The sequence below is a fragment of the Apium graveolens genome, chromosome 3 (assembly GCF_009905375.1).
Source record: "Apium graveolens cultivar Ventura chromosome 3, ASM990537v1, whole genome shotgun sequence".
In the NCBI taxonomy this organism is placed as follows: Eukaryota; Viridiplantae; Streptophyta; class Magnoliopsida; order Apiales; family Apiaceae; genus Apium; species Apium graveolens.
Window position 1 is genome coordinate 71,371,699 of NC_133649.1, and position 144,179 is coordinate 71,515,877.

Consider the following 144,179-nt stretch of genomic DNA (forward strand, 5'->3'; position numbering starts at 1 on the left):
AAGTCAGAGCAAGATCATCCTTTTCATCAGTGATTTCTTCATTCTCAGGAGGCACATAAACCTTGATAGGTTCACCAACTTTTTCTTTATCCTTGGATCTTGGATCTATCTGCGGTTGTGATTTAGCCAATGTTGCTTCAGTATTTGTCCTTTCTTTTATCACAATGCCTTTGAGTTTTGGAAGTATCTTTTTACCAGAAGCTTCAGATTTAGATGTGACTTTTTCTGATTTAAGTCTGGCTTCTTCTTCCATTAAACTCTCCAAGTCCATTCCTGGATTTTCCTGAAGAAATAACTGTCTTGACATCTCTTCATCAAGATCTAAAAGTTCATCAGAACTTATCCTTTTACCAGTAGCAGAACTAATTCTTTTTCTAGTATCAGAACTTGTCCTGTGACTTGTGATTTCAGCTTTTCTTGATGAGAAACCTCTACCTTGACTATGACCTCTACCCATTCCAGAGTTTCCTTGGTCATCCTTTTCATCATCCTTCCCCTTCAGTGTCTTATCAGTTTTGCATTTGGACTTAATTACTTTCTCCCCCTTTTTGGCATCAGCAGGTAATAGAAGAGAGACAAGCAATTCCACTGAGGCTTGGATTTCATTAAGTTGAGATTGCTGAGAAGCTTGATTTTTCAGAATATCATCAATTTGAGCTTGTTGTTTCTCTTGAGTCTTCTCAATATAAGCAACTCTGTCAAAGGTAGGTTGGAAGATTTTTTTCTTGTCAATTTTCTGAACTTGTTCTTGCTTAATGAATTCTTCATGAATCTTATGTAACTCTGCATGGGTAGTTGAATGAAGACCTTGTAGATGTTTAGTACTCAATGGAGTGACTCTAAGCTGTGTTTTGAAATCATCAGTAATTAACATCTCATCAGCTTTAGTCAAGTGCTCAACCAGATGCTTTGCATTTGGAACACAGGAAACTGAGTTCCATTCCTTAGTCCACTCCTGTCCTGCAGGAGTTTCACTCCAAGGCACTGGTGCTTCTCTTATAACAAACTTCTTAACAAGTTCAGATTTAAGAACAGTTTGTTGAGGTGCATGTCCTGAAGGACCTGCTTCATCAGCATCTGCAGTTAGAGAAGCATCACAAGTATCTCCAGCATTTGCAGCATCAGAACTTACAGAATCAGTATTTTCTGATAAAACAACAGTATGAGTAGCAATGGAGGCTTCAGGATCATCCTCTAAATGCTGATCTGGTTCCAAGTTCTGATCAACTGCCATATCATGATGCTCACCTATATTCTGATCATCAGCATTTAGATGTAGAGAAGGTGTAGTAGATAATTCTGGAGTTTGAACAGCATCAGTAAGAGGTGTAGTTGATGGATTAGTTGCTATTGGAGCTTCTAAGTAAAGGACTTCAGGCACAACCAAGTTCTGGATATCAATATCAGCACTTGTCCCTGAATGAACAGGAGATATAGTCTTAAGAGACACCGATGGTGTGTTAGCCTGTTCAGTAGCAGCTTCCTTAGTTGGAGTTAATGGAGAAGCAGTGGCTTTAGCAGATTCTGGTTCTTGTGAGATCAGAGATTCCTGATCTCATTCCTTAGCTGCTGCTTCCTTATCATCTGAAACTGGCCTTTTTGCCCTCTGTTTCTTGTATCTCTTTGAAGATATGGATTCCTTGGGAGTTTCATCAACAGTCATTCTTCTAAGCCTTTTGAGAAGCCTAGATCCCCCAATTGCAGAATCCTTCTGAGAAGGAACTTTCTCAGCTTCTTTGACAACAGATTCTATGTAGAAACCTGTTCCTCACTGTCAGATTCATCTCTCAAAACAATCCTCCTTCTCCTCTGAGGTGTTTGGGGAACTGTCTTTGTCCTCTTAGCCTTGGAAGATGAAAGCTTCACAGGAGGTGCTGAGGATGAAGTTTGAACTGTCTGTGAAGTGGAGAGATATGATTTGAGATATTGTATGAGGGTAGGTTGAGTAGTATGAGTGGTATGTGCTGATGATTGTTGTGGTGTTTGAGATGTGGTGGTTGGTTGGACATCAAGATAAACAGATCTGTAGGTATCAGGAGCAGCATTTACTAAGATCTGTTTTACAGATTGAGGAATCTGTAAGGATCTAACCACCTTAACATCAGCATTTACCAAATCATTAAAGGCTCGTTTTGCAATTTTGAAAGATGGAGTTAAGTCAGTGGTAGGTTGGGGGTTATCAGCACAACAATGATTAAAAATAAGCTGACAAAATCTAGCAAAGTAGACAACATTCCTATCTTCTGTCATCCTATCCCCAATAAAACCTATCCCAGCAGTTGCAAAATCAAAATGAGTTTGGTTAATGATAGCATACCCGATGTGCTGACTCATTATAGGAATAGCATCAAAGTTTGAGCATTTATTCCCAAAAGCTTTAGTTATGCAGTCAAAGAAGAAGCTCCATTCCTTTCTGATATGAGCCCGTTTCAACTGCCCAAGCTTTGCCAAACTCTGCTCATACCCCAAACTAGCCATGAACTCTTTAAGAGCTGATTCCTCCGGGGTTGAAAAAGTACATCCTTCTGGTAGATGTAGGGCCTTGTGAATGGTACTAGGAGTTACCCCATATGTAGAATCACCCACTTCAAAAACAATATTAAGAGTACCATTTTGACCACCATTATCAAAGTGTCCAGTCCTCCAAAATGTCAGAACTTGTTGGCTTGAAAAGGTTGAAGGTTGGGTCAATGCATACCTGATTTCACTGTGTGCAAGAAGATCTTGCACAAAATGCAACTCAGACGGAGCTTCAGCATGATCAAGAATTGCAGCATAGTTATTTGGAACAATTTTAGCTCCATCAATGATTAAATCCTTAGGTGCCATGAAAATAAACGAGATTTAAGAATGCCTGTTAGGTGTTTGATAAAATGTCTGTATGAAAAACCAACGTTAGGAGAAGAAAGAGAGTAAAAGCAAATAGAGAGATAAAGTACAAAAGTGAATAAAAGATTAAAAAATCCTCTCTCTGTCTTACTTATAGTTTGAAAAAAAATATAACCGTTGGACACCTGTCAGATATGCAGTAATAATGAATAGTTAATGGGCACGGGAAAACAGTAATCATTACTTACCCACTTGCAGTTTTTCAAGGAAAAACCGTTCCACTTACCCAGTAATTCCATTAATCAAGGTAAATCAGTTTTAATTCAAAATTGAAACTGTTTCCACTTATTCAATTATTTTTCACTGCAACACCAATATTCTGGAAAAAAAAATCGAGTGAGAATGACCAAAATAAATCAAGGGAATAAGTACTGATAACGTAAAATCAAAACTTAATTTAAATTTAAATTGTAATGGTCATCAGAATATGAATATTTATCAGGATTTATCAATGCATTTCAGAACATCTCAGAGACAAGAACTTGCAAAAAAGAGAAATAATATATTAAGAGAATACATTCATGAAATTTAAATTACATCAGAACTTTTACAAGATTGTCCTAAGCAGCTAAACCTAACATCAACAGCCTTAGTCCTAGCTCAAGAAGCAGGGCAAGGCTGACGATGAAGAAAAATAGGAAGAAGAAAATAAATCATTTCTTCTTCCTACTCTCGACAAACAGAATAGCGAGTCATATGATTCACTCTTGCTGGTGGAGAGCTTCCATCATTTCCTCCAATCGCTCCAGATGGCGATGGTAATCCATGTAGAAGAACAGGAGGTGGGTGAGTACCTCCTGGGGAACTGAGTCACATATCTCATCAGGAATGGCAGTGACGTGCCATTCCTGCTGCCAGGCTTCACAGCTCAACTCCATGTTGAATGTTTCATAGTTCAAAAATATATTGTAATTGACCATGGTGTTTTTGATATAAAGAAATTGGAGATGAGTGTTGTGACAAAAGAGTTGATGTGAAGGCTGATGTGAAGTGGTTGCTTATATAGGCAAAAGAATGCCAGGAGATGCAAGGAAATTCAATGCTGACAGGTAGAATTAATTCTACCTCGTCTCCCTAGACTGGGAAGATGAAAAACAGTCATTGGAAGTGTAAGTCATGGTTAATGCACACAAGTAACAAGTAAAAATTATTGTACGTGTCGTGAACCACTATCCCTAATGATATTGACTGTTAATATTCTACCCAAACATAGTCTGATTTAAAATGAAACTGTTTTTAGATTTTATCCACAAATAAGTCAAGTAAAGAATCAGAATTTAATATCAGAACTTAGACTTATATCAGAACTTAACAAATATCAAGACATAATTTCTTAACTCGAAAAATGAATGCCTATCTTAGTAAGTCCTCACACAAATTCTGATATAGATTCTTCAGAACTTAATCATCAGAACATGCAATCAGAACTTGTCCTCAGAATTTGTGCAATGTGACACAGAAACTATTCATCTAAAATAACATAGATCACCACAGTTATTTTCATCATTCAAATGGAGTGTTTAGTGTGTGCAGTAAGCTAAATATCAGACAAAGAGTAAAGTCTGATTCTGTTACACCCGACATTTCTGTGTAATATTAATTGTAAATTTAGTGTAAGTATAAAGCCGAATGCCAATATATTCAACTATTGTATGCTTGTGTGAATGAGAATTTCTGCATCTTAAATTTTCGATATGTGGTATATGATTTTTCAAATCAAAAGTTTATTTATTTCTTTCATTTTTTGATTTATAAGGAATATTTTAAACCTTGAATAAATTTCTTTTTAAAAGTTATTTTGCTCACAAATTTCAAAAGTAGTTTTATAAAATTTCCAAAAATCCAAGCTATTTTATGGTATAAATTTTATAATTTTTGAACTTGTGTTTTATTTTATAAAATTAAATCTTTATAAGTATTAATTGTCATAATTAGCAAATGACATAGTTATCCTTGCATGCAAATCATTTCTATTCAATCCAAAAGGGCTAAAGAGTCAATAACCACCCCACTAACTCTTATTTTCTAGCCAAATACCTTCTTTACCCTTGCATGCAAATTGAACCAAGTACAAGTGGAAGGGTAATCATATCAATTCCTATTTCCACTCACATTTGTCAACACAAAAACCATAAAACAATTAAAGACATGATCATTTTCACACATCACTCACCACCACACTCATTCTTCTCTCCCTCCTCTCTCTCACTCTCGGCTACTCCCTCCTTCACTCTCGGCTTTTAGCCGAAACCACCCCCTCCCCATTTTTCTTCATCCCTCAACCAAGCTTCCATCCTCTATATAAGTAAATGTTACTTCCCATACCATTATCACTCATATTTCAAAGAGTTTTGAGTAGAAAGTTTAATTTTTAAGGTTGCATGTAAAGGTTTTAGTTGAAACTCAAAGTACAACCTTGATTCTTGTGAGTTTAGGGTTGTTTTTTAGAGGACTACAAGGAATGGAGAAGTGCCAAGTCTTGAGAAGGAAACTCTTGATGATTAAATGGCCATTCCCTTCCATTTCATTCGGCCATGACCATAGGGGAGCCGAATGAATGGTCCTTAAGACTATTCTTGTTGCTTTGTTCAATTTTTGCATGTTTATGTGATAATGGCTTGAATTTTATGGTGAAAATTTGATAAAATTCCTTGCATGCTAAGTGATCATCTAGATATAACTCATGCTAGGCTTGCATGTAAATTTCTTGGTAAAACATATTTAGAAAACATGTTGTTTGGCTTGCAAAACTCGAGGACATGCACGCATGTGAATTTCTCTTGGAATGTTATAAGATTTTGATCATTTGGAAAGATTTTGTTAGTAAGCTTTAATTTCAGTAGGATTAAGGTGTTAATATTTATTAATGCTCCTTGATGAATGGTAATAATTCGTGGTTATCTTTTATAAAAATGCATATCTTGTTGTTTCAAAAACTTGATGATTTATGAGTTGGGAAGTGTAGTTTCTTTTGTTTTGCCATAATTGTACCATACGTAAAGGATGATCTCCACCAAAGTTATTTTGAGAATAAGGGAGTTAGTTCAGTAGATCACCATATTTAAATCTTGGTTTGGGTATTGGGTTGTTGGTAGTTGAGTTTGTCAAGTCAAAACCTTGGAGAAAGGAGAGTTATAGTTTCTGCAGAAAATAAGTTTAGTACCCTGAGGTTTAGAGTGAGTTTTGACCATGTCATTGATGTGCACTTTGCGGCCCAAGCCACCAGAAGTTAGTATTGGGAGTATATAAAAGGTTTTAGGTGTTGGTTGGAGGTTTGCATGTCATTTGGTTAGGTGCACAAGTAGAATAACAAAATATGTGCAGCAGGGGACAGTTTTGTTGCAACTTAGAAATAGGGAGATTTGACCATGTCATGGGTAGGCCCTCATCAGGCCCTGTTGGGCCATAGTTAGAGGGAGTGTCAGAGAAGTTTTTCCAACCATAGTTCATAGGATATGATTTAGAACCATGTGTCAAAAGTTAATTCAAGTCAGGGCATTTTCTGCCCAGAAAAACAGGGGAACCTTGGACTTTTAGCTTAGGCCCAAGAAGGCCCAAGCCAGGCCCTTGAGCCAAATCAAGTTTGTGAGATGCCCTTTGGACAGGAGAGTCTTGTGTAAAAGTTTTGAAGGAAAACTTGTAGTTTAAGAGTGTCTAATGCACTCAAGAAACCATAGTTGTCATTCTGAAATTTGCACCAGTGAGCACTTTCACTTATCACATAGTTTTAGAACACTTAGGAGTGAGATTTAGGTTGACCACCATAGTTGTAAGATAGTATAAGGTCAGTAGAGCAAAAGGCTCAAGTGAGGGTCAATAGGTTTTGGATAGTTTAGTAAAGGCACATCGAGTTAGGAAGCCAAAATTTGAAGACTTTGTCTAGTTTAGCGACCAAGTGACTTAAGTTGTGAGTCGAGATCATCCAAGCCTAGTGTTGCATTATGGTGTATATTGTGTTATTTGGTATTAATATATGATATGTGATTATGTGGCTATGTGTCTACAATTGTAATTTAAAGGTGAATATAAAATTAAGTGCATATAGGCCTAAGTGTCATCCGTGTTTAATTTCGGGTTGTAAATAGGTTTAGTTGGTGATAGTATATTATAATGAAGATTATTATTATTTATGTAGGATCTCGAGACGAGGGAAAAATTGCCATAAAGGTCGAGTGAAGCTCCAGTTGCTCCTACCAGTCGGACCAGACCAGCCTTTCTCAAGGCAAGTGATTCAACTTGTCCTTCGTATTTACTGCTAATAGTTCATACATTGCTGCAACTATCCTGTGTCATTTGATATATTAAATGAAGCGTATCTTATGTTTATCTTTGAATTATATAGAGATGCCATGAACCCTCGAGTACGTATTGCAAAGTAGTCTTATCATGATAGTATATTAAAGTAATTCGAATGCCATGATAAAAGAAAAGGGCAGTTATAACTCTTGGTTGATTCTCTTGATTAACATGCTGATGATTCCTAAGTATTGATATCTCATCCTGATACTTGAACCCCTATAGAACCTTATCTTGAACCCTGAAAGTCAGATACTTATTAAAGTGATTCCTCATTGATTGATACCCCTCTTTCTATCCTAAAGCTTGACAATTCTGATATATCCTGAGCTAAAAATCATTTCTTCATACCTTAACACCCTTAGTATTCATGAAGCTTACCTCTTTAATGATCCAGCACTTGAACCTTGATGAGAAACCATTGCTTTAAGCCCAATTTGGCATTTCCCTTCATGATATCCAATAGCCTCACTAAATTCCCTTGTCCAAACTTTGAATTATGAAAACTATTCAGTTACCCTAATAGAGTGTAGTTTTGTGATTCATGGCTCTGAGAGTTAGTACCATTTCCCCGTGTTTCGAGTTGATCTATAATCCCTTGATAAAGATGTTTACTGTAAAAAGAGATTTTGTTATAATTCGGCATCAGTTTTTGAAATAAATAAAATGTGGGTTTTCAGTCCCAAAGGGGGATAAATGTTTTTTTTTGAATAGTAGATCTGGACTGAGACGCGAGTCCTTTCCACACTTATATTAGGCTTAAAGTTGCCTAGGGATTCCCATTAATATTTTAGAACCCAGCGAGGTTCGGGATTACTTCGCGGCTGATCACCGGCTGTAATCCGTAGCGTCATAAAATGATTTTGATTAAACGGTATGATTTTGAAATTGTTTTGATACAAACAAAATGATGCCATCACCCAAAGTTTTATCCCTCATTATCAGTGGTTATGTCTTTCCATTGTCATTCTTTAATGTATATCTCGATTTATGTTTTGTATCATATTGTTTAGCACTTGTTGAGCATTTGGCTCACTCCTTGCTTTACCCTGATATTACAGTTAGCAGCTATGGTTAGATTCAAGCAGACTGCCCGTAAGACCTGTGATGCTGATGCTTATGTTCGAGCTCAGGTAGAATAAGTGATAGTAGTTTGTGTGAGGACTCGGTATTTAAAATCAGATGTAATAGTTGGTAGTGTTGGGCTGTTCCAAACCCTAAACTGTAAGATCTTGGATTTGGTTATGTTATTTCTTTTAAAATGTTGTAATAGCTATATTTAATCTACTGTTTAAGTTAGGGTGTGACAGGTTTTGGTATCAGAGCTACGGTTTAGAGTCCCTGGATAGCCCAAATAGATTCTAGGATATGTGTGTAGGTTATAGATATTATGCGAGAGAGTAGGTTAAGTAAATTTATTATTTATACTCCTCTTATTGGTTGTCCGCAAAGGGCGCATTCCTCGTCATCCTCTGGGTCGGACGACACTATTGCTTTCACTGTGTATGCTGAGTTGAGGCGCGAGTTCGACATGCTTCAGGGCAAGTACGACCGACTGATAGACCGACTGAAGAACGTGTATCCGGACATCCGAAACTATGAAGAGAAGCCCAAGGAGCAGATGACTGCGAGACTTGAGACCTTGGTTCAGTATGTCAACACTAAGCTTGAGGAGATGCCAGCGCACCGGGACCGTACTAGCCAGTATGTCATTCAGATGGTGGCGGATGAGCTCCAGAGCATTGTGAAGACGCTTCGAGAGGAAAAGACTACCAAGCCCCGTTCAGATGGAGGGGAGCCTTAGTTCTTTCCATTTACCTTTCATGTTGTTGTACTATCAGACTTTGTGGAATCCCCAGTTATTTCCGTTATTTCCTTTAAATAAACCTATTATTCCTAGAATCAGACTTTGTCCTAATCCTATGTATTGTGACCTTTAAAATTTCAATAATTATGTTCTATTGTTCCATTTGCTCTCAACTGTTATTTCACGTTTTTATATGCATCACCATATCTGCTTAATTTGAAACTTGACCTCATATGTAGATAAGAATGCCATGCGATACCCTCGAATTGTTCATATATATTTTAACATAACTCTTATTTCAGGATCATGCCTCCCAAAAAGAAGAACCCAACAACCACATCCACCACAGACCCAAATATTCTTCGACTACTGGAAACTTTGCAACAGCAAACCAATGCTATAGCTCAACAACAACTAACTCTTCAACAACGAATTGAAAACCAAGATAACCGTGAACCACACCAACCACCTGAACCACCAGTACCACCTAGACAAATTGTCACTTTCAAGGCTTTTCAGAATGTGAAACCACCTGCATTTCATGATACCACTGATCCAGTAATAGCTAACACATGGATCAAGGAGATGGAAAGGGATTTTGAGTTGGTACAGTTAGGAGACGATCAGAAGACGCCGTATGCTACTTACTTCTTGAAGGGTGAAGTCATCTATTGGTGGGAATCAGTAAAAGCTATGGAAGTCACTCAGCAGGTTTCTTGGGAGAGATTTAAGAAGTTATTTCTGGACAAGTATTACCCTAAGTACATGCAGAATCAGATGGAGCTCAAATTTTTGGAGCTAAAGCAAGGGAACATGACTGTATTGGAGTATGAGAAGAAGTTCACAGAATTGTCAAGGTTTGTGACAAAGTATACCAGTACTGAGGACAAAAAAGCGAAGAGATTTCAGCAAGGATAGGAGCCTTGGATCAGAGATAGAGTGGCTATGTTTGAGCTTGATACTTATGCGGGAGTAGTACAGAAAGCTGCTCTGATTGAGAATAATGGGATGTTGTCAAGGAAGGAAAGGGATAACAAGAAGAGGAAGGTTCCATTTTATGGAGAAAAGTCTGAAGCGGGAAGTTCACAAGATCGGAATGTAAAGAGGATCGGATTCTAGAAGGGTGGAAATTTTCAAAAGAAGGGAAATTTGGGTAAAAGGCAAGAATCAAAGGGGAACAGTCAGGCAAGCCAAGGGCAAGTTGGAGAAAATAAGTTCCCGAGACCGGAATGTAAGCATTATGGAAGAAGGCACCCTGGATTATGTAATAAGGTGAGCATGACATGTTATAGGTGCAATCAGAAGGGACATTTGGCGAATGAGTGCAAGATGCCGAAGTCAGGAGTTACGTGTTACAAGTGTGGGAAGACTGGACACATAGCTAGGGAGTACAAGGCAACCGGACCAGTCAAAGCTTTAATGAACGTGGCAAGTACCAGTGCGAGCGTGCCAGCCGAGGTATTGGCATTACCTCCACCACCTACACCAACCCCGCAAGCAACAGCAGGGACATTTGATTTGAAGATGAAGGATGCTGTTCAGAATTCTGAGGTGATAGCGGGTACACTTTTACTCAATAATGTCAAAGCTAAAGTATTGATTGATTCGGGAGCAACAAGATCTTTCATATCAGAATCTTTTGTTGATAAGCTTCAATGTGATAAAATGATTATGAGTGAGGTAGTAAATGTGGTAATTGCGAACCAAGAGAAGATTCATGTGAATCAATTTTGTCCAAAGTGTGAGATTGATATTTCGGGGTATAAGTTTTCAGCCGACTTGATACTCTTCAAGTTGGGAGAGTTTGACATAATTTTAGGCATGAATTGGTTAGGAGAAAATAGCGCTCAGATTAATTGTAAGACCAAGAAAGTGTATTTAAAGACAAAGAGTGGAGAGAAGGTAGTATTCAAGGGGCAGAGGCAAGAGCAACTATTTCTTACAATCGTTCAGGCTAAGAAGCTACTTAGAAAAGGTTGTGAGTCGTTCCTAGCTTATGTAGTGGATTCAGAAAAAGGCAGCCCTAACATAGAAGATATTCCTGTAGTTAACGAGTTTCCCGATGTGTTTCCCGACGAACTACCAGGCTTACCACCAGATCGACAAATCGAGTTCGAGATCAACCTTGCTCCAGGCACGGAACCAGTTTCAAAGGCCCCATATAGGATGGCACCAGCAGAAATGAAAGAGTTGGCGAGCCAGCTACAAGAATTGTTGGATAAGGGAGTGATACGGCCAAGTACGTCGCCATGGAGAGCACCTGTTCTGTTTGTCAAGAAGAAAGATGGGAGCATGCGATTATGCATAGATTATCGAGAGTTGAATAAGGTAACGACCAAGAACCGCTACCCGCTACCAAGAATATATGACCTTTTTGACCAGCTGAAGGGAGCAAAATGCTTTTCAAAGATCGATTTGAGATCGGGATACCATCAATTAAAGATCAAAGAAGAAGATATTCCCAAGACCGCATTCCAGACCAGATATGGGCATTATGAATTCTTAGTAATGTCGTTCGGACTGACCAACGCCCCGGCCGCATTTATGGATCTGATGAATCGAGTATTTAAGAAGTATTTGGACAAATTTGTCGTGGTATTCATTGATGACATCCTTATTTATTCTAAGTAGGAGGAAGAACATAAGCAGCACCTCTGGATAGCATTGGAAATACTTCGTCAAGAGAAGTTGTATGCCAAGTTTACCAAATGTGAGTTCTGGTTAAAGAAAGTTCAATTTTTGGGGTATGTCATTGGAAATGAAGGAGTTAAAGTGGATCCGGCAAAGATTGAGGCAGTTATGAGTTGGGAGAGGCCAAAGACTCCTACGGAAGTGTGAAGTTTTCTAGGGTTGGCAGGATACTATAGAAGGTTCGTCAAGGATTTTTTGAAAATCGCCACGCCATTGACCAAGTTAACCAGAAAGAATCAAAAGTTTGAATGGAGTGCAGAATGTGAGGATAGTTTTCAAAAGTTGAAACAGAGATTGGTAACAGCTCCGGTGTTAGTCTACCGGATGATCAAGGAAACTTTGTAATATTCAGCGACGCTTCACATAAGGGATTGGGTTGCGTGCTAATGCAACACAGTAAGGTGATCGCATATGCGTCAAAACAGTTGAAACCGCATGAGTTAAAGTACCCGACGCATGACTTGGAACTAGCCGCCATAGTGTTCGCACTTAAGATTTGGAGACATTACCTCTACGGAGAGAAGTGTGAAATCTACACGGATCACAAGAGTTTAAAGTACATTTTCACTTAGAAGGAGCTCAATATGAGGTAGAGGAGATGGCTGGAATTGATCAAGGACTATGACTGCTCGATAAATTACCATCCTGGAAAGGCGAATGTTGTGGCCGATGCTCTAGGTAGGAAAGAGAGACTGAATAAGATGACATCACCACAGGAATTATCTGAAGAAATTAAGAGATTTGAACTGGAACTTTGTGATTGTGGAAAAGTTGAGCAAGTTTGTCGCGCAATGACTTTTCAGCCAACACTAGTGGAAAAGATAAAAAAATGTCAAGAAGAAGTAATGGAGAAAGAGAAGAATCAGTTATCTGGAGAGGAGATTAATACTAAAAGGGATGAGCAAGGGATACTAAGGTTTCTTCCAGAATATGGATTCCTCATGTACCTGAATTAAAGAATGAGATCCTCCATGAAGCCCATAATTCGAAATTTTCAATCCACCCGGGAAGTACCAAGATGTATCGAGACTTAAAGAAGAACTTTTGGTGGCCAAATATGAAGCGAGACGTGGCAGAATGGGTTGCGAAGTGTTATACTTGTCAGAAAGTGAAGGCAGAACATCAACGACCAAGCGGATTAATTCAGCCCCTGAAGATTCCAGAATGGAAATGGGAAAATATCGCTATGGACTTTATAGTAGGACTACCGTGAACGAAATCCGGGCATGACGCAATATGGGTTATAATTGATCGTCTTACGAAGTCAGCGCATTTCCTTCCAATTAACGAGAAGTCATCACTGGACAAGTTGGTTCATCTGTATGTGCGCGAAATCGTACTAAGGCAGTACCTGTATCAATAGTTTCAGACAGAGATCCCCGATTTAACTCGAGATTTTGGAAGCAATTTTAGGAATGTATGGGCACAAAGTTGAATATGAGCACGGCGTACCACCCGCAGACTGATGGCCAGAGTGAAAGGAGAATCCAAATAATTGAAGACATGTTGCGCAGTTGTGCAATCGATTTTGCAGGAAGTTGGGACGACCATTTGCCGTTGATTGAATTCTCTTACAACAACAGCTATCATTCCAGTATCGGCATGCCACCATACGAAGCTTTGTACGGGCGAAAATGTAGATCACCAACAAGTTGGGATGAAGTAGGAGAAGGAAAGATTCTCGGCTCGGAATTGGTACAACAGTTGCATGACTCGATCAAGTTAATTCAGAAAAGGTTGCTTGCTGCTCAAGATAGACAGAGGAAGTATGCGGATCCAGCGCGTAAGGATGTTCGATTCCAAATTGGCGAAGCTGTTTTGTTGAAGGTGTCACCTAGAAAAGGGTTGATGAGATTTGGCAAGAAAGGGAAGTTAGCACCTAGATATATAGGTCCTTTTGAAATATTGAGTCAAGTGGGAAAGGTGGCCTACGAGTTGGCCTTACCACCTCAGTATCAGCATGTGCATAATGTGTTCCATGTGTCATTGCTTAAGAAGTACAATCCTGAAGCTAGCCATATAATAGAATATGAACCTGTAGAAATTCTGGCAGACCTGTCATTTGTGGAGCAACCGGTTAAAATACTGGACTGGCAAGAGAAGAGCCTTAGAAATAAGTCAGTAAAGTTAGTAAAAGTGCTTTGGAGGAACCCTAAGGTCGAAGAATCGACTTGGGAGTTAGAGTCTGATATGCGTTCCCGGTATCCTCATCTGTTCTCTTAGATTCTGGGGACAGAATCCCTTAAGGGGGAGAGGATGTTACACCCGACATTTCTGTGTAATATTAATTGTAAATTTGGTGTAATTATAAAGCCGAATGTCAATATATTCAACTATTGTATGCTTGTGTGAATGAGAATTTATGCATCTTAAATTTTCGATATGTGGTATATGATTTTTCAAATCAAATGTTTATTTATTTCTTTCATTTTTTGATTTATAAGGAATATTTTAAACCTTGAATAAATTTCTTTTTAAAAGTTATTTTGCTCACAAATTTCAAAAGTAGTTTTATAAAATTTCCAAAAATCCAAGCTATTTTATGGTATAAATTTTATAATTTTTGAACTTGTGTTTTATTTTATAAAATTAAATCTTTATAAGTATTAATTGTCATAATTAGCAAATTACATAGTTATCCTTGTATACAAATCCTTTCTATTCAATCCAAAGGGGCTAAAGAGTCAATAACCACCCCACTAACTCTTATTTTCTAGCCAAATACCTTCTTTACCCTTGCATACAAATTGAACCAAGTATAAGTGGAATGGTAATCATGTCAATTCCTATTTCCACTCACATTTGTCAACACAAAAACCATAAAACAAGTAAAGACATGATCATTTCCACACATCACTCACCACCACACTCATTCTTCTCTCCCTCCTCTCTCTCACTCTCGGTTACTCCCTCCTTCACTCTCGGCTTTTAGCCGAAACCACCCCTCCCCATTTTTCTTCATCCCTCAACCAAGCTTCCACCCTCTATACAAGTAAATGTTACTTCCCATACCATGATCACTCATATTTCAAAGAGTTTTGAGTAGAAAGTTTAAGTTTTAAGGTTGCATGTAAAAGTTTTAGTTGAAACTCAAATTACAACCTTGATTCTTGTGAGTTTAGGGTTGTTTTTGAGAGGACTACAAGGAATGGAGAAGTTCCAAGTCTTGAGAAGGAAAATCTTGATGATTAAATGACCATTCCCTTCCATTTCAATCGGCCATGACCATAGGGGAGCCGAATAAATGGTCCTTAAGACTATTCTTGTTGCTTTGTTCAATTTTTGCATGTTTATGTGATAATGGCTTGAATTTTATGGTGAAAATTTGATGAAACTCCTTGCATGCTAAGTGATCATCTAGATATAACTCATGCTAGGCTTGCATGTAAATTTCTTGGTAAAACATATTTAGAAAACATGTTGTTTGGCTTGCAAAACTCGAGGACATGCACGCATGTGAATTTCTCTTGGAATGTTATAAGATTTTGATCATTTGGAATGATTTTATTAGTAAGCTTTAATTTCAGTAGGATTAAGGTGTTAATATTGATTAATGCTCCTTGATGCATGGTAATAATTCATGGTTATCTTTTATAAAATGCATATCTTGTTGTTTCAAAAATTTGATGATTTGTGAGTTGGGAAGTGTAGTTTTTTTGTTTTGCCATAATTGTACCATAGGTAAAGGATGATCTCCACCAAAGTTATTTTGAGAATAGGGGAGTTAGTTCAGTAGATCACCATGTTTAAGTCTTGGTTTGGGCATTGGGTTGTTGGTAGTTGAGTTTGTCAAGTCAAAACCTTGGAGAAAGGAGAGTTATAGTTTTTGCAGAAAATCAGTTTAGTACCCTGAGGTTTAGAGTGAGTTTTGACCATGTCATTGATGTGCACTTTGAGGCCCAATTACCAAAAGTTATTATTGGGAGTATATAAAAGGTTTTAGGTGTTGGTTAGAGGTTTGCATGTCATTTGGTTAGGTGCACAAGTAGAATAACAAAATCTGTCTAGCAGGGGACAGTTTTGTTGCAACTTAGAATTAGGGAGATTTGACCATGTCATGGGTAGGCCCTCATCAGGACCTGTTGGGCCTTAGTTAAAGGGAGTGTCAGAGAAGTTTTTCCAACCATAGTTCATAGGATATGAGTTAGAACCATGTGTCACAAATTAATTCAAGTCAGGGCGTTTTCTGCCCAGAAAAACAGGGGAACCTTGGACTTTTAGCTTAGGCCCAAGAAGGCCCAAGCCAGGCCCTTGAGCCACATCAAGTTTGGGAGATGCCCTTAGGACAGGAGAGTCTTGTGTAAAAGTTTTTAAGGAAAACTTGTAGTTTAAGAGTGTCTAATGCACTCAAGAAACCATAGTTGTCATTCTGAAATTTGCACCAGTGAGCACTTTCACTTATCACATAGTTTTAGAACACTTAGGAGTGAGATTTAGGTTGACCACCATAGTTTTAAGATAGTATAAGGTCAGTAGAGCAAAAGGCACAAGTGAGGGTCAATAGGTTTTGGATAGTTTAGTAAAGGCACATCGAGTTAGGAAGCCAAAATTTGAAGACTTTGTCTAGTTTAGCGACCAAGTGACTTAAGTTATGAGTCGAGATCATCCAAGCCTAGTGTTGCATTATTGTGTATATGGTGTTATTTGGTATTAATATATGATATGTGATTATGTGGCTATATGTGTAGAATTATAATTTAAAGGTGAATATAAAATTAAGTGCATATAGGCCTAAGTGTCATCCGTGTTTAATTTCGGGTTGTAAATAGGTTTAGTTGGTGAGAGTATATTATAATGAAGATTATTATTATTTATGTAGGATCTCGAGACGAGGGAAAACTTGCCATAAAGGTCGAGTGAAGCTCCAGTTGCTCCTACCAGTCCGACCTGACCAGCCTTTCTCAAGGCAAGTGATTCAACTTGTCCTTCGTATTTACTGTTAATAGTTCATACATTGCTGCAACTATCCTGTGTCATTTGATATATTAAATGAAGCGTATCTTATGTTTATCTTTGAATTATATAGAGATGCCATGAACTCTCGAGTACGTATTGCAAAGTAGTCTTATCATGATAGTATATTAAAGTAATTCGAATGCCATGATAAAAGAAAAGGGCAGTTATAACTCTTGGTTGATTCTCTTGATTAACATGCTGATGATTCCTAAGTATTGATATCTCATCCTGATACTTGAACCCCTATAGAACCTTACCTTGAACCCTGAAAGTCAGATACTTATCAAAATGATTCCTCATTGATTGATACCCCTCTTTCTATCCTAAAGCTTGACAATTCTGATATATCCTGAGCTAAAAATCATTTCTTCATACCTTAACACCCTTAGTATTCATGAAGCTTACCTCCTTAATGATCCAGCACTTGAACCTTGATGAGAAACCATTGCTTTAAGCCCAATTTGGCATTTCCCTTCATGATATCCAATAGCCTCACTAAATTCCCTTGTCCAAACTTTGAATTATGAAAACCATTCAGTTACCCTAATAGAGTATAGTTTGTGATTCATGGCTCTGAGAGTTAGTACCATTTCCCCGTATTTCGAGTTGATCTATAATCCCTTGATAAAGATGTTTACTGTAAAAAGAGATTTTGTTATAATTCGGCATCAGTTTTTGAAATAAATAAAATGTGGGTTTTCAGTCCCAAAGGGAGATAAATGTTTTCTTTGAATAGTGGATCTGGACTGAGATGCGAGTCCTTTCCACACTTATATTAGGCTTAAAAGTTGCCTAGGGATTCCCATTAATGTTTTAGAACCCAGCGAGGTTCAGGATTACTTCACGGCTGATCACCGGCTGTAATCCGTAGCGTCATAAAATGATTATGATTAAATGGTATGATTTTGAAATTGTTTTGATACAAACAAAATGATGCCATCACCCAAAGTTTTATCCCTCATTATCAGTGGTTATGTCTTTCCATTGTCATTCTTTAATGTATATCTCGATTTATGTTTTGTATCATATTGTTTAGCACTTGTTGAGCATTTGGCTCACTCCTTGCTTTACCCTGATATTACAGTTAGCAGCTATGGTTAGATTCAAGCAGACTGCCCGTAAGACCTGTGATGCTGATGTTTATGTTCGAGCTCATGTAGAATAAGTGATAGTAGTTTATGTGAGGACTCGGTATTTAAAATCAGATGTAATAGTTGGTAGTGTTGGGCTGTTCCAAACCCTAAACTGTAAGATCTTGGATTTAGTTATGTTATTTCTTTTAAAATGTTGTAATAGCTATATTTAATCTGCTGTTTAAGTTGGGGTGTGACAGATTCACTTCAGTATATCTTAGAAATAAGGCATAACTAAAACTTTACTAAAAACCTATCATTATTCTGAAACCTACTATTGAATGAGTTCATGCTTAAGTCCACTTCAACTATTTTGTGCTAATTTTGTGCATCTTTTTAAATTCCATTTTACAGTGGTTTCTCAGTGTAAGTGAGTCACGACTGCTTATCAGAATTTATGTTATTATCAGAGTATTTCTCCAGTAATCATAGAGTGTGAAAAGTCACCAAGAAAATATTTTGCTTTTCTGATGCATATTTACTTAATACCAGCAATGCACTTGGGTCGTCCCTTCCACATTTGTACTCTAGATCTCAAAGGAGTACCTGAATTTTAATCCTTGATTTTTTTTCTTTTTCTTTTGATACGTGAGGTTTATCAGCACTTAGTACATTCAAACAGATTTACTAGTATCAGAACTTAACAGATGAGAAGCAATATTCTAGTTTGTGACTTAGTAATAAGATAGACAAAGTAAACTCAACTAAGCTTAATATCAGAATTTGCTTGTGTCAATAGATTTCCACAGAAATAATTACTTCTAACATGGGATCCCTAGTTTATTGAAGACTACTAGGTCAGCATCTAGCACAGGTATCCTCATAGGATTGAGTAGTTACATTAACAGACATATCACTATCAGAGTTTAGAAACTTACATCAGACAACAGTCAGTACTTAAGCAAATTTTCAATTAAGCACAGAATACACAAAGAGAGTAATTTCTGTAAATACTGATCATAAAGTCTAATGCATCAGAACAAAACTATGCAGATTTAGAGAAAGAACCTGAAACCATTCTAAGTTCATTTACCAATCTTGTAAAAGTAGCTTCACACAGTGGTTTTGTGAAAATATCTGCTAGTTGTTGATCTGTTGGAACAAAGTGCAATTCCACTGTACCTTCATCCACATGTTCCCTGATGAAGTGGTACCTGATGCTGATGTGCTTTGTCATAGAATGTTGAACTGGATTACCTGTCATAGCAATAGCACTTTGATTATCACAGTAAATAGGGATTTTGAAATATGTTAACCCATAATCCAGTAACTGATTCTTCATCCAAAGAATCTGTGAACAACAGCTTCCTGCAGCAATATACTCTGCTTCTGCAGTTGATGTGCAAATTGACTTTTGTTTCTTGCTAAACCAAGAAACCAATCTGCCTCCAAGAAATTGGCAGCTTCCACTTGTGCTTTTCCTGTCAATTTTGCAACCTACAAAATCTGCATCTGAGTAACCTATTAGTTTAAAATCTGATTCTCTGGGATACCATAATCCCAGATCAGCTGTTCCCTTAAGATACTTGAAAATTCTTTTCACAGCTGTTAAGTGAAGTTCTCTTGGATCTGCTTGAAATCTTGCACAAAGACAGGTAGCATACATGATATCAGGTCTACTAGCAGTTAGATAGAGTAGAGAGCCAATCATACCTCTGTAATCAGTAATATCTACTGATTTACCAGTATCCTTGTTCAGTTTTGTTGCAGTGGCCATGGGAGTGGATGCACTTGAACAATCTTGCATTCCAAATTTCTTCAGCAAGTTTCTGGTGTACTTAGTTTGACAAATAAAAGTGCCTTCTTCATTCTGCTTGACTTGAAGGCCCAGAAAATAGCTAAGTTCCCCCATCATACTTATCTGATACCTTGACTGCATCAGTTTGGCAAACTTTTTGCAAAGTCTGTCATTTGTAGACCCAAAAATGATATCATCAACATAAATCTGGACCAGCAGTAAGTCCTTTCCATGGTTGAGGTAGAACAGGGTTTTGTCTATAGTTCCTCTGTTAAATCCACTTTCTAGAAGAAACTGAGCTAAAGTCTCATACCATGCTCTAGGAGCTTGCTTAAGTCCATAAAGTGCTTTATCAAGCCTGTAGACATAATCTGGATATTTGGAATCTACAAAGCCTGGAGATTGTTTAACAATTACTTCTTCCTCCAATTCTCCATTGAGAAAAGCACTTTTCACATCCATTTGAAAGACAGTAAACTTTTTGTGAGCAGCATAAGCCAAAAATATCCTTATGGCTTCTAACCTAGCAACTGGTGCAAATGTTTCATCATAATCAATTCCCTCTTGTTGAGAATATCCTTTTGCAACCAGCCTTGCCTTATTCCTTATAATTATGCCATCACTATCAGTTTTGTTTCTGAATACCCACTTTGTACCAACAACAGATCTATTCTTTGGTCTTGGCACTAGGGTCCAGACTTTGTTTCTTTCAAATTCATTTAACTCTTCCTGTATTGCTTGCACCCAATCAGCATCTTGAAGAGCTTCTTCCACTTTCTTTGGCTCAGTCTGAGAAAGAAAAGAATTGTAAAGACATTCATTTGAAGTACCTATTCTAGTTCTGACACCTGCATCAGGATTTCCAATTATCAAATCAGGTGTATGTGATTTAGTCCACTTCCTTGCAGATGGAAGGTTTTCTCTAGAACTGGATGCTCCCCCATGATCCATGCTGTCTTCATTTTCATTTTCTGATGCTCCCCCTGAAACTATGCTCTCTGAGTTGGATTCTTCAGTATTTAGATTTTCAGAACTATCAGAACTTGGCTTATCAGAACTTGACGAATCAGAACTTGAAGAGCCAGATGTATGTTCTGATGCTTCTTGAGATATGGTAAGATCTTGAGCATGATCCCCCTGCTTAGGTGCATCTTCATTTGGCGTAGTCACCATAGTTTTAATAACATCAGAGTTTAATCCATCAGAGTTTGCAGTATGAGGACTTAGATTATCAGGATTATCAGTATCAGAATTTGAGTCTTCATTTTCAAATCTCAGCTGATCATGATCAATAAAGTCTTCAAGTCCAGTAATCTTCTTATCATCAAAAGAGACATTGATAGACTCCATGACCACTCTTGTTCTCAAGTTATAGACTCTGAAGGCTTTTGTGGAAAGTGGATATCCAACAAAGATTCCTTCATCAGCTTTTAGATCAAATTTGGATAGCTGTTCAGGATGAGTCTTAAGAACAAAACACTTGCATCCAAATACATGAAAATACTTCAGATTTGGCTTCTTTTTCTTCACCATCTCATATGGTGTCTTTCCTTGCTTGTTAATGAGTGTAGAATTTTGAGAAAACAAGCAGTCTGCACAGCTTCAGCTTGGCCTTCTGACAAGAATCACAAAGGCCATCAGGAGCAAATACTGACTTTGGCAGTCCTCTCACAAGATCTTTCTTGACCAACTCATTTATATTGTTGAAATTTAAATGAGAGAGTTTCTTTGCCAATTCCAGCTTTCTTCAATTGATGCTCTACTCATCAGACAGATTGCAGAACCATCAGTATTTGTTGAAAGCTTAGCTTCATAAATGTTACCACGCCTGTGTCCTTTCAGAACAACTTTGCCTTTATATTTCCTCACAACTTCACAGTGTTCTTCAAAGAAATCAACATGATAACCTCTGTCACATATTTGACTTATACTCAGCAGATTGTGTTTAAGTCCTAAGACCAGAGCTACTTTTTTAATGATGACATTCCCAAGATTGATATTTCCATATCCCAATGTTTTTCCAATGTTGCCATCTCCATAGGAAACACTTGGGCCAGCTTTCTCCACAAAGTCTGATAGCAGGGCTTTATTCCAGTCATATGTCCTGAACATCCACTGTCCAGAACTAGGATGTTTTTTCTGTTGCCCTGCAATCACAAAGACCACTAATGATTAGTTTTAAGGACCCAGACTTGCTTGGATCCTTTGGCCTTATCAAGTTTGTTAACATTTGCAGCGGATTTAGCATTAGAGTTTATGTTAACATTTTTCTTATCAGAACTTACACTATCAGACTTTGAATCAGAATTTACACTAGAAGGAACAATGGAAACTTTCTTTAAAGAAGGTTTTATTTGATAATAATCATAGTACAAACTATGATATTCCTTACAAGTATAAATGGAATGCCATAAACTACCACAATGAAAACAAGGATTTTGTGGCTTATATCTAACAGAATGACTCTTAACTCCTGACTTTGATGGTAAGGAGTTTATGTTCTTATTCTTCCTGCAAAAAGAAGCCAGATGGTTAGAACTTCCACAGTTATGACACATTTTCCTAGGAGCTTTAGGAACAGGTTTATAATCATTGCTTTTATTCACACCTTCTTTTCCATTCCTATTTTTCCTAGGTGATTTTACCTTGTTTGCATTCTTAACATCTTTCAGCTTATGCTTAAGCTGCTTCTTAATCATTAAACCTATGTTTACTTCAGCAGTATTTTCCTGTTTTAGTTTGTCAGAAGTTAATCTCTCTTTAACTTCTGATTTCTCATTATCAGACTTTACTGCTACAAACTTAACAGGTTTTAATTTTGGCTTTTGATGAACAACAACAGGCTTAATTTCTACAGTTCCTTTATCACTCTTATCCTCTCCATAACCTAAGCCCTCTTTCCAGTTTTCACTACTTAGCAAATTTTGAGTTGTTCTGCCAGAGTTAGTCCAAGTCCTGATAATCTCTCTTTCCTTTTCTAACTCAGTTTTTAGAGATTCATTCATTTTTAGCACTTCATCCCTAACATAAAAAGCATCATCTCTATCCTACTGAGTTTGATGGAACATAACTAACTCTTTTTCTAAGAAATCATTTCTTTTCTTAAAAGCAAGATTTTCAGAAGTTAATCTTTCACATGTTAAAGTTTGATCTCTATAACTAATAAACATGGTTTTAAGATATCTTCTCAACTCATTAATATCATCAGTATGAAAAGCATAAGTAGTCTGAGGTACCTTTGATTCAGCAGCTTCAGAACTGCTTTCAGCACTTGCTTTATCAGCATTTGCCATCAAGGCATAATTCTCCTCACTTTCAGAGTCTGAGGTGTCTGTCCAGCTTTTCTTCTTTGTGACAAGAGCCTTGCCTTTGTCATCCTTCACTTTCTTGCAATCAGGAGATATGTGGCCTTTCTCACCACAGTTATAGCATTTGACATTGTTATAATCTCCTCTATCAGACCTTCCTCCTCTGCCCTCAGATCTTCTAAAATTCTTCTTATCAGAACTTGTGCCTTTCCTGGAAAACTTCTTTCCCTTCCTGAACTTCCTGTATGTAATCTTTGTGATCCCTTTCACCATAAGAGCACACAGCTTCATCATCTCCTCATCAGCATCAGTCTCAGGCAAGCTTTCAGAATCTGAGTCATCATCACTTTCAGAACTTGATGACCCAGTATCAGACTTTGTGAAAAGAGCTTTACCCTTGTCTTTCCTTAAGGTAGCTGCCTTGGGGGATTCTTCTTCAGCCTTAAGAGCAACTGTCCTTGACTTTCCTCCTTTCCTCTTGCTTCTTTGTTCCATCTCAAGTTCATGAGTCTTGAGCATTCCATAAATTTCATCAAGAGCTTGGAAGAAGATCCAGAACTTCAAAAAACTAGAAAAACCTGCTCAGGCCATAGTTCTTCTAGCCAATTCTTTCTTTTTTGGGGATTTCTTCTATTCTTCAATCTTCTTCTTTGATTCAGCAGCTTCAGATGGTTGAGAAGGAATTTGTTGAGAAGAATTCACAGCCTGTAGCTTGGCCAAGATAGCAATTTGTTCTTTCTTTTATTTAGACTTCTTTGCATCTAGAGCAGTTTGCCTTTTTTCCTGCTTTAATCTGGCTTTTTCTTCTTTCTTTGCTTGAGCAAACTGTGGATGTCCAGCTACCACACAAATTTCCTTTCCATTTCTGAATATCTTAGCAATTCTTCTTTTTGAGGCTGAATCAGCTGGATCTTTATAGAAGATAATGGATCTTGACAGAAGCTTCTTTTCATCAGGCTTGGGTGTCTCATACACAGTATCCAAGGGATTCTTCAAAGATGACTTTGGATAATTTGCCCTTGGTTTGAGAATTATTTCAGCCTTTTGTGATTTGATGCAGGAAGATTGTCCTTTCTCCAGATAGTTCATGCTCATCTCATTCACACTGATTGGCTTGACATGAGAGTGATGGATGACTGACTTAACTGGCTCCTTGACTAGTTCAAACTTTTTCTGTATCTCCTCATCAATCTTATCCCAGTTGATCAAACTCAACTTTCCTTTTTCAGCAACTTTCAAATTTGCTGCTACTGCTTTAATTAGATCTATACCATCTGCAACTGGTGGCTTGGAGATAGTAATTGAAGGTACAATTACTTTGCTGATTTATACTTGAAGTTTCTCCCCCTCTGTTGGTCCTTTCTCCCCCTTACTTGATTCCCTCTCCCCATTTTTGTTATCATCAAGTTGAGGAGTTAGGCCTTGTGCTTTAGCCAATTGCATGAGAAGATTTGTCTGAGTCTGTTGATTTTGAAGAAGAATAGCCACTGAATCTTCAATAACTTGAACTCTGTTTTCCAGCTTGGCTAGCTTCTTTTCAAAGTCTGATTCTCTCCTCAATCTTAGTAGTAGATCTTGCATGGTACCATATGGCATTACTGAATCCAGCTTTTCAGAGTTATAGGTCTTCAAGTCAGCTATATCTCTTTTCAATTCATCAACACTGAGATTCTGTCTTAAGTGCTGGATCTTCATTAGATGTAGAGAGTCTAGGTGAGCTTGAAGAACAGCCTTGGTACCAGCATCTGAAGTTTCCTGAAGGGCCTGTTGAATAGCTATTACTTGTTTGACCAAAGACACCTCAAATTGTCCTGGTGTAGATTTCTTTGCCCATGCCCATTCAGGTAAACTTAAAGCAGAACTTGGGCCTTCAGCTCCCCCTAAGTTCATGCTTCCATCCAAAGAACCAGAGTCATCATCATTAGAATTTACTCCAAATTCTTCACTGTGCTACAAACTTATTATTACATAAGCTACTCACTCGATGGATAATAAGTTAATCATCCGTCGGGACTATAATGAATTATCCGTCGGGACTATAATTCTTATCCGTCGAGTGCTACATTATTTCACTAAGTAAAATCTACTTAGATGTTTTGTTTAAGTGATCATCAAGTACACAACATATTCACAACAATCTCCCCCAATTTATGTCTACTGGAATTATAGCCATAAATTAAGAGATACTTGATGATAACAAAACATCCTAAACATATATCTTTAAAGATAAGTAGATAAAACTGAAAGTGCTTCAATTAAACAAAATGTACAAGGTTTGGCTCACAGTCAGTTCAAGATGCTCCTCTGGCCTGAGCAGGTTTTTCTAGTTTCTTGAAGTTCTGGATCTTCTTCCAAGCTTTCTGTTGTTTTCTTCAATTTGATTCTGGAGCTGCCTGTGGAATTCTAGTTCATCAGATTCTGAGAGATCTAGCATTTCTTGCATCTCCAAGAGAGTCTCATTGCTAGAGATACTCAATTGGTCTTCTAGTCTGAAGAATCTTCTCACACCCTTGTCATCCATGAATTCCATCAGCCAGTAGGGCCTTAGATGCACTCTTCTCCCTGTGTATGGGATGATTAGAGTCTTTGGGAGTGCATCTTTAGCTCTACCACTCCTCAGCTCTTCAATCTTCTTCAATACTAGTCTTCTTGCAGTTATATTAAACCCAAAGTTTTTCTTGAAGGATGAATAGACTTTGATCAACACAGCTTGGCTTTCTTGAAGTATCCTGTGAAGAGGCCACTGAATCTCCCTTCCTCCTTTGTACTTGAACATCAACCTTTCAGGTAGGTTTCTGTATGCATCAATTGCCCTTACTTCATCCAGTTCCTCCAGATAAAGGTTTAGATCTGAGAATTCTTTGATATCACACAAGTACAAGTAGTCTCCCCTGTTGACCTTGGGTTGAGCTTTAACTACTAACTTGGATTTGAGAGGTGACAGCTTCACTTTCTTGACTGCCCTTGATTTTGTCCTTTTTGGCTTGGTAGGGATTGGCAAGTTGAAGTCAGGAATTGGTAATTTATCCCACTCTATTGGCTCATCCTTTGGCACAATAGGTTCTCCATGTATGTTCATGTAGGGGTCCACCACCCTTATGTCTTCAAATACCACAGAGGGCTTTGATGCTTGAGTTTTAGCTGGTGTGGATTCCTTAGGAAATTGATCTTCCAATTTCTTGTCAACAACATCCAGTTTCCTTTTAGTTCTTCTAGCCAATTCTTTCTTTCTTGGGGATTTCTTCTATTCTTCAATCTTCTTCTTTGATTCAGCAGCTTCAGATGGTTGAGAAGGAATTTGTTGAGAAGAATTCACAGCCTGTAGCTTGGCCAAGATAACAATTTGTTCTTTCTTTTATTTAGACTTCTTTGCATCTAGAGCAGTTTGCCTTTTTTCCTGCTTTAATCTGGCTTTTTCTTCTTTCTTTGCTTGAGCAAACTGTGGATGTCCAGCTACCACACAAATTTCCTTTCCATTTCTGAATATCTTAGCAATTCTTCTTTTTGAGGCTGAATCAGCTGGATCTTTATAAAAGACAATGGATCTTGACAGAAGCTTCTTTTCATCAGGCTTAGGTGTCTCATACACAGTGTCCAAGGGATTCTTCAAAGATGACTTTGGATAATTTGCCCTTGGTTTGAGAATTATTTCAGCCTTTTGTGATTTGATGCAGGAAGATTGTCCTTTCTCCAGATAGTTCATGCTCATCTCATTCACACTGATTGGCTTGACATGAGAGTGATGGATGGCTGACTTAACTGGCTCCTTGACTAGTTCAAACTTTTTCTGTATCTCCTCATCAATCTTATCCCAGTTGATCAAACTCAACTTTCCTTTTTCAGCAACTTTCAAATTTGCTGCTACTGCTTTAATTAGATCTATACCATCTGCAACTGGTGGCTTGGAGATAGTAATTAAAGGTACAATTACTTTGTTGATTTATACTTGAAGTTTCTCCCCCTCTGTTGGTCCTTTCTCCCCCTTACTTGATTCTCTCTCCCCATTTTTGTTATCATCAAGTTGAGGAGTTAGGCCTTGTGCTTTAGCCAATTGCATGAGAAGATTTGTCTGAGTCTGTTGATTTTGAAGAAGAATAGCCACTGAATCTTTAATAACTTGAACTCTATTTTCCAGCTTGGCTAGCTTCTTTTCAAAGTCTGATTCTCTCCTCAATCTTAGTAGTAGATCTTGCATGGTACCATATGGCATTACTGAATCCAGCTTCTCAGAGTTATAGGTCTTCAAGTCAGCTATATCTCTTTTCAATTCATCCACACTGAGATTTTGTCTTAAGTGCTGGATCTTCATTAGATGTAGAGAGTCTAGGTGAGCTTGAAGAACAGCCTTGGTACCAGCATCTGAAGTTTCCTGAAGGGCCTGTTGAATAGCTATTACTTGTTTGACCAAAGACACCTCAAATTGTCCTGGTGTAGATTTCTTTGCCCATGCCTATTCAGGTAAACTTAAAGCAGAACTTGGGCCTTCAGCTCCCCCTAAGTTCATGCTTCCATCCAAAGAACCAGAGTCATCATCATTAGAATTTACTCCAAATTCTTCACTGTGCTACAAACTTATTATTACATAAGCTACTCACTCGATGGATAATAAGTTAATCATCCGTCAGGACTATAATGAATTATCCGTCGGGACTATAATTCTTATCCGTCGAGTGCTACATTATTTCACTAAGTAAAATCTACTTAGATGTTTTGTTTAAGTGATCATCAAGTACACAACATATTCACAACAATCTCCCCCAATTTATGTCTACTGGAATTGTAGCCATAAATTAAGAGATACTTGATGATAACAAAACATCCTAAACATATATCTTTAAAGATAAGTAGATAAAACTGAAAGTGCTTCAATTAAACAAAATGTACAAGGTTTGGCTCACAGTCAGTTCAAGATGCTCCTCTGGCCTGAGCAGGTTTTTCTAGTTTCTTGAAGTTCTGGATCTTCTTCCAAGCTTTCTGTTGTTTTCTTCAATTTGATTCTGGAGCTGCCTGTGGAATTCTAGTTCATCAGATTCTGAGAGATCTAGCATTTCTTGCATCTCCAAGAGAGTCTCATTGCTAGAGATACTCAATTGGTCTTCTAGTCTGAAGAATCTTCTCACACCCTTGTCATCCATGAATTCCATCAGCCAGTAGGGCCTTAGATGCACTCTTCTCCCTGTGTATGGGATGATTAGAGTCTTTGGGAGTGCATCTTTAGCTCTAACACTCCTCAGCTCTTCAATCTTCTTCAATACTAGTCTTCTTGCAGTTATATTAAACCCAAAGTTTTTCTTGAAGGATGAATAGACTTTGATCAACACAGCTTGGCTTTCTTGAAGTATCCTGTGAAGAGGCCACTGAATCTCCCTTCCTCCTTTGTACTAGAACATCAACCTTTCAGGTAGGTTTCTGTATGCATCAATTGCCCTTACTTCATCCAGTTCCTCCAGATAAAGGTTTAGATCTGAGAATTCTTTGATATCACACAAGTACAAGTAGTCTCCCCTGTTGACCTTGGGTTGAGCTTTAACTACTAACTTGGATTTGAGAGGTGACAGCTTCACTTTCTTGACTGCCCTTGATTTTGTCCTTTTTGGCTTGGTAGGGATTGGCAAGTTGAAGTCAGGAATTGGTAATTTATCCCACTCTATTGGCTCATCCTTTGGCACAATAGGTTCTCCATGTATGTTCATGTAGAGGTCCACCACCCTTATGTCTTCAAATACCACAGAGGGCTTTGATGCTTGAGTTTTAGCTGGTGTGGATTCCTTAGGAAATTGATCTTCCAATTTCTTGTCAACAACATCCAGTTTCCTTTTAGTTCTTCTAGCCAATTCTTTCTTTCTTGGGGATTTCTTCTATTCTTCAATCTTCTTCTTTGATTCAGCAGCTTCAGATGGTTGAGAAGGAATTTGTTGAGAAGAATTCACAGCCTGTAGCTTGGCCAAGATAACAATTTGTTCTTTCTTTTATTTAGACTTCTTTGCATCTAGAGCAGTTTGCCTTTTTTCCTGCTTTAATCTGGCTTTTTCTTCTTTCTTTGCTTGAGCAAACTGTGGATGTCCAGCTACCACACAAATTTCCTTTCCATTTCTGAATATCTTAGCAATTCTTCTTTTTGAGGCTGAATCAGCTGGATCTTTATAAAAGACAATGGATCTTGACAGAAGCTTCTTTTCATCAGGCTTGGGTGTCTCATACACAGTGTCCAAGGGATTCTTCAAAGATGACTTTGGATAATTTGCCCTTGGTTTGAGAATTATTTCAGCCTTTTGTGATTTGATGCAGGAAGATTGTCCTTTCTCCAGATAGTTCATGCTCATCTCATTCACACTGATTGGCTTGACATGAGAGTGATGGATGGCTGACTTAACTGGCTCCTTGACTAGTTCAAACTTTTTCTGTATCTCCTCATCAATCTTATCCCAGTTGATCAAACTCAACTTTCCTTTTTCAGCAACTTTCAAATTTGCTGCTACTGCTTTAATTAGATCTATACCATCTGCAACTGGTGGCTTGGAGATAGTAATTAAAGGTACAATTACTTTGCTGATTTATACTTGAAGTTTCTCCCCGTCTGTTGGTCCTTTCTCCCCCTTACTTGATTCTCTCTCCCCATTTTTGTTATCATCAAGTTGAGGAGTTAGGCCTTGTACTTTAGCCAATTGCATGAGAAGATTTGTCTGAGTCTGTTGATTTTGAAGAAGAATAGCCACTGAATCTTTAATAACTTGAACTCTGTTTTCCAGCTTGGCTAGCTTCTTTTCAAAGTCTGGTTCTCTCCTCAATCTTAGTAGTAGATCTTGCATGGTACCATATGGCATTACTGAATCCAGCTTCTCAGAGTTATAGGTCTTCAAGTCAGCTATATCTCTTTTCAATTCATCCACACTGAGATTATGTCTTAAGTGATGGATCTTCATTAGATGTAGAGAGTCTAGGTGAGCTTGAAGAACAGCCTTGGTACCAGCATCTGAAGTTTCCTGAAGGGCCTGTTGAATAGCTATTACTTGTTTGACCAAAGACACCTCAAATTGTCCTGGTGTAGATTTCTTTGCCCATGCCCATTCAGGTAAACTTAAAGCAGAACTTGGGCCTTCAGCTCCCCCTAAGTTCATGCTTCCATCCAAAGAACCAGAGTCATCATCATTAGAATTTACTCCAAATTCTTCAGATGGCTCTCCAGCTTGAGAAGGCATCCTGTTAACAGTAGCTTTATCTCTTTGAAGAGATTCTGTGGTGTGCACCAAATTCAAAGTCTGCTCTGCCTCCACATTACCCTGAGCAGCCAACAATTGATAGGCTGACACAGGATGAGTAAAAGTGTCAGCATCCAAGGAAATGTTATCAATTTCAGCTTTGTAATGTTGCTGAAATTGTCTTTCCTTTTCAGCATCATTCACAATTATTGACTCACTAGCAATGGCTGGACCCACCCTTATTTCTCCTGTACCTGCCTTTCTCTCATATTCTCTCTTTTGTTGCATCAGGGTCTCACCCTGGCTCCCCACCCTCACACCCTCACCTTCACCTACTAAGGTGGGACTCCTCTCACTCACTTTTGCCAATCCTGAAGAAATAGATTGCTCAGATTCACTCTTTTCCTCTCCTTTTGCCTGGGAGCAACCCAGCCTCTCACTCAAAGCACTCTCCTCTCTCAGTCCTAAGAGTGATTGTATTACCACTAAATCTTCTGCACTAGAAAGAATTGAAGTTTGAAGTTGTGCAGAGACACTCGACGGATAAGTGATATCCATCGGGTGAGTGGTAAAGCTATCCGACGGATAACTGCTGTTAAGCTTATCCGTCGGGATACAATCACTACTCGACGGATGAGCAATATCCATCGAGAGAGTAGAAATGAATGAGGTGGGAAGAGAAACTATTGTTGACTCTGTGTTGATTGAAGTTATTTGAGGCACAGATGTCACAATAGTATCTGAAAGAATTGGCAAGTGGGCCAACAAATCATCTAAAAGATGATGCTCACTTGTACTAGATTTTGGCTTCCCCAACAGAGTTAAAGAAGGGGAATCAGGAATTGAAGTGTTTATCATATCCACTTCCAGTGAGTTAGTTGGTGAGTATGGTGTTTCAGTGGCTTCTATTATAAGAGATTTTGGCTGTGACTCCACATTTATTGGAGTCACATCAATCTGAATTTGAGAAGGTGCAGGGACTGTGTCTTTAGCACCAGTTTGCACTGTGTGTGTGCCCTATGCATCCCCAGTTGTTTTGGATTTCTTCTTTCTAGTGTAAGTTTGGGGTGAGCTTGTGTCCCTAACCCTTTTGGCATGTGCTCTTGGATGAGAGCTTTGTTCAATAGCCACATCCTTTTGGGAGGATGCAGCTAGAAGTGAGCTTTTGTCCTTTTTAAGCACTGCAGTTTGTTGGGAAACTGCAGTGTGGCTAGGCTGGGATTCACTCAACTCTCCAACCTATCATTGGGGTTTCTTTGATGTTCACCCCTTCCCTCACCTATCTGACCCTCCACACTCCCCTCTTTGGCTTTGGTAGATTTTTCAACTAGTACCTTTTGAGAGATACCAGAGGGGATTTTCTTTAATTTGGATTTGGAAATTACAGTTGATTTGGTAACTTTGGTAGGCAACTGTTTGGTCATTGTCACAGTTGCCATAGCTATGCCTGAAGTCAAAGAAATATAGGAGATTGGAATAGTTGAGGGTATGGATGAACTTACCTCACTCACCTGAGGTGTCAGCATTACAAGGAAATAGAACATTGGCACATCTCTATGGTGGTTGGCTCTGTTCAAATCTGCAATGATTCTTCTCTCTTGAACCTAACAAGCTAATTTGTTGTTTGGGGTTCTCAAGTGCAATTTCTTGACAAAGATGGTTAGCCAATAGCATAAAAAATCTAGCATAATATATGTTATTTCCCCTTTTGGCTAACTCACCTAGTTTAAAACCTAACTCATATATGACAAGGTCACTGAAATTGTAAAATTTGTCTGTAACTAGCATGTATAGCATGTTAAGCATGGAAATGTTCACAGAATCAAAATTACTGATTTTTCCAGAGAAAACTTTAGTTACAACATCACACATAAAACTCCATTCCTTCCTAAGACCTAATCTCCTAATATCACTTAGCTTATTAGTAGGAAGTGCATAATGCATGGAATTAAGCATATTGATCAAATCAGTGTCAGTGTGTGGTGAAGTTACATTATCATCAGGAATCTTGAAACATGCTTTTATCACATCACTATTGATACAGAATTCATTATCTTTGATGGTCAGAGTGATGGTTTTGTCAGTAGAGTTGTAAATTGCAGAGGTCCACATCTCTTCTACAACTTCACAAAAGATTGTGGGTGATTCAAGCATGGCAAAACTTAACTTGCAGTTCTTCACGAAGTCCATCATCTTGTGATAGTCTTCTGATTGCTGAATGCCCTTGTTGACCAAAGCAGTGAAGTTGTTCTTCTCATAAATGAACCCAGTCTAAGACATAATCTTTACTACAGGTGCCATTATTAGAGAAGGAAAGCTTGAAGAGAAAGAGGATTTTTGCTTGAGAGAGAATGAAATAAACACAGTTGAATTTGAGAATGATAAAAGAAAATAATTAGAATGAAATAAGGTTTTATACTTTGCTCAAAAACAACGGATAAAAATAATAAAGAGAAGTAAATTACCCAATAGAAATTGTCTAAATTAGCCGTTTTAAAAATAAACTGTAAAAATTCCACTCATTATCCATCGTGTAATGCTTACAAACTGTAAGTATACTCGATGGATAATGTTCAGGGAATTAACGGTTAAGATTTAGACACTTCGACGGATGAGGATAAACTATTATCCGTCGAGTTTTAAAAGATTCCAGAAAAATAATTGATTTTTATTTGCACATTGTATATCGACGGATGACTTAACTTGATGGATAATGGTCATCCGTCGAGATGCAAATTTTGACTTAGCCAAAATTTCATCCATGACTAAAAATCAGTTAAATTTCTGGCTACTTTTCAACTTGCAAAATAACTCAGATAGATTCAAGAGTAATTAAGCATACCTAACTCACTTACCAACCTAGAAAAGGTGGATTCATCCAGTGGCTTGGTAAATATATCTGCAAGTTGCTTCTCACTTGGAACAAAATGTAACTCTACAGTACCATTCATTACATGTTCCCTTATGAAATGGTACCTGATATCTATGTGCTTTGTCCTTGAATGTTGTACTGGATTTTCAGTGATGGCAATTGCACTTGTGTTATCACAGAAAATATGAATCCTCTCAACTTGCAAACCATAGTCTAGCAATTGATTTTTCATCCATAAAATCTGTGCACAGCAACTTCCAGCAGCAATATATTCAGCTTCAGCTGTAGAGGTAGAAACTGAATTTTGCTTTTTACTGAACTAGGACACAAGCTTGTTTCCTAGAAATTGACAAGTTCCTGTTGTGCTTTTTCTGTCAATTATGCAACCTGCATAGTCTGCATCTGAATAACCAGTTAGATCAAAACCAGAATCTCTAGGATACCAAATGCCAAGTTTTGGTGTTCCCTTGAGATATCTGAAAATTCTCTTAATAGCTATTAAGTGAGACTCTCTAGGATCAGCCTGAAATCTAGCACATAAACATGTAGCAAACATTATATCTGGCCTACTAGCTGTTAAGTACAGAAGTGAGCCAACCATGCCTCTATAGCTTGAAATATCCACAGACTTTTCAATAGTGTTTAGTTCAAGCTTAGTTGTAGTGGCCATGGGAGTTTTTGCAGATGTGCAATCCATTAGATCAAACTTCTTTAAAAGATCAAAAATATATTTAGTTTGACTAATGAATATTCCATCACTAACTTGCTTAACTTGTAAACCAAGAAAGTAAGTTAGTTCTCCCATCATACTCATTTCATACTTACTTTGCATCAGTTTGGCAAACTTTTTACAAAGTTTCTCATCTATAGAGCCAAAGATAATATCATCTACATAAATTTGAACAAGTATGCTAGAGCCATTAATATTTTTGAAAAATAAAGTTTTATCTACAGTACCTCTTGTGAAGTGATTTTCCAAAAGGAACTTTGATAAAGTGTCATACCAGGCTCTAGATGCTTGCTTCAGTCCATAAAGTGCTTTCAGTAGATAATAGACATACTCTGGAAAATTTGGATCTTCAAAGCCAGGAGGTTGACTAACATACACTTCTTCCTCCAAATCTCCATTCAGAAAGGCACTTTTGACATCCATTTGATAGACCTTGAAATTGGCATGGGCTGCATAGGCTAAGAAGATTCTGATGGCTTCAAGTCTTGCAACAGGAGCAAATGTTTCATCAAAATCTATTCCTTCTTGCTGGCAATAGCCTTTAGCAACCAATCTGGCTTTGTTCCTTACTACTATGCCATTTTCATCCATCTTGTTTCTGAATACCCATTTGGTGTCTATTGGATTATTTCCTTTAGGCTTGGGTACCAGCTTTCATACTTTATTCCTTTCAAATTGGTTTAGCTCCTCCTGCATAGCTAAAATCCAATCAGGATCTAACAAGGCTTCTTCTACCTTCTTTGGTTCTTCCTTTGACAGAAAGCTGATGTATAGACATTCTTCTTGAGTTGCTCTCCTGGTTTAAACTCTAGAAGAAACATCACCAATAATCAGTTCAAAGGGGTGATCTTTTGTCCATTTCCTTGGTTGAGGTAGATTAGCTCTAGATGAAGAGATCTCAATGTTGTCTTGATATGTGATTGAGTTATGATTGCTAGAAACTCCCCCTGAGTTTGTGGATCTATGATTTTAGAAAGGGGTACTTTCTATGGGTGATCTGCCTTGACTTCCTGCTTCTTTTGATAACCCGACGGATGGTGAATCTTGAGTACCGACGGATGAGGCAGGTTGTCTACCGACGGATAACACAGATTGCCTTCCGACGGATGAAGCATTTTACAACTCGACGGATGTTGAGTTTTGTGCTTCATTGGTGGTAGATGTGTCTGCATTATCCTTAGACACTGTTTCTTGATCACTCTCATCATCACTTTCATCACTAACCATCTCAACATTGTCAAATTTGAGACTCTCATGGTAATCTCCATCTTTCAGTCCTTCAATCTTTTTATCATTAAACACAACATGTATAGATTCCACAACAATGTTGGTTCTTAGATTGTAGACTCTATATGCTTTACCAATAGCATATCCAACAAAAATTCCTTCATCTGCTTTGGCATCAAACTTCCCATTTTGATCAGTTTGATTTCTCAGAATATAGCATTTACAACCAAAGACATGAAGAAAGTTTAGAGTTGGCTTCTTGTTCTTGAAAAATTGATAAGGTGTCATGAATCTTGCTTGATTAATCAGAGAGATGTTCTGAGTGTAGCATGCAGTGTTTACAGCTTCAGCCCAGAAATATGTTGGTAATTTTGATTCTTCAAGCATTGTCCTTGCAGCTTCAATAAGAGATCTATTCTTTCTTTCCACTACTCCATTCTGTTGTGGAATCCTTGCTGCTGAAAACTCATGCAAGATCCCATTTTCCTCACAAAATGCTCTCATGACATAGTTCTTGAACTCAGTTCCATTGTCACTCCTGATTCTTCTAACTTTGAAATCAGGATGATTGTTAACTTGCCTTATGTGATTGATGATGATTTCACTAGCCTCTTCTTTAGACTTTAGGAAATATGTCCAAGAGAACTTTGAGAAATCATCTACAATCACTTGCAAAATCTTTTCTTTGAAATTGACAATACATTGACTGGTCCAAACAAATCCATGTGAAGGAGTTGCAGAGGCTCTTCAATTGTTGAATCAAGTTTCTTCCTGAATGATGCTTTGATCTACTTCCCTTTTTGGCAGGCATCACACAGTCCATCTTTTGTAAACTCCACTAGAGGAATGCCTTTAACTAGCTCTTTCTTTACCAGCTCATTCATGGTCTTAAAGTTTAAATGGGATAGCTTCTTGTGCCATAGCCAACTTTCATCTTGACTTGTTTTACTGAGAAGACAAGTTACAGATTCTGCTTTAGTTGAGTTGAAGTCAGCTAGATACACATTTCCTCTTCTCACACCAGTGAGAACCACTTTGTTGTTTTGATTGTTAGTCACAACACAGGCTTCTTTGTTGAAGGTTACTGAGTTGCCTTTGTCACAAAGCTGGCTGATACTCAACAGATTGTGTTTGAGACCATCCACTAAGGAAACCTCTTCAATGATGACATTGTCCTTTGAAATCAAGTCATATCCCACAGTATAACCTTTGCTGTCATCTCCAAAAGTGATACTTGGGCCAGCTCTCTCCTTAAACTCTGTGAGCAGGGTAGAATCACCAGTCATGTGTCTTGAACAGCCACTATCCAAGTACCAAAGATTCTTTCTGTTTCCCTGCACACATCAAAATCAAATCAAGTTGATTTTGGTACCCAAGTTTCCTTGGGTCCTGCCTTGTTAGCTTTCTTCTTCTGTTTCTTAGGCCTTATCTCATTTGACTTAGGAAGTTCAGATTCTTCCTCAGTCAATTGGATTGTACCTTTGAAACCACTAAATGCAACAGAATTATCATGCATGTTATGGCTAACAGGAAATGGCATGCTTGGTGCAAACATGTTATTCCAGTAAGGCATGCTAAATGGCATTTGAGGCATATTGTATGCAGCATAATATGGATTAGGTGCAAATGGCATATTAGCAAACTGTGCATTCATGTTCTGTGTAGGCATATCATTAACAGGCATGAGAGGCATGACATTCATGTTAGGAAATTGAGGCTGAACAGATATGGGAGTAGGCATGGCAGATTTGCAATTAACAGACAAATGATTTACACTACCACACTTGACACAGATTTTTCTAGGAGCATATTTATCAGGTGTGTAGTTATTGTGTTTGTTAATCCCTACTTTACCATTCCTATTATTTTTCTTTTTAGTCTCTGTTTTTACCTCTATCTTCTCAAGTCTGTCATTTAACTGTTTGACAGTCATGTGACCAACATTAGCCTTTTTCCCTTTCTTAGCTTGACTTGACTCTCCTGAAACAAAGTTCTTGGAAACAGACCCATACTTTTCATTTAGCTTGATTAATTTGGCTTTGCTAATGGGTTTGCTTACAGCCGACGGATGAGGATTTTTATCATTCCACGGATAACACTTTTTGTATCCGACGGATAGTCCTCATCATCCGTCGAGTCTACATCTGTCAGCAACCCATCTACCAAAATAGGTTCTAGTTTCTCCTTATTCTTTTTCCAGGCTTCATCACAAAAAGACTCAATTCCTTGAACCTTGGTGATTTGAGCATGAACATCCCTAGATGTTTTCCATGCTTTAATCACCTCTAGTTCACGCTCGAGCTGCTTCTTCAAAATTTCTTCCTTTTTCAAGGACTCTGTTAATTCCTCCTTGGCAATCTTACACTCAATTTTTAGTTTCTCAAACTCAACAAACTGAGACTCAAGCACATTGTTCCTCTCACTTAAAAACAAATTGTTTTCTTTGATTTTAGCATTTTCTTTAGTGAGAGACTTAAGTGTAACACGCAAATGATACAATTCTGTAGACATGTCATTTATGGCATCATTACACTCAGCTTTAGATAAATGTGCAAGGTTTGTAGTGATTACCTGATTGCTTGAGGAACTTGTCTCTGTTTCATCAGACTTGACCATTAGGGCTAGATTGACATAGCTGACATCTTCATCTTCATCCAAACCATCAGCTGCCCAGTCATTCTCTTGTGTAATAAAAGCCCTTTCCTTTTGTTTGAGTAGATCAAAGTATTTTTTCTTGTCATCTACAGACTCAAACCTTTTCTTACTGGAATCTGACTTTCTACACTCATTTGCAAAATGCCCTGCCAAGCCACATTTGAAACATTTGAATTTTGACTTATCCACCATGTTTCTATTTGGCTTGGCTGCTCCAAAGTTCTTTTTGAACTTGAGATTGACAAATCTTCTTGAAAGGAATGCTAGGTGCTCATCAATGTCATCCATGTCATCTTGGCTCAATGATTCTTCACTTTCTGCAGCTAGCCCCTTACCCTTGCTTTCACAGACCTTTGAAGTTGATTCCACAACTTCCATCTTCACTTCTTTCTCCTTTTCCAGATTAGCAACTAGTGCAATGGATCCTCCTTTATTCTTTCCTCTCTCCATTCTTTCATCCTGCTCTATCTCAAGCTCATAGGTTTTCAGAATGCCATACAGTCTCTCTAAAGTAAACTCCTTATAATCTTGTGAGTTTCTCAATGAGACTGTCATTGGTTTCCATTCCTTTGGAAGAGATCTGAGAAATTTCATATTGGAGTCTTTAGTCTGATAGACTCTTCCATGCAACTTAAGAGCATTTAGTAGTTTTTGGAATCTACTAAAAATGTCAGTGAGTGACTCACTTTCTTCATTGTGAAAATGCTCATATTGCTGAATCAGGAGCTGCATTTTATTTTCTCTTACTTGCTCAGTACCATCACAGATTATCTGTATTGTGTCCCAAACTTCCTTGGCAGTCTTGCAGTTGATGATGTTATCAAACATGTCTGCATCAACACCATTGAACAGAATGTTCATGGCCTTTTTATCTTTCCTGACTTGTTCAATGTCAGGATCAGACCATTCATGCCTTGGCTTTGGAACAGATGGCTCATGTAACACCCCCAAATCCGGGGTCGGGGATCCGGGTTGTCACGAGTTCCATTTCCCTTAACAACACCCAATCTTAATAAATAATCAACTACTCTGTACTGTGACCCCACAATAAACACACACACCACAAGTTATAGTCTCAGAGATGAATATCCAAAAATAATCACAAGTCGTTTTATTCCACAATTATATGCCAATACACCTTAAACAGGTTTCTGAATAAATTTACATTTCTTTGCCATTATTACAATTCATAAATATACATAATCCGATACATCAAAAGTTGAAAGCCTAGCCTATTGGTAGTTCTTACCTCAGCTATGGCGGCATCAGTGCTTCTAGAAAACTGCGGAACGTCTCCTAACCTCTTGCGAATCGGGAGCTTGGTCCGGTTCATCTTGTCTATCTGATGTTGTGTGATGAAAGAAGAAAGCAAGGGTGAGCAGCAAGCCCACCAAAATAATATGTATAATGATTAACAATATATGAGCCTTCTCATAGTACTCATGAAAGTCTTGGTCAAAAGAAATGAACCAAGTTGATATCTTAATGCGATGAAGTCGCAAAATATTCAGTATATATATATACATATATACTTTTCAAAATATTGGAAGTCCTCTTCCATGCACAATATACACAAAGTCCCAGTGTATAACTGTATAAAAAAAATATCGTTGCAAGGTGATCTCATATATCTAACCTTGTCTCAACGTTTTTCTGAAAATCTTTGTCATTCATAAGACAATTATTAATTAGATATAAGTTTAAAAGATGAAGTTATAAGATACCCCAATATACTTATATCTTTCCCAAATACTACTTGAACTACCACCGTTCAAGTTATAATTAACTTCAAAAGTTCATCACATAGATGAGACTATAAGGCAAGATTTGAATAGATTAAATCTTTAAAATATTATCAAAATAAAATGAAGTTACGAGATACTTCATTTGATGTAAACATCATTTTGAAAACTTGACCCTGCCAACACTCAACAATCGCCCAACCGTAGCCTTTCTATCGAAGTGCTCTAGGTAGTGTTGCAGAAATTATCCAATTGGATGATGAACTCATTACGGGAGTTTGCCGCGCCAGGAAGACCACTTACGATGATCAGTCGTAGTAGTGCAACCCCACCATTTTCTACATGTAGAGGAGAACCTGACGGATTTACTTGTCAACCGAACACTGAACTCCTAAGGAATGGACCGCCTTAGCAGAACTTCCAGGCCATTTGGGCCAATATAATAAGGCTGGGCCGGCGCCACTCGACCACTTATGCCACTCCTAGTTCAGATGAAATCCATGACTCTGAAACGTAAAGCTTGTCCCCACTTTCCCCAAGTAGAAACTTGTTGATACGGCTCCACCAAGAAGTCGTATCTATTTGGAAAGGAGAACTCACCGATATTTCCCAGGCGATGCCTGTTAATGGATTAACTTGTTCCAAGAATTTTACTTCCCGAGTGTTGGGTAAGTAATCAATTCATTTATCAAAACAGCAACCTTGTTGCGAATATAAAATACACCATAGAGCCGGATCCCTCAGGTTTTGAGCGAGTATTTAAATCCCCTTCGAAAGGAGGATCTTAAATATAAAAATGAGTTTTGGGATCCGCTCTAACTTTTAAAAATCATTTTGAAGACTCGCAAAATATTTTTAAGAATGTTTGGAGTGATGCTGTTTTAACAAAATAAATCAGTCCCAATATATTAGAAAATATCTGAATATTATTATTTAAATAATATTTCCATAAAGAATAATCTTTATAAAAATAATTGAAGTAGAAGTTTTGAAACTTATACTTGAAATGAATATTAAATATCCAAAGATATACCTATACGAAAGTACTATCTTTATTTGAATAATCAAAAGTGAGTTTGATTATCGACACCTTATTCTTTAATAAAATAAAGAATATATCTCAGCAAATAATCGGAGTCATAGATCCTCAAATGAATATTCAAATAATATTCATTAAATAATATAAACTGAGTCATAAGCCCTCGAATGAATATTCAAATAATATTCAATAAATAATATAAAAGAGTCAAAAGCCCTCGAATGAATATTCAAATAATATTCAGATAAATAAATAAAAGGTCATAAGCCCTCGAATGAATATTCAAATAATATTCAGATAAATAAATAAAAGGAGTCATAAATCCCCGAATGAATATTCAAAATAATATTCAATAAATAATATAAAAGAGTCATAAGCCCTCGAATGAATATTCAAATAATATTCAGATAAATAAATAAAAGGAGTCATAAGTCCCCGAATGAATATTCAAAATAATATTCATTAATAAAATAAAAGGAGTCATAAGTCCTCGAATAAATATTCAAAATAATATTCATTTAATATAAAGGAGTCATACGCCTTCGAATAATATTCGAAATAATATTCAATAATAAAATAAAGTTAAAGTTATCTAATAAACCTTATTCGATTAATAGTTTTGAAAACTATGACCATATATATATATAAGTATATATATATATATATATTTATATCCATATATATAAAATCTACTCGGGATCCTCGACTCCCGGTTTTAGAAAATATTTTCACCTTTGGGTCCCTGTACTAAGGGTATATGCAAATTACCGCTATCCTCTAGCATAGGTATTATCAACTGAATCAACAGATATATATGGAAAGAATGCGAAACAGGCATGCATATATATATACCATAGCAGCATGCTTCAATATATTGCATCATTTGCTAATTAACCAACATGCATTTATCGTAAGATAATGCAAATACATATATTCATCACAACAACAGTTATAACGGGTAGAAAACTTGCCTGAGCGACTTGGGGTGATAAAAGGCTCGGGACGAGTCTGGTAACCTATAAACAATAAGTAAGTTGGAATTAAACCAAAGTCACTTGTAAATCTATACTTTAACTAACTTAGACTTTAACGCTTGTTTTGCGCTTATTGATTCTCTTAAGTCACTCGAGTACCCTCGGCTCCACCATTTTTAATAAATTAACCATTACGAGTTTTAAAGCGATTCCTTCGCGAGTGTCTTACCAACTGCCTAACACTCTTACCATAATTGTTTAATACATTAATTAACCCTTTTTGGTCTTTAACCTATGTTTCAAAGTAAGGCGAGGGGAAATGATTCGTTCGCGAAATGCCGTTACTTGAAACGGTCGTTTCTCCTAAACCGTACATCGGAATCAAATGAACTACATATCAAAACGAAGCTCGTAACATGAACTATCTAAACATGGAAATGGTCATAATCTAGCAGGGAGTTCTCGGGTCCAAATGTTATGAACAAAAGCAGTCTAAAGTAAATCGGACATTACGACGGCTATGTTTACGCGATTACCAATGTTTAAACTACTCCAATTAACCACCAACCAACTCATAACCATCAATACAACAAAACTTCACCGAAACCATACCACATCAGTCCATAATCTCCAAGGTTTTCAACTCAAACAACCACAATCAAGACCTATGAACTATAATCAAGCTTCAATTACCAAAACACTTCCAAATCAAACCAAACTACTAATAATCACAATCCATGCTTCTCATTTCACAAAACCAACCATTAAACTTACTAACAAATAAAGTAAAGGCTAGGGTTTGAAGTTTATACCTTCCTTGGGAGGTGTTAAGTTACTAGGAAGCCTTAGGGAGCCTCCTACAAACTTGATCTTTCCAAAGAAATCAAGAACACAAAGTTAGGCTTTGAAGTTTCTAAAAGTCCGATTTAAAGAACTGTAAAAATGAGGGTCTTAACATGATTATTTGGACGAGACTTGTGAACAAGAGTTGTAGGTCATCTCAATACCTTTCCAATGAGATATAGAACACAATATTTGAGTGAGAAATGAAGGAGATACAGCAGTTTTAGTGTGCTGGTTCTGTTTTGGCCGAGAGCATGAAGAACAATGCCTTGGTTTCTTTTTGATTTTGATGAAAAATGATTTGCTTGGCTTGGTTGGTTTGATTTTTGTGTTTGTTTTAGTAAATTACCTAGTTGCCCTTGATTTTGTGTGGTTAAAAAGCCACCACATCTCCTTCCTTCCCATGTCATGCTTGTGTCATCCTCATGATGTCATCCTCCCCTCCTTGTCCTCTTCTCATTGGTTGGGTGACATCATCCTCTCTAATCTCTTTGATTAACTTCCTAATTGTTTGCCTAATGACCGCTGATCTGTTATACTATTCGCTTAACTTTCGTTTTCGTTTATCGTTTGAGGGATCATACTCGGGATCTTATTACTTAGGTTCCCTTAACCTTTCTCAATACACTATATTCCTTTTTATGATCCTCTATTATAATCCTTTAATTTAAATCCTTTTATCCTGTTACCTTATACTCAATTCTTTCCGTATCTATTGGATTTCCGGAAAAAATCAAAGTGTTCGGATTTGGATTCTGACGATCTTTACATACACTTATATCCCATATAAAGTACTAATAAAATCTCAGAATATCCATACCAGAACCCCTATATAGTGTGGCATGAAAAGTTTTCTCATTCAGCAAAAACACTATTCATAAGGGTTTCAAAATTTCCCAAAAATTGAGGTTATTACAGTCTCCCCTCCTTAAAAGGATTCCGTCCCGGAATCAGATAGAAAATGAATTGGGATACTTTCTTAGCATTACACTTTCTAACTCTCAAATAAATTTTCCCACATTGTGGTTCTTCCATCAAACTCTGAATAGTTTGATAACCCTTCTCCTAAGCACTTGTTCCCTTTTCACTCTACAACCCTTCCTGGTTGCTCCATATAGGTTACGTCGGGTTGCATATCTATGCGCTCATATGCCCCTATTTATCTGGCATCTGAATTACACTTTCTTAACACTGATACGTGAGACACGTTACGACCTGCTACATGTTCGGGGTTAGGGCTAGCTCCTATGCTATCCTCCCAATACGTCTTAATATATCCAAGGGTCCAACAATTCGTGGACTTAGCTTTCATTTCTTTCTGAACCTCATTCTTCCTTTCCAAGGAAATACCTATAACAACACTAGGTCCCCTATTTCATACTCTTTTTCCTTTCGTGTCAAATCAACATACTTATCATGTCCATCTTGGGCTACTACCAGCCGTCCTCTGATTAGATCTATCATATCCTTGGTCCTTTGGACTACTGCGGGTCCGAGCATCTTGCGCTCTACAACTTCATCCTAACATAAGGGAGATCGACATTGTCTTCCCTCAAGGATCTCATAAGGCGATACCTCAATACTGACATATAATCTATTATCGTAAGAAAACTCAACCCGTGTTAAGTGATCATTCCAATTTCTTTCAAGTCTATTGCACAGACTCTCATTATAGCTTTTAGCATTAGAGCTTTTGCTTCTCACTACCCATCCTTTTTCCCAGTTCGTAGTCGCTACTATCTTCCATTCCTAATATTATACTAGTTATACTTTTGCTCGTTAGCGTTCTATAACCTTTTAATAACCACGTCAACCTTAGTATCATGAATGTGTTTCCATTCCGAATACTACCACAACTTTATTACTCCTTTTTCAGCTGTTTCTATTTCCCAAAGTTTGATCAATCATATAGAAGTACAGGAATTTGTTGAGAGATCACTATGATCATGAACACTTGTTATCTCGCATAGTTAGTACAGAAGGTGGCCAACCTTTAGTACTTGACAAGCAATTAAACAATAGTTGGTATCCTACTAGGCTTCTATCACACAGATAGACAGTCATTCGGCAATACCTCCCCTTCTGGAAGGGTTGTTCTTCTCAACTTACATGAAATGAAAAGAAGAGAAAAGAACGAACTGAAGAGAATTGTATATATAAAAAAAAATATACTGCCACAAAATATCTGGCTTGGAACCTACCTCTGAACTATAGAGGTTTGTCATAGGAGAACAAAACATATATGTATTTATATCAACATCAAGTATTATAGCATCCTATTTCACATGCCTAAATATTTTTGCTATTCCGTCCATCATTCTATGGACCCATGCTCTTCCTCGAGCTTATACACAATCACCTTTGAAACTCCCTCGACATCGAAAATCGAATCTGGGATCTCATTCTATACATTATCGTTACTAGAATTCTATGCTTGCACCGCAACCTTCCTCGTATAATAATACGACTCTCTATTGATAAGAAAGAATAATAATTCACTAGGTAGATACTCTACTTAATTAGTCTATCAATGATAACTTATACACTACCACGACCCGATTAGTGGTACTCAATCTCAACACCCATTCCAATACAACTCTCACGGTTGTAATCAGCTCATTACTCGCAGAATCATTGCTGCCTTACTATGGTCCATCACTGACCTACTGTAGTCATTCATTTTCCATGAAGTCTTAATAGCTAACCATACGGAGTCCATACATCTCGTATCTAATTCTCCTAAGGAGTTAACATAACCACCAATCACAATTCATGAAGAAAACTCCAAACTCTGATGTACTTTCATGACATGAAGTAGATAAAATTGCAGAAGAGTTTCAATCAAAGCAACGATAGCAGGTTAATACCATTCTTAATCATATGCCTTAAATAGAAGACTTAACTCAAAGGTTCGTCTAGTCCTTTTGAAACATGGTCCAGGCTCATTCTCAAGATAGTACTTTCTAAGATAGATAGCCCGCTCATGGCGATTACACGAATTAAACCTTTACCAACTACTATTACGGCTGGGTATTGCACAGTCATCAGAAGGAATGTCAATCTTCCAAACCATAATACAACCTTCACAGTTTTAACCATCATCACTGTATTCTTTTGGCACAAGCGCCTATAATTATCCTCTTACCTTTAAAGTGTCGGCCACCTCTTTGGCCTTTCCTGATAGTAAAATTTCCTTACAGTCAATGTCACTTTAACCATCTCCAAATAAATTTTCTACCTTATTTCAATCACAGCTTATGTGAAAATGCTTTCCTTAAAATCTGATGAGTAAAAAAAAAAATCACCATTTTTCCATAAGTTATTGCCTCAGTCTTTAGAGGTTAATCACTGTCATGACTGACTCTCAATCATAATTAGAACATCTTTTATCTTAAGTCCTAATTGCCCTGAATAATTTCGACCATTACTGGTTCGATCCATACTTTCTCGTGGTTTAACACGTGCCCCACTTGGCAACATTATAATTACGTCATATTTCCTTTATCAACATTTCTATTCTTGAAAATTTTGAATATTACCTTTCTCCTTGTAAAACCTCTAAGGTTATCCTTCAATCGTTCCTCCTGTATTCCCTAGATACAGGGCATATTAAAATACCATTTACTATTACTAGAACCATTGTCTATATACTTCTGAAAAATTTCTCCACTGATTCTTAAAGGTTGTTGCTACATTAACCCTTTCCAAATCATACTGTCAAAACTCATACTGTCCCTATTAAGGGTGAAATTCCAACCTTTATGCATTCCCCTGGGATTCATTTTAAGTTACCGATGTTCTATCCTTAATTCCACCTTTAAAAGGTACCTGCATCCTTCCATGGATAAATCAAGTCATATATCCCTGATAAGGGTGTCTTATTCAATCATTCCCACCTCGATAGTCTATACCTAACTTCATAATAGCATCCTTATTCAAATTGAGGTCAATCCATATGGCCTCCAAAAGATAACAATGGTCATCCACTTTTTTTTCTTGATTTGGTAATGATAACATGGATGTTCTGGAAGATATTGGTCATGTTCAACGTGAACTTCTTCTTAATAATTCCTTATTTACTTTTGTTGTTTATCTCAACAGTCATCTCAATGTTGGGATATCTTTCATATCTGGCGTCTCCCTTTCTGGGTATCATGCCACCGGTCTTACACTTTACCTTCTTGAAGGTCACTTCCTTCACCCAATTTTCTTAATTTCTTACTTTCTTGTCTCCTCAGTCTATCCGCGTCTCATTATTTATCCTTCGAATTATCTCAAGGTTTCCTCGAATCTTCCCAACTTACAGGGGATAAAATATATGTATCTCTTATACCTTCAACCATCAATTTAACTCATGGTGAATCACTCTCATCCGGACGATTACCTACTTTTCTATTTCTATTTCTACGAGTCTTTAGGGTTTCCTCATACCCAACTCCCTTATCATTCCTCAAACTCTCTTGCCTTTATATTCCTTTCTCTTATCATTATTTCATGAACCAACACAACATAAGCATTGATTTCAAACATCCCGTCATTCTGGATTCGTGTCTTCAGAACGAATCTTGATAACTTTTACAACTTAGATTCATAATTCATCATACTCGTCTGCCTTTGTTCTGGCTCTTAAGCTTTTACACTATCTCCATAACCTTGGGAAGTACTTTCCTGAAAACAATTGACTGAACTTAAATCAGTTTATTATAATCTCTTGCTCCGTGCCTTCCTTGGCCTTTCACCAGCGGGTGGTCTCTCTCTTAGGAGGGTAAGTGACAAAACAGTCTTTTGTGGTTCGTCAATCATTTAGAATCTCAAATGATTCATCTATTTCCTTTAGCCAGGCTCTTGCCTCGACTGGGTCAGCTTGTTCCTTGGAACTCTGAGAGCTTAGCGACTTAAAGGTCATGAAAGAATTTCCCACCGCACTGTCTCCTCAGGGTGGTGGTTGGGGATAATAGTCTAAGTTCTCTTTAGACAGGTCCATGAATTGCCGTATAGGGGTACCATCTCGGGTCTCCTGTCCTTACTCGACTTTTGTTTCCTCAGTCTAAATATTTCTTCCTACTCCCCATAATTGGGGTCATCTTACATAATTTAAATCCTCATTTTCCACTTCATCATGTTATGGGTTCCTTTTGTCTTGGTGGCAACCTCCCTGACTATCACGTTCAGGGTTTGCTCTAACTCTTATTCCTCAAACTAGCTTTCATCTAAGATTTCATCTTTAAGCTCTTAAACCTTTGGAACCCAAATTCTATAGGAATACCTCATTATTCCCTTATCATCACTCTCGGTATTAATCTCATACCTATTTGTTGGCTCTCTGCCTTCATTCATCACTTTTACTGGCACAATATGTTCTTTTCCAATACTTCGGGCTGTATTGCTATCTCAAACAGCTTTTCGGTACCGGCTCCGGTTACCTTCACTACTATTTCCATTTTCTCAAAATCTCTTATAAACTCTCCAAAAGACATTATCATCTTGAGTCTCTCCTTTTTACTAAGGGCATCAGCCACCATATTGGCTTTCCCCGAATGATAAAGAATCTCCCAATCATAATTCTTGATTAGCTCTAACCGCCTCCTCTGGCGTATGTTGAGCTCTTTCTACGTAAGAATGTACTAGAGCTCCTATGGTTTGTGAATCTCACACTTCTCTCCATACAAGTAGTGCCTCAAATCTTTAGGGCAAAACTATTGCCACGAGCCCAAGCTCATGGGTGGGGATATCGAATTTTAAATTCCCTTAATTGTCTTGACGCAGACGCGATTATCTTGCTGTGCTATATAAGAAGCACCCTAATTCCTTATGCGAAGCGTCACTTACAAATCACAAAATCTCATTTTCCATCCGGCAACGCCAACATAGGGAACGTCACCAACCTTTGCTTCGGTTCTTAAAAGTTGTTCTCGCATTTCTCTGTCCATTCGAACTTCTCAGTCTTACGAGTAAGCCGCGTTAAAGGGGCTACTATCTTTACAAACTTGAACGAACCTCTGGTAGTGACCGGCCAATCCTACCTCTGGTAGTCGACCCAACCAGGGTCATCAATTCATCAGTGGTCCTTTATCCAATCTCGTCAGGATCCTCCATGGGATCCTCCTCAGCAACTATCCCTTCTAGGACAACATCCTCAACCGCTACATCCTCAATATCAACATCATCCGGTCCTGCGTTAGGACGCTCTATTGGATCAACAATCTGATCTCCAATTAGTAATAAAACATCATCGCGTTGATGTTCCTCAACTTCAGGGTTCGGAGTCCCGCTACCATATACGATAACAAACTACGCTTCTATCGCTACATTTATAAGGGTTCCCATAAGGGTTTTAACTGTCAGTACTACGTTAGGTAGTCCGACTATGAACTTGGCAAGAGTTCTTACTATCTTAGTGAACTTATTATCTTAACGTCCCATCATCTCTGAGGTTTATAACGCTTGGCTCTGATACCATTTCTGTAACACCCCCAAATCCGGGGTCGGGGATCCGGGTTGTCACGAGTTCCATTTCCCTTAACAACACCCAATCTTAATAAATAATCAACTACTCTGTACTGTGACCCCACAATAAACACACACACCACAAGTTATAGTCTCAGAGATGAATATCCAAAAATAATTACAAGTCGTTTTATTCCACAATTATATTCCAATACACCTTAAACAGGTTTCTGAATAAATTTACATTTCTTTGCCATTATTACAATTCATAAATATACATAATCTGATACATCAAAAGTTGAAAGCCTAGCCTATTGGTAGTTCCTACCTCAGCTATGGCGGCATCAGTGCTTCTTGGAAAACTGCGGAACGTCTCCTAACCTCTTGCGAATCGGGAGCTTGGTCCGGTTCATCTTGTCTATCTGATGTTGTGTGATGAAAGAAGAAAGCAAGGGTGAGCAGCAAGCCCACCAAAATAATATGTATAATGATTAACAATATATGAGCCTTCTCATAGTACTCATGAAAGTCTTGGTCAAAAGAAATGAACCAAGTTGATATCTTAATGCGATGAAGTCGCAAAATATTCAGTATATATATATACATATATACTTTTCAAAATATTGGAAGTCCTCTTCCATGCACAATATACACAAAGTCCCAGTGTATAACTGTATAAAAAAAAATATCGTTGCAAGGTGATCTCATATATCTAACCTTGTCTCAACGTTTTTCTGAAAATCTTTGTCATTCATAAGACAATTATTAATTAGATATAAGTTTAAAAGATGAAGTTATAAGATACCCCAATATACTTATATCTTTCCCAAATACTACTTGAACTACCACCGTTCAAGTTATAATTAACTTCAAAAGTTCATCACATAGATGAGACTATAAGGCAAGATTTGAATAGATTAAATCTTTAAAATATTATCAAAATAAAATGAAGTTACGAGATACTTCATTTGATGTAAACATCATTTTGAAAACTTGACCCTGCCAACACTCAACAATCGCCCAACCGTAGCCTTTCTATCGAAGTGCTCTGGGTAGTGTTGCAGAAATTATCCAATTGGATGATGAACTCATTACGGGAGTTTGCCGCGCCAGGAAGACCACTTACGATGATCAGTCGTAGTAGTGCAACCCCACCATTTTCTACATGTAGAGGTGAACCTGTCGGATTTACTTGTCAACCGAACACTGAACTCCTAAGGAATGGACCGCCTTAGCGGAACTTCTAGGCCATTTGGGCCAATATAATAAGGCTGGGCCGGCGCCACTCGACCACTTACGCCACTCCTAGTTCAGATGAAATCCATGACTCTGAAACGTAAAGCTTGTCCCCACTTTCCCCAAGTAGAAACTTGTTGATACGGCTCCACCAAGAAGTCGTATCTATTTGGAAAGGAGAACTCACCGATATTTCCCAGGCGATGCCTGTTAATGGATTAACTTGTTCCAAGAATTTTACTTCCCGAGTGTTGGGTAAGTAATCAATTCATTTATCAAAACAGCAACCTTGTTGCGAATATAAAACACACCATAGAGCCGGATCCCTCAGGTTTTGAGCGAGTATTTAAATCCCCTTCGAAAGGAGGATCTTAAATATAAAAATGAGTTTTGGGATCCGCTCTAACTTTTAAAAATCATTTTGAAGACTCGCAAAACATTTTTAAGAATGTTTGGAGTGATGCTGATTTAACAAAATAAATCAGTCCCAATATATTAGAAAATATCTGAATATTATTATTTAAATAATATTTCCATAAAGAATAATCTTTATAAAAATAATTGAAGTAGAAGTTTTGAAACTTATACTTGAAATGAATATTAAATATCCAAAGATATATCTATACGAAAGTACTATCTTTATTTGAATAATCAAAAGTGAGTTTGATTATCGACACCTTATTCTTTAATAAAATAAAGAATATATCTCAGCAAATAATCGGAGTCATAGATCCTCAAATGAATATTCAAATAATATTCATTAAATAATATAAACTGAGTCATAAGCCCTCGAATGAATATTCAAATAATATTCAATAAATAATATAAAAGAGTCATAAGCCCTCGAATGAATATTCAAATAATATTCAGATAAATAAATAAAAGGTCATAAGCCCTCGAATGAATATTCAAATAATATTCAGATAAATAAATAAAAGGAGTCATAAATCCCCGAATGAATATTCAAAATAATATTTAATAAATAATATAAAAGAGTCATAAGCCCTCGAATGAATATTCAAATAATATTCAGATAAATAAATAAAAGGAGTCATAAGTCCCCGAATGAATATTCAAAATAATATTCATTAATAAAATAAAAGGAGTCATAAGTCCTCGAATGAATATTCAAAATAATATTCATTTAATATAAAGGAGTCATACGCCTTCGAATAATATTCGAAATAATATTCAATAATAAAATAAAGTTAAAGTTATCTAATAAACCTTATTCGATTAATAGTTTTGAAAACTATGACCATATATATATATAAGTATATATATATATATTTATATCCATATATACAAAATCTACTCGGGATCTTCGACTCCCGGTTTTAGAAAATATTTTCACCTTTGGGTCCCTGTACTAAGGGTATATGCAAATTACCGCTATCCTCTAGCATAGGTATTATCAACTGAATCAACAGATATATATGGAAAGAATGCGAAACAGGCATGCATATATATATACCATAGCAGCATGCTTCAATATATTGCATCATTTGCTAATTAACCAACATGCATCTATCGCAAGATAATGCAAATACATATATTCATCACAACAACAGTTATAACGGGTAGAAAACTTGCCTGAGCGACTTGGGGTGATAAAAGGCTCGGGACGAGTCTGGTAACCTATAAACAATAAGTAAGTTGGAATTAAACCAAAGTCACTTGTAAATCTATACTTTAACTAACTTAGACTCTAACGCTTGTTTTGCGCTTATTGATTCTCTTAAGTCACTCGAGTACCCTCGGCTCCACCATTTTTAATAAATTAACCATTACGAGTTTTAAAGCGATTCCTTCGCGAGTGTCTTACCAACTGCCTAACACTCTTACCATAATTGTTTCATACATTAATTAACCCTTTTTGGTCTTTAACCTATGTTTCAAAGTAAGGCGAGGGGAAATGATTCGTTCGCGAAATGCCGTTACTTGAAACGGTCGTTTCTCCTAAACCGTACATCGGAATCAAATGAACTACATATCAAAACGAAGCTCGTAACATGAACTATCTAAACATGGAAATGGTCATAATCTAGCAGGGAGTTCTCGGGTCCAAATGTTATGAACAAAAGCAGTCTAAAGTAAATCGGACATTACGACGGCTATGTTTACGCGATTACCAATGTTTAAACTACTCCAATTAACCACCAACCAACTCATAACCATCAATACAACAAAACTTCACCGAAACCATACCACATCAGTCCATAATCTCCAAGGTTTTCAACTCAAACAACCACAATCAAGACCTATGAACTATAATCAAGCTTCAATTACCAAAACACTTCCAAATCAAACCAAACTACTAATAATCACAATCCATGCTTCTCATTTCACAAAACCAACCATTAAACTTACTAACAAATAAAGTAAAGGCTAGGGTTTGAAGTTTATACCTTCCTTGGGAGGTGTTAAGTTGCTAGGAAGCCTTAGGGAGCCTCCTACAAACTTGATCTTTTCAAAGAAATCAAGAACACAAAGTTAGGCTTTGAAGTTTCTAAAAGTCCGATTTAAAGAACTGTAAAAATGAGGGTCTTAACATGATTATTTGGACGAGACTTGTGAACAAGAGTTGTAGGTCATCTCAATACCTTTCCAATGAGCTATAGAACACAATATTTGAGTGAGAAATGAAGGAGATACAGCAGTTTTAGTGTGCTGGTTCTGTTTTGGCCGAGAGCATGAAGAACAATGCCTTGGTTTCTTTTTGATTTTGATGAAAAATGATTTGCTTGGCTTGGTTGGTTTAATTTTTGTGTTTGTTTTAGTAAATTACCTAGTTGCCCTTGATTTTGTGTGGTTAAAAAGCCACCACATCTCCTTCCTTCCCATGTCATGCTTGTGTCATCCTCATGATGTCATCCTCCCCTCCTTGTCCTCTTCTCATTGGTTGGGTGACATCATCCTCTCTAATCTCTTTGATTAACTTCCTAATTGTTTGCCTAATGACCGCTGATCTGTTATACTGTTCGCTTAACTTTCGTTTTCGTTTATCGTTTGAGGGATCATACCCGGGATCTTATTACTTAGGTTCCCTTAACCTTTCTCAATACACTATATTCCTTTTTATGATCCTCTATTATAATCCTTTAATTTAAATCCTTTTATCCTGTTACCTTATACTCAATTCTTTCCGTATCTATTGGATTTCCGGAAAAAATCAAAGTGTTCGGATTTGGATTCTGACGATCTTTACATACACTTATATCCCATATAAAGTACTAATAAAATCTCAGAATATCCATACCAGAACCCCTATATAGTGTGGCATGAAAAGTTTTCTCATTCAGCAAAAACACTATTCATAAGGGTTTCAAAATTTCCCAAAAATTGGGGTTATTACAGCTCATTTCCTGTTGCAGCTCTCATTGAAACATGGGGGCCTCTTTCTATGCAGTCCACATAGGCCTCATCTTGAGAGAGCATGTGAAGATGCATCTTTACCTTCCAATGATGGTAATTATCTTTATCAAGAAAAGGTATCTTGACTCCAACATCTTTCTTGTTCATCTTGCTGAATTGTTTTGATCTTTAAACTCTTTGTAGATTAAGAGCTTGCTCTGATACCAATTGTTAGTCCCTTAACAATGTAGCAAGAATTACAGAAGGGGGGTTGAATGGAATTCTTGAACCTTTTTCTTGAAATAAAAATGTTCAACTCGATTATTGATATATTTGTTTTGATTAGCACAATGCGGAATATAAACTTAAATGAATCAAAACACAAGTAATTAAAAACAAGAGTCTTTAAAAACTTTCTGGTGGATTTAAACAATTCCATCAGAGATATATATAATATATCGAGAGGACTCTGTGTGCAGAAATGCTCACAGCTGCTTACAAAATAGAACTGCTGAGAATACAGGAAATGCTAAAGATTATGCTTACAAAGATTTCTCTGTTTTTGTGTTTCTCAGCTATCTCAGTTATTTTTCTATTTGCTACTCTCTTGGTTTATATAATACCAAGATTACAAAGTCAAAAAGACTGAACAAATATAAAATCTAGTAGTCTTAATCTTTGATGTTTTTCTCCTCTATTACCCAGTTAATGGGCTTCCACGATGTGTTTGTATACAACTCGACGGCTGTGTGTCAGCTTTCACTGTTCAACTGATGTTTGAATTCTTGATATGATCATCTGTCGACTTTCAGATCATCCGTCGATGACTTAATTGATCATCCGTCGACTGCTATGTTAAACATCCGTTGATAGTCATTTGATCATCCGTCGAAGGTTTTGTTAATCATCCTTCGGTAGCTATTTTGGCACTTGACTTCATTTCACTTATACAGAATTACAAGACATTACTTATGTACAATTAATCAACCTATTATGCATATCTAGTTAAAGTCAACATGACTTATATGCTACCACAGATTCTATACAAAGGTGCATACATCACTGTGCTACAAACTTATTATTACATAAGCTACTCACTCGATGGATAATAAGTTAATCATCCGTCGGGACTATAATTCTTATCCGTCGAGTGCTACATTATTTCACTAAGTAAAATCTACTTAGATGTTTTGTTTAAGTGATCATCAAGTACACAACATATTCACAACAGCACTCCTATACTAATATAAGTATAAAACCATGAAACTGAGACCACTATTAAATATTAATTGAATTTTTCAGTCCAGGCCCTCCAGGGATATATCATTTGTGTTCAAAATGCTTTCTTTCAAAATTCTGGATTCTGCATCTCCCAACAACAACAACAAGAAAATACAAATCAATTAACAACACAAGAACACTAACCCATATAAATATAAGTATATAACGAATGAAAAATCAACTAATCGTCGAATCTATACAAGCCTACAAGCTACAATGGTATAAATATATACTTATACAATACATTATAAGCATTGGTGAAGAAAACTTAAAGTGGGGATGTAATTAACCATATCAAATTGTGAAATAGAGATGAGAACTTGAAGAACTTATCTATCGTCACGAAGAGAATTAGGGAAACAGGAGCTTAATTTGGGTATCGTGACTCTGTAACTACTCTCCCAAATATCTACCTATTTTTAAAATAAATATTTATTTGTTTTGTTTTGTGAATTACCTATAATGCCCTCATTTTCTTTTACCATCTAAAATTTTTTTTTGACCGATTTGGACCGCCTAGGCGGATTTTGACCTGCCTTAATCCGAGGTTGACCGACTTTTCGAAAAAACGCCTAAATTCCCGCGTAGCCACTTCTCCGGGCGTTTTCCCTCCGCCTAGCGCCTAGGCGGCCGCCTAGACCGATTTTTAGAACACATGATGTAACTATATATGGTGTTGGACAGACCCAATGTGAGATTCTACATGTTTGTTGTATCATAAGTAATCCTCACTGTGATAATGATGTAATGATCCTTAAACTTGAAATCATTACATTTCTAGATGAGAATTAATGTACTTTGATTATATTAAAAGTTACATTTGACCGGGTAATGATAAAAGTGTATTTCAGGTATATTATGAATCATATAAAAATATGAATTATCTAGAAAGGATTTAACAATCCTAATTTTAGGAGTGATATTATTAGCCTCTTGTGTGAACTACACTATAAAATGTGTGGTCACGCTCAGCTCTTGATTTGATACCATAGTCTACTCATTGATCAAGAAAACCTGAATTAAACATCGATAATGATGACACATTACATGCCTCTAGTTTAATTTATAATATGTGGTTAAAAGGATTATATTACATTGTACAATATTCACGAAAGTTTTAATCGATCATCGATTAATTATTATTACTTGAATAGTAATGATGTATTACTATATGTCGCTCATTGTTTACGATTTTAAATTAGATTTAAAATTCATTGTCAACGTAATAATAACTTATAGGGTCACATATAAAGAATGCTTGAAGAATTATTTAATAAAAAATTAGATTTAAATAATTAAAGTAATTTGAATTATTTATAATATTAATTAAGTTTGACTTAATTAATTAGATAAATAATGATATTCGAATTTACTAATATTAATTATGAAATTCAGTTGTTAAATAATTAAGTGAGACTTAATTATTATACAAATAGGAATTTCGAATTAGTAATAACTTCTAATTAGTTAGAAGTTATAACCCGTTTTTCTACTCTTTGTATAATATGTCTTATGGTTGATTTTTAACACAATGCATTATTAAAAAAGTCTGAACCATCAAGAGAGAAGATGGAGAGAGCAAAGAAGAAACGACTTTGTGCCAGTACACATCCGATCCTTGAGTTCAAGCATTCGTATGGATACCGATAAAGCGTTGGTCGTGAGAGCAGAATGTGTGGTGATTGAACAAATTTTGGATCTCCATTAGTCAACAAATGCGTAAAACTTCTTAAGGTAAATAATCTGATTTACAAATTAAATATCTATTTTTCGTATGGATCCTGCATAGGGTTTCGAAAATTCTGGGTTTTCTGATTTTTATTATAGTTTATGTTGCATTTTATGCCTCGAAACCCTTCAAATGGATGGGCCGAGAAGGTGTGGTTTAAGTTTGATTCAATCGGTCAGTCAATTATATCATCATCATTACTTTGTTCACGATTTATAAAGACTGATTTAATCATTTGGTGACTTATAAACACAATGGTAGTTCTACATTTTGGCCAGGGAAACTAATCAAAATAGTAGTTCATCATTATTTCCAAGAAATCAGAACTTTCCCCACATTCAAGAATTTGAGGAATTGGTTTTTCGGGTTCAACATGTTTATCGTATCTCCCTTAAGGACGATCATCCTACGTATTGTATCATTTCCCTTTTCTTCAATGTATGTATGTTGTTGTACTTTGACATTTTTGTTTAGATAAATTAATATTCTACTTCTCGATATGTCCATTTTTTAGGAAGATCTTTGACTATCGTGCTAAGTCTCATGTGAAGAACGTCACGAGTTCAGGTATATGACACATATACACATGTATCTTGTCTTATACTAAGCCGGAGGTATCACCGAAACAGTCTCCCTTATATGTTCAGCGTACATTTTATTCTACTCAGACCCCGCCCTAAGCAGAGGGTATACTAATGATGTTTGGTTTATTTTCGGTTTATGTTTCTTGGAAAAATATAATTAATATTATTTATGTATACAAGTTATGTTATAAAAATCTGAAATCAGACATAATCAGTTGAACTACTGATTTAGGATTAATTAAAATTCGAGGATTAATCGGAGTAATTTTAATATTACAATATTATTATAATATTATCATTATGATTGTATTTTTTATTTATTAACAATTATATATTTATGTAATACAGGTTTGTAAAAATAATGATTTATTAAACAGAATACGATAAAAATATCAAATAATGAATTATATGATTCTCTATAATAATTATTCAATATAATTTCCAAGAAATGTATAATTAAAGTTTCGTAACATGTGGGGAGAACAATGCTAATGTAAATCCTGATAAATAACGTAATGAATTAAGATCTTTAATAATTTTAGATGAGTAGTGCTAGGTTTTCCAAAATATTTTAATTTGTTGGCGCATATGAATGCACGCGGGTCTCATATTATATTTAGAAAAATTACTATTTATTATACACCACATCAGCATTTGGGGAATTTTTTGGGAAAAAAATTTGGACATATCATTTCTCATTTTAAATTTTTGGTGAAGAAAAATAAATTTTTTATTAAAAAAAATAATTTTTATTTAAAGATGCTAAAATGTGACCCATAATACTACTCATTCGACGACTCTGTGGAAAAAGAAGAAATCGCCGGCGGCTAGTTTTGTACCGCCGACGACCGTGACCTCCCTTAAAAAACAAATTTAGGGGTCAATCTATACCTAGATATATGGTTATATATCCTTGATTATCCAGCCTATCAACAACCCACTAGCCTTCCTTAATTCCAGTTAATAGTCGCTGTTTGCAACTCAATTTAATCTCTCTCTCTCTCTCGCATAGCTTAGTGGGGAAATGGGTAACATATTCGTGAAGAAACCAAAGATCACAGACGTTGATAGAGCCATTCTTTCTCTTAAAACCCAAAGGCGCAAGCTTGCTCAATATCAACAACAGGTTACTTGTTTTTTTTTCAATTATAGTTATTGTCTCTATAATTTTGCTCTGCCCCGCCTAAAATATTTATTACTAGCATGTTTTTGCTTTGAATATAGATCTTAATTGTTGATGATTCCTATAGAATTATGTTGAAGGATTAGGAAAAAGAAATTTTTTGTATCGAATAGAAAATCAAGAATTAGAAGAGAATTAATACGATGATTTGTATGGTTTGGTACCATATGCGTTGCTGTCTTGGTTAGTTGGTATTGGATTATTTTTTTTTCGGGCACTGTTTAGTCGTGAAAATCAACATACTTCCACCCTCGTGTGCTTTGACTGAGGCTGAAGCGTCTTGAACATTTTGCGAGTGAAGTGGTCCTTATTAGACTACCATATCGGGTATGAGTAGCGAGTAGGAGTTAGGTTGAATGGAAAGCCTATTTCTTTTCATTTGAGGAGAAAGAAAAAGAAAGAAGCTTGATGTGACATTTTCTTGAGTGCATTACTGTTAGTCTTTTGTTTTTGTTTTTAATTATGTTTTGGCACGAAGTATGAGCATGGAAGGGAATGAGATAAGTAGATTAGTGGCAGTCCCCAAGGCTTGAACTGGTTAAACCTTGTTTTTGTATTATTAATAGCTCTCTTTGTTAGATAAGTTTCTAGGAATAATTTTGGTAGAGGTTGGTAACCCTTCCTCTCCAAACTAGAAGACAGGTTACTTGTCAAACCACAAATATGTATACATAGCACTAAATCTTCAAAACAATTTAGAAAATCTAATAATCTCCAAAATAATTTGGCAAATCTAATAATTATTATATTATTAAATTATTTTGGAGATTTTTGTGCTTTGCATACATGTTTATGGTTTGTGGAGCTGTAAATGAACCGAACTTGAACGAATTTTTAACGAACTTGGACAAAATCTTGGAGAACCGAACAAACAATGTTCGGTAACTTTATCGGACAAAATTTCTTGTCCCAACTCGAATTCGGTAAGATTCAAATCGAATTGTTTATGAACATAACAAACCAAACGGAATTTCGTGAACATATTATATATATATATATATATTAAAGTTATTTTTAAAATTTTAAAATGTAAAAAATTGGAGCCAACTAATAATTAAATATTTCCCATCAATGTAATATTTATTTTAAATAATTATAAAATATAATTAAAATTTTAATTATGGATAATATATATTTTCAATACATATAATATTATAAATATTTTATATTTGTCACACCGAACTCGAGCTTAACAAACGAGTCAAACTTGAACACTAATTCGTTAATATTATGACACAAAAAATATTGTTCGAACTCGTGTTCGGCGAGCTTATCGAACGAGTTTATCGATATCGGCAAGCTAAACGAACAGTTCGGTTCGTTCCCAGCCCTAATGGTTTGTTAAGAAACTCTTTGTGGGACAAAGGTGGTATTAAAGCCAGGTTTTTTGAAAGCTTAACTTGTCAAGTGTGGGGAGTGGGGACCCAAAAACTGTTGATACTATCAGGGACCTATGAGCCTATCTTTCTAGGTTTGACGAGGATGTTAGGAACCGAATTAAGGGAATGTGTAACAACCTAGTCCTACATCGAGGAGAGTACAGCAATTTGTTCAGTATATAAGCAATACATCGAGGAGAGTAGGGTAATTTGTTCAGTATATAAGCAAGAGTACTGCTATTTTGTGCACCAATGAATCTTTTGGGGGCCATGGTACGCATAAGTATTATCCAAGTTGTATTTGAAGTTTTGAACCAGCTACTTCTCCTATACTTCTCCTTATTTCCGGTTCAGGGCTTGACCCAATTTTTGGGGAAAAAACTCAGGATTTGACTATTTCTCAAGGTTGAATCAAGTTGGGAAATTGTTTACATTGTTCATGAGCACTAATTTGTAAGTCGTTGTTTATATTTCTATATTTAAATGTTGATTTTGAGTTGGAGGTTTGCATCTTCTGGGGGTATGTTGTATCTATTGTATTTATCAGCAATAATGGTGCAAATGTGAGTCATGGACAAGAGGGTTTAAGAGGCCATAATTGACTTGATTGTGCTCCAACAAGTGGCTTTCTAATGGGAAGCTAGATAAAACCTAAAAAGGCTATTCGTTCGCTATTTGATTAAACACCAAACATCTGGAAATTAAAGAATTTTAACCCAAATTGTGCATAATAGATATTACAAAACTAAAGGAGTAAACTATATACATATTCTGAAAATGTAAACCTAAGCTAGCTGTAAATTGAATTATGATTTTGGGCATAGAGTTTCTAAAAGCCACTATAAAAAAATTTAAATTAGTGCGGTCTAAAGTGATATTTAACGATTTTTTCAACAGTTTGACCGTACGGATGTGAGGATTATATCAAAATATTATGGTAGATTTTTTTTTATAAATTTAAGTTGTAAAGTATTGATTTTGTAACAATATATGTTCTTATATGTTGTTAACAGTAGAGATTGATGGTTTATTTTTTGTTAAAAAATGATTGATCCAAGTCGCTAAATCATTTGAAAATTTACAAATCTATTTATTTTTTTGAATATTTATTTCTATGCGTTCACATTTTTAGTTAAATATCTAAATTATATGAGTTTAAGGTGCACTAGCAGAAATGTTTTCTAGAGTGACCTTGAGATACTCTTTATCCTATAATAATTTTTCCGGGTAGTTCCGGTGTTAAATGGTTTACATCCTGCAAGCTAGCATTATACCGAGATCACAAAATTTGTACTAGTTTTCTTAAGTTTGGCAAACTGTAAATTAATCCTCAATGAGAACAGTATACTAAAGAAAACCAAGATATTCTGTGATACATGATAGATTGGGCTTATATCGAGAATAAATGACCTAATAAGTAGGCTAATGGACTAAGGTCCGTAAACAATCGGACTTATTATGAATAGCCTACATATTGGACAATAGACTCCAAGCCCTACGTAAAGAACATTCAAGTTAATACACTTAGTTTACGACACTAAATATAATTAAACTTTTTAACATGTATAAAATTGCTCCTTTATGTTCACTTCTGTTCCCAATCAAGGTCACTAAATGGATTACAATGTTTGTTATTTTATCTCGAATATATTATAAATGTCATAATTACAATCAATAAGCAACCTTATGTACACTCAGTTTTTAAGGTTCTTTTAGACATTTCAATATTTAAATTTCTGAAATAACTTATTTGATACATGCTGTGATATGTGTTTCCCATATCTACAAGTCTCTGTTCCTACTTATTGTGGGAATGGGATATTAGTGTCTTATAGTAGTTGGGTTATTTATTGATCTAGTTTGCAGCCAGAAAATACCGTTAATATCTATTTTTGTGTTAAATTATATGATAGCAGAACAGAAGCAGACCTGTATGGCTGTATCTGTACTTTGTGTCCGATTATCTGCTAGTTCATGGTACAGTGCATAAGCAAATATGATGTAAATTAGCTTTTTATATAAATATTGTGGAAGATCTAGAAGGTAAGAAAATGTTAAAATTTTTAACTAAACATGGCACTAGTAAACTCTTTAAAAGAGTAGGGACTGTCTCACCAAGTATTGATTTGCTTTCTGTTTATATTAACATAAAATTGAGACATAGCACTCCTTTTTACCCTCAGCTGGATGCTGTGATAGATGCTGAAAAGCAAGCTGCGAAGGACTTGCTTCGTGAAAAGAAGAAAGAAAGGGCCTTGTTGGCATTGAAGAAGAAGAAGGTGCAAGAAGAATTATTGAAGCAAGTTGATACCTGGCTCATCAATGTCGAGCAGCAAGTGAGTTTCTCTAGTTTTAATGTCAATTAGGTTCTTGTAATATTTTTCGATTCCTTTTTTTCCTTTCGCTCCAGTAATAATTTCTTGTGTACATAAATATTAGTGAGTTCTATAACTATGCAGTTATTTCTAGTTGGCAGATATTGAATTAACAAGTAAACAGAAGGCTGTCTTCGAGAGTCTGAAGTCAGGAAATAATGCAATCAAAGCTATACAAAGTGAAATAAACTTGGACGATGTTCAGAAACTGATGGATGATACTGCTGAAGCAAAAGCATACCAAGATGTGAGTTTAATTATCTTTATTATATTTACACCTCTTTAAGTATCCTCACTGAACATCAGCTGTGATAAGCTGCATGGCTGTACTCTTTTTTAATAATAATAACACTTTTTATGATCAAAGTAGTTACGTTGGCTTTCACCAAGTGTCAAAGTGAAGGCTAAAACAGAATAATCCAGCTTTATGTCTTTAACCTTTTGTGCCCATTACAGCTTTTTGTTCACTTCAGCTTTAGATGTGATTACAATAGTCCTTAATTGATATGATATTATGGAGACCTAAAGGTATCACCTTAGACTTTGTTTACAATAATTTTGCAGCAGAATATGAAACATCTGTACACAATTATTCTCTGGTGTGATCTTGCTTTTATATTTTAGAGGTTCTTATTGTGCTTTATTTCAGATAATGACCATTGTGTCTCCCTTTCTTTTGCCTATTACTCCTAAAAGTTTACTCGACTAATTATTTATTATTCATCTACATTTCCCATCTTCTGAAGGAAATTAATGAAATATTGGGGGAAAAGCTGTCAGCAGAAGATGAAGAAGAGGTATTAGCTGAATTTGAAAATCTTGAAACGCAGGTTTGTAATTGCTTTTAACTCTTAAGCTTCAGTTTGTTGGTAAAGAATACTTCAGGAGTCTGCACTATAAATTGAAATACGTTACCTGCTCCAAAGTACTTAATGCTTGTGAGTTTTTCTATTATATAAGTCTGAATAATCTTGACGCTATTGGAAACTCGCATAACTGGCAAAACACACTTCAGATGTTTGAGTTTTCTGGTACATTGGTACTTCAAATGGTCAAAACTGTGTTAGTTTTTAATGTCAAATGAATCTTTTTTTGTTAAATGAATCATTCTTGTCAAAAGAATCACGTCGATTCGAATTAATTCAAACTTACCTTAAAATTTTGAAACAATTAACTTATTTTAAAATCAGAAGTATTTCTTTGGGATCTTCTGGTAGGTGAAATTTAAAGCTCGCTAGATGTTACAATTTTAGTTTGAAATAGTATTGTTTTATTCTATTATCCTCTGTAACTAGATTTTTTGTTTGGCGGAGAACATTAAGTCAGTGTGATCTCTCTTTTGGCCGGTTAACTCTCGTATTTCAAAACTCTGACCACAAATTTTGCATCTTATTAAATTTTGACATATATACCTTGCACCTTTGTACAGATGGCCCTTCAAGATTTTCCAGAGGTGCCTAAGAAAGTTTCATCTTCCGAACAAGTTGAAGATAATTTGGACCTACCGGATGTGCCTACTAAAGCACCAGTTGCTGGAGAGGTGGTTGAAGAGAAATCTCAGGATGCTTCAGCCGGTGTTTCTGCGGCAACTAAAGGTTATTTTCTTCATGACAATTTTGTTATCTGATAAATTTTATCCATTAATTTCTCAAGATGAATCCTTGGAAGTTAAAAAAGAAAGAAAATATTGTTTATTGACAGAAGTATGAACTCTTACAAAATTTTGAAATTTAAAAGCATCACATAATCATTATTGGTACTCAAACTAAAAGCTAGATTACTTTTAAAAGTCAAATTCGACTCTATTCAAGTGTGGACATATCTTCTAAATTTTGATACTTGGCAAAGAAAATTAAAATGATGATCGAGTAACTTATTAGAAGCTCATAACTACTCTTTAACTTGATATTAATTATTCCACACATTGACTCCTAAGTCGTTTACAGTTGTATAGACCATCAGAGAATTTTCAAAATTCTAATCACCATTGCACAATTTTATACCCAAAATAACAGCTTCTGACAAAGCTACTTGGTCTACATTGACTTATAAAAGTCAGAAGTTGAGTAATTTGCAATCAACGTTGACATATTGTTTTCAGTCTTCAGTCGAATTATAAATATAGCCATATAGGGTTCTAGTCCAATGGAAATCAACCTTAGCCTCAATTTGAAACGGGAGATTTGTGTGATTATTCGTAGTGATTCCTGGATTTGTTTTTTCTAAGAGGTACACAATATATATCACCATCACAGCTTTGACAATCACCATCACTACCACTTTCGATCAGCACAACTACCTCGGATTTCCATTATCATGACTGGTTAGACTTTAAATTAAACCGAATTTGAGCAATTATACCCCTATGTTATGTACACCCTATATATATTATTAGTATATAGGTATCCATATTACAAATAATGTTACAAATTGTTTTCTTAAAAAAGCATTCAGATGCACTGGCTCTAAGATTTTTTGAAGTGTCAATTAGCTTTTAAAGTTGTATGGGTAAGTGCCTTGGTAAGGAGGAATTATAATTATTATTTGCCCTAAGAAGATCTCAGGGCGAGATTGTTCTATCATCTATACAAAAATTTGTTTTTGTTCTTTCATATTGAAAATATTAAGGTTTTACTAATACAGCTTTTGGCCATTCCCTGTTTCATCTTGTCTAAACAGTTATGGAGGAACCTTTGCCAGCTTAAGGAGTAAATATGTTCGTCCGTTTATTCTTGCTATATACAGCCGCTTGTTCTCCTGGTAAGAGGTGTTTCTTGGTGCTTAGTTTGTGATTGTAAACTTACCACAGTGATGACCACTGAGTCTTCACTTGTACCCTCAGACTTTGGTTTATGTGGAAATGTACAAATTTAATTTTATTATCATGTAATTCACTGCGAGTATGTAAAGGGGCAATTAGTTTCATTTTTTGGAACCATACAAATACCATTAACATTTGTATCAGTTGTGATAAAGTTTTGCTCCCATAACGTGATGATGTCACAAAAGTTTATTCGGAACTTGAAGTTGATGCAGCAGTAGAGTTGTAGTCCACCCGGCCCGAACTCGTTTAACTGAGCTCGAGTTAGGGCAGAGGTTCCGTCTCCTTTAATTAAACGAGCTGGCTCGACTCATGAAATTAAACGTGCTGAGTTTGGGCAGGGCTTTATGCTTGAGCGTACTCGTTAAAATCTAAACGAGCCGGCTCGACTTGTGAAATTAACGAATCGAGTTCGGGTAGAGGTTTAGGCTCGATTAATTAAATGAGTCAGATCGACTCGATTGCTTGAATAACGCCAGGCACGAAACTTTACTCGCTTGGACCCAATTACAGTACCGTACCCTATACTGGAGTATATGTGAAGAGTGAGAACCATAGGATTCATTTATTGATGGACAGGGAGATATACACAGAAGGAATGGTATGCATATAAGATAGTGCAGAGATTGTTTATAATGTCACTTCCATTATTCATTGCACTCATTAGACAACCCTCAGCTGCCAACTTCTACCTAATGCAATTCTCTGGTTCCCGAATTCCAAGAAAATAAAACTACAAATGTAGTGCATGGAGAAAACAGAGATGTACAGTTGTAGACTTGTAGTTTCCGGTTTCCGCTGCCCGTGTTAACATCGACTTTTTCATTCATTGTTTTATGCAAGAATCAAGAATGACCATAAACCGCATAAAAGGGCAATGGTCCATTTTGATATTTATGAGAAAATTAGTCAATTTTAACTGAAATGCAAGGCAGAATTGCTGTTAAACATGAAAATTAATGTGAAACTGAAACATGTAATCAAGAAAAACTGGGTTCAGAATCAGTTGCTTTGAAAGTAAATGTATATTTGCAACTCCAATCTAACTAAATTTTAACGGAGTTTTTAATTGTTTTTTTTATCTCATCCAAAGATAATTCCAACGTTTGCATGTTAAACTTGTTGAGAATGAAGAAATGATTTTTGGTTTAATGGTGGGAAATGAAAGTCAAACATTTTGAGATGAAATAACAGGCCTCGAAAATATAAAAGATAGCAAAAAAAAGGGGTCACTCGCCAACTTGGAAATCGTAGCTTGCAGCAGGCATACATAAATAAGCATGCAGTATGTTTACTAAAATGGAAAATTACAGTTGAGCTCATTTACTCTTCCTCTGTCTATTTAATCTTGTCTACTACATTTACAAGCCAATATGTAACACTCTTCTACCTTTATCTCTCACATACTCAACCCACACAGTTAATATGGTTAAAGACATGATCAGGAAGCTTTGTTTGTTTGTGTTTATAATCTTGATGTTTAGTAGAAATGGAAGTTTAGGTCAAGTAGGTGATGAAGCTGCTACTGCTGCAAGGAGAGAGCTGGTGCCAGCACTGTTTATATTTGGAGACTCTCTCATTGACAATGGCAACAACAACAATCTGGCTTCCCTTGCTAAGGCTAACTATTATCCTTATGGGATTGATTTCAGGGGTGGTCCTACTGGTCGCTTTTCTAATGGTTACACCATGGTTGATGAAATAGGTAACAACTAACTCTTTACTGTATGTGTTTGTGGAGAGTGTCAGTGTGCATTGCTTAATACAAGTATGTGACGTTTGCTTTTGTTGTCAACAACTGAATATGCAGCTGAGCTCTTGGGTCTGCCTTTAACGCCAGCATACTCGCAAGCTTCCACCGAAGATCAAATGCTGCATGGTGTAAATTATGCTTCTGCTGCTGCTGGAATACTCGATATCACCGGAAGAAACTTTGTGAGTACTGCAACTTTGTTCGAAATTTTTTTATTTTTTTTAAGAAATGAGCTGAAGGTGTACATAGACCGTAGTTTGAAAAAATTGTAGAAATTAAACCAAACATACACAGTGTGTCTCACTCGAAACTAGGGTATGGACAGTTTTGCTTAATAAAACTGTCTCTTTTTTATTATGCATTTAATGTATAGGTTGGTCGAATACCATTCAATCAGCAACTTAAGAACTTTGAGAACACGCTTGATAAAATAACAGACAATCTGGGAGCACCTGATGTAGCACAATCACTTGCCAAATGCATTTTCTTCGTAGGAATGGGCAGCAATGATTACTTGAACAACTATCTCATGCCTAATTACCCCACCCGCAATCAGTTTAATGGCCAACAATATGCTGATTTCTTGATTCAGCAGTACAAAGGCCAACTCACTGTAAGTTTCTAGCTAAATGTCATTTTGTATATATACCTGAACATGCTATTGCTATATTCTGTTTTTCTCTCCCTTCGAACGTACAATTATATTTCACTGCTATGCACAATGTTTAGATCGGGAAGAGTAAGATATACGCATATGTTTACTCTATGTTCAAAGAAATTGTTCTGGTATAAATCCCGTGCTATAGTTCACTATTAAGTACTAGATGTTGTGTTAAATATGTGTTTAATTTTACAGAGACTCTACAACCTCGGAGCAAGGAAAGTTATAATTAGCGGGATTGGATTATTAGGGTGCATTCCTAGCATTCTGGCTCAAAGTAATTCTGGAAAATGTTCTGAGCAAGTCAACCAACTGGTTTTACCTTTCAATACTAACCTCAGGACAATGGTCACTAATCTCAACACTAATCTTCCTGGTTCCAACTTTATTTATCTTGATATACACAATATGTTCCAAGATATCCTCAGAAACTCTAGATTGTATGGTAAGTAATTTTGTTCTGTTTTAACATGTTAACTTCTTGACTTTCGTTTACATATCATATAATTGTTTCAATATATTTTAAAATTATAACAGGATTCTCCGTCATAGACCGAGGATGCTGTGGGATTGGAAGAAACAGAGGGCAGATTACATGTCTACCATTTCAACAGCCATGCCGAAACAGGAACCAGTATGTATTCTGGGATGCATTTCACCCAACAGCAGCAGTGAACATCATAATGGGAAGGAAAGCATTTGCTGGTAATCAAGATGTTGCTTACCCAATGAACATCCAGCAACTTGCCAATCTTTGATAACTTCTCGATAACTTATATATTAGTCACGAGTGGAGCAGAAACTGTCATCCATTAGAAATCACTAATAGGTCTGGCAAGTTTGTAACTTTGAAAGTAAGAATTTGTTTCCACTTATTATATGGTAAAAGTTTCTGGTTAATTGCTCTCTATTTTACATCAAACTTAGCAAAATGCGAAAAATGTTGTAATGCTATAGGTCCCAAACTGATTTCCGAATAAGCTCTCAAATGCATCCCAAATTAGATTCCGAATAAGCTTCCAAATGCAGTTATATTTAACTTTCTCCTTACATCTGTGTCAGTATCGTAAATGCATACGAGAGCTCAATGGGATTCAATTTGGGACATGTAGCCTGACTCTAAACTGTAATAAGCATTCTATTGATTTACAGCTTACTGATGAACCAGCATAATAACTATACAATGTAGATACAAGTCATTGGAAATATATATTACAGAAAAACTGAAATGATGCATCGTATATGTTTTACAAGGCTTGAATTTCTGAAAGCAACCATGGACAATTATATATGAGTTTGGTTTTTATTTTACGCAACCTTATAGATATTACAGACTAGCTGTATTATCTGTATGTCCGAACTGATATATTTCATTCTGCATTGTAAGCGGATAAGCTATATTATTTATCACCGGAGCATCCATGTTTGTAAACCCATATTGACTGATCATCTACAATGGAAAGGAAAATAGATCGATTAAAATTTCAGTATAGTATTAACAACAGAAAATTGTAATGTGTTATCGTTGCTCCATTACCTTGTCATTAAGATAATGATTTGCAGCTCTGAGTGTTTCCTCCTTCAAGAAAGAAAAACAGAGGGATAACTGTTAAAACAAAACAATCGGCAAAAAATAAGAAAACTTTAGATGAAAGAGTATTCTGTCACTATAGAGCCAAAGAAGAATAATGAAGTGTACATGCAGGAGGCGCTAAATAAATTTACAGTGAACAAGGTCCATCGTGTTTAGACTGGACCTCAAGCAGTTCTAACCAAGAAACTGGTGGTGTTTAAATAGCGAATGAATAGGGAAAAGGTGAAGACTCACAGGGTTGCTGCAGTAAACTTGGCCGAGGATAAGCACTGTGAATGGATGCATATTTGAGGATTCTGGATTTTCTATTGCAAAGACTCATCCTTCACCCCTTTCATCCAGGACAAGGTCATGAGTTAGAATCATCACTCCCCTCTCACTTAAACAGAAAACATGTTGCTTTCAAGTGACCGCTTGAAAACACCTAGTACGGGGACCTGCGGTTTCTAGTTTCTACTGATTACTATGTAACCACTACTTTCTGAAGAAGAAAAGCGATTCATGGTATGACATCTGAGGAAAGCAGTGTTTTGACATATGCAACGTATACTCATTTTATTGGACTGGTTTAATGGATGCTCTGAGTTAGGAGCGCAGCACGTTAAATTTCATTGGAGGTCTCTGTTTTGAAGAGAAGAAACTAAAGGGAGCCATATTGAGTCGAGAATAACAGCAAAGCAAGTTAAAATAAAAGGTTCTTGCGGAATCTGATATTCTATGAGGTATCAAATTTTGATATCTTTGGGGTGCATGTAATTAATGTCTTTATAATATGTGTGAGGTATCAAATGAAATATTGGTACTTATCAATGCTGACCTTATTCTTCAGCAGCTGGATTTCTTGAAACATTATATCCATCTGCATGTTGCAATATTAGAGATGTATACTATTAGAGATCTTTACAAAATAAATTATAAAAACATGGCTTATCCATACTTCAAATTTGGAGACCTCAATATCACAGAAAATTAATCAAGATAAAAACTATAAATGTTGTTCTTACCTTGACCGATCGAATATGGCTTATCCATACTTCAAGATTCTTTTCAAGCATATGCAGTTCATCCATGGTCATTTTACCTGTTCCCCCTCCAGACATGTACCTATTCATGTGAATCCTCCTTATTAGTATTTTTTTTTTGTTATTGTAAACAACGAATGATTAAGAATTATTATCGTAAGGTTTTGTTTTCTATCCTAGTTTCTGAGCTTGAAGTAGCTCAAAATGTTAAGTCAACAAGTGATTTGAAGAGAGGGATTACATAAACAAGTACAGAATAAGTGGTACCTGAGACTCTTTTGCAGTATATCGATTTCATTTTTCTGCACATCAATCTCCATTTTAGTATCCTGGAAAATATAGCAGTGTACATCTCATTCAGTTACTTCTCCGAAAACTATCACTGGCAACTCTCAGTCATGCTTATTAAATCATTGAACTTGTATGTAGATCCAAATGATTAATTTAGATCATCATACATTTACTTGATCTGCTAATACAGCTCAGTTCTGCTGAATGTTTTTCTTAGGGTTCTGCTAAATGTAATTGGCTAAGTTGTGTAACATCATCTATATGTCAACTGATCTTGCATCAACCTTACACTGTCTAAAAAGAAAATCATTCAACTTTGAGCTTTATTATTGTTACAGTTACAATCAAGATTAAGGTGATGATAAATGTGCAGAAACTCATAGGTGCAGCCTACATATGCCTTTTATTTTCAGGGTACAATATTACTACTAAGTTAGATATCAGTTTTAGCCAAATTTAATTTATATACACATATTTTCAGTCAAATTCTACCAACAACCCATCTAAACTATAAACCTGCAAGATTCAGGTTCCATGAAAGAATCTGAATGCATCGTTTAGTTTAAAACCATAAAGATATCGCTCACAAAATAATACAAATAAGATTTACTAGAAATATTAGTACGATTCACCTTGTCCAGAATTCGCAGGCCTATAATTTGTACAGTAAATTACTTTAGATCTAAAAAACACACATATGTTTGTACGTGGAGGTAAGGATGGAGACCGGGAGAGATACCTGAACTTGTTTTTCAGTGGCTTGGTGATCCTTAATTTGGGGATCAGCGCCCCTAGTTGAATTCAAATACTTGTCCACAAGCCCTTGCATGGTTCTGAATTAACAACATTGTTATTAATCAGAGTAAGTATTCAGTATGTAAATTATGCATTCCAATAAATGTTATCCTAGGACAAATATATTTGGCCTACTAAATTACCCTTTAGTAGCAAGATCATAAAGCTTTCCATGAGCTGAAAAAATAAATACACCGATTTCAGCATCACACAGCACTGAGAGCTCCTTGGCCTTCTTCAGAAACCCTGCTCGACGCTTACAAAAAGTCACTTGTCGGTGCACTGGATTCTCTATTCGCTTCATCTGAATTTTCCCACGAACCATGGTTGAACAGTCCTAAGATCAAAAAAAAAAACTTTGGAAAACTGATCTCACACTATCTTTCTTGACAAAATGAATAATCTGCTAGGTGCTTAGCCCTTGCAGACAACCTCCCACTAGTTTGAACTAGCTTCGAGGCTGTTGCATTCACTCTATATCTTCCTCAATGTTAGCTTCAAACACATTTCACCATTTCTTCACAGCAAAGGACTTTATATACTAACAGGGTAGCTTCTACCCATTTAGTTCTATTTTTAAAAATATCTTTCCTCTTTGTCTCCATATATGCTAAAACAATGGAAAATAGAAAAGAATCATATTGAATATCATTTTTATATACCCGTATATTGTTATTAAACATTATTTTTGTAGTTGGGGGACTGGTAACCAAGAGCATTGATACTCTGAAATCTTTAATAAATTCTCCCTCAAATTTCCTGAGCTTTATACTAACAAAATGTTATTCATTTGTTTTTAGATCACCTTTTAGTTTGTTTAATATTTATGTCCAATCATTTTGAAAGAACACAATACATATCTTCAAATTATAAAAATAATTACATCGACTCCACCTGAGAATGCATGATATTTAAATTCATCTCATTTATTTTTTGCAATATTGCTGTGCATGGTAATGAGCAGTGATTAATGTTGTATTATCACATAATACGGATTAGGGAATACCTCTATTTTTATTGTATTTTCGCAATATTTCATGTGAGAGGAAGACCTCTATATCTCAGTTGTCTTTCAATGAGAAGAAAGCCTCTGTATATCAGTTGTCGCACAATACGCAAAAAAAAAAAAAACTGATCTTCCTCGGTCCCAGAAACTTCGCCAAATTTCACAGTCCGGCTATTGTAAATCATAAAACAGTTTCATTTTGGACAAAGAGCGTCCAGATTACATTTTCAGTGCTTATCACATATATGCGACTCGTGAATATACATGACCTTTTGATTCTGTCCCATGTTTCAGGTATATTCTCAACTTCTTGCTGCACAACTTCATAATGATTAACCTTAAAACCAGCACAACTAAAGTTGATTAAGCTAGATTAATAATATATACGAGTACACCGGAAATCAAACCACTGAAAAACATAGACTAATTTCAGCTAAAGATAATCATCATGCCTGCAAGTATTTCTTGTATACTTATAAGAGACATCAGTAGTAATAAAGTTCATTTTAAATCTGAAAGGCACTATGTTATTGTAGTATTCACTTTTGTTTAGTGCTAGGTTCAATAATTTAGGTGTCTTTAGTAATCGTACTTATCCGCAGAGCTTTGTTTTTCATAAACAAGCACGTTCACCATGTACCTAACGGCTATAAGGTGTAATGATATCTCACTCGCTTCGTCTCCTCACTATGTTTACACAATGTCGAAGGTTCAATTTTGTCAAAGACAGGAATATGTGTGAATGTGTTTAGCTAACAAATAAATAATGCAACCCGCCAAGGGACCATCACAAATAGAAAATAAATATATTAATTAAAGACAGGTATGAACTAGGCCAAAACGATGTTAACTAATTAACAACATTGGTTTTATGTTATGATTATTGGAGGAGACAGGCTGGGAGCAGAAATTGCAATGGTACATAAAAAATATTGGGTAAGAATTAAGGATACATACAAAGAATTACTAAAATAAGTGATATTTCAACAAATTATATGTTTGGTATCAATATTATCTTTTTGCACAAGTTGTGATTCTTCTCGTCCACTTTGATTGGACCAATATATTCCAATTCAGAAGAGTACTTGTACGGAAATGTATTAACTGACAACTTCACCCTCGGATTCTGATGTGGAACTATTTGATTGGTGCTAAGTAAGGAGTAACAGTAATGTAGGGTCAGCTGCAACCAACATCATCTGAAATTCCAGCCTAGTCAGCATTGCAAACTGCATTTTCATGTTCAACCCACCAATGAAGTGACCATGTTGGGTTTGCTTTTATACACTTTTTCCTAAAGAATGCATCTCAAACTTTTGTGGTTTACATGCTCAAACAAGTTGTTTCATATTTTTTAAGGTTTAAAGTTGAAGAATTCATTAGTGAAAGTTCTAATTAGCTTTTCTGATCGCCATCATCTTAAGTTTGAAGACTAGAATCTTATCAAATCACAAACATGTCATATATTTCTATACTATATATACGGGTAGAATTTGAGTTTCTTTTGAACGAGTTCAAAATTTGGTATGGAAAAATTATGTTAAAACCATACGAGCTACTCAAAATTTATTTCCGTGTTTCTACTGTTAAATAGGGCCGGCCTTGAAGTTTACATCATTAAAGTCAAAATTAGTTTACGAGATCCTAACTTATATACAGGCTGCAGTTTTCATATAACTAGTTTTAAAAAGAATTCAGATAATTTTTGGTGATCGAGTGTTAAGGACCTAAATATATGTAACAGCTATTCATGGAATAGAAAAACAAAGAGGGGATATCATCCCAAGATCAATTTCTGCATGGAGAGGTTTGTCAATTCAACACGTGGAAGTTCTTGTGCTTGCTGATGATAAAGCTTAGATTCCAGAAATCTTTTGAAGCAATACAACTATACATGAACACTAAAATAAGGACCAAAGTTAATCAACTGAAGCTATTGGAGAAGACCTAACTTTTTTATATGAGTGGGCTACTTAGCTGGGGACTGCTGAAACAAAACTAAAGGCCTTTTGATTTAAAACTAGATGGTTCAAAAGGGTAAGTACCAGGTGGTTCTGCATAGACATGATGTCATTTATAGAAAGGAACTACGTGACGCATTAGATATATATTCAAAGCATTATTCTCTTACAAGTTGCATATTAATTTCACAATTTGGGTCTTAACGGTCGCTAAATTGTCAACGAAAGATAGCTTCAAATGATGAAAATGTTGTTTCAGGGACTTGATCAAATCGCAGAGTATAATTTTAGTGAGGTTTAGACGGCTGGCTCAGGCAAGCTTACTGACGAATTTACATTTCTGTGCATGTTTGCGTTGTATAAGAGCAAGCCCAATCATAAAATATTACTCCCTCTATCCCGGCCAATTATTTACGTTTAGTTTGTGCACGGGTTAAGATATAAAGTAGTGAAAAAACAAAAAAAAAAGTGAGAAATATGTATAAAGTAGTGAAAAGGCAAAAGAAAAGTGAGTGAAGTAGTGAGACACATTGATTAGGAAAAAAAAGTGGGAAAGTGGTGGGACTCATTTACTATTTTTGATAAATTTTGAAATGTAAAGAATTAGATGAGACATCAAAAAAGGAAAGTATAAGTAATTTTTGGTGATTTAAGACATGTTTTTGAATTTAACTCCAATAATGTTCTTATCTTCATTCCTTATTATTATAATACTAATAAATTTGAATGAGATATGAAAGGAAGATAGAGAAAAGAATTAAATAGAAGAGAAAGAAATCAATTTTTTATTAATAAAAATGATATAAAGGATGACTTGTGGTTCCTTAAAGATAAGGTATGAGAGATGTGTTTTATTGATACAAGGAACCTAAGACACTGTTGGAGTGCAATTTTATGTCATATTCCTTGTATTTGGATTTTTGAGGATATTTAGAGAAATTATTGGACTTGCTTTAAATACTTAGAACTGGACTTGAGTATTGGGCCGGAGTTTTGACGAGGAAAGGGATATACTATAAAGTTTTAGTAATAGACTATCAACCAACTTTCGATGAACCCATAAACTTAAAATTCGGCCTGATTTCAAATTTAAAATTATTATTTTGAAGTAAAATGCAGTTTGTTAGAGCACTATTGTCACAGTTAAAATTTCTGAGAACAGATATTTTAAAGCTATAAGTTATATTTGTCAAAAAAATGCAGTTTGGTAAATGGGTTATGTTATGTAGATGTTAAATTTTAATAGACATTCATCCTAAAAAATGTTGATTTATCTCATATTGGTTCTGGAAGTGTAAGGAAAGCTGGTCTAAATTGGAGATGGTAAGATTATATCGCATGAATGAAAGACGGTAGATTGCCAAGTGTATGATTGAGATTAGAGGAACAATTCCGGTGATTGACAGAGAAGATTCTAGAGTCCGTTCATGGATGTGCAATGCTTATGCAGCAAGTACTTGATTATTCTGGCAAAGAAGAATTCTAGTAGTTTCCTTCACAACCGGAATTTAAGTGTCAAGGTTTACTTCTCAAAAAACAAGTGTGTCAAAGGTTTAAACTATGACTCTACGATCAAAGTGCATGCATGCTTTATTACAAGTTTTAGTACCGACTATAGATGTATAAACCTCAAAACTTATCAGGATGACAGTCCCAGCTTCAAATCAAATCTGTGGTCCTCATTAGTGCTTGCAAGCAGGAAATCAAATAATAATGTAAATAGTTTTATTAAACCGCATGAAGCTTGAGCCAAGAATTATATAGATAGAATAACAACAGATGTCATAGCACTCAGGAGAACACATTGATAATCCCTAATGATTCACACAGAGGGAAAACAATAACAACATTAAGCTTTGTTTTTTTTCCTACACTTGAGCACTGATGGTCTGATCAAGAAACGGATAATCGGTATAGCCAACAACCGGATCAGATAAATAAAATGTGTTTCTATCATACTTGTTGAGAGGAGCATTGAGCTCAAACCGCTTTGGTAGATCTGGGTTTGCCAGGAACTGCCGACCATAGGCAACAAGGTCAGTACAGTTCTCAGCCACAGCATTATTACCATCTTCTCTATCGTAACCCCCAGCAACTATAAAAGTACCATGAAATGCTTTTCTCATAGGGACAAGACTGTGGTGGGTCTCGACCCTCTCTCCCACACTTTTCATTCTTGGCTCAACCATGTGGGAGTAGAGAATGCCATATTTATTCAGTGATTCAGCCATGTAGAGTCCCAGTGCTTCTGGATTAGAATCCCCTGATTCCATGTAACTTGCAAAGGGTGAAAGCCTTATGCCTACTCTATCTGGTCCTATCTCTTCTGACAACGCCTCGACAACTTCTAAAGCAAATCTGCAACGATTCTCCAAGGAGCCTCCGTACTTGTCTGTTCGGTCATTAACTTGATCTTTCATAAATTGGTCAATCAGGTATCCGTGAGCACCGTGGATCTCAACTCCATCGAAACCTACATTTCGAATAAAAGGAAAGAAAACATCAATGCAAAGAATTCCTATCCCTGCATAACTTTCATAATCTCGTATTTTTAAAAAATGAAATTGTTCAACAAGCACGCAATCATTTTTGACTTTATGAAGCCCAATTGAAAAACCAAACTTTCATAATTTGACCTTGCAATGGCGATACTGGGATTCAAGTAAGCTGCTCAGTAGCATCAGAAGTTAATATAGACGAAAATTATGTTCTCAAGTATCCAAGATTATAAATGGGAAAAATGGTGTTTGAAGTGATCAGACTATCTCTATGTCCAATCACTCTCTCTTAACACATTTTACCGAAGCTTTAGTTTTCACTTAGTAGACATACCAGCTTCCATAGCATTCCTAGCAGCAAGTCTGAAATCATTTATATATTGAGGAATTTCCTCTGTACTCAGTTGCCGAGGTGGCGAAAATTGTGCAACATCAATGCCATTGCTTCGAATTTGAGGAGCTATCATCTTGTCTGTACTAGATACTGGAGGCTGTCCATTTGGCTGAAAATCTGCAAAAGCATTTGAAATTGATTAAACAGATGAGGAACTATCTTTACTTTTCGATACAAAGGCCAAAGGGTAATTGCTGAATTAAATTTAATCTCAAAAATATTATTTCTTTATATCTTGCTACAAATGCTAAATTACGCAAAAGTTGAACTGTAACCAGGCAAAAGTATTACCTGAATTTGAAACCCTCCCTACGTGCCAGATCTGACAAAAAAAGATGCCACCTTTGGCATGAACAGCATCCACAATAGGTTTCCAGGCTTCAACTTGTTCCTTTGTCCATATACCAGGTGTATCCGGATACCTTCAATCAAGGATTATTTTGTTACATTGCAACAATATTGAAAAATTGCAGTTGCACGAGTCTTGGCATAAATAATACCAGAATAATAACAATCACATATATCCATGTATACCCTTGAGCAGTGTCAGAAACACCGGTGGCTTCAGATATGAGAAGGCCCCCTTTTGTGGCTCTCTGGGAGTAATACAATATAGCATGTGGCTGAGGAACATTTCCATACGATCTTTGTCTTGTTAGAGGTGCCAAAACTACTCTGTAGAAATTAATATGTGAAATTAGATTATAAGCAACCTTTTAAAGCTCTTTCGCCAAACAGATTATCAAGAAATTATAACACAGCCTACAAATATCATCCAAGTTATCGGAGATAAACATTTTAAAAGATGCAGTGCTATGATGCTATCTGAGGCGACAAATATTTATATATATATATATATATATCTGGAATCCAATGCTGTCAAGGTAAAGATGATTTTAAACAATTTATCAATATCTAAGATCATGGTGAAATGAGTTATACTGAAAAAAAATTGGAAGGAGGTTTGAGTAATGAGTTAACAACTTTGATGATTAATGAACATAAACATATTTATGTTGGCAAACAAGACAACAAAGGTAGTATCATTTGAAGAAGTAGAAAATTAGTCAAGACGATTCATATATGCAAGAAATCTAAAATGCAGGCAGAAAATCACTCCCCACACATCAAAAACACTAAAACTATAAATTCTTTGAAGATTTTTTTTCGTAAACATCGAATTTCCAGTAATGCGTCTAAAACAGATCTATGTCGAAAAGTCCCTTCATCATTATTCATTAACATTGTTCAATGTCTGTGCAATCAGGATCACTCTATCACAAAGACGCCAAACGACACAACAGTAGAATCAAATAAAACCACAAAATGGGTTATCATCAAACAGTTAATTAACTCTCCGCTCAAAATTCAAGAAACAGAATTTACAGGCACAGATAAATATATGAAACAACAAAATTGAAGACATGATCAATGTAACCTAAAGCTCATATTTATACCTGTGAGAAAGCTGAAAGTTACCCAGTTTGTATGGAGTCATAAGAGATGATTGAAGGGTTTGCACTTCTGCCATTATTCCTTACACTGAAGATTCTCTAGATATTTTGTGTTTTCTTGTGTGTGTAATAATATTACGAACTCCTTGACAGGGGTTTTTATAGGAAACAGAGGAACTACCAAGTTTGACCAGAGATATAGATACTGACATGGCTAAACAAGTTGACAACGATAATTGTTAATGTGCCCTTTTTTATGCCTAGTTCGGTCAAACAAACAATTAAATAACACTACTTCAAATATTCAATCACGTATGTAATGACGCAGAACTTAAGTCACGTTTGCTGTGACAAACAATTATGCCTGCAGGCTGCTGTATGAATCTACCACAAAACTTTTTGTTCACAGCGTTGCATTTTGTATAGATATGTAGATGACGCATTTTAAGTCAGCTTTGAACCAACTTCTGTAACAGTAAAAATGTGGTGTTTGAGCTGCCTATAAAATTTTAGGTTTGAACCAATTTCTTATGTGATTATAATGTAACCTAAATTTATAGCGGTAAAAATGCTGAGTTTCAGCTATGTATAAAATTTCAATTTTGAACCAATTTCTTATGTAATTATAATGTAGTCTAATTGTTTATCGCTAACTTTTGAATATACTCTATACTTGTAACGGTAAAAAACTGGTGTTAAATTATGCATAATATTTTTAAAAAATATTTATTTAAATTGTATCTTTCTTTTTATTGCGTTATTATTTAGAACATCTCCAATAAATAGTATCAAGTGTGGTGGCAATCATGCTACATGAGTTGACTTTATACTTTTGTTAATTGGAGTTGTGGGATGTTATTGAAATGTCAAGTGAGTTGGCACTCTATGCCAACTTTATTTGTGATTTTGATGATATATAAAATATTATTTTTCTAATATATTTTATTATAAATTTTTTTGTCAAAAAATAATATGAACGAGAAAATATAAAATATAATATTTTTGATTATGTTCTAAAATTGGTAGGCCTCGAGAATATCAAGAGGTTACTAAACGGTAAAAGGCTTGTTTCAATTTCTAAATAATAATTTATGAACAAGTAATTTTCTGCACCAATTCGGTTTAAGTGGCCAGAATGAGATTCTGGAATCTGGATATATTCCATTGCATAAACAAAAGACAACATTCACCTATGATATGAGTGAAGCAACAACAGCACCTCAACATCCGGGACTCTCCAAGAACAGAGATCACTACACAAGTAAAAACTAAGATACAACATTTAGCAAAAAAAAACTATAATACAACGATAAATTCCCAAGCACTCTTATTGATAGAGGCGAAATACTAACTAATAGATGCTTCCACAGTTTAGGCAACCACAACAATAATCTCCAGCATACTGTTATGAATGACAGTAAACAAGAGAACATAAACCTCTGTTCCTCATGTTTCGGCACTATCTGTTTCATCAAGAAACGGATAATCAGTGTAGCCAACAACTGGATCAGATGTATAAAATGTGTTTCTGTCATATTTGTTGAGGGGAGCATCAAGCTCAAATCGCCTCGGTAGATCAGGGTTTGCCAAGAACACTCGACCATAAGCAACAAGGTCTGCACGGTTCTCAGCCACAGCTTTATTGCCGTCTTCCCTCCCATAACCCCCGGCAACAATAAAAGTACCATTAAATGCTTTTCTCATAGGCGTGAGACTCTCAGAGCATTCAAATTTTTCCCAGGCAGTCTTCATCCTCGGCTCGATCACGTGCAAGTACAGAATGCCGTATTTATTCAAGGATTCGGCCATATAAAGTCCCAAAGCTTCTGGATTTGAATCACCTGATTCCAAGTAATCTGCAAAAGGCGAAAGCCTTAGTCCTACTCTATCCGCTCCTATCTCTTCTGACACAGCTTCAACAACTTCCAAAGCAAATCTGCAACGCTTCTCCAAGGAACCTCCATACTCGTCTGTTCGGTCGTTGATTTGATCTTTCAAGAACTGGTCTACCAGATATCCATTAGCACCATGGATCTCAATTCCGTCAAAACCTACATGTGGTATAGACAAAACAGCATCAATGCAGCTAACTTCTGGCCATCATGCACAAATATCCACAATATAATTATGATTCCTCCATTTCACAAGTAAAGTTTCATTATGATGAAGTCAAATCCAATGATTCGAAATACAAGAAAGTTTTGATATAATGCTTTCCATGATTAGTGTCTCTTAACTAAAATACACATTATTAGCATAGACAAATATAATTGTATACATGAACTGCATTTAGGATTTAACAAGTCGAATTTTTTTAATAAAATAGTCTCTTAACTAAAATATAATGAATAGAATAAAATTGCACAAGTAGAGAGCCTAGTGAGAAGGCTCTTTACCCCATCCTCGATCATGGTTTAAAATCCTTCCTCCTCCACGTACATAAAAATCATATATGCATAAGGAAATCTACGTACACATGTAAAAAAAATTGTTTACATCACAATGACTATCTTCATTTCACCTTTGTTCCACAAACTTAGAGCAATTTTGTGCTAAGCACAAATAACTGAGCTTAATGACGTACCAGCCTCCACGGCATTCTTTGCAGCATGTCTAAAATCATTTATAATTTGAGGAATTTCCTCGGCACTGAGTCGTCGAGGAGGCGAATAATGTGAACCATCATTACCGGGACTTAAAGATTTATCTGTACAAGAGACTGGAGCCTGTCCATTTGGCTGAAAACCTGTTACAAGAATTCAAATTGAAGGTACCTTCATTTTTTTAAAATGTAAATACTATCTTCGTTAAAACAAACATTAATCTTGTAGTTATTTAGAGTTGCAAAAATTCTTTGATTTTAATCTTGCTTTAACTGTTACAGTTGCAATAGTTAAACAGAACTCGAGCCAGAAAAGAACTTCTGTTAAAGGACATAACTATTCGAAATTAGTACCAGTATTTGAAACCCTCCCTGTGTGCCAAATCTGACAAACAAATATACCACCTTTGGCATGAACAGCCTCCACAATAGGTTTCCAGGCTTCGACTTGTTCTTTTGTCCATATACCAGGTACGTCTAGATACCTTCAATCAAAAATCACATTTGTTGTACACTAATGATATCATATATGCAGCTTCATACATATTTACACTAAAATGTCTAATTGAGAAGAATCACAGATATCCATGTATACCCTAAGGCGGTGTCAGAAATTGGAGCGGCTTCGGAAATGAGAAGGCCGCCTTTCGTGGTTCTCTGGGAGTAATATAATATAGCATGTGGCTGAGGAACATTCCCGTACATTCTTTGCCTTGTGAGAGGAGCCAAAACTACTCTGTAGAAAGTATTATGCAAAACTATAATGACAGACAGAATATAATCATCAAAGAAACAGAACTCGAGCTACGATTAATTATGGGGTAAAACATTACACTGAACTAATTACTCCTTCCACATATCAGAATACTTTTTCGGTTTCACCTGTAAAGTACCATCAGTAATGCCAATTTAAAGCCAGAAGCTCCACTGCCTTGTATAAACATGTACTTTGAGAATTTGAAAAATTACAGATTCAAACACTGAGCAAAAGATGAGAGAGTTGTGATCTATAAACATTTTGGTACTATGAGGGTTAAAAAGAAAGGCAAACCCCGCACAGACAATTTAGTTAACAAATATCCAAGATTAGAGTTCTCGCCTCTGGTACTGATAACGGTCTGGAATCAGGAAGAAGATTTATGCAATCAGAAGAAAATAAGAAATTAGAACTAGAGTAATTCACCTACAATACTCCTAGAGTTTCTCAACTGCAAATGGAAAAATGTGTATGGATTGTAAAAAAAAAAAATTAGTTATAGGTTAACTTCCTTGTATAGGTGAACACCAAAATGAATTCCAGTAACCAAAAGGTTATTATAACCACTACATGCTTGTACTACAGTTCACAACCACAATTGAATAATATCAAAAACTTATGCTTTTATATACTGCCCAAGCCCAACCATAGATTTGATTATTTTTTATCACAAGATCAAGTAAGCTGAAGAGTATACCTGTGAGAAAGCTGAAAATTGCCCATTTTGTATGGGGTTAGAAGAGGAAGTTGATGATTTTGCTCATCCTCCATGATATTTTTCACTGCAAAATTCTTTGTTCCCACTTGTAAAATGAGGACATCACCATCACCCAACTGGATATTTACTCAGGAAAGATAGCAAATTCTATTTTCATCCACATATAATGAGATTAGTTGAAAAAATATATGTGTCGATCAGATGTGATCAATATTATCCAAATATAAATGATCATTATTATCAAGTTGTCAAAATGTGAGGCTTGCAACACCCATTTTCCATCATGCAACAGTAAGAAACTAAAAAAGTTACCGTCAAACATCAGTCGTGCAATACTCAGTCATAACAAAGGCTCGAGGCCAGTCAGGGCTGGCAGTATGGTGACACGATCAAACTTGAAATATGTAAGTTGCGTATGTATTTTGAACTAAGAACTCTACTGCAAGTTGCTAATGAAATTCGTAGGCTCAATAGATAAAATAATATTTTAATTGTCAAGGCAAATGGGACAGTCTCTTATACAAATGGGACAGTCCCTTTACAAATGAGACAGGATATGAGACAGTCTCTTTTAACTGCAGAAAGTAAATTACTGAAATATAAATGCAGTAATAAAGAAATCAAACAATGCAGAACACCAATAGTTTTCACTTGGTTCGGCCCTTACACCTAATCTATGGCCTACATCCAAGTCCCCATGCCAACTAGTATAGAGAATGTATTATATCCACTTAAAACAAATTACTTACAAACTTTCCTTAATTACAATCTTGGCCCACTTGAAAGAAACCTTCACTACGCCATAGATGGCCTATCGCAATGGTTTGATCACGAGTGTTACAATATTATGTTACCTTAGCTATACCCATCTTAGCCTAACGCTACCTAGTAAATTTGATGTTACCATAGCCTCTAGAACATGTTACTATAGCTACAAAGTGTTACATACAGTAACATGTGGAAACTTATGTTACAATAGGGTATTAATGGATAAAAAATAACATTTTATAGATAATTATATATGTATATGTATATAATTATTTAACTTCAAAATTAATGAAGTTTGATAATATAATAAAGATGTATTATTAAAATATAACTTCTATGGAATAATTGATTAATTCTATATTTATTTTAATTACTAAAGTACTTATAAGTTTTATATTATTATTTAAACAATTTTTAAAACAAAAATATTACAAATTATCATGATATGTTATTTTAAAATTAGCTAAACTAAATATTTTGTTTAATTCTATAAACTGTAATAAGTCATTGATATTTTTTAATTAAAAAACATTTGAATACTATTCATGCTTAAATTTTTTATTAGAAACTAAAAATAAAATGAAATTAGCAATTTTTAGTTGGGTTCGTGCGGGCTAAAAGAGGCTTTCAAATTTTGGCAAATGCGGGTTAAAAATTCAGGAAAATCAATCTCTGAAAACATCTCTCTCCCTACCTTCTCTAAATCTCTTTGTCTTGGTTGTTCTCTCTCGCAGCTCTTACCCCTCTCTTAGTTCTCTTTCAATTAAACGGTAAATTAAAGCAAAAATTTTGATTAAGAGCTAAAATTTTACAGATCTATGAATATGAATACTGCTTGAATCGATTCGAGTTTAAAACAGAACTAGGGTTTTTATGTTTGAATAGGATTCCAGTACTAATTTTGTTTTTTCTCTTTGTTCAGGTGCTAAATTGGGATCGAATTAGATTTGGGCTTCTACTTTAAGGTACTACTTTTCTTCCGGTATTTGACGGTTTTTCTGTCGGAGGTAAAAATCAGGTGGGGTTTGAGTGACCAGGTGGAGAAAGCGGTTATGAACCCGGTTTGTTTAAATGGGTCTTCTTCTACGATGTCATTTTGAGAGGGTGGGATTGTAGGGAGATAGGAGGTTACAAGATTGAGAGGGTAGTCTTGGGCGCGGAGATGGAAGAGATGGTGGGATTGAGATTGGCATTCTTCAACCTCAGGTTAGATAAGTTTTGTGGTAAATTTTTGTTTGGGTTTAACAAAGTGTTTTTAACCTTTTCTACATGTATTTATTAGTTTTCATGTATAGTTGTCTGAAGATAAAAACTTATCGATTATCTTACTATCAGTAGAATTAAAGATCCAGAAAGCTTTGCCCCTTGTTTGGTTTTGGCTATGGAAGAGCAGAAAGTGAAGAAATAATGATAAAAGGTACTTAATTAGGTACTTATCTCCTTGTTTTGTTTCAAATGTAAGTTATTCCAGTTATCATCTATTTTAATCGTACAGAGTACTATTAATTTCGAGTTTAGGAGTAGAGGAAGAAATGTTTTTAAAAGAAGCTGAATTGGGGCCTGAATGGTCGTCTAAATTGACAAGCTTTGATTATGAACCATTAGCTGCTGCAAGTATAGGACATGTGATGTAGAGTTTTCACATTATTTCATTTTTTCTTTTATTTCAATTAACATTGCTGCCAAGTATTAATATATTTTGTTCTTTTTATTTGTAATTACAATATATTTTAGGTACATCATGCTGTCACGAAGGATGGCTTGGACGTTGCTATGAAAATCCAGTATCCTGGCGTTGCGGATAACATTGATAGTGACATCGATAATGTGAAACTGATTTTAGATTACACAAATCTGCTTCCAGAACAAATGTACATTGACAGTGCTATAAAAGTAAGTGATGTGTACATTATAATATATTTTACGATCAGTCTTGTTATAGTTAGCCGTGTCATCTTTTTTCTCCTTATATATAGCAAATCCTTTCAATTTTACGTGTATATACAAGTCCTAATTACCTTCCTTGTGTCTTCATTTTGACCTTCATAATAACAACTGCAAATTTAGTTGGTCTTTTTGAATCTAGATTCTGAAATAGGCCCGACAAATCCTGTTTTTATATAAAACTGCGAGTTGATCTCAGATAGTCCCCTGTCTTATTCATCAAGATAGGTTAATCTCATTGTGGCTTGAGTAGAAATATGTTTGTAATCTATTCAAGGAAAAGCAGGAGTATAACTCTGAGAAAGAATCCAATGTTTTACCATATCGTGTATTCGTTTTGCACTTCAAATAAACATATTCAGTATTCCATTTGCAGTTCGATTATACATGTTTTGTATTCTTTTATTACATCAATTATATTTTAAAAAAAAACTTTTCAGGTTCAACAAGATCTTAATTTCATTGCCTGGACATTTCCGACTCCTGTATGGAATTATCCATCGTTTCACTGGTATTGGTTGTATTAGTGCCTTTTTTACAGTACTATGCTAAAATATCTGTGTAGGTGGCTAAAGAAGAATTATCCCGTGAATGTGAATATGAATTGGAGGCGAATAACCAGAAAAGATTTCGTGAATTGTTATCTAATACAAAAGGTTGTTATGTTCCCATGGTGATAGATGGTATACGGAGTAAAAGGATTCTAACTACCGAACTTGTTTCTGGTAAATCACTTTTCCTTCGCCATTAATTCTTGGGCCAGTATTAGTACTTCTATTTTGATAAATTTTAATGTGCAAGATGGATCTTTACACAGCTTCCACGTTTAAGACCTTGCATGTTGTACATTTTGATGGTGAAGGAGTTGTATATATATTTAACCTGTCGATTACTTAGTGATAGTCACATGCATCAATATAAGAAAGTAGGGAGATTATTGAAGATCTTATATTACTAGAAAAATTTGAGATGTAACCCCGAAACACCATTCCAATTTTCCTCTTTTCCTTCTTATGTACTTGTAACTTGTCCTGCATTGTACTTGCTAACTGTAAATGCCATGAATGTTGGTGTTTATTCTAAGGCCGCAGCATTCTAGCTCGAATTTAGTCGAGCATGGTTTATAGTACAGAGTACTATTAATAACACCGACTCCTCCTCTTCTTAATCAACTAATCGTCATATTTGGTATGTCATTTATCCTTTTTATGTCCCTGTTAACATATTTGTTTGTTGAAGTTTTTATAATATTTAGACTTTTCGAGTTTTAGATGTTCTGGTTAATTTTTGCCTAATTATTTGTAAGTTGTATACTCCATGTGGTGTTTTACCAATATTTTTTCACTGAAGAAGTAACATGTGGTCCAGTTATTTAAATACGTTTACTTTCTGGAGAGTCATTGTCATTTCTCTTTGTGATCATGTCTAATTACTTCTTGCTAATTTATTTGTAATTACTTTAATTTACACACATTAATATATTGTATGTTTATTCCAGATTGATGATTTTAACCTAAACTCTCCTCTTCGTTTCCTCTGGACCTTCCTGTCAATTGGTTAATCAATGAAATTAGTTGTAAATAGAACATATGTTAAAGCTATAGTAGTATTTTTATGTGTGTTGTAGGATGTCACCACACTAACTGATTGAACACTACTACTCGAGACATTTTGTATCATACTCTCATTTTCCCTTGTCTTTTTTGTATCAATTTTTGTACTGGGTTGTACAGGCTTTATTACGAGTTCATTCTAGAGGGTAAGGAACACCCAATAAATTGCAGGAAACTAGCAACTGAGAAGAAAAATTGGTTTCTAACTTCTGACAATCACGTAAGGGGTGAATCCTCAAATGTGCAAATTTTGCTGGACTATAATCAACTTCTAAAATAATATGGTGGGTTTATTCTTAACATTTTTTTGCTAATTAAACACTCTTCCCTCTTATTCCGTAAAGGAAGCGAAGGAGATACCACTAAACCTTAATGTGAGTGAGTGGCAAAAGGGGGCAGGGGTGTTGTAATGAATCTATAGTTCTTCAAATTTGTTATTAATTTCACCAACTTCTAACCAAATATGGTCAAATTTGTTATTAATTTCACCAACTTCTAACTAAAGACAATAAAGTCATATACAAATACATATATACAAATACATATAGTAACTTGAACTCGAATATTTTTACCAACTCATCAATTTATTTTTCGTTTTATTAACCTCCAATAACCTTGAAGTCTAAATGCAGACAGATATCTGGAGTGTTGGTGTCATTTTGTGAAAGTTAATTAATACTATGATTATTCCTGGAAGTTAATATATATTTACTAATTGGATTATGTGAATTGTAGGGAACGTGTGTTGGTGGATGGCCCTCGTGCTGGGAAACACATCCAAGCAGGTGTCAAGAAAGTTTATTATCACTTCACCAGCCAAATGAGTTGATATCTGAACATATGTCGTTGGAGTGAATATTAGCTAAGTTTTGTGAGTCAATTGTTCCATGTTCTCTATTAGTAGGGAGTGGGCTTCTGAAGGGTAGGGTCAAGTTTTGGATGTAAATTAGTTGGTTTAATTAGTTCATTTTGTTGTGATTTCCTTATATTGTAGACTTATGATGGTTGTAGTTGGTAGATTTTGAAGTTTTGAATGTAATAGTATTTGATGGGGGTTTGTAAAACTTGATTTGAAGTTTGGTTTGGATTGTTTATTTTATTGACTTGTATGAAATCCAGGTTTTATGGTATGTTCAATTTACAAACCAATCCTATCAATTTTTTTAAAAAAATATGTTACATTAGGTACTTAAATTGGGGCCGCTGTGGGACCCACCCATGGGGCCCCATTTTTTTAACAAATTCTAAATACAAAGGTAACATACATAGTGTGATACTATAGACACAGTTTAATGTTACATTTGACTGCTATTGTAACACAAATGTTACACCAGGCCAAAAGGATGTTACTTTAGGGGCCAAAGGTAACTCGAAAAAAAGCAACTTAATTTTTATGTTACCTTAGGCCTTTTTCTGGCTGTGGTAACACTTTTTTGGGCCTGTTGTAACATTTTCTTGGTGTTGTTGTAGGCCATTTATGATGTAGTGCTTTTCCTAGCACACAGCTACCTAGCACAAAGCTACTTGGCCTTCCTGTTGTAATCAACCTCCCACAACCCGGGATAAGTGATATAATACACGATTCAGTTACAAGAATATAATGTGAAAGTTTACAACTCAAACTAGGCTTCTTGTTTGACTGGATATTCAAGAGATATAAAAACAAGAATGGTGTTTCAGATTATAAAGATAGAACATGGAATCATTAGGTGTAATCTGAAAACATGAGATGTGTCTTCTTCTTAGAAAGAATATTCAAGAGAATGGAATAAGAAGAGTTTTTCAGAGAATAAAGATAGAACGTGGAATAAGCACTTTTATTGAATCTGAAGAACAAGATGTGTATTTATACACACAAATCTAACGGGTTTGATTTTCAAAACAAAGAAGAGATAAGATTGGATAATCTATTTGTTTGAAAATATTTGAATAAGTCTTTGTAAAACAACCCGTTAGTTGGTTGTAAAAGATAAACCTTAGAAATGATAAGATTAGAATAGTTCAAATAGGTTTATCAAGATAGAGTTTGTTTTGGAGATAAACTTGTTTACCCAGTCAAATAGAACTACACCAAACCCTATCACTTACAACAACTAAGACACATAATCTGCATTCTCCACGTACATCTTGAATTAGGTCATCATCAGAAATCTGCAAATCAACATTCTCCCCCTTTTATGATGATGACAAAGAGAACAATTGCTCCCCCTATCAAAAACACTTTAAGCTCTGTTCAAGATATTAGTAACAAGAAAATAGCATATGCAGATTATATCTTTATGCAACAGATATAACAATAAGTATAGAATCAAATGAAATTAGTACATAATCAAAATCGAAAAATAACTCTTTCTCCCCCTCAACATCATAAAAGGGACAAAAGAATTAATCAGACAAAGAACACATACCAAGTTCTCGACGCATCAAACAAAATCTATCTTCAGCTAAAGGCTTAGTGACGATATCTGCACGCTGTTTCTCAGTAGAAATATAAATAAGCTCAATATTACCTTCAGAAACATTATCTCGTAGAAAATGGTGACGAACATCAATATGCTTAGTACGAGAATGCATAACAGGATTTTGAGATATTAATTGCAGAGGTATTATCACAATAAATAGGAATATTTGAGTAAGAAATACCAAAATCCTACAAAGTTTATTGCATCCACAAAATTTGAGCACAGCAACTTCCAGCTGCAATGTACTCTCCTTCAGCTGTAGAGAGAGCTACTGAAGTTTGCTTTTTACTATGCATGCAACTAAACAATCTCCTAAAAATTCACAAGCACCACTTGTGCTTTTTCTATCAACCTGTGAGCCTGCATAGTCAGCATCTGAAAAACCGATTAAGTCAAAGGAAGAGGAGCTTGGATAAAATAATCCCAAGTCACTCGTACCTTTCAAATATTTAAAAATACTTTTAACGGCATTCAAATGAGATTCTTTAGGTTGAGATTGAAAACGAGCACACAAGCATACACTATACATAATGTCAGGTCGTGAGGCAGTTAAATATAACAATGAACCAATCATACCTCGAAATTTAGTGACATCTACAGGTGTACCTTGTTCATCCTTTGTAAGCTTAACTGAAGTACTCATCGGAGTTGATTTAGGTGAGACATGATCAAAAGCAAATCTTTTGAGTAAATCCTTTATGTACTTGCCTTGGTGAATAAATATTCCTGCATTAGACTGATTAATTTGCAAACCTAGAAAGTACTGCAATTCACCCATCAAACTCATATCAAATTCCTTATGCATGCAATCAGAAAACCACTTACACAAAGATTCGTTAGAAGATCCAAATACTATATCATCAACATAAACTTGTACTAAAAGAAAGTTATCACGTTTATGAAAAATAAAGAGAGTTGGATCGAGTGTACCACGAATGAAACCATTGTTCATAAGAAATTGACTGAGACGCTCATACCAACATTGAGGGGACTGTCTCAATCCATAGACAGATTTCTTGAGCTTGTAAACATAGTTAGGGTACTTCTCGTGAATAAAACCTGGAGGCTGCTTCACGTAGACTTCTTCCTTGAGATAGCCATTTAGAAAAGCGCTTTTGACGTCCATCTGATAAAGCTTGAATTTCTTGTGAGCTACAAAAGCCATTAAGATTCGAATAGCTTCTAAACGAGCTACTGGAGCATATGTCTCGTCGTAATCGATTCCTTCCTGTTGGTTGTATCCCTGAGCAACCAAACAAGCTTTATTTCGAATGATATTTCCATCTTCATCTTTCTTATTCTTGAAAACCCAACGAGTACCAATGATCTTGGCATCCTGAGGAGGTGGAACGAGTTCCCAAACATCACATCGCTCAAACTGGTTCAATTCCTCCAGCATTGCCACAAACCAGTGTTCGTCTGCAACTGCTTCTTGAGCATTCTTTGATTCGAATTCAGCAACAAAAGCACAGAATGCACATAGATTATGAAGTCTGCTTCGAGTAGAAATCCCTTGATCTAAATCAGTGAGAAGATTATCTGGTGGATGATTCTTCACAGTCCTAGAAGATTTAGGAAGTTGAATATTACTCATTTCTTCCTCATTAGAATTATCTGCCTGGAAATGAATAGGAGTTGTCTCATTCAAAAGAGACTGCCTCATTTCCGCTTGTGAAGATTTATCCGGAGGAATAACAAAATTCACATTTGAAACACTATCAGGAGTCTTTGGAGTGCCAGAAGATTCATCTGAAGCTTGAGTAGATCCTGAAGAATTATCAGAAGACTGAGATGGACCTGGAGAGTCTTGACTGTTTGATTTGTCAGAATGAGACTGACTCTTTTCAGAATGAGACTGTCTCATTTGGGAATGGGACTGTCTCATTTGGGAATGAGAAGATAGATTCGCAATGTCTTCATCAATTTGAGATATATTCCTTGAGGATTCATTGAACGCAATATTGATGGATTCTTCTACTTTGTTCTTGACAGAATTATAAACACGATAAGCTTTGCTTGTTGTAGAATATCCCAAGAAGATTCCTTCCGTAGATTTCGCATCGAACTTGCCTCGATTATTTTGAGTATCTAAAATAAAACACTTGGAACCAAATACTCGAAAATAACTAATGTTAGGAGTCCTTTTCTTAAGTAATTCATATGGTGTTTTAAGCAAAATAGGACGAATAAGTACTCTATTTAAAACATAACAGGAAGTGTGTACCGCTTCAGCCCAAAATTTTCTTGGAAGCTTACTCTCATGCAGTAGAGTTCTGGCAGTTTCCTGTAAAGTCCTGTTCTTGCGTTCTACTACTCCGTTCTGCTGAGGAGTTCGAGGAGATGAGAATTCATGAGTGATTCCTCTTGATTTGCAGAAGGTTGTGAAATCCTTCTCGAATTCACCTCCATGATCACTATGAATAGTCTTGAGCTTAAATGAATACTTAGTCTCAAGGTTAGTAATAAGATCCTTAAACTCAACAAAAGCTTCATCCTTAGTTCGTAAAAATAATACCCAAGTAAAACGAGAATAATCATCAACTATAACAAAAGCATAATTCTTACCTCCCAAGCTTACATACCTTTCTGGACCGAAAAGATCTAAATGAAGGAGCTGCAAAGGAACAGAAGTTGACACTTTATTCTTAGCAGAAAAGGAAGTTTTCACCTGTTTTCCAAGTTGACATGCTGTGCAAGGTTCTATTTTCTTGTACTTCAGCTTTGGTAGACCTCGAACCAGATCATGAGAAGATATCTTCCGAAGAAGATCCATGTGAACATGGCCTAGACTTCGATGCCAAAGATTCTGCTGATCTTGAACAGTAGCAAGACAAATTTCCTCCTGCTGTTCATCAAAATCTAACACAAAAATATTTCCTTTCCTTTTGGCAACTAAAGCAAACTCGTTAGACTTAGTACCAATATAACATACATTTTTATCGAACTTAACCTTATGACCAGCATCAGTAAGTTGACTTACACTAATAAGATTATATTTCAAACCATCAACTAAACGAACATTAGAAATGGCAAACCTGTCATTACCAATGGTGCCTTTTCCAATAATTCTGACGGTGTTTGAATCTCCAAGAGTAACTAAGCCACCTTCCTTGGCAACTAGAGATAGAAACTTGGATTTATCACCTGTCATATGACGTGAACAACCACTGTCGATGATCCATTTATTTCGCGGAACATGGACCTTTAAACAAACCTGCAAGAATTGCTTTATCTCTTAGGTACCCACTTAACCTTGGGTCCTAGTTGGTTAGTATCACAAATCTTATATAAATGTCTATCTGATTTCTTAATCCACATATGAACAATATTAACAGAAGTATTAGCAGATTTATATCTAGTAGACGATTTATAAGATGAGTTAGAGGAGTGGTCCTTGATACCACATAATCTAGATTCAGCTGTAGGGTGGCCAGCTTTGCCACAATCTCGATATTTCTCATAAAGCATCTTATATTTCATAGGAGCTCGCTTATACCCTCCTTGAAATGCACGTTTCTTGATTGATTCACATCCTAAACCTCCTTTATCAAGAGAAGATTTTTGTTCACCAAGAAGAGCATTCAAAGTTCATTCTCCATGAAAACATTTAGCTAAATCCTTTTCAAGCTGTTCGACTTTCTGCTTTAATTCAGGAACCAAGGAATCAGGAGCACTGTCTTCTTTAACGGTTTCTGGATTAACAAATATTGACTCTTTCTTCAAGGCTTCAAGTCATACATCCTTCATCTCAATCTCATTTTTGAGATATTGATTTTCTTCAGTGAGTTTTGAAACCCTTTCAAGTAAGGATTTATTTTCAGCAACCAAGGCTTCTTCTTTCATGGAGTCATCCATTTCACTAAGAACTTCACTTAATGCTTATTTTAAATAAGCATTCTTTTCTTTCAACTTCTTAACCTGGACCTGCAAATTTAAAATAGATGAAGATATATTTAAATTATACTTAATATTCTGTAGCTCATCATTGTCACTGGAGTTGTCCTCTAGTCCAGCAAAGCAAAGTTGAGCAACTTCATCGTCTGAATCGATCTCCACGTCAGATTCATCATCACTCCAAGTAATTAATGCCTTCTTTTTGTTCTTCAGCTTGTAACAGACCTTTTTGAAGTGCCCTTTCTTTCCACACTCAAAATAAGTATCTTTGCTTTGATTCGTTTTAACCTCCTTGCTCGAATTAGATTTGAAGTCTTTCTTTGGAAACTGTGACTTCATAGGTCGTTTGGAGGCATTGCGCTTGGCAAGAAATTTATGAAACTTCTTTGTTAGAAGAGCAATCTCTTCATCAGAATCATCAGGAGACTCGTCTGCATCTGCATTAAGTGCCAGAGTTTTCTTGCGAGGAGCTTCATCTTCTTCATCATATCTGCGTAGCTGGTTTTCGAATTCTTCCAATTCACTGAACAGTGTTAGAGTATCCATAGTCGAAAGCAGCGTAGAATCCTGCAGAATGGTAACTTTTGGAGCAAACTTCTTTGGCATTGCTCTGAGGATTTTCCTATTAATCTCAGATTGAGGAATGATCCTTTCCAGAAGTGAGATAGAGTTCATCAATGTCAGAAACCTCCCTTGAGCATCTCGCACGCTTTCATCTCTTTCCAACCTGAAACCTTCATAGTCACTTATTAGCAAACTTAATTTTACTTCACGTACCTTAGACGTGCCTTCGTGGCTGACTTTGATCGTATCCCAGATCTGTTTGGCAGTAGTACATGTTGATACTTTTCTTAATTCTGTAGCTACCATGCCATTGAGAAGTGAGTTCATCGCTTTAGCATTGGAGTTCATTGCATTTACTTCTTCTGGAGAAAGATCCTTGAGAGATTTTGGTTTCCCTTCTTTCATAGGAATTGTGAAACCATTTTCTACAGCATCCCATTCGAATGCATCACGCTGGAGAAAGATCTTCATCTGAAACTTCCAATCATTGTAGTTTTCAGCACCATGAAGCAGTGGTGGATAATTGTTTGAATACCTATCTGGTTGAGCCATGGATCACTAGCAAAATAAACACTAAAAAGAGAATTAAATGCACCTGCTCTGATACCAAATGAAATTCATAGGCTCAATAGATAAAATAATATTCTAACTGTCAAGGCAAATGGGACAGTCTCTTATGCAAATGGGACAGTCCCTTTACAAATGAGACAGGGTATGAGACAGTCTCTTTTAACTGCCGAAAGTAAATTACTGAAATATAAATGCAGTAATAAAGAAATCAAACAATGCAGAACACCAAGAGTTTTCACTTGGTTCGGCCCCTACACCTAGTCTATGGCGTACATCCAAGTCCCCATGCCAACTAGCATAGAGAATGTATTATATCCACTTAAAACAAATTACTTACAAACTTTTCTTGATTACAATCTTGGCCCACTTGAAAGAAACCTTTTCCTAGCACAAAGCTACTTGGCCTTCCTGTTGTAATCAACCTCCCACAACCCGGGCCAAGTGATATAATACATGATTCAGTTACGAGAATATAATGTGAAAGTTTACAACTCAAACTAGGCTTCTTGTTTGACTGGATATTCAAGAGATATAAAAACAAGAATGGTGTTTCAGATTATAAAGATAGAACATGGAATCATTAGGTGTAATCTGAAAACATGAGATGTGTCTTCTTCTTAGAAAGAATATTCAAGAGAATGAAATAAGAAGAGTTTTTCAGAGAATAAAGATAGAACGTGGAATAAACACTCTTATTGAATCTGAAGAACAAGATGTGTATTTATACACACAAATCTAACGGGTTTGATTTTCAAAACAAAGAAGAGATAAGATTGGATAATCTATTTGTTTGAAAATATTTGAATAAGTCTTTGTAAAACAACCCGTTAGTTGGTTGTAAAAGATAAACCTTAGAAAGGATAAGATTAGAATAGTTCAAATAGCCTTATCAAGATAGAGTTTGTTTTCAAGATAAAATTGTTTACCCAGTCAAATAGAATTACACCAAACCTTATCACTTACAACAACTAAGACCCATAATCTGCATTCTTCACGTAAATCTTGAATTAGGTCATCATCAGAAATCTGCAAATCAACAGCTAAGTTAGAGACTTCTTCTGCCTATTTCTCAGCCTTCACTTTTAAAAAAAAAATATATACTTCTACTTTTTTAGCGGAAGGTAAAGCTTATCGGTTATTGGTAACTAAAAATTGTTCCAAATGATGTGACGTTGATCGTTGATTATGTGGTAATTTGGGATATTTTTATTAGGCTCGAATTTCTGATTCTAAAGCATTTTTGGTTCCATGCGATGTGGTGCAGAGTACAATACGAACAAACTTACTAAGTAGTACATAGAAACTATCACACCTATAGTTCTGAAGGCAGCCATATTGTATTTTTCAAGATTTTGATTGTTAGATGTGTTTGGGGACCCATAAAAACTAGTTCTTTAACGAGGGGGATGACTAAATGGAATGCCACCGTAAAACCAGGTTTCACTAAGAACGGATTATTATAAGCATAAACTACAACACAATAATAAACTCCAACTGACAGAATACAACACGTTAACCTCAGTGTTTCAAGTTTTACGGTTAAGCACTATTTGTTTCATCAAGAAACGGATAATCGGTGTAGCCAACAACTGGATCAGATGTATAGAACGTGTTTCTATCATATTTGTTAAGGGGAGCATCAAGCTCAAACCGCTTGGGTAGATCAGGGTTCGCCAAGAACAGACGGCCATAAGCAACAAGGTCTGCATGATTCCCAGCCACTGCATTATTACCATCTTCCCTATCATAGCCCCCGGCAACAATCAAAGTACCATTAAATGCTTTTCTCATTGGCACAAGACTCTCGGAGCATTTGAATTTTTCTCCAAGAGTTTTCATCCTCGGCTCCACCACGTGCAAGTAGAGAATGCCATACTTATTCAAGGATTCGGCCATATAAAGTCCCAAAGCTTCTGGATCTGAGTCACCTGATTCATTGTAATCTGCAAACGGAGAAAGCCTTATGCCTACTCTATCCGCTCCTATCTCTTCTGACACAGCTTCAACAACTTGCAAAGCAAATCTGCAACGGTTCTCCAAGGACCCTCCATACTTGTCTGTTCGGTCGTTGACTTGATCTTTCAAAAACTGGTCTATTAGGTATCCATGAGCACCATGGATTTCAACTCCATCAAAACCTGGATATTAAATAAGAGAAAGACGTCATCTATATTGTTGTCGGCCTGCAAGCTAGCTTTTGAGGATGAGACAGACCCAACAGCACCCAATAAATATTAACAGAGCCCATTAGGAACCCCGTATGGGCTTTGGGTATGGGACTAGGGGAAGCCTAGTTACACGGTTAGCATAAGTTGACGAACCCCGTGTGTGAAGGGAAGGTTGCTGGGGTATTAAGTACTACCTAAATAAACTTCCTAGTCACTTGGATATTTCCTTTCACATTATATAGACTCAAAGCAAGTTTGTCAACTAAATGTAGGTTGAAGAAGTAGCAGCCTCCATGGCATTCTTAGCAGCGAGTCTAAAATCATTAATGATTTGTGGGATTTCCTCAGTACTGAGACGTCGAGGAGGGGAACAATCTGAACCATCATTACTAGGGGTGATTGGTTTGTCTGTAGAAGATACCGGAGCCTGTCCTTTTGGCTGGAAACCTACAACATATCAAATTGACAGAAGATATTGTTAGTAAGAGGGTAACTTTACTTTTCTAATACAAAAGGAAGTATCTCACTTGAATAACAATACTATCTATCTTTTGGGACCAATGGGACGAAACAAACATCCATCTTACTTTTTATTGAAATTGCAAATTTTCCTGGTATTATTATTATTGCTTTAAAAGTTATAACTTCAATATTTAGACTCAACTCAAACCAGGATAGAACCTTTTCTTAAAAGGAAATAATCAGTAAAATATAATACCTGAATTTGAAACCCTCCCTACGTGCCAGATCTGGTTAAAAAAGATGCCACCTTTGGCATGAACAGCATCCACAATAGGTTTCCAGGCTTCAACTTGTTCCTTTGTCCATATACCAGGTGTATCCGGATACCTTCAATCATTAATCACTTTCAGTATATACTAATAATACATTTTTGCATTTACACTTGCCTTCACATCTTAAATATCAGAGTAATAACAATCACAGATATCAATATTTACCCATTGGCAGTGTCAGAAATCACAGTTCCTTCAGTAATAAGAAGACCGGCTTTCGTGGTTCTTTGAGAATAATATAAGATAGCATGTGGCTGAGGAACATTTCCGTATGATTTCATTCTTGTTAGAGGTGCCAAAACTACTCTGCAGAGATTAGAGGGCAAAAATGCCATCAGTAATCATCCAAGCTTTTGTGCTGAAAATGATTCTCAAACTAACATAACTCGGGCTCAATAGTCAATATCTTATTGGTAACATTACAGAAACTTGATGATTCTTTCCACAGATCAGGACACTTTTCATTGTAAAATGCTATCTACCACAAAACTGTGCTTAGCAAGGTAGATTCCGAGTGACAAGCACTAATTCAAAAATTAACATATAATATGGGAATATGACAAAAGAAAATTAAAGCAATGAGTTAATCATGACAGAACATACTTGTCTAACGTTTGAGGGAAAATAGTAAAACACATAATTGGTAGTTAGAAAACTACAGAAAAATAAATTAAAGGTATGAGCCTAACATTAATTAAAAAACAAAAAATGAATCCTTAATGGTAACCAGAGTACTGCACGTTCAACTTAAGCATGTAGTATTTCATAAAAGAAAAGCGAAATATTTATGAAATAGAGTTTACAACTAGGATTGATTCAGGTGTTTTTGCAACAAAATAAACTGAAAACCCAACTATGTCGAGGTAAGGATTACAGATACAGGTTATATGAAGAATGGTACTGATCAGCCTTAAGATATTTGACATAAGAACTAACGAATATGGTTCTTAACTCTCAAGGATCAAAATAGGATAGAACACAAATTGCTGGCACACCACTCAGGTAAGAATTTATCAAAAAGTTCTAGTGCAACCTGTACTTACCAACAAAGAATTATAGTTAACTTCAAAATTCAAGAAAATAAATAGAGCCGACTACAAACTACATATGGACGAAACAACAAATACCAACACATGATCAACTAGAAGTCAGCTGAAATATATACCTGTGAGAGAGTTGAAAGCTACCCATTTTGTAAGGGGTAATGAGAGGAATTTGTTGAAGATTTAACATATTATCCGGCATTAATAAAAGACATACTTTTAACATATTTTTATAGGGAAAATTAACTTAACTTTTAATTGAATATTAGAAATTATTCTTTTATCATTGTGAAAAAATTGAATTTTTTTTTAAAGAGGATTGCTTAAGTTTTTAAAATCTGGGGTTATAGCAGCCGGTAGTAATAAAAAATAGTTAATAGCAACCATGCAAAGCATGTGCATTGGATTGTAAATACTAAATGTTAGCATGGCAAATTTTATGCAATCAGAAATAGCAAATGAATGATGGCAACGATTATAAAAATAAACAACCTAGCATCAACCATATAATTCTTCTTTTCTGCTTTCTTCAAGCAAAGAAGCAGATTTCTCCTTTCTTTATTTATTTCTGAATGAACCGAAGAGTTTCAGTGTGCATAAATATCAGATACAACACTTTACTCCCTTAAATATGGTCAATCATAGAGATGATGATATCCAAACTTCTGATTATCCTCATGTCAAACCAAACGCAGCATCATTAATATAGTACCTCTCTGCTGTTAGGAATCTCTGTAAAAAAACAATTTCTTGAATGGCCAAAAACTGCCTTTCGGTATTTTTCATCTAATCTCAGATAATGATCAACATCAAAGACTGTAGTTCCAACTAGGAATGTAATGATTTAGGAAGAAGTAAACCAGAAAATCTATAAGCTAAGTAAAAAAATAAGTAAACTAAAGATGTTTTAGGGAAGATGGTGAAATAGAAGATTAATTTTTATTACTTCACTGCTTACTACAAAACTATGAAAGGTTACTTAGGCTGATGAGACAGACCTCACAGCTGTTCATTCTGTTCATTCGTAATTACATTTAATAAAGGATTTAAAGTTCTCAATATGGAAACTCTTCAAGTACAGATTTCAAGAGATGTTGTATTTTATGAACAACATTTTCCTTTCCATATTCAGAATTCAGGATCTATCTCAACTCATCATACTACACCATTCTTTCTTCCAGTGATTACATCTCCTGTTCAATTTGATTTTTCCAATATACCAGATATATTTCACTCTCACTCTGAGAATTCATATACAGATTTTCATTCTGATAATCATGAACATACTTCAAATAATATTCCAGAAATACCTTCCACTGTTAGAAGTACAAGAATTCACAAAGCACCGGTTCAACTGAATGATTATGTGTGCCATTTCAGTTCTTTGGATTTTCCTAAGACATCACATTGGTGCAATCTTGTATCATTTAATCATTTATCTTTCAATTCCCATTCTTTCATAACCACAACTGCTTCTCTTATTGAACCTCATTCTTATGAGGAAGCTTCTACTCCCAGGTGGATCCAAACAATGGCATCTGAGATAAAAGCATTGCAGGCTAATCAGACATGGATCAGGGTTCCTTTACCTGCTGGTAAAAAGCCAATTGGCTGCAAATTGGTGTACAAGATCAAACTTAAAGCTGATGGGACTGTAGAAAGGTTTAAGGCCAGGTTAGTGGCTAAAGGTTACAATCAACAGTGGGGGATTGATTATGAAGAAACATTTTTCCCAGTGGTCAAAATGACTACTATAAGATTCTTACTTGCTATTGCAGCTAACAAGGGATGGTTTTTACATCAATTAGATGTAAATAATGCTTTCCTTCATGGCGATTTGTTTGAAGAAGTCTACATGATCCCACCACCTGGTTTCTCTAATCCAAATAATCTGGTTTGCAAGCTTATCAAATCCCTATATGGCTTGAAGCAAGCTTCTAGACAGTGGTTTGCTAAGCTAGTGGGGGAATTGACTATTCAAGGTTATATACAATCAAAAAATGATTATTCATTGTTCATAAAGAGCAAAGATGGTTTATTGACAGTTGCTGCTGTATACGTTAATGATATCATCTTGACTGGTGATGATACTGTTGGGTTTCAGAATTTAAAGCAACATATGGATAAGACTTTCAGCATTAAGGATTTGGAAAGACTTAGTTATTTCTTAGGAATAGAAATTGGCTATCTTCAAACTGGAATATCTATGTCACAGAGAAAGTTCACCATGGAAATACTAGAAGAATCTGGGATCAAACATTTTAAACCAGCCGTCACTCCCTTACCTATCAATATGAAATTAAGTGCTGAAGAAGGAGAATTATTCAATGATCCCAGTATGTATAGGCGTTTGGTAGGGAAACTGAATTTCCTAAAACATACCAGGCCAGACTTATCATACACTGTGCAACATTTAAGTCAATTCTTGCAAAATCCCAGGATGCCTCATTATCAAGCTCTAATTCATACATTGAATTATGTGGCTGGAACAGCAGGACAAGGAATAATACTCAATGGTTCTTCCAAGCTTACATTGCAGGCTTTTTCTGACTCAGATTGGGGATCATGCTTAGATTCTAGGAGATCAATTTCTGGCTATGTAATGAAGTTAGGAAAGTCACCTATAAGTTGGAAGTCTAAAAAGCAAAATGTGGTATCAAGGAGTTCAGCAGAAGCTGAATATAGGTCAATGGCTGCAGCAGCTTCAGAGATTACTTGGCTGGTCAGGATCTTGCAAGAATTAGAAGTAAAGGAGTTGGAGCCAGTTGTATTGCACTGTGACAATCAAAGTGTACTACATATTGCTAAGAACCCAGTGCAACATGAAAGAACTAAGCACATAGAAATTGATGTGCATTTTACTAGAGATAAGGTATTAGAAGGATTAATTCAGCTCACGTATCTACCAACCTCAAGTCAGATTGCAGATGTATTTACAAAAATTCTGCCATCTGTACAGTTTAAGGAATTACTGGACAAACTAGGAATGTCTCAATGCCATTCAAGTTTGCAGGGGACTATTGAGAATACAGGATTGGATCAATTGCCAGCTCAGCAATCTGACTAGGAGTGACAGCTCAGAATATTGTTATAACTAACTTCTGAGCACATAGTTTATAAATAGACTAGAGTATCATTCTCTTGTTAGTTAGTTACTGAGCTCATCTCTTTCTCTCTCTCTCTCTGATCTTCATTTCAGAACAAAGATGTATCATCTTCTTTAGTTTTCAATAGTCAGTAATTCAAGTATGTAATCAGTAGATAACTGATATAGTGCTTATGATAAATAAATAATACTCTTCTTCTTGTAATTCATAAATTGTAATAGAAATCAGGAATCAATCTTCTACAATTCTAACTGATCTTTTCCAGGTCAAAAGACTATGTTCAACTCATAACAACTGTAACTGTTAAGAATGTAGCTTAAGAATGTAGCTGTAATTAGCATCCTGGTAAGAGAAGGCTAATGATCTGAAAATACTCAATAATATTTTTACACTCCCCCTTAAGCTGGGTTATAGATGTCAATCAAACCTAGCTTGGACTTTAATCCTTTGAAATTATTCTTAGGCAATGCCTTAGTAAAAATATCTGCTGTTTGATAACTTGTGGGGTACATAAATGGGCTTCAAGATTCCATCTTCAATCTTTTCTGCAATAAAATGTATGTCTATCTCCACATGCTTCGTTCTATCACGGTGAACCGGATTTCTAGAAATATCAATAGCAGCCTTATTATCGCAAAGTACATTTATGGTACCACTTTTGTATATCTTTAAGCATTTTTAGTAGCCAGATTCCTTCACAAATTCCATTGCACATGGCTCTTAGCTCAGCTTCAGCACTACTTCTAACAACCACTGATTGCTTCTTGCTTCTCCATGTAACTATATTTCCCCAAATGAAGGAACAATAGCCACTCGTAGACCTACGATCAGTTAGGGAACCAACCCAATCAGCATATGTAAACACGGACAATTCTCTTGCAACTGACTTCTTAAAAAATAACTCAACTCCTGGACTCTTTTTCAAGTACTGGAGTATGCGATATAAAGCGTCAAGATGTCTTTTTGTAGGCTAATTCATGTACTGCTAACCATTCCAACAACAAAACTGATATCTGACCTCGTATGAGATAAATAGATCAGCTTTCCCACTAATCGTTGATACCTGCCTTTATCAGTTAATTGATCACTTTCTTCCACATTGATTTTATTAACCGGATCCATGGGAGTTGTTGCTGGTTTGCAACCCAGCATGCCAGTTTCCTTTAATAAATCAAGAGTATATTTTCGTTGAGATACAACAATGCATTTCTGTGACCTAGCTACTTCCATCCCAAGAAAATACTTCAGCTATCCCAAGTCTTTAATTTCGAATTCTCTTCCCAAAACATCCTTTAAACATGTGATTTCGTCCAACCAATAACCTGTTAAAATAATATCATCCACGTACACTATTAGTATAGCTCGTTTTCCATCAAGAGAATGCTTTATGAACATGGTATGATCAATTTGACATTGATTGTATCCTTGTTTTTTAATCACTCGGGTCAGCCTATCAAACCAGGCTCGTGGAGACTGTTTGAGACCATACAAGGATTTCTTTAGTTTACACACTTTTCTGAAATTTTCTGGAGAGTCTAGTCTAGGTGGAACTTCCATATAAATTTCTTCCTCCAAATCTCCATTTAAAAATGCATTCTTTATGTTCAACTGTTGTAAAGGCCAGTCTAAATTCGCTGCAAGAGATAAGAAGACACGTATAGAATTAAGTTTTGCAATCGGAGCAAATGTCTCCTTATAATCGATGCCATAAGATTGTGTAAATCCTTTAGCAACTAGTCTCGCTTTAAACCGATTAACACTTCCATCCGCATTTCTTTTAACTGCAAACACCCATTTGCATCCCACTAATTTTTTCCCAGGAGGAAGCTTGACATACTCCCATGTATTTTTTTTCTCAAGAGCATTCACTACCTCCTTTACAGCTTCTCTCCATTTAGGTTCAATGAGAGCATCATGTATATTTTTTGGCACATTTATATCTGTGAGGGTAGTAGCAAATGTCTTATAACTTGGAGATAACTTTTCATAGGATACAAAATTATTGATTGGGTGTTGAGTGCAAGATCTCTTTTCTTTTCTCAATGCAATAGGCTGATCCAAATCATTGAACATAAGGAAATCGGAATTTTGAAGAGCATTACCGAGGCTTTTTGAGGATGATTGACTGATCGGATTGGATTCTTGACTTTGCTTTGATGAATCTTGGTCTCTAACTTCATTTTGAGCTTTAGGACTTCTAGAGTAAACAATCATATCTTTTAATTTTTCTGGTAAAGGAGGATCACTCAGAGTTTTTGATTTTTCAGGTAAAGGAAGATTAGTGATATTATCTATTCTTTCCCAATCAACATAAGGTAAACTTGGAATAGGTAACCCATGACTGATTTCATTTGATATTGGACTAGGATCCTTGCGTGTATCTTGTGCACTAGGCATTTCTTGGACAGAACTAGACCAAATCTGATATTCGTCATTACTATCCCCTCCCAGAATATTAGTTTTGGGATAGAAAGGTTGGTTTTCAAAGAAGGTCACGTCCATTGAGTTGTAAAATTTTCTGGTTTGGGAAGAATAACATTTATACCCATTATGATTTGAAGAATATCCCAGAAAAATACATTTGAGAGACCTAGGATCAAGTTTACTTCTATTTTGTTGAACAACATGGACAAATGTTGTACATCCAAATATTTTTGGAGGAACTTGAGACAAAAATCTGATGTGTGGATGAGAATTTAGAAGGATATGGAATGGAGTCTGAAATTTTAGGACACGTGATGGCTACCGATTGATAAGATAAATTGTCGTTAGAATAGCTTCCCCCCAAAAAATTTTTAGGAACATGAGTAACAAACATAAGGGAACGTGCAACTTCGAGAATATGTCTGTTTTTTCTTTCAGCTACCCCGTTTTATTGAGGTGTGTCAATGCATGAACTAAGATGGATAATGCCTTGATCATGAAGATAGTTTTTAAGGTAAGACTGAAAATACTCCCTCCCAATATCAGTTTTGAGAACTTGAACTTTTGTTTTAAATTGGATCTCAATCATTTTATGAAACGTTTGGAAAATATGTACGACATCATATTTGTGCTTCATCAGAAATACCCAGGTCATCCTACTATGATCATCGATGAATGTCACAAACCATTTAGAACCAGAGATGTTATTAATTCTTGATGGTCCCCATACATCACTATGTATCAAGTAGAATGGATGAGAAGGCTTATAACTTTGATTCAGGCAGGAATTTCGAACATGTTTAGAAAATTGACAAAATTCACATTGTAAACTCAAAGAATCTTTATTGAACAAAGATGGAAACAATTTTTTTAAATAAACAAAGTTGGGATGACCTAATTTGTAGTGCCATAACATAATAACACTATCTTTATTATGACTCGAGACAACACAAGAAATGTTACGTCCTTTACTCCCTACACCATTAGCTCTCAGAAGATAGAGACCTCCATTCAACTCAGCATTGCCAATCGTCCTCCCCGAGATCAAATCCTGAAATTCACATGTTTTTTCAGTTAATTTTTTTCAGTTAATTTAGTAATGCAATTTTGTATCTTTAGTAAGTTTATTGATGGATAAGAGATTAAAATCAAGTTACAAATAAGACCGAATCGAGTCTTATATCTTTGGATATGAAAACAGATGATATCCCAGCAACAGTAGATGAGGATCCATCAGCAATTCGAACCATAGTACCTGCACTACATGGCTTATAATTTTCCAATTGAGTAATGTCTCCAGTCATATGGTCTGACTGAATCGACAATCCAATATTTAAGATTTTGTACTTCAGAACTAAGTGTTGTTAGAGAATTACCTTGTGCCATAGTCGCGGTGCTGGTTCCAACAGAGTTCAAAGCATTCTGAATTGTTGCATTTAGCATTTTCTGCAACGCACCCATCTGCTCCTTGTTGAAAGGGTTTGATTCAGACATCTGATTTTCACTTGTAGCTACGTTCCCTTTGTTGGCTTGAGTAGTACGTAGTGTTTGTTTCCAGTCAACTGATTTCCCATTGAGTTTCCAGCAAGTCTCTTTCGTGTGTCCGGTTCTTTTGTAGTGTTCAAACCACGGACGATTGTTTTTCTTCTGGAATGCATGACTACTTGGTTGAGATGCTTTAGAAGTGTTTGAGTGTGGTCCTCAAAAAAACTAAGGCAGACCCCTCAGTACTAGACTGATTGGTGGTGACACCGAGCATGATTTTCCTTCGTGTTTCTTCTCTACGAATTTCAGAAAAAACTTCACGAACACTTAGCAAAGGCTTTGTGCTCAGAATTATTCCACGAACTTCATCCAAGTCACAGTTTAAACCTAAGAGAAATTTATAGATTCATTCCTTCTCCTGAAGTTGTTTGTATTATTTCCCATCATCTGGACATTTCCATGTCACATCCTCTAACATGTCAAGTTGTTGCTAACGAATGAGCATGTTGAAATAATCAGTGGTAGATGATTCTCCTTGTTTGAGATCTTGGAGAACTCCCTTAATCTCAAATACTGCAGAAATGTTGTCTTTGTTTGAATAGGTTTCACGAACTGCATCCCATATCTCATTTGCAGTTCTGTAATACATAAAATTTTATCCTGTTTCGTTTGTCATGGAGTTCAGAATCCAAGACATCACCATGTTGTTCTCCACCTTCCAAGTATGATAATCTGGACTTTTTTCATCCGGCTCGAGAGCTGTCCCAATAAGATACTCTTATTTTCCTTTTCCACAAATAAAAATCATGACAGAATGAGACCATTGGTTGTAATTGTGACTTGTAAGCTTATGATCGGTAATAGGTATTGTAGTGTTTTCAGGAAAAACAACATGGTGAGAATTAACTTGAGTTTGGTTTAGGTTTGGGCTAGAAGTTCCGCTTTCTGTTTCACTGGCCATGGCAGTTTGTATGTATTTTGTCATGGGAAAAAAATGAGAAGGAAAGAGGTGATAGATCAGACCTGCTCTGATACCATAAAGATGTTTTAGGGAATATGGTGAAGTAGAAGATTAATTTTTATTACTTCACTGCTTACTTCAAAACTATGAAAGGTTACTTATATAGGCTGATGAGACAGACCTCACAGCTGTTCATTCATAATTACATTTATACTAATGACCTGGAAATCAGGAATCAATCTTCTACAATCCTAACTGATCTTTTCCAGGTCAGAAGACTATGTTCAACTCATAACAGCTGTAACTGTTAAGAATGTAGCTATAATTAGCATCCAGGTAAGAGAAGGCTAAGGATCTGGAAATACTCAACCATATTTCTACATAAACAATATATGATACCAGGATTTTCCTCCCGTATAGGAGTTAATATACATTTGAATTACCAAGATCAAATGACCATAAAAACAACTGTAATAACCTCCCAAACACTCTAATGGAGGAATATTTCGTGGTTGTATCTGCAATTACTGAAACACAATAATTACCTCTGACCAACTGACGCAACACAGCAACCTCTGTTTCTCGTGTTTCTACACTTGAGCACTACTGGATTGATCAAGAAATGGATAATCGGTGTAGCCAATAATAGGATCAGATGTATTGAATGTACTTCTATCTGCAACAATTTTCCAAGGAGCCTCCATACTCATCTGTTCGGTCGTTGACTTGATTTTTCATGAACTGGTCTATTAGGTATCTGCACCATGGATCTCAACACCGTCGAGACCTACATTTGAGAGACGAAAAATAAAGCATCGACGTATCAAAGTTCTAGCTATGAAGTAAAAAAATGTTTAAACGACTAAAAAGAGGGATCTGCGTGAGACATTATTTTAAGTTTTTTTTAAAGACCATTCTTATATAGATAAATTTTCCACTTATAGTAGGAGAAGCGAATACAACTACAAAGAACAACGCAGAACACCTACAACTCTTGCTGCACCAAGAGACAACCGCTACTACTACAAACTAAAGTGAAAACAAACACAAAATTAGTCATATTTTCTCAAACTAAAATATAAAGCAATAATTGATAATGTACTTCTATGAATGTAGTTTAGGATTTTACAAACTGCTTTAAAGGTCAAAATAAGATAATCATGTGTAACAAAGATAATAATAAGATGCATAAATAGAGGATTTGTTGATAGCCAAGTCCGAAGTCAACCAAAGGTCAGGGTTCAAAATTGGACAGGGAATGTGTAGACGTCATGAACACTCGTCTTTATTACTCTTTTGATCCCACATATTAAGTATACTTTGGTTTTAAAAATACTTCAAAAAGATTGTTATTTCTATTCGCAATACTGAAAGATCAAAATTTGCTCATGTTTAACATGTAATAATGTTACCACACCACTTTTGGGAAAGAAGTATACATCTCGTTCCATTTGTACAATTTACATATGGCAATGTTTCTGTGGACCGCGAGATTTATCATTTCTACATATCACCTTCTACAAAATGCAATTTTGTGTTAAGCAAAATTAGCTGTAGCTTGAATATATACCAGCCCCCATGGCATGCTTTGCAGCAAGCCTAAAATCATCTATAATTTGAGGAATTTCCTCAGTACACAGTCGTCGGGGAGGTGAATAATGTACACCATCATTACTGGGGCTTACAGGCTTGTCTGTACTAGAGATTTGGCTGATAACCTGAAACAAAAATTCAAATTATTAGAAGACATCATGAGTTGGGAGATGTAACTTCATATGTTTAATAGAAGACATCATGAGTAGGGATGAGTAGGGCGAAGCAGTTATCCATCTTATTTTAGTAAAAGATGCAAAAAATTCTTGGTATCTTCAAATGACACTCTTTATTTGCTTAGCAAAAATAATTATCAATAATCATGATAAAAGCAAACAAATTGATAATCACGTCACTTTTAAAATCCATGTTAATTGCTTAGTGTGAACTTAAATTTTGTTCATAGCAATCCAATGTACATAAAGCTTATACATATCAAATAAACATGATTAATGCCAAGTAAGTAGCCTCATCGGCTAGGAATATCTCATTATTAGATAAATCTAAGAACATAGTACTAAAAAGAATTTCCATTACAAATAATCTAATTAGACAATGATTTCGAAAAATAAGTAATTTTTTTAGCTCAGGAGTGTTCTCTATGCATCACTATGTACTATAACATCAACTAGTACAGGTTCAAGGGTAAAAAACTTGATTGGAAAATCAAACTATAGTCTGCTTATGCGCGCCAATAGCAAATAAATAACAAAGTAACAAAGAACATAGTGTTTTGAATATGATCACAAAGTCTTATACAGTTTCCATATAAAAATCAGAAGCAAAACAAGTAAGCTGAAAAGTATACCTGTGAGGGAGCTGAAAGTTGCCCATTTTGTACGGGATAATAACTAATGAGAGGAACATGCAGCTTTTCGTCCTCTCCCATTATTCTTTACACTGCAGAATTCTCCTCCTCAATTGATAAAAATGAGTAAAGTAGCAAACTTTTCTATTGGTCGGTCACATGTCTGTTACAAGAAACAAAAAGTTGTTATTAGTTAAATTCGGTCTTCTAGAAAACGAAAATTGACATTACTCGGTAAAAAAATCTTTCAATAATTTATCACATAATCAGATTGAATAAGAGTACTAATTAAATGTGTTTTAATAAAATATAAAAATAATTAATTTAATAAATCAAATATATTAATTTTAAAAAAAGTATTGTAATTAATCGAATTATAAAATTAAGTTGACAAAATACATTAAAACAATTAAAATAATTAATCAAAGAATTAATGAGTAAAATCGATAACTTTAAGAATAAAAATGTGTAAATGATTAATGATAATAATATAATAACAAGCAAGTTCACATCAGTCCTACCATTCTTATCCCAACATTTACATTTTCTATATTAGTACTCAATGATAAATGAGGTCATGTTGTTACTTTTTATTTCCCACTTGCACAAAAATCTCTATAAATAAAAATTGGTTAACTCATAAAAAATTATCTAAATAATCAGATAATTTATTTTCTGGTCATTTAACATGGAGAAGTTAATATTGAAAGAAATTCAACGAGAAGAAAAGAAAATAAAAAATTGAGGCTTTCTCCTTATTAATATAGTTGGTGGTTTTGTAAATATTAGTAAAGTTCAAGGTCATTTTAGTCTTTTCTATTTTTCTAGTCCGTTAAGATTGGCGGGAAATTCAGTTAGAGAGTAGCAATTTGTATATATTCTTTCAGTTTCTGTTTGAGATCTAGAGACTTAATTGTATATAAAATTTTACTGTTTATATGAAAAGTAAAGTGTTTTGTTTCAAGATGGAAGAATCAGCTTCATTCTTCATGGTATAAGAGCAGGATTAACACGTTTATATCCTCATCTTCGCCATTAATTCTGGTTTGAAACTCCTTTAGTTTCTTCATTTTCGTTTTTTCATGATTTTCGCGTTTTCTTCCGTTTTTGTGATTGTGTTTTGTTTCTCTTATCGAATCGGCATCAATATCAGTTTACATTCGTGTTTTCTCATTTTTCTTATCTTTCCATTAATTTTCTTCTTTCAATCTTTTCATCAAACACTTATGGCTCAATCTTTATTAAATCAAAATACATCTTTTACACCTGTTTCGACTGCTTCTAATTCTGTAATTAGTTATAATGATCCGTATTTCTTGTTCTCAAATGATAATTCGAACTCACAACTCGGTCATATTGTATTTTATGGTAACAATTATGTGAATTGGAGTCACGGTGTTATGTTAGCTCTAGGAGCTAAGAACAAATTAGGTTTTACTGATGGAACCTTGGTACGACCTCCTCATGATTTAGTAGACTTGCAGAAATGGATACGTAATGATTATATGGTTACGGGATGGTTATTGAACTCTATTGAGAAATCTATTGCTGAGAGTTTTATTTTTACACCTTCTGCTAGAGATTTATGGCTTGAGATTGAAGAGAGGTACGGTCATTCTAATGCTCCTCAGTTGTATGATTTTCATAAAACATTAATGTCTACTTCTCAAAATGATGATTTTATAGTGAATTATTACAATAAGTTAAAGAAAGTGTGGGATCAGTTACAAGTTTTGGGACCAACACCTAATTATTCATGTGGAGCTCTGCTTAAGTGTTCTTGCGGATTCCTGAAGAAAATAGTTGAAGCAGATCAGTTGAATAAATTGATCCAGTTTGTTGCTGGTTTGAACAAAACTTATGATCAAGCTAAGATAAACATTCTTAGTATGGATCCCTTACCAACTGTGAATAGAGTTTATCACATGCTTCAGCAGATTGAGAGATAAAATTCTATCATGAATAATCAACTTGTTGAGATGAGTGCTTTGATATCAATCAGAAACTCTGTCAATTCTGTTAATTCAAGGTTTCCTCATAGTTATTCACAGAATTTCAAGAAGGATGTTAAAGATTTCAGAAAGCCTAAACCTGATAGGTTTTGTGAATATTGCAAGATGAAATGTCACTTGAAGGATTAGTATTTTAAACTGGTTGGTTATCCAGACTGGTATAAAGAAAAAATCAGTTCTGGTTCTTCTTCTACTTCCAGTTTTAAAAATGCTCATCCAAAGTTTGTTGCACATGTGCAAGGATCTCCTCTAGATTTGCAGGATTCTTCATTTCCCATTAAAGATAACAATATCATATTTAAAAGGAATTCTTGAGGTTCATGCAGTCAAATCAATTTTTGGGATCTTCTTTTGATTCACATTCTACAATCAATTTTGCAGGTACTCTATCTGTTTTCAATATTTCTTATACACAGTTTCCTAGTGATAAACATGTGTGGCTTATTGATACGGGTGTCAGTGATCACATGGCTATATCTTTGGATATTTTTTCTAGTACACAATAACTTGTGCAACCTATACACATTGTCTTACCTGATGGTACAATTAGGCAAGTTTTTACAACTGGTACTGTCATTCGGAATTCTGAGATCATTCTTTCAGATTGTTCTGTTTCTAATAATCCCTCACTTTGTTCTTATATTAGACAATGTGATATTCCACTTACTTTATTTCATGCTAGACTTGTTCATATGCCTATTCCTAAATTCAAATATTTGGCTGGTTTTGATAATAAAACTCTACATGTTCTTGATTGTGAAGCGTGTGTCATGGCCAAACATCATAAACATCCATTTCCTGACTCCATATCATTGGTCTCTAATTATTTTGATTTACTTCATATTGACTTGTGGGGTCCTTATAAGACACCTTCATTGTCTGGTGCTTCTTATTTCCTTACTATTCTGAATGATCATTCCAGATTTACTTGGACTACTTTACTACATTCTAAAACCCAGGTTCCTAATGTTATTTCTTTTTTTCTATTCCATATGCATAAACAGTTTCGGGCCTCTGTCAAAACCATTCATAGTGGTATTGGTACAGAGATTGTACAAGAGTTTTAAGCTTCTCTTTTTTCTTCTCTTGAAATTATTCATCAAAGATCTGTTGCTGGTAATCCACAACAAAATGGTCGTGTTTAACGGAAACACATAAACTTACTTGATACTGCTAGAGTCATCAGATTTTATGCAAATTTACCAATTAAGTTTTAGGGTGATTGCATTCTAGCTTCTACTTATCTAATCAATATCATGCCATCTTCTGTTTTGAATTGGAAGATTCCTTCTCAGATTTTAATGAATTCTGAACCAGATTATTCCAGATTAAGGTTCATTGGTTGTCTGTGTTATGCAGTTGTTAAGAGTTCTGATAAATTTGCTTAAAGAGCTTTGAAATGTGTGTTTTTGGGATATCCCTATACACAAAAGGCTTATAAACTTTTTGATTTGGAAAATCAAAAGTTTGTTTTTAGCAGAGATGATTTTTTAAGGAACATAATTTTCCTTATAGAAAATCTGTTGCTTCTTTTAAAGATGAAGGTACCACTTCTTCTATTGCTTCTGATTAATTTGATGAAGATGTTATCTCTAATGATATTGTACATGAGTCTTCTAATTCTGAGATTAATTTACCTCAACTTTTATCTCCATCTGATTCTGTTAATCTTGAGCATTCAGTTGATACATCTGATTCTGTTGATATTCCTGAGTCTGAACACTCTATGATTCCTGTTAGAGGGTCTTCCAGGACTTCTGTAGTTCCTAAAAAGTTTGATGATTTCATTGTGGTTAAACCTTTACATCCACTCCTTCTGTTCAATATGTGTCTCAGACATTCTGTGTTTTCAATAATTCATAGTTAACCAATTTTAGTACTCCTTATTTGAGTACTCTAGACAAGGTTTTATCTATTCATGAACCTAATTGTTACTCTCAAGCTAAGCATGACCCTTAGTGGGTTTCAGCTATGACATCTGAGATTCAAGCTTTGGAACAGAATCAGACTTGGGATATAGTTCATTTACCACCTAATAAAACTGCTATTGGTTGCAAGTGGATTTACAAAGCAAAATTCAATCCTAATAATACTCTGAATAAGTGTAAAGCTAGATTGGTGGCAAGAGGTGATAAGCGGATCAAAGGTAAAAAAATTTAAGCACATTATTAGTCCAGTTGTAAGATTTAACACTATTGGAGTGCTTATTGCTTTAACTGCTGACAATTTTTGGCCTTTGCATCAGTTGGATATAAACAATGTTTTTTGCATGGTTTTGTTGAAGAAGAAATTTACATGCTTCCTCTTGGTTATATTGTTGCTCCTGATTTGGTATGTGGACTGAAAAGGTCTCTTTGTGGCCTTAATGTTGGGTTTCGAGCACATAAAAGCAACGGAAACAGTAATTAAAAACATAAAAAATAGAATTTTCGAAACCCACCGCAGGATCCATACGAAAAACATATATTTAATTCGTAGATCAGATTGTTTACCTTAAGAAGTTTTACCAATTGGTTGACTAATGGTGATCCAAAACTTGTTCAATCACCACGCATCCCGCTCTCGCGATCTACGCTCTATCGGTATCCACACGAATGCTTGAACTCAAGGATTGAATGTATACTAGCACAAACTCGTTTCTTCTTGCTCTCTCCATCTTCTCTCTTGGTGGCTAGGATTTTATTAAAAGTCTTGCTTACAAAATCATCCATACAAGAGATATTATATAGAGAGCATAATAAGAATTATAACTCTTAACTAATTAGGAGTTATTATTAATTCAAAATTCCTATTTGTATAATAATTAAGTCACACTTAATTATTTAACAAATGAATTTCATAATTAATATTAGTAAATTCGAATATCAATATTTATCTAATTAATTAAGTCATACTTAATTAATATTATAAATAATTCAAATTACTTTAATATAATTTAAATCCAATTTAAATTAAATCATCCTTCAAGCATTCTTTGTGTGTGACCCTATAGTTTATTATTATATTGGCAATGAATTTTAAATCTAATTTAAAATCGTAAACAATGAGCGGCATCTAGTAATACATCATCGCTACCCAAGTAATAAAAATTGAATCAATGATCGATTAAACCTTTCATTAATAATGTATAATGTAATATAATCCCTTTAACCAAATATTATAGATTAAACTAGAGACATGTAATGTGTCATCATCATCATAGTTTAATCCAAGTTTCCTTGGTCAATGAGTAGACTATCATATCAAATCAACATTTGAGCGTGGCCACGCATTTCATAGTCTAGCTCACACAAGAGGCCAATAATATCACTCCTAAAATAGGAGGGTTAAATCTCATCTAGATCATTCATACTTCTCATACGATTCATAATATACCCAATGTCCACTTTTATCATTACCCGGTCAAGGATAACTTTTAATGGGATTAATGTATATTAATTCTCGTATAGAAATATAATGACTTCAGGTCTAAGGACCATTACATCATTATCACTGTGAGAATTACTTATGACACAACAGACATGTAGAATCTCACATTGGGTCTGTCCAGCACCATGTACATATACATCTGCCTGTGTTTTTGACTTTAGTATCACTATACCTATGATCAATGAGATGTGATCACCAGTCAACAAACACATCAGTCTTAATGCATTATTATTGTCCCTTAATAATAATACTCGACTAGGGACCTTTAGGAATATTGATACTATTTTCATAATCTCATTTCTAAGTCACGTACTTAGAGATATAGAATTGCATATCATATTCCAAGGATATTTATTAATCTAACATTTATATCGCAGTAAATTAAGAATTAATAAATTATAAAGGGAATAATCGATAGAACATAAACATTAATAATCCTAATGTCTTAAACTAAAACATCACAGTGTTGTCTCTAGGGCACAAACACTACCACTTAGACAGGCAGCCCAACAATGGAATGTTGAATTAAGTAAGCATTTGATTGAGCTTGGTTTTGTTCAATCAAAACAAGATTATTCCTTGTTTATTAAAACTGATACCAGTGGTCAATTGACTGTTGTGGTTGCGTATGTGGATGATCTGCTTCTTACTGGAAACCTGCTGTCTAATATTCAGCTTGTGAAGACCTCTTTGCAAAATGCTTTTACACTAAAGGATCTTGGTTCTTTATCTTATTTCCTTGGCATTGAAGTTACAACATCCAGTTCTGGTATCTTGTTGAATCATAGAAAGTACATTTTGGATTTGTTGAAAGATAATGATATGGAATCTTGTAGGGTCGTCACTGCTCTTTTTCCTGTTGGCCTTCATTTCAGTATTCAAGATGGACCTCTATTGCTTGATCCTGATATCTATAGACATATCATTACAAAGTTATTATATCTTAATATGACTCGACCTGATATCTCAAATGCAGTTCAGCAGTTTAGCCAATTTCTGAATGCTCCTGCATGTACTCATTACCAGGATGCAATGCATGTTCTTTAGTATCTTAAGAGCACTGTTAATATGAGATTATTTTATTCTTCTCTGAATAGCTTCCTACTACAAGGATATTCTGATATAGATTGGGGCTCTTGTGCTTTTCTGCAAAACCTTTATCAGGTTATGTCATGTTTCTTGGCAATTCTATGATTTCCTGAAAAACTAAGAAGCAGAAAACCACTTCTAAGAGTACTTGTGAAGCAGAATATCGTAACATGAGTTATGCTACTAGTGAACTGATCTGACTTCATAGTTTATTGGTTGACCTTTATGTTTCTGTGTTCTTACCAGTTCCATTATTTTGTGACAATACTGATGCTCAGTACATTGCTGAGAATCAGGTTTTTCAAGAACGAATTAAGCATCTTCGTGTTGATTGTCATTTCATTCGGGATTACATAGATGTTAAGTTTCTTAAGTTGTTTCATATTCAATCTTCTTTATAACTTGTTGATCTTCTTACTAAGTCTATTGATGCTACTCAACTTCGGTTTCTTTCTTCCAAGCTTTGTCTTGTTTGCCAACATTCAAGTCCAGTTTGAGGGGAGGATATTAATATAGTTGGTGGTTCTATAAATATTAGTAAAGTTTAAGGTCATTTTAGTATTTTCTGTTTTTCTAGTTTGTTAAGATTGGCAGGAAATTCAGTGAGAGAGTAGCAGCTTGTATATATTCTTTCAGTTTTTGTTTGAGATATAGAGACTTAAGTGTATATACAATTTTACTACTTATATGAAAAGTAGAATGTTTTGTTTCAAGATGGAAGAAGCAACTTCATTCTTCAATCCCGTAGAAAACTAGTGAAAGCCCAACATCCTTGAAAATAACAATATCACAATTGACCTAATCACATACCCCCTCTGTTTCATTTTAATTGTATCTTAGACTTTTCTCCACACATCTCAAGATGCATTGATCGCATAGTAAGATTATCATTTTTAAAATTTTCTTTTTATAAATAAAAGTTTAAGTTATATATTTTTGTTTAGAAAAAAATTGAAATTTTTTATTTTAATTATACAGTCAAAGCACTTAGAAATGAGTGCAGAAAAGTCAAGCGATTATTAAAAAGAAATAGAGGGAGTGCAAATTATTGTTAGCCTAATGTTCAGAATCCCCAATCGCATATATTGAGATTGAAAGAGCGCCACCCCAGCTACGTATATGCCCGAATACCAACTATAATATGCCGAATATATATAACCTCGATGTATGAACAATCTTTGATTTTATGAGAAGTGAGCTCTTGCATTAATCACCACCGTCTCCTACTCTATTTGATGAGGGATTTATAGATTCCAAAAATATTAATAAAATCATTTTCAACAGATCTAACATCAAATAAATCCAGACATGATTAAACAAAAATATAAAATAACAGCCCAAAAGTGGAGACAAAATAAACACTTCAAGAGATCCAAAAGAAGAAATACATAAATACCCCAAAAAATGGTTTTATCGGAAGAAAATCAATGTGAACAAAGAAAATAAAGGATTGGGGCTTTTCGCCCTAGAAAATTAGTGAAAGTTTCTCGATTAACTTGAAAAAGGATAAAACCTTTGACCCGTAAGAAATGAGGGAAGTGGCTCGTGTTTTTCTAATTTATTAAAAAATATCAATTATGGAGATGTCTAGCTAATGGTTAACAAGTTCAATTAACGAAAATCGAAATTTGCGATAACTTTGAATTATCAATTTATTTGTATAAAATGGAAATCTCATTCTCTTGACGGATAAATTAAACTTATCGTAACAGCTGATATTTCGTTCATTTCATTTTCATTCTCATACCTCCCATTTTCATTGTGACGCCCTCCAAACCCGGGGTCTAAATTTGGGGGTCACTCGCCAATAAACCAAAATAAAATAATCACAGCGGAAAATATAATAAATACGACCCATTTTACCTACACTGGATCGATCACAGGTTATAGTATGGAACAGGCACTAATACAAACCAACTGTTATTACAGACCATAGTTTAATTAGTTTTACAACTTATTCAAATTTTATTACAAACCTCTAGACTAATTAAGCGTCCCAAACTGTCTACCTGGAAACACACCAACTATTTACAAGCACAAAACCTCTGGTCAGACCTAGAACTTAAGCTTGCTCTGGCCTATCTGAAAGAATCAAGATATGAAACAAGTATGAGCGAACGAAATGCTCAGCAAGTAATAAATAGCTTATGATTTGGAATAACAACAGTATATCTGATGAACAAAACCAACTAAGCTAACTGAACAGTATCAAAACTAATAAAAATTTGATAATAAACAACATTTGCAATATATTATGTTTTGGGACTGGAATCCTCGAACGACGGTGTGTTGCCGCCGGTGATCAGCCGCGGAGCAACACCGGTATGCCGAAGCATATCCAACTAAACAAAAGGTACCCAAGGCACATATTGGCCTAGCAAGGTGTTATATCCTGTATAACACATAGCTCACACTGGACCGCCGCCACGGCCTCTTACGCAACCATCCAACCCATAAAAACAATTTTCCGCCAAAGGAGTCGAATCAAATGACATCCTTAACCACATAACTCCCCATTTCTCATGGTCCGGAGTTTTCTCAACAACCAATGGCAAAATAACCAGAACAATTAGTTATTCGCTAATCTCAATTCAAAGCTTTGCCGTATAGAGTAATTCATAGCGAAACATAAAACGTTTAACTATTCTGAACTTAGAATAGTATGGATATTGAAAGAATAAAGTTCAGAGTCAATATCAATTGAATGATAAATAAAGATATAGGTACTTGTATAATATGATTAGAAATGAACATCACTTGAACGATAAGTAAAGTTAGGGGTACTTGCCTGGTATGCTCAATAACCTCTTACTTTAACTCTGCTTCTAACTGCTGGCTACTATCTTCGTCTAACACTTGACTGTACTCCTTGCTACTCGATTCTATAAACAAAAAGACTATCTTAATTGACAGAACTAAACTCAATCGACGTAACTCTATGTCTTGACATCTCCCCGACCATTTATAACTAAGCATGGCATATTAAACTGTAAACAAATAGCATACTTATCACATAACACATAATCATGACATTTGTATAACACGTAATCTCATAACTCATGCAATACATAATTCAGATCATTAAAAGATACGTCTCAGTGCGCTCAGAATGAAAATCAGGTCAATATTAGCATTTATCGATCAAATACCGACTCAAACTGATATACAAATTAAATGACATTGCAATATAAAAGAAATTAGGTCTCAAAAGTAGTTTTATTGAAAGCGCAATATTTTTCTGAGTCTGTACGCGTTCGTTTCGTATTAAACGGACAAACGGTCGATTTATTATGAATTTTTGAACATTTTTCGGAATAAAACGGGTCTCCAAATCATTTAATAATTAAATAATAGGGCTCGAATACTCGAAAATAATTTTATAAAAATTATCGAGCCGGGAAAATAATTTAAAATAATATTTTAAAGCTCGAAACTATTTTTCGGAATTTTTAAATCAATTTTAAATAATTAAATCTAATTAAATAATCAATTAAAATTAATTAATAACTAATTAAATTAATTAATCAATTAATATTTACATTAATTGACTAATTAAATAATTAATTATCAACTAAAATTAATTAATTAAATAATTTGGATTTATTTTTGAATTAAAAATAAATTTTCAGAATTAAAATAATGATTTTCAAATTAAATAAAATGAATTTTCAGAAATTAAAATAGGATTTTTGAATTATTTTTAAATCAGAAATTCAGAAACAGTTTTCAGATTTTTACAACTGGGTTTATAGGATTAAAAGCGGGTCGAAAATCCGGGTCAAAAACCGACCCAAACGGGTCACCAAGAAACTGAAGAAACTCGCCGGAAAATTGCAGAATCCGGCGAGGTTTCGTTTCCCGGCGAACCCCAATCGAGCTCCAAACCGGCTCGATCATTCTGCTTTTCAGTCCCTACCGATTCTACAACACTACCACAATTCAGAGACGACATCGACAATAACAAAACACTGTCGAGTCCTCGGTTCCGGCCAAACCGCCATTAAAGCCGGTCAAAACCGAGCTTTTCCGGCTACTTTAAATCGGACACCATAATTCAATCCAAAAATACCGTTAAACTCAGAGAAACACGATCTATTCTTCTGCATAACCTAATTCAATGAACAACTAACAATCAAGAAACCCCCAAATTCGAATATTAACCCTAAATTACGAATTTTTCACATCCCTAGTCGTTTGAATGATTTGAGGGCATAAACAGAAAGAACATGAAAATCTGAACATTTTGGTTACTCATACTTCAAATTCTGAAGTCTGCATCACCCTCAAATTTGGGTTTGATTCTCAGAACTTTTCAAGAACACCAAGAACACATATTCAAAGAATTTTCAGAAAATTAAACCTCAATTTCTATATGATACCGAACCCTATTTTTGAAGTATAATATACCAAATCGACCAGAAAAACATACTCTACAACATGGAAGCATCAAATCACATCAACAACATCAAGAACAAATTTTCATAATTTAATTATCAAATAATTCGAATATAAATAATTAAATAAGAAAATTACTGTGATTTCTGGGCAGAAACTGATGATTGATTCAGAAAGAAGATTTCGAGAGCTTCGTTTTGATATGCTGCACGCCCGAATCGGAGTTCGATAACGCCTTCGGTCGTGTGTTTGATTCTCGGAAACGTATCGGTTTCTCGGGTTTTTCTCTGTTTTTACGGTATTTTAACTGGTTACAAATGAATAAACGAAATAAACGAAATAAGAAATAGGCTATTTATATTTATGGAATATTGGATCGTTCTGGATCGTTTTGGATCGTTAAATTAGTTGCTTAGCCGCTAAGTAACTGTAAAAATGATACAATTCAATACCAGAATTGGATAATTATCAAAACCGGGCTTTTTATAAAACACCATATACGAACATAACGTAAAAATATCCCGTCTTTCGAGATTACGGGTTTTTATTAATTACCGAATTAACTATCGTATCGAAAATATTGCGCCGGGCCGCGCATGAGTCAAACCGTAATCCGGATCGAAAAAGTCAAAACACGGAAAATGTCCGGAATTACCAGATTAGGTTAGGAAGGAGTTTTCGGAAGAGTTTCGGGTTGTAAAAATGCAAAACGGTTGAAGTTGGAAGATTCCCGGCTTTATAAAATAATTTTATAATTATTCTGAAAATAATTAATAATTCATAAATCATTATAAAATCATATAACACTCCAAAAATTACCAGAAAAATACCACAATTATCTATATTTTATTCTGGACATATAAAAATTCAAATATTCAAATAATGTCACATATAACATTCAGATATCTATTCTACTTTTCAGATAATTCACTAAAAATTCACATAAAATCACATAAACAATTCTGAATAATAATAATAATATTTGAAAATATATGGGATATTACAATCTACCCCCCTTAACAGGATTCTGTCCTCAGAATCAGCCTAGGAAAATAAATGAGGATACTTGGATCGCATTTCGCTTTCCAATTCCCAAGTCGACTCTTCAACCTTGGGATTCCTCCACAAGACTCGCACTAAAGATACAGACTTATTCCTAAGTACTCTTTCTTTCTTATCTAAAATCTGTACGGGTTGCTCTACAAAAGATAAATCTGGTTGGATCTCGATTGGCTCGTATTCTATCACATGGTTCGAATCAGGCAAATAATGCTTCAACATCGACACATGGAACACATTGTGAATATGTTGCATGTGAGGTGGTAACGCTAATTCATAAGCAACCTTTCCCACACGCTTCAAAATCTCAAAAGGACCAACATAACGCGGACTCAGCTTTCCTTTCTTCCCAAATCTTGATAGACCTTTCCAAGGAGAAACTTTTAATAGCACTGCTTCACCAACTTCAAATTCCATATCTTTTCTGGTAGGATCTGCATATTTACGTTGACGGTCTTGAGCTGCTGTTAATCTTTTCCGAATGAGTTCTATTTTCTCTTTTGTCTGCTGGATCAATTCTGGACCCAAAATCTTTCTCTCACCAACTTCTTCCCAACATATTGGAGATCTGCATCTTCTCCCGTACAAGGCTTCGTAAGGCGACATTCCAATGCTGGCATGATAGCTGTTGTTGTAGGAGAATTCAACTAATGGCAAATGTTCATCCCAACTCCCTTCAAAATCTAGTGCACATACCCTCAGCATATCTTCAATAGTCTGAATCGTTCTTTCACTTTGACCGTCCGTCTGCGGATGATACGCGGTACTCATGTTCAGCTTCGTTCCGAGACAATCTTGAAAATTTCTCCAAAATCTTGAGTTAAATCGAGGATCTCTGTCTGAAACTATGGATACTGGAACTCCATGTCGTGTCACAATTTCCTTAAGATATAACCGAACCAATTTATCCATTGAGAATCTTTCATTGATAGGAAGAAAATGCGCCGACTTCGTCAATCTATCGATAATAACCCAAATAGCATCATGATTCGCCCTGGTCCTCGGTAATCCAACTACGAAATCCATCGCGATATGCTCCCACTTCCATTCTGGAATGTCCAATGGTTGTATCAGTCCACTGGGCCTTTGATGTTCCGCTTTGACTCGCTGGCAAGTGTAACACTTACTTACCCATTCTGCAATTTCTTTCTTCATGCTTGGCCACCAAAAGTTTTCCCTTAAGTCTCTATACATCTTCGTACTCCCGGGATGAATTGAGTATCTAGAGTTGTGAGCGTCTCGAAGAATTTCATCTTTCAGCTCGGCTATGTTGGGTATCCATATTCCGGAAGAAAATCTTAATATCCCTTTATCATCCTTTTGACTCCCTATTTCTTCTCCTGTCAAACTGTCTCGTTCATGGCTCATTACTTTTTCCTGACATCTTCTTATTTTCTCTAATAATTTTGGTTGAAAAGACATTGCACACAATACCTCTGTAGACATACTTGGAATACTAACCTCTATTTCCAGCTTCTCAAATTCCCTGATTAATTCCTCGGATGAAGTTATCATGTTTAACCTTTCTTTTCTGCTTAGAGCGTCGGTCACCACATTTGCTTTGCCTGGATGATAGTTGATAGTACAATCGTAATCCTTGATTAGTTCTAACCATCTTCTCTGCCTCATGTTCAATTCCTTCTGGGTGAAGATATACTTTAAACTCTTGTGGTCCGTGTAGATCTCGCACTTTTCCCCATAAAGATAATGCCTCCATATCTTCAATGCAAACACTATAGCTGCCAATTCTAGATCATGCGTTGGATTCTTTTCTTCATGTGGTTTCAACTGTCTTGAAGCATAGGCTATTACCTTGTCATGCTGCATCAAAACACATCCCAATCCTTTGTACGACGCGTCACTGTAGATCACAAAATTTCCTTGTTCATCTGGCAGGACTAGTACTGGAGAAGATACTAATCTATTCTTTAATTCCTGGAAACTTTCTTCGCACTTCTCCTCCCATTCAAATTTCTGATTTTTCCTGGTGAGCTTTGTCAATGGCATAGCTATCTTCGCGAAATCCTGCACAAATCTTCTGTAGTAACCTGCTAATCCCATGAAACTTCTTACTTCTGTTGGTGTTTTTGGCCTCTCCCAGTTGATTATGCCTTCAACCTTTGCTGGATCCACTTCCACTCCTTTATTGCTAATCACGTGCCCAAGAAATCGTACTTCTTTTAACCAAAATTCACACTTGGAGAACTTTGCGTACAATTTCTCCCGTCGCAGTATTTCCAGAACTATCGCCAAATGTTCTGCATGCTCCTCTTCTGTTTTAGAATAGATCAAGATGTCGTCTATAAACACGATCATGAATTTATCCAAATACTTCTTAAATACTCGATTCATCATATCCATGAAAGCTGCTGGTGCGTTGGTTAATCCAAATGCCATCACTAGAAACTCATAATGCCCATATCTGGTTCTAAATGCGGTCTTCGGAATGTCTTCAGGCTTGATCTTCAGTTGATGATATCCGGATCTTAAATCAATTTTAGAAAACCATATAGCGCCTTTCAATTGGTCAAACAGATCATCGATCCTCGGCAATGGGTATTTGTTCTTAATGGTCAGCTTATTTAATTCTCGATAGTCAATACACAGTCGCATACTCCCGTCTTTCTTCTTGACAAACAGTACTGGTGCGCCCCATGGGGATACACTAGGTTTTATAACTCCTTTCTCCAAAAGATCTTGCAGCTGAGTTGCCAATTCTTTCATCTCCACTGGTGCCATCCGGTACGGAGCTTTAGAGACTGGTTCTGTTCCGGGTGCTAGATCAATCGCAAATTCAATTTCTCTGTCGGGAGGTAATCCTGGTAGATCATCTGGGAAAACATCTGAAAATTCGTTGACAACTGGAATCGCTTCTAGTGCTGGAACTTCTTTACTGGTGTCTACCACATGGGCCAAATATGCTTCACAATTCTGACGCAATAACTTTTTCACTTGAGCGATCGCTAAGAACTTCCTCTCTTGCCTATTTCCTCGAAATATTACCTTCTTCTTACTAACCAAGGTCTGAAGTCTCACTTTCCTATTCTTACAATCAATCTGAGCGTTATTTTCTGACAACCAATCCATTCCTAAAATAACATCAAATTCTCCCAACTTAAAAGGTATTAAGTTGGCATAGAAATGATGTCCTCCTACCTCAATATCGCACCTCGGGCACACTCGGTCGACAAAAACTTGGTCCTTATTAGCTAACTCTATCATTAATGCTTGTTCTAACAACTTAACTTCGCAATGCAGTTTATCGACAAAACTTTGAGAAATAAATGATCTTGTAGCTCCAGAATCAAATAAAACTTTAACATCTATGGAGTTGACTGGAAGCGTACCTGCCACCACGTCTGAACTCTAAACAGCATCCTTCATAGTCATATTGAATGTCCTAGCCTTTGGCTGGTTCTTTGTTGGTGGTCCTTCAATCCTTAGCACATTAGCAGTTGGTTCAGTTGTCTGGCAGTCCCTGGCAATATGCCCCATCTTTCCACATTTAAAGCACACTGTCCCTGATCTTTGAGCTGTAGTCTGACTTCGACACTCATTAGAATAGTGTCCCTTCTGATTGCACTTATAACACAACACATTAGCCTTACAAATCCCAAAATGCCTTCTACCACAAAATTTGCACTCTGACGCAGGTGGACGATTGGATCTCTGCTGATTTGAATTCTGAAAACGGTTCCCATTTCCTGGCTGTGGTTTCCTAAATCCCACACTCTTATTATCCTGAAACTCTGGCCTTTTATTGAAACGGCCCTGGAAATTACCTTGTTGCTGGCCTCCTCCTGAGGTTTCTATTTTCCTTTTCTTCCCATCCTTCCCTTTTTGATACATATCACTCTTACTTTCAATCACCATTGCTTTCTGCACCACTGCCACATATGAAGTCAATTCAAACATGGCCACCCTATTCTGAATCCAAAATCTCAATCCCTGTTCAAACCTTCTTGCTTTCTTTTCATCCGTATCAACCTGGTCTGGCACGAACCTCGCTAATTCAGTAAACTTAGCTTCGTACTCAGCTATAGTAAGATCTCCCTGGGTCAAGTTCAAGAATTGGATCTCCATTTGATTCTTCATATACCTCGGGAAATACTTCTCCAGAAACAGCTCTGTGAATCTTTCCCAAGTTATAAACTCACATCCTTCCAATGCTCGCGCGGATTCCCACCAATAGTTCGCCTCACCCTTCAGAAAGTAACTTGCAAACTTGGTCTTCTGCTCAGCTCCTGCTCCGACCAATTCAAAAGTCTTTTCCATCTCCTTGAGCCATGCATTCGCTTCCACAGGATCAGCACTTCCCTTGAACTCAGGTGGCTTCACTGCTTGAAACTACTTAAAAGTCACTGCAGGTGGTGCTGCTCGCTGCTGCTGTTGCTGTTGCTGTTGTTGTTGCTGCTGCGTAAGATGTAACATCTGCTGCTGCATCAGTCCCAACATCTGGATAATCGCTGGATCTGTATGGCTCTCGGTACTACCCTCTCCTAAATTATTCCTTCTCTTTGGTGCCATTATTCTGGTAAGAGACAAGCAATATATATAATAATATGTCAAGCATTGTGTCAAATATGTAGCAATTCCTTAGCATATCAAAATTCGCAAACAATATCTCTTCCCTGAATATCATAAACTTGCTACCATATTAACACAAGCGACATGATTATCACATAATCCTGCTTATTATCTCAAGAATAATAACACAAAGAAAATTACTCCGAATTATCCAACCCTTTTAAATCCTTGCTCGAAATCTTAACTAAATCAACAAAATAGCGGCAATGACACAAGGCCTAAAGCTAAACACAAAACAGGAAACCTAAACAATTTAACTACAACTTAACCCAATAACCTAAATTTAATCCTATGTAAGCTAAACTACACGCGCCTATCTTATGTGATCTTCCTATGACTCATCTATGACAATCCTACGCCTGTTTCAGTGACCATAACCTGTAGCTCTGATACCAACCTGTGACGCCCTCCAAACCCGGGGTCTAGATTTGGGGGTCACTCGCCAATAAACCAAAATAAAATAATCACAGCAGAAAATATAATAAATACGACCCCTTTTACCTACACTGGATCGATCACAGGTTATAGTATGGAACAGGTACTAATACAAACCAACTGTTATTACAGACCATAGTTTAATTAGTTTTACAACTTATTCAAATTTTATTACAAACCTCTAGACTAATTAAGCGTCCCAAACTGTCTACCTGGAAACACACCAACTATTTACAAGCACAAAACCTCTGGTCAGACCTGGAACTTAAGCTTGCTCTGGCCTAGCTGAAAGAATCAAGATATGAAACAAGTATGAGCGAACGAAATGCTCAGCAAGTAATAAATAGCTTATGATTTGGAATAACAACAGTATATCTGATGAACAAAACCAACTAAGCTAACTGAACAGTATCAAAACTAATAAAAATTTGATAATAAACAACATTTGCAATATATTATGTTTTGGGACTGAAATCCTCGAACGACGGTGTGTTGCCGCCGGTGATCAGCCGCGGAGCAACACCGGTATGCCGAAGCATATCCAACTAAACAAAAGGTACCCAAGGCACATATTGGCCTAGCAAGGTGTTATATCCTGTATAACACATAGCTCACACTGGACCGCCGCCACGGCCTCTTACGCAACCATCCAACCCATAAAAACAATTTTCCGCCAAAGGAGTCGAATCAAATGACATCCTTAACCACATAACTCCCCATTTCTCATGGTCCGGAGTTTTCTCAACAACCAATGGCAAAATAACCAGAACAATTAGTTATTCGCTAATCTCAATTCAAAGCTTTGCCGTATAGAGTAATTCATAGCGAAACATAAAACATTTAACTATTCTGAACTTAGAATAGTATGGATATTGAAAGAATAAAGTTCAGAGTCAATATCAATTGAATGATAAATAAAGATATAGGTACTTGTATAATATGATTAGAAATGAACGTCACTTGAACGATAAGTGAAGTTAGGGGTACTTGCCTGGTATGCTCAATAACCTCTTACTTTAACTCTGCTTCTAACTGCTGGCTACTATCTTCGTCTAACACTTGACTGTACTCCTTGCTACTCGATTCTATAAACAAAAAGACTATCTTAATTGACAGAACTAAACTCAATCGACGTAACTCTACGTCTTGACATCTCCCCGACCATTTATAACTAAGCATGGCATATTAAACTGTAAACAAATAGCATACTTATCACATAACACATAATCATGACATTTGTATAACACGTAATCTCATAACTCATGCAATACATAATTCAGATCATTAAAAGATACGTCTCAGTGCGCTCAGAATGAAAATCAGGTCAATATTAGCATTTATCGATCAAATACCGACACAAACTGATATACAAATTAAATGACATTGCAATATAAAAGAAATTAGGTCTCAAAAGTAGTTTTATTGAAAGCACAATATTTTTCTGAGTCTGTACGCGTTCGTTTCGTATTAAACAGACAAACGGTCGATTTATTATGAATTTTTGAACATTTTTCGGAATAAAACGGGTCTCCAAATCATTTAATAATTAAATAATAGGGCTCCAATACTCGAAAATAATTTTATAAAAATTATCGAGCCGGGAAAATAATTTAAAATAATATTTTAAAGCTCGAAACTATTTTTCGGAATTTTTAAATCAATTTTAAATAATTAAATCTAATTAAATAATCAATTAAAATTAATTAATAACTAATTAAATTAATTAATCAATTAATATTTACATTAATTGACTAATTAAATAATTAATTATCAACTAAAATTAATTAATAAATAATTTGGATTTATTTTTGAATTAAAAATAAATTTTCAGAATTAAAATAATGATTTTCAAATTAAATAAAATGAATTTTCAGAAATTAAAATAGGATTTTTGAATTATTTTTAAATCAGAAATTCAGAAACAGTTTTCAGATTTTTGCAACTGGGTTTATAGGATTAAAAGCGGGTCGAAAATCCGGGTCAAAAACCGACCCAAACGGGTCACCAAGAAACTGAAGAAACTCGCCGGAAAATTGCAGAATCCGGCGAGGTTTCGTTTCCCGGCGAACCCCAATCGAGCTCCAAACCGGCTCGATCATTCTGCTTTTCAGTCCCTACCGATTCTACAACACTACCACAATTCAGAGACGACATCGACAATAACAAAACACTGTCGAGTCCTCGGTTCCGGCCAAACCGCCATTAAAGCCGGTCAAAACCGAGCTTTTCCGGCTACTTTAAATCGGACACCATAATTCAATCCAAAAATACCGTTAAACTCAGAGAAACACGATCTATTCTTCTGCATAACCTAATTCAATGAACAACTAACAATCAAGAAACCCCCAAATTCGAATATTAACCCTAAATTACGAATTTTTCACATCCCTAGTCGTTTGAATGATTTGAGGGCATAAACAGAAAGAACATGAAAATCTGAACATTTTGGTTACTCATACTTCAAATTCTGAAGTCTGCATCACCCTCAAATTTGGGTTTGATTCTCAGAACTTTTCAAGAACACCAAGAACACATATTCAAAGAATTTTCAGAAAATTAAACCTCAATTTCTATATGATACCGAACCCTATTTTTGAAGTATAATATACCAAATCGACCAGAAAAACATACTCTACAACATGGAAGCATCAAATCACATCAACAACATCAAGAACAAATTTTCATAATTTAATTATCAAATAATTCGAATATAAATAATTAAATAAGAAAATTACTGTGATTTCTGGGCAGAAACTGATGATTGATTCAGAAAGAAGATTTTTCGAGAGCTTCGTTTTGATATGCTGCACGCCCGAATCGGAGTTCGATAACGCCTTCGGTCGTGTGTTTGATTCTCGGAAACGTATCGGTTTCTCGGGTTTTTCTCTGTTTTTACGGTATTTTAACTGGTTGCAAATGAATAAACGAAATAAACGAAATAAGAAATAGGCTATTTATATTTATGGAATATTGGATCGTTCTGGATCGTTTTGGATCGTTAAATTAGTTGCTTAGCCGCTAAGTAACTGTAAAAACGATACAATTCAATACCAGAATTGGATAATTATCAAAACCGGGCTTTTTATAAAACACCATATACGAACATAACGTAAAAATATCCCGTCTTTCGAGATTACGGGTTTTTATTGATTACCGAATTAACTATCGTATCGAAAATATTGCGCCGGGCCGCGCACGAGTCAAACCGTAATCCGGATCGAAAAAGTCAAAACACGGAAAATGTCCGGAATTACCAGATTAGGTTAGGAAGGAGTTTTCGGAAGAGTTTCGGGTTGTAAAAACGCAAAACGGTTGAAGTTGGAAGATTCCCGGCTTTATAAAATAATTTTATAATTATTCTGAAAATAATTAATAATTCACAAATCATTATAAAATCATATAACACTCCAAAAATTACCAGAAAAATACCACAATTATCTATATTTTATTCTGGACATATAAAAATTCAAATATTCAAATAATGTCACATATAACATTCATATATCTATTCTACTTTTCAGATAATTCACTAAAAATTCACATAAAATCACATAAACAATTCCGAATAATAATAATAATATTTGAAAATATATGGGATATTACATTCATTTCCAGTACTCAATCTATATTAATTTTTAATTATCAAAATCATATTTAATTGAAATACAAAAGTACCAAATGTATCAAAATACTGTATTATGGTACTCACTGGATAATTATAAAACTATTTTAAAATTTTATATTATTAAATACCAAATATTGACACAAATTGATCTATATTCTCTGTAAACTTGATTTTATGTTAGTTAGTGTCAATCCAAGCGTTTGATTTACTTTTAAGTTGATTTTTTAACAATAATTAAATAATAATAAATGACTTTTTTTATATTTATTTACTTTTAAACTGAAAATTATTGGTTTAACTATTATATTCAACACCAACAAATTTGTGAATTGTACTTAGACTTTATTAATTAATATTAAATTAAGTAAAATAACATATATTCACTTTAAAATTTAAAAACAATGTTTATCAATAATTAAATAATATTAAATAAACTTTATTGAAAAAGATAACTATCAAGTAATATTAAGTAACATTAAATTATCTAAAATAACATAGATGTTTGGTTTATATGATAATTATATCATTCATTTCACAAAAAAAAATGATATCAGTACTGACAAGGTTAACATGTTAGGTCTATATAAGAAGTAAAACAACTCATGTGTGCAGAACTAAACTAAAATATGGAATTTCATAACTAGTCGTGGGTTCAATTTTTTTTAACTTAATAATTTAATAGCATTTATTTATTAAACATTCTTATAAGGCTCAATTGTTTACAAGTATCAATTTAATGTTATATATTAATATTTTGAGTTCGATCCGTGTTACGCATTGATAATGAGATTTAACTCTCTACAATATTTTTTTAATATAAGGCTCGTACTTCGTACGAATTATCAACTAGTACTCATACTACGTCCAAACGCCTAATTGAAAATCGATTAGCTCTAACAATTACTTATAAATACTAGTTATGTTGCCCGTGCTACATACAAGGAATTTAGTTATATATGATCTTTTTTTAAATTTTAAAGATATATATTAATGAAGTTGTGATAATGTGTACCAACATTTCTATACTAATATCATCATGTGTAAACACTTACAACAAATCATTCGATAACATCTCTTCCCTTTTTCTATTTTTGATAAAGAAATGGTATAATATTGTAGTCAAATAGTTTAAAGAGTTCTATTTTTTGTATATAGTTTAAGCAAGTTTATAGTTTAAACATTAACCACATAAATGAAAGGATAATAATTAAATTACAGTATAAACTACCTATTAAAAATTATTGGTCCATTAATTTAAAAATTTACAAAAATATAAAGAACATCCAACAGTTTTTAACATGGTTTTTGATAAACATTCTTTAAAACATCTTCTCAGAATGAGGAGATAATCAACATATCCTTTAAAGACACATCATAACATTCGAGTAATATGACTGTTGAAATCAGAAAAACTAAATAAAATTGATAACTACCATTCGGTTATTCTAAATTGTGGTAACTATTTAAGTGATTAGAAAAGAACTACCCCAAAACTACTGAACATATTCACACGGATATATACCTTTGGGTGTTTTTTTACATTTAGATGTATACTACAAAATATAAAATGACTTCACGAAGTGAAAGGAGGAAGAGATGGCCATGCATAAAGAATGTAGCGGAGCAAGAGTTGCAAAATTTGGCTATAACGTGCGCAAAATTCAATAATGACATGGAAGAAGCAAAGATTTTCTACTCAGAGATGTATGCTACAATGGAAAACAGGCAATCTGAATTGTTTGCTCGTTCTGTTGGCCTTGAAGAAAAATTCAAGTAATATTTAAATATGTATCTGATTTTATGATTTATATTGCTTTATATTACAAATTGAATGACATTAGTTTCAATGTTTCACAGCGAAATAGAAAATACTCTGAAGAATGGATCAAGAAAAAAATGTGGAGAGTCATCACAAAGTAGTATCGAAATTCCACATTCTTATACAGGGAATTCACTCAGATTCCTAGGTGATACGTCCACATCTCTACATGGTCATGAGAAAAACTTCAAACATGACATGGAAGAAATGATAAGTGCATTTCAAAAGTTTGGAGATGGGTGGAAAGAATATCTTAATAATTTGAATGCTCGTGTTAATATATTGATTGAAGAAAGTGGAAATAATCGCATATTATTAGATGATTATACTCGAAATATATAAATTATATTCCAGTCGATATGTTGTGATGATGTAATGTAATTGTTCAAGTTGAATGACAGTAATAAACGCTTTTATGCAAAAAATCTAAATAGGAATGATTGTTTATGTTGGATTACTATCATGTTATGCTCACTGTAGATGATTAAAAAGATATATACATTGAACAACAATTTATGCAGTTTATTCTATTTACAAACATGTTTTTCTTACATGATCTACATATATCACATTCACATAAATTGAAAGATTTTTATACTTGCACAACCTGACCATCGTTTGCTGGTTCGGGATCATTAATTTCAAAGTCTTGAAATCTTGCTTGCTCTGGCCCAATACCTAAATCCATGTTTAGGAAATTCTATATATCTGCAACAGGCCCATCAAATGTCCGAAGGTCATGCGAATCCTGTCTGCCAAGTGTTTCCAAACAACGTGCAACTGCATTCTTATGAGGGTGAACCAAATTAAGTTCATAACGGATATTCTTATCATTAAGCCTTGAAAGAATAAGTCCAAAAGTCTGTCTAGTATGTGGTGTAATTCCTTCTTCTTTGTAATATTTGCATTCGTGATATGCTTGTATATTGTCGGTTTCAATGATAACTCATTCGTAAGAATCCTGTAATGCACGGCGCATGCCTAATTGAATAGCCCATAATGCACTATTCAAATTTTTAAGTCCTGGAATTGTGCCATAAGTCAGTCTGAGAAGAGGTCCTTCTCTTACAACAACACCAATACCGTTTCTATTATCGCCTTCAGAAACATTCTGAATAAACTCACTATGCACATTGATCTTCACCCAACCATTATGAGGAAATTGCCATACACGCTTAACATGTTCCATTCTCCTTAAATGTATAACACAACAGTTATCTCTTTATGGGTATAACTTGATTATATGAGATATTATAAAATGATTCATGCTAATATATAAAGAAAAAAATTCAAGAGATGTGTCTGCTCCAAATAGTTGTAGAGTTTTAAATAACTAAAAAAAATAAATAGAAAAGTTGAGAAGATGTGTCTATTCCAAATAGTTGTGGAATTTTAAATAACTAAAACTATTGGAACAGTTTAGACTGCAATATTGTTTAAAAATGTGTCCAAAAGAGAATTAATATATGGAAAAAATTACATAAATAATTTTTAATTTTTCTCACATGATTTAAGCAATTGATACGTATAGTATTACATTAGACACACAATTTTAAAATGTATGGTTCATAGGCTATGTTATCGAAGATAAATTATATATTGTAAAAGATTATATTATGTAAAATTAAACTACATATGATGAAAACTAAGGTAAGATTTAAATACATATACAACTATATTGAAACTTTTATATTAAAAGTTTAATAAAATAATATATATTATTAATAATAATAATAGTTTATGGATTAGTTGTCTTTATTAGAACTGATATAATATCTATTATAATATTTTATGAATTAGTGATTGTGATTTAATTTCATTATTAAAAATTCAATAAGTTTGTTTAGTACCAATTTATTAATTATTTAGAACAAACTTCATTTATCCAAATTTCAAACCGGCAATGGTATATGTTTTTGGAAATTGTGATCACAATATATGTAAATTAATACAACTATATATAAATCTCAAAGTAATGAATTCCACCCAAATAATGGTAAGCTTTAAACCAAAATTATATTAAAATTGATCTGTGCCTCATAGTTCATATCTAGCAGCTTCAATTTTTCAATTTAGGCAAGTTCATTAGAAGTAGTTAGTAAACCTCTTCATGAGTCAAACGCATTCACCTGCAAGACACCAAGTTTTAGATACACGGATAACAAACAAACAGGCAAGCAACTAACAAAATTTATTGAAAAAATTTACAACATGAAACTCTTAAATTCAGATCATCTGACCATGTGTTGGACAGAGTGTATAGCATAGTTCTAAGTTCATGAAAAATAAATACACATCTACATTTTTATTCACCTTTTACAACCGAAGTTAAATGAGCTTCTTAAGTGAAAGCATCTTCTTAAATGAGTTTTCAGGATCACCTATATCAAGCACCTTCTTAAGTGATCTTTCTGGATCACTATATCAAGCATAGTCGTAGATCGTGTTCGTGGAGGCATAACCTCTGTGCTATTAGAGTAGCTAGTGCAACTGAAAATTTAAGTTGTAATCATACCTAATCTTGCAGTCCATAGGAACCTGCCTCAATAGAACTCTGCTTCAAATTTTCAGTTTAATACAGTTCATCAAAGCAGTTAGTTAGCCTTCTTCCTAGTAAAACAATTCACCAGAAAGATATAAGGTTTTAGATGCATGACAAACAAACATGTAAGCAACATAAAGAATTTAAGTTCAAAAACATAAAACCAAATGAAACTCTAAAATCGGATTATCAGAACATGCCATTGGATAGATTGTATAGCATAATTCTAAGTTCATGAGAGATATATACACATATGCATTTCTCTTCTCCTTTTACAACCTAACTTAAGGTTTGGATCCAATACAACCATTATGTCAAATTTAACTAATCTAAAGGACCCCAAAATGATGTCAGCGAGCATTGCACATTAAACTTAATCAATAGTCACATATATTAGTTATAAAAACTGTCCTGATGAACAATGTGTATAACATAGTAAGAGTCGAAACAATAGTACTAGTGAATCACAACTTGCATTTGAGGATGATGCAAGTAATATAATTTTAAAAATATAGACATTGATAGATTGGTCACACATTGACACATTTGTGAAAGATGTATTAACTTTAAACTTCAACTATAAGCTAAGAATGCACAACATAGACGTCAAGACTCTTGTAATCAAAATAAGGTTATAGAAATATGTCATATAGATTGATAGACATAAATTCGAGATACATAAGTTCAATTGAAGATAACACAAATCCAATGCGTAAATTTAATAATTCATTGCATAAAGTAAAATCTTGAAAAACATCAGTTGAAGAGTGCATTTGTGACATTTTGAGTTCCAAAGATGCGCCATCTTCAAACCCTCTGGCCATAATTCACCTTCTTTATGATAGTTTCCTTGTATTGCTCTAGTGCAAAGTGAATTCCACAAGTCTACCTCAAGCGGAGGTCCATCTAGCAGGTCTAATGGTTTATTACTCCGTGCATTTGGACAGATTTTATTTGCTGGTAGCAGGAGATCATTACCAGCAATGTTACCGTACATATCTGAGAGCAGAGTAATAATCTCTTTCACTCTTCCTCTCATATCAGTATTGGTGACTATCATATACATTTCAGTAGCGGTACTATCTAATTCAGCTAGTCTATATAATGTCTTAAAGAAAATTTAAGCAAATCTGGATGGAAAATATGTAGAAGATAGATTTGATAACCTCAAGATGCATTTGAACATTATGCCTCTGCAACAGTCTGAGAGATGAGTTAAAAAAGCCTGCCTGATGAACATTGTGTCTAACATAATAAGAAACGAAGCCATAGAACTGGTCACGTGTAACTTCCATTTGATGCTGATGAAAGTCATATAGCTTATCCCAGTCAAGAGCTTCAAGGACATACTTGATATGTTTATTTGATTGTTTATGCTCCCACACTAAAAAAAGCTTCACAAACAAACTGAAGCTTTCTGTCTGGAAAATAAGATGAGAAAAAAGAAGAGTGATCAACTCTAGTGAAACAATGAAAATAGTTTGATCAGCCATTTGAGAAATCTTTGGTGAAAGATGTAGTTAACTTGTTACTCTTTTGAGATTTGAATAAAAGGAATGCATAAAGACTTAATGGACACGTGCAGTTGTTTTGGACAAAAGGTTATGAATATTTCATCTTCCTTTAGTGTGTAATATAGTTTTTTTGTCTGGAGAAAAAAGCTATAAATATAATAATTTGTATGTACTTATTTCCAAAACCATATTTTACTTATAAAAGATCATGTAAATCATATAAGAAAATAAACTAAAGATAATCATATAAGAAAATAAACTAAAGATAAAAGAAAGTAATTATATAAAAAAGTGATTAATGATGGCTATATATATAGTAAATTTTGTTTACCCAAAAAATGCTCCTCTTCAAGATATGATTTATTTTTTTCTTTGGCATCCTTGTTTTTTGTTCTAAATAGAATTTTAGTTTGTTTAACTTTAAAAAAGTGATTTTTTAATAAACTGAAAAATAGATTAATAACAATTCAACAATGCAACAGATACTTAAATAATCAACATTAAATTTACTTATAGTTCTATATACTCTATATTTTTTTAAAGTGGTGGAATGAAATTAGCATATGCATATTATTTACTTTTATTTTAAAAAATATGTAATTGTTATTTAACTTTTAAGTAAAATCAATGTTTTTTTCCAAAATATATTAAAATTTAGTTTTATTGGTTCTTTTTAAAATTTGAAATTTGGTATAATTCACCTTTATTATTGTCATCACATTTGGTATAATTCACTTAATTCTAATAAAGCCAATATTATTAGTAGTTCTATTTACATGACGTAGTAAATTTCTTTTTTGGTTACATGAACCTCTTACTTATATAATTATATAATTAATTATTGTTATACAGAAGAATTTTGCTTGTCACAAATTTCTAAATTTACTCTATCCAAATATATGTAATATAGTACTCATGATGATGTGTCTCGTTTTATAATAGAATTATTATATAAAAACACTTTTACAGCGACTATATTATGAAAGTAATTAGTATTAAAATTGAATTGAGTGGTCTTTAAAAAATATATATTGTAATAATTAGTGATTTAGTTCGTATTTACATTTGTAAGTGATTCAAAATTTCACTTCAATTTTTAAATTATGAAGTGATCATATTTTATTTTATCAAGAATAAAATATGACCAATATAATAGTTCCAAATTTTTTAATATAATATAATTTCATTCACTACGTAAGCAAATATTCACTACCTCTCAGCAGTGTTATAAAAATCGGTAATCGGAACTAATCGGTTGTGGTACGGATTAGCGATTAATCGGTAAATCGGGGATTAATCGGACGGATTAATCGGTTCGTTAATCGGATGTATTATAATATTAATAAATATACATATATGAAGGAATATACTTGTACGCATTATTTAAAAGAAATATATAATAATGAGATCAGAGTGTTCAAACTTCAAACATACTTGAAATCATTCTCCTACCTTTAATAAAATAAAAAAGTATACTACTAGTCATGTATAATTACTATTATGCCCGTAGTCCTAGTAAGTGGATTAGATTGTTTCTCTACTTTATTTTTCTATATTTTTATTTTAGTTTAACACTTTAACAGTTAACTAGATAGATAGTAGTACAAATTACAATACATCAAATAGTACTACGCATCGGTACCATCAAACCAAGGAAGTGTTCTATGTTCTCGTGCCGTCAGGCTTCTTTAATTTTTGTTTTACTGAGTCGCAACTCAGAACTCAACATTTACTTGCCCAATTTTTAGATTGTTATAGTGTAACTTCTTTTCTGAGTCGCCCTCGAATGTATGTATCCCAGTTTTTGAGTCTTCTTCTTCTTCAAAGAATATTATGTTGTCGGAAGCCTTGCCGGAAGTCGGAGATTCAGTGCTTGTATAAGCCGGAGATCGGAAACAATCCGATTTTTTAACTTTGACCCGATTTATGACTAGGTTGACCCGATTTCACTCGGAAAACATTTTTTCTTCCGATTTCATCATATCAGATCTGTTGCTTGCCGTATAACGATTAAGCGGCCGGTTAATCGGCAAAATCGTCGATTTTTGCAACACTGCCTCTCAGCAAATACAATTAATATAGATATAGTATAATTGTACAAGTTGATTTTTAGTGGTTGATTTTTTTTTTCTTTTTTAGTGGTTGACTTTCTTGAAATTTGGATATTTACCATATTTTTCTATTAAATTGTACGTGTACATGGGCACATTTTGTTAAAGTTTTTGTAATTATAATTAAGATAGTTTAGATGTTGGGGCTACTATTGTTATTATTATTATTATTATTATTATTATCATATATTATTATTAGTTATAATTTTTTAACTGTAAAATAATGATATTGAATTAAAAAAATTAAAATCTTTCTACAAAATTCTAAAATTCATAAAATATTTTAATACATATCTTACTGTACATATTCTAAAACTATATGTTAGAAAATATTGAGACAAAATACTGAATAACTTGAACATCAAACACCTAACTTAACTACTGACTTGAAACAAAATGAAGCAAGCGTGGAGGATTCCACTTTACCCTTGAACATTCATTTCCATCTCTAGTTCTTGATGTATGGCCAGTAACAATAATTAGACCATCCCAGTAGCCTGGTCAGGTATAACACATGCATAAATATATATTCAAACCTGCATGAATATCTTTTCTCCCAACCATTGTCATAGTAATGATGCTAGGAGAAATTCTTGCTAAAGGTCCATGATGTTGTGGCAAAAAATTTCCTGTCTCCACTTTCTCCTATAATTATTCCACATGTATTCAAATCTGTTGTGTCCATCAGACACCCTCCTAACTAAGTTTGGTGAGTATTAGACAAAGATGATTATGTTGATATGCAATCTCATCCTTCTACTAAACCTTCCCAACACAAACTTGCCAGAAAAATCCAAAGGGCATATCATCCTTCTCCGGATTGATTCTACTGGAATCATCATAATAAATACCAGACAACGTTTACGCTCAAGCCATTGGGAACCTTTCCTCCAATAAAATTTGTAAACAAATTAGAAATAATAAAGATTAGCCCGAGACATCATAGGTACATTTCTATGGGATCTTGCACTTCTATTTTATGTTTATATCTCAAACCTATCATAGAAGATAAGGTTCAGAAATATAGATACCTTGGAGCATATTAATGAGAAAAATGATGATGAAGTCAATGTTATACCAGTAACTACTCCAGCAGCGAGGCTCATCTTTCTGCCTCCACTGTTGAACGATCCTTCAGAAGGTCAAGTACTACCAACCAAATGAGTATTAAGAGTTGTTCAAAAATTTTGATGAACAGATATTGGTACTCCAGCAGCTCCTGATTTTGCAGTCCAAGTTGGAAAACTATGTATTCTCGACTTCTAATTACCTGTGACCGGTGTATGCTTCAGCTGCTCTCTATGCAACTTGAGAAACTGGACATGTAGATAAGCTACATTCTTTAGAGAATTTAACAGATCTCTTTAACTGGTCAAAACATGCCTTAAAGTGCAAAGTGCAATGATTGATTATTTTGTGTCTATATCAATTACAATACAAAAATACATTCAAAAACAAAAACAAAATATTAATTATAATCATATTTTTTAGGGAAAACTGAATGACGACGTTATATATACTTGCCTCTATGAACTTCTTGGATTATCCTGTAACATAAAAACTGTACTTAAAGCCTATGATAAAAAGAAAACACATTATATATTTTATACAAAGGCACAAAGGAACACTTATCAAATGTGTTTTAATGCAACTTATGGTGATATCCAATTTGTGCCCTAAACAATAATATAAATCATTTACACATATAAAGTACACAAACCCGATGAGGTATGTAACTGGGATGTACCACTTGTTTGGGAGACCAATTTAGTTGTCTTAGTCTTTACATAGGGTGGAGAAGTTATATTTTTTCTCACCCAATCTGAATGAATCGTGTGAAAAATGAGACAATATGGCAGACCCTTATGCGCGGAAAAAGGAGACAATGATTCATGCATCATTGATCAAAAAACATGTTAGACACACATACACATAATTCGTCATGATTTTGTAAACATTGCTGTAAACTTTATCAATACACCATCATCTCCTGCCAAAATAAAAACAAATATAAGTAAAAAATAAATATATAAACATATAAAATCTACACAAATAACAATACTAATCAGAGATTAGACACACTTACACTTAATTCACCACGATCAAAAAATCATGTGCTATGTATTTAGGCATAGGTTAAAAAATCATGCATCATTAATCAAAAAACAGGTTAGACACACATATACTCTAAGTTTTATCAACACATCATCATCTCCTGCCAAAACCAAAATAAATATAAGTAAACAATAAGTATATGAACATATAAAAATAATATAAATAACAATATTAAAATCACGAAAAACAAAAATTGAAAATATGGACATAATTACTAACCTGTAGAGCACGTATAACCTGCAAGAAGAGAGAGAAGAATGAGATTCAGAGATTAGAAATTTATGTAAATAAGAAAATTGATTCATTCATCTCATCAAAATTAGGTACTTATTTATATATGTATATATCTATCTACTTCAAATAAAAGCAAAAAATTAAGTAAGATATTAATTAGTGATTATTTTGATGAGGAATTTGAAATTTAAAACATAACCAATTAGGAAACTAAAGATTATTATTGACATAGAGATTTAACCAGATGTGAGAAAATCATGCAAATCTTTTTTAAACATTGTCAGTTTCCTTAGATAAGATGTTTAAAATTCAAAATATACATAATTTAGTGTTAGTATGGTTAATAAATGAGTAATAGATGGATAATCCATAGGTCTATAGTTTTATATGCAAAATGGGTCATGGGTAACCCATTTAAAGTTGGACTATCCATAGCTGGAAGTATATTTACCAAAATGGACATAGAGTAGTATAATTTTTATTGGATGGGAGGGTATTTAGTGTAATTTAATTTTTTGTTTGCTAGCAAAATTTAGGAATATATTGATTTAACAGGAGTATATTATAATAATAATAACAATAATAATAGTATTAAAATGATGATGATGATAATAATAATAATAATAATAATAATAATAATCGACAAGGTCTGTTTTTGTTTTCAGCTCTCTTCATTCTGTATCATTAACCGTCTTGGTCCTTCCCCCTCTTGCGATTCGACTGGGGACTCTTTCTTACTTTAATCTTGATATATTTTTAATAATACTCATTCTTCATTAATGTCTCTTTTATGTACCCAATTTTTTGAGTTATTTATTGTATTTGCGCGTGAAAGTTTAGTATGTCTAACTATGTTGTTATTCCCTAACAATATAACAAGAATTACAGAAGGGGGTTGAATGTAATTCTGGCTTCTTTTTCAAGATTTTATAACAGTTCTTACTTGATAATATATATGTGTTTGATTTGCAGAGTGCATAATAAATGATTTATATGAATCAAAATATAAAGTAATAAAAACACAAGCTTTTAAAACTTTCTGGTGGATTTGAAAGTATACACCAGATATATATTTATAAAAGTTCTATGGAGACCATATTTTTATCGGAGACCTCAGAGACCGCCTATGTTCTGCATTTAAAACACTATGAAATATATTTTTTTGTGAAGTATATTCTATGAATATCACTAATTCATTAAAATTGTTCAAGATCTTTTAAGTTCAATAAATATAATGTGTATGTTCTGCAATTTGAACAAAAGTTCTGCAAACTAAACATGTTTCGCGGAATAAAATATTTTGTAATGTTCTACATGCATTATATGCATGATATTCAAGATTTTCAATAAAATAATGATCTTTGTAGAACATAATTCACAAAATATTACATTTTGCAATGTTTTTATGCAAGATTTTAGTTCCAGAACATAAGTGGTCTCCAAGGTCTCCAACAAAAACAAGTTCTCCATAGAAATTGACTCATATATATATATATATATATATATATATATATATATATATATATATATCGATTGAGAACCCTATGAAGCTTGAATAGCTCACAGCTGCTTAGAAGTAGAACAACTAAATTTATAGAGAAATGCTACAGAATATAGCTTAAAAATGTTTCTCTGAAAATTTGTGTGCGTAGTTAGTTGCTTATTGCTCTACTAGCTACACTTGATTTATATATCACCAAGTTTACATGACAATAAGACAAGATAATAAAATAAAACATATCTAGTCTAACTCCATACTACTTCACTACTTTATTCCAGCATCTTTGAATATCTTCATAATAGCATGGAAATGGTAATGCTTCTTTGTTCTCAAATCCCTGCTAAACAGGCTGCCACATTCCTTTTGCAAACACTCGACGCATGTGACTGTGTTGTCACTGTCAAGAGTTATTTGAATTTGATCATCCGTCGGGTACATGCTTGTCATCCGTCGGGTGGCTTTGTTGATCATCCGTCGGGTAGCTTTGTTGATCATCCGTCGGGTAGCTATTTGTCACTTGACTCCATTTCACTTATGTAGAATTATAAGACATCTCATATTTATAATTAATCAACCTATTGTGCATATCTACTAGTAGTCAACATGACTCATATGCTCCTACAGAATCTACACAAAGTTATTTGCAGAAATGTGCTACAATACTTATTATTACATAAGCTACTCACTCGATGGATGTCAAATCATCATCCGTCGGGACTATATTGAATCATCCGTCGGGACTATATTTGATCATCCGTCGAGTGCTACAAAATTCACTAAGTTAAATCTACTAAGATGTTTTATTTAATTTATCATCAAGTTCACAACATATTCCTAACAATCTCCCCCAAATTATGTCTACTGGAATTGTAGCCATAAATTAAGAGAAATTGATAATAACAAAACATCCTAAAACTACAGATTGAAAATAGTAGATAAAACTAATAAGTGTTGCAATATTTACAGAAAATTGAACAATGCAAAGTATACAAAGAAGTTGCTCACAATCATTATCAAGGTGCTCCTCTAGTCTGAGCAGATAAATATATTTCCTTGATTGTCTGAATTTCTTCCCAAGCCTTCTGTTGTTCTCCTCTATTTGATTTTTGAGTTTTCTGTGGAACTCAAGTTCATCGGCTTCTGAGAGATCTAGCATTTCTTGCATTTCCAAGAGAGTCTCATTGCTAGAGATACTTAACTTGTCCTCCAATCTGAAGAATCTTCTTACTCCCTTTTCATCCCTGAATTCCATCAGCCAATAAGGCCTCAGATGCACTCTCTTTCCTATGAAGGGAATTGACAGAGTTTTTGGTAGTGCATCTTTAGCTCTATTACTCCTCAGCTCCTCAATCTTCTTTAGAACTAATCGTCTTGTAGTCACATTGAATCCAAAGTTCTTTTTGAAAGATGAGTAGATCTTTATTAGAACAGCTTAGCTTTCTAGAAGAATCCTGTGAAGTGGCCATATTATATCTTTTCCTCCCTTATATTAAAACACCAGCCTTTCAGGAAGATGTCTGTGAGCATCAATTCCTCTTCCAATTCATCTAAGTAGAGGTTTATATCAGAGAATTCCTTGATATCACAGATGTATAGCAAATCTCCCTTATTGACTGATAGAGTTTTGGTTAGGGTCTTGGATCTGAGAGTCACGGGCTTTCATTTCTTGCTTGTTCCAGTCTTTATCTTCTTTGGCTTGTTGAAGATTGATAAGTGGCATTTTATACCACTTAGAACGTCTTAAAATGGCTTAAATTGGTGTCTTGAAATCAAGTATTTTGTGTATTTGATGTGTTTTTCTAGTGTTTATGCATTTCAGGGTATTAGTTGCATTTCGGAGAAGGAATCATCAAGAATAAGCCTTGGCATGTGTTCACCATTGTGAGAGGAAAAGAACGGGCAGATTACGGCGAAGAAACGGAGCAAACCTGGAAATTTTCCAGTAGGGTCCTGCGCGCCCGCGCAGCAATGCTGAGCGGCCGCGCAGCAGCCTTGCGCGCCCGCGCAGCAATGCTGAGCGGCCGCGCAGGGTCGGGGAAAAAATATATTGTTTTAGACTTCTACTTCTGTTTGGCTTCCAACTTCTATGTAATCTGAGTTTTATGGGACTATTATATAAGTAGATTTGAGACGTTTTTCACAGGGTATTAAGAAGAGATTATGTTTTAGATTGTGTTTTGCAAGAAGCGAAGGAGATAAGGAAGAAGACCGATTTAGCACACAGCAACGAAGAGGAAGCATATATTCTTGTGATTCTTGTTTCATTGTAACGTTGGATGCTAGTTTTCTTGCTTTGACTTATTTACTCTTGTGACGTACTCTGTTTTAATATAATTAGTTTAGTTGTTATTTTCTTGTGTTCGTTTATCATGATTTCATATGAACCCATGATGGCGATAAGTTCTATTATGGGCTAATTGTGATCATGGGGTTGCAACGGATTTATTATGGAATTCTTTAGTTAATTATTTAATACTTTAGTGTGTGATGATTGCATGATATCTAGTATTGGTTGTGCGTATTCGTCTTATGTGCGTCGCGAACATATAAGATAGGGTGTTAATCTCTTGTGTAGCGACGGTGGGTCTTGAGATTTAGAACTTGCCATGCTAGCATAGGTTCATGTACGTTGTGCATGATTAGTGGGTAACTCTAACAGTTTTATTTGCCCTATGTAATCAAAAGGAATAACTTGTGCTTAAATCGTTGTGTTGTCAATTTCTGTAGATATATAGGAACTCAACATAATTGATGACTATTCAACTTCTATCTTAATTGTGGATGTTTGGTAGAATGGTATTAGTACAATGAAAGTTGGCTTTTATCAGTTTCGTGTTATTCGATTAATATCATCACTGTCACATGCTAAAGGTAATAATTATGGCTATAGAAGGAAGTAATAATGAAGTTGTGATCTCATGAGTGTTTTATTATTGATAAAGTGAAGTGTTAGTTAAGTGGTTAATTAAGTAGTTAATTATAGTTAATATTTAATCAACAATTTTAAGTGTTATTATCTTAACATTGAGAAGTAATCATACATTGGTGAGTGAGTTAAATTAGACAATAAATTAGTCTGAGTCTCTGAGGGAACGAACTAGAAAGTATTCTATATTACTTACGAACGCGTATACTTGCGTGAATATTAGTGCGTGATTTCGCCTTAACAAGTTTTTGGCGCCGCTGCCGGGGACTCGGCGTATTTGTTTAGTTTATGTACTTACCATCATTGGTCATTAGGACTCAGTGATTAGGACGTAGTAGTTAATTACTCTTTTCGGTTGTGTTTCAGGTACTTTAGCAAACGTTTATGCAAACTCATTCTCGTGCTCACAAGAGGACCTTAGATACAGCTGAGGAGAAAGACGAAGTTCTTGATACACCGGAGAAGTTAGAATTTGAGGATTCGGATTCAGGAACTGAGCAGAAAGAACCAGTAAACATGGGAGATCATATTGTTCAAGCTGATCCAGCTCTTATGGATTTTTCTCGGCCTAAAATTGATGACATTCAGTCAAGC

General features: G+C 35.0%; 8 protein-coding genes and 1 long non-coding RNA gene across 12 annotated transcripts; 4 read left to right on the forward strand and 5 right to left on the reverse strand.

Annotated features, from left to right (window-relative positions):
* The first annotated feature begins 57,500 nt into the window (after positions 1 to 57,500).
* Positions 57,501 to 64,631, forward strand: LOC141712410 (vacuolar protein sorting-associated protein 20 homolog 1-like). The gene is made up of 6 exons (XM_074515337.1): positions 57,501 to 57,856; positions 61,476 to 61,628; positions 61,762 to 61,914; positions 62,414 to 62,497; positions 63,097 to 63,262; positions 64,347 to 64,631. Exons 1-6 carry the CDS (start codon positions 57,755 to 57,757, stop codon positions 64,370 to 64,372), a joined length of 684 nt encoding a protein of 227 aa, XP_074371438.1. The 5' UTR covers positions 57,501 to 57,754; the 3' UTR covers positions 64,373 to 64,631.
* Positions 64,632 to 65,831: 1,200 nt separating this feature from the next.
* Positions 65,832 to 67,802, forward strand: LOC141712411 (GDSL esterase/lipase At1g71691-like). Its single transcript, XM_074515338.1, has 5 exons — positions 65,832 to 66,193; positions 66,299 to 66,423; positions 66,615 to 66,854; positions 67,098 to 67,347; positions 67,440 to 67,802. The coding sequence occupies exons 1-5, from the start codon at positions 65,914 to 65,916 to the stop codon at positions 67,658 to 67,660; spliced, it is 1,116 nt and encodes a 371-aa protein (XP_074371439.1). The 5' UTR covers positions 65,832 to 65,913; the 3' UTR covers positions 67,661 to 67,802.
* A 116-nt stretch (positions 67,803 to 67,918) lies between these two features.
* Positions 67,919 to 71,211, reverse strand: LOC141712412 (agamous-like MADS-box protein AGL12). 2 transcript variants are annotated; one of them, XM_074515339.1, is made up of 7 exons: positions 70,748 to 71,211; positions 70,549 to 70,642; positions 69,786 to 69,847; positions 69,501 to 69,600; positions 69,314 to 69,355; positions 68,440 to 68,508; positions 67,919 to 68,352 (listed from the first exon to the last, which is right to left on the reverse strand). In XM_074515339.1, the coding sequence occupies exons 1-7, from the start codon at positions 70,927 to 70,929 to the stop codon at positions 68,230 to 68,232; spliced, it is 672 nt and encodes a 223-aa protein (XP_074371440.1). In that variant the 5' UTR covers positions 70,930 to 71,211; the 3' UTR covers positions 67,919 to 68,229. The 2 variants fall into 2 exon arrangements, with proteins under 2 accessions (XP_074371440.1, XP_074371441.1); XM_074515340.1 differs by having other exon boundaries at positions 68,440 to 68,481; positions 70,748 to 71,206.
* A 4,063-nt stretch (positions 71,212 to 75,274) lies between these two features.
* On the reverse strand, positions 75,275 to 78,076 carry LOC141712413 (putative 12-oxophytodienoate reductase 11). The gene is made up of 5 exons (XM_074515341.1): positions 77,921 to 78,076; positions 76,998 to 77,138; positions 76,755 to 76,885; positions 76,404 to 76,580; positions 75,275 to 76,044 (listed from the first exon to the last, which is right to left on the reverse strand). Exons 1-5 carry the CDS (start codon positions 77,992 to 77,994, stop codon positions 75,440 to 75,442), a joined length of 1,128 nt encoding a protein of 375 aa, XP_074371442.1. The 5' UTR covers positions 77,995 to 78,076; the 3' UTR covers positions 75,275 to 75,439.
* Positions 78,077 to 79,033: 957 nt separating this feature from the next.
* On the reverse strand, positions 79,034 to 82,337 carry LOC141712414 (12-oxophytodienoate reductase 1-like). 3 transcript variants are annotated; one of them, XM_074515344.1, is made up of 6 exons: positions 81,974 to 82,336; positions 81,353 to 81,401; positions 81,115 to 81,255; positions 80,874 to 81,004; positions 80,502 to 80,663; positions 79,034 to 79,968 (listed from the first exon to the last, which is right to left on the reverse strand). In XM_074515344.1, exons 3-6 carry the CDS (start codon positions 81,222 to 81,224, stop codon positions 79,364 to 79,366), a joined length of 1,008 nt encoding a protein of 335 aa, XP_074371445.1. In that variant the 5' UTR covers positions 81,225 to 81,255; positions 81,353 to 81,401; positions 81,974 to 82,336; the 3' UTR covers positions 79,034 to 79,363. The 3 variants fall into 3 exon arrangements, with proteins under 3 accessions (XP_074371445.1, XP_074371444.1, XP_074371443.1); XM_074515343.1 differs by having other exon boundaries at positions 81,353 to 81,637; XM_074515342.1 differs by lacking the exon at positions 81,353 to 81,401 and having other exon boundaries at positions 81,974 to 82,337.
* Positions 82,338 to 83,445: 1,108 nt separating this feature from the next.
* LOC141710956 (uncharacterized) lies at positions 83,446 to 84,376 on the forward strand. Its single transcript, XR_012571157.1, has 4 exons — positions 83,446 to 83,532; positions 83,685 to 83,968; positions 84,101 to 84,179; positions 84,281 to 84,376. It is a non-coding gene; the product is annotated as an uncharacterized LOC141710956 (long non-coding RNA).
* Positions 84,377 to 95,133: 10,757 nt separating this feature from the next.
* LOC141710767 (12-oxophytodienoate reductase 2-like) lies at positions 95,134 to 98,016 on the reverse strand. The gene is made up of 5 exons (XM_074513300.1): positions 97,937 to 98,016; positions 96,937 to 97,077; positions 96,696 to 96,826; positions 96,266 to 96,424; positions 95,134 to 95,950 (listed from the first exon to the last, which is right to left on the reverse strand). The coding sequence occupies exons 1-5, from the start codon at positions 98,014 to 98,016 to the stop codon at positions 95,349 to 95,351; spliced, it is 1,113 nt and encodes a 370-aa protein (XP_074369401.1). The 3' UTR covers positions 95,134 to 95,348.
* An 8,127-nt stretch (positions 98,017 to 106,143) lies between these two features.
* On the reverse strand, positions 106,144 to 108,339 carry LOC141712415 (putative 12-oxophytodienoate reductase 6). The gene is made up of 3 exons (XM_074515345.1): positions 108,193 to 108,339; positions 107,362 to 107,509; positions 106,144 to 106,578 (listed from the first exon to the last, which is right to left on the reverse strand). Exons 1-3 carry the CDS (start codon positions 108,271 to 108,273, stop codon positions 106,541 to 106,543), a joined length of 267 nt encoding a protein of 88 aa, XP_074371446.1. The 5' UTR covers positions 108,274 to 108,339; the 3' UTR covers positions 106,144 to 106,540.
* Positions 108,340 to 109,418: 1,079 nt separating this feature from the next.
* On the forward strand, positions 109,419 to 110,141 carry LOC141714323 (uncharacterized). The gene has a single exon (XM_074517847.1). The coding sequence runs from the start codon at positions 109,419 to 109,421 to the stop codon at positions 110,139 to 110,141; it is 723 nt and encodes a 240-aa protein (XP_074373948.1).
* The last annotated feature ends 34,038 nt before the right edge of the window (positions 110,142 to 144,179 follow it).

Bases quoted from the DNA above. Each gene is read 5' to 3' on its own strand.
- LOC141712410 (XM_074515337.1), top strand. From the start codon at position 57,755: ATGGGTAACATATTCGTGAAGAAACCAAAGATCACAGACGTTGATAGA. The intron at 61,629-61,761 runs GTGAGTTTCTCT...AGTTATTTCTAG, and splicing joins TCATCAATGTCGAGCAGCAA to TTGGCAGATATTGAATTAAC. The intron at 61,915-62,413 runs GTGAGTTTAATT...CATCTTCTGAAG, and splicing joins AAGCAAAAGCATACCAAGAT to GAAATTAATGAAATATTGGG.
- LOC141712411 (XM_074515338.1), top strand. From the start codon at position 65,914: ATGGTTAAAGACATGATCAGGAAGCTTTGTTTGTTTGTGTTTATAATC. The intron at 66,855-67,097 runs GTAAGTTTCTAG...TTAATTTTACAG, and splicing joins AGTACAAAGGCCAACTCACT to AGACTCTACAACCTCGGAGC. The intron at 67,348-67,439 runs GTAAGTAATTTT...AAATTATAACAG, and splicing joins CAGAAACTCTAGATTGTATG to GATTCTCCGTCATAGACCGA.
- LOC141712412 (XM_074515339.1), bottom strand. From the start codon at position 70,929: ATGGTTCGTGGGAAAATTCAGATGAAGCGAATAGAGAATCCAGTGCAC. The intron at 70,643-70,747 runs GTAATTTAGTAG...TTGTTAATTCAG, and splicing joins TATGATCTTGCTACTAAAGG to AACCATGCAAGGGCTTGTGG. The intron at 69,601-69,785 runs GTACCACTTATT...TCACATGAATAG, and splicing joins ATACTGCAAAAGAGTCTCAG to GTACATGTCTGGAGGGGGAA.
- LOC141712413 (XM_074515341.1), bottom strand. From the start codon at position 77,994: ATGGCAGAAGTGCAAACCCTTCAATCATCTCTTATGACTCCATACAAA. The intron at 77,139-77,920 runs GTATAAATATGA...TAATTTCTACAG, and splicing joins AACTTTCAGCTTTCTCACAG to AGTAGTTTTGGCACCTCTAA. The intron at 76,581-76,754 runs GTAATACTTTTG...ATGCTTTTGCAG, and splicing joins AGGGAGGGTTTCAAATTCAG to ATTTTCAGCCAAATGGACAG.
- LOC141712414 (XM_074515342.1), bottom strand. From the start codon at position 82,047: ATGGAGGATGAGCAAAATCATCAACTTCCTCTTCTAACCCCATACAAA. The intron at 80,664-80,873 runs GTACTAATTTCG...TTCTTGTAACAG, and splicing joins AGGGAGGGTTTCAAATACTG to GTTTTCAGCCAAATGGACAG. The intron at 79,969-80,501 runs GTACGTCATTAA...TACCACATGTAG, and splicing joins AAAGAATGCCGTGGAGGCTG to GTTTTGACGGAATTGAGATC.
- LOC141710767 (XM_074513300.1), bottom strand. From the start codon at position 98,016: ATGCCGGATAATATGTTAAATCTTCAACAAATTCCTCTCATTACCCCT. The intron at 97,078-97,936 runs GTATATATTTCA...TAATCTCTGCAG, and splicing joins AGCTTTCAACTCTCTCACAG to AGTAGTTTTGGCACCTCTAA. The intron at 96,827-96,936 runs GTAAATATTGAT...TAATGATTGAAG, and splicing joins ATTTCTGACACTGCCAATGG to GTATCCGGATACACCTGGTA.
- LOC141712415 (XM_074515345.1), bottom strand. From the start codon at position 108,273: ATGGGAGAGGACGAAAAGCTGCATGTTCCTCTCATTAGTTATTATCCC. The intron at 107,510-108,192 runs GTATACTTTTCA...TTTTTGTTTCAG, and splicing joins AACTTTCAGCTCCCTCACAG to GTTATCAGCCAAATCTCTAG. The intron at 106,579-107,361 runs GTATATATTCAA...TCTCAAATGTAG, and splicing joins AAAGCATGCCATGGGGGCTG to GTCTCGACGGTGTTGAGATC.
- LOC141714323 (XM_074517847.1), top strand. From the start codon at position 109,419: ATGGCTCAATCTTTATTAAATCAAAATACATCTTTTACACCTGTTTCG.